The sequence below is a fragment of the Pelecanus crispus genome, chromosome 1 (assembly GCF_030463565.1).
Source record: "Pelecanus crispus isolate bPelCri1 chromosome 1, bPelCri1.pri, whole genome shotgun sequence".
NCBI classification, from domain to species: domain Eukaryota; kingdom Metazoa; phylum Chordata; class Aves; order Pelecaniformes; family Pelecanidae; genus Pelecanus; species Pelecanus crispus.
Window position 1 is genome coordinate 32,864,881 of NC_134643.1, and position 144,179 is coordinate 33,009,059.

The 144,179-nt window shown below is 39.5% G+C and overlaps 2 protein-coding genes across 7 annotated transcripts; one reads left to right on the forward strand and one right to left on the reverse strand.

Annotated features, from left to right (window-relative positions):
- Window positions 1–34,597: 34,597 nt before the first annotated feature.
- LOC104036701 (arg8-vasotocin receptor) lies at window positions 34,598–36,801 on the reverse strand. The gene is made up of 2 exons (XM_009490386.1): window positions 35,886–36,801; window positions 34,598–34,797 (listed from the first exon to the last, which is right to left on the reverse strand). The coding sequence occupies exons 1-2, from the start codon at window positions 36,799–36,801 to the stop codon at window positions 34,598–34,600; spliced, it is 1,116 nt and encodes a 371-aa protein (XP_009488661.1).
- Window positions 36,802–52,951: 16,150 nt separating this feature from the next.
- PNPLA8 (patatin like domain 8, phospholipase A2) lies at window positions 52,952–93,153 on the forward strand. Of its 6 annotated transcripts, none has more exons than XM_075710562.1 (10): window positions 52,952–52,983; window positions 54,132–55,348; window positions 56,198–56,347; window positions 57,582–57,733; window positions 59,470–59,564; window positions 63,019–63,190; window positions 68,045–68,102; window positions 70,357–70,551; window positions 89,982–90,177; window positions 92,315–93,153. In XM_075710562.1, the coding sequence occupies exons 2-10, from the start codon at window positions 54,224–54,226 to the stop codon at window positions 92,587–92,589; spliced, it is 2,418 nt and encodes an 805-aa protein (XP_075566677.1). In that variant the 5' UTR covers window positions 52,952–52,983; window positions 54,132–54,223; the 3' UTR covers window positions 92,590–93,153. The 6 variants fall into 6 exon arrangements, with proteins under 6 accessions (XP_075566677.1, XP_075566699.1, XP_075566717.1 ...); XM_075710570.1 differs by lacking the exon at window positions 52,952–52,983 and adding an exon at window positions 53,388–53,408; XM_075710584.1 differs by lacking the exons at window positions 89,982–90,177; window positions 92,315–93,153 and adding an exon at window positions 87,088–88,360.
- Window positions 93,154–144,179: the final 51,026 nt, after the last annotated feature.

Here is a 144,179-nt window from a genome sequence, read left to right on the forward strand (position 1 = left end):
AAGCTGGTGAAGGGTCTGGAGCACAGGCCTTATGAGGAGCGGCTGAGGGAGCTGGGGTTGTTTAGCCTAGAGAAGAGGAGGCTGAGGGGAGACCTTATCGCTCTCTACAACTACCTGAAAGGAGGTTGTAGTGAGGTGGGTGTTGGTCTCTTCTCCCAAGTAGTTAGCGATAGGATGAGCGGAAATGGGCTCAAGCTGCACCAGGGGAGGTTTAGGCTGGATATTAGGAAAAATTTCTTTACGGAAAGGACAGTCAAGCATTGGAACAGGCTGCCCAGAGAGGTGGTGGAGTCCCCATCCCTGGAGGTGTTCAAAAAACGGGTAGATGTGGCACTTTGGGACACGGTTTAGTCTAGTCTACCCTTGATTGATTTAGTGTGGACTTGGTAGTGTAGATTAATGTTGGACTGGATGATCTTAAAGGTCTTTTCCAACCTAAATGATTCTATGATTCTATGATTCTATGATTCTATGATTCTATGATTCAGCAGCAGTTGAGGTGTTCTCAACAAAGTACAGAGTAAAGCTGAAACCATGAGCTATGTTTCATTCTACTTGCCCTAAAATAGAGTTAGAAGATGAGATGAATACGTTAATTGCTCATTAAGTTGCAGAGTAATTCTTTATTTTTTCTTCAGTGGAAAATTCTTGTATCTTTGAGTGGAATGACCTGCAGTTCTTTCCCTGTACAAACCTACTGCTGGTAACAGCACTAGTAACTAGCAACATTTCTACTGTCTTATTTCCCTGTTCAAATAATACCAGCACGCACACACAGAGGTATGCATTAGAAAAGGACCTTTGTGGACCTGCTACTTACATTGCAGAACACTGTAGGAGAATTTTGAGTAAATTCACTAAAACTTACAGCAGGAATAAATGGGCTCTACTGTGCACAGGGTCACTTTTAAATGCTGTGTGATTTGTGAGTTTGAAGCCTCACAATCTGAGCAGAAAACTGAACTGAAGTGTCCCCCTTCCTGGAAAAGTATTCTCACCATTAAACTATATTTTCAGAACCAGACACTACTAATGGCCCACCAGATAAGCCAGCCTTTGGCACATTTGGAAAGGAAACAAACTAAATATTAGCTCTGTTCAGTTCTCTGGAGGAAAAAAAAGAGAAAATAAAGAAAAAAGAAAAGAAGAGAACCACCTCCAACAGAAGACTCGGCTTTGGAGACAAAATCAGAAGAATTTTAGGTCTACCTCTTTCTTGAGTGTTTGTTGGCTTGTGTGGGCCTTGACACCTGTCCTTTGCGGTCTACTGGGTGCATAGGCACCTTGTACCAATGCTCTGGTGTCCGGGCTTCTTCCAACAGCTTAACTCATGGCAAGGTCCCCAAGGTCCCTGAATGGATCTTGCTCTTAATTCCTAACTCCACTTGTTAAAATGAGTGTTCTTTTTGTATATTCAGCTCACTAACTCTGGTGCATTTATACATCCATGACAAAACAACTAGTCAATGAAATTGCAGTAATCCCTGCTGACATAAAGTACAGAAATGACATATCTGATCTTCCTGGAACTATTTAGTTACATATGATTTCTTCCAGCCATCCTTCTGTATATTTCTCATGTCTTTACTTTATACTGTCCACATTTAAAAGCATTCATAACAGAAATGAATTATACCATCTGGTCTAGATGACAAAAACCTTTTTAGATAAAAGCATTTGCCATCTAATGGGTACTAAAAGACCTAACTATGAAACAGTTGTTGTCAGAATGGCACCAAAGTTTACAAAGTGTTGAAGCAAATGTGAAAACAAAATGATGTACGTTGTGCAGTTCAAATCCTTTGGTACCTGTGAATGAAGTCATATCTTTTTATCCATCCTGAGCAATAAGAGGAACAGACAAATTCAGATGAATAACTGTTCCTAGGGTGCACTTCAGCATAGGGCAGGATCCCCAATGCATTTCTAGAGTTGGTTTGAGCTTGTTCCCAAGTCCAGACTTGCCTCTCAACACATTTTTTGCAAGTCAAAGAGACACCAGAGGCATACTCATACTCACTTGCAGGGTAATGGGGCAGATGTCATCCTCTTCTGAAATACAAGAAAACATGTCTGCTCCGAAGGAGTGCTGCTGAGTGTACACATTATCTTCAGTCTGCAAGTCCTTAATGAATCTAACCAGATCATTCCAATGGGAATGACTACATTTGCATTCTTGTATATCATCTGTCTTGTAAAAGTATCACCATACCACTGCATCCCTTCTAGAAGGATTCAATACTTCTGCAATGATTGCACATGGGATTTCACAGCAAAGGAGATATATGTAGGTTAAATTTCCTGTAAACAAAGCTATAAACTAATAAAAGAATATGCCTACTGATGACAAGCAAAATCCTCTTTCTAATGAAATATATGGCACAATCAGAGATGACTTTTTAGTTCTACATAATGGAAGGAAGATACACCTCAGAAATAAAATGTGTCACGTTTGAAATGGCACCAGGAGTTAAAAGGGAGACTATTTTAGTTCATTTCCACTAGCCTCTGCACACGTATTATAAAGCTGATGTGTTCCATTGGAAAGTCTATGCTGCCTACACTTGCCAAACTACTGCTCCCTCTCTGCTCAATGGCCCAGTGTGGAAAGTCACAAGAGTCTGAGATCAATGTCTTATCTTCAAGACATGCAAGAGTTGTCAGTCTGTCCCACATTCTTCTATTGGACCCATAGACAATTTCCTATAAATAACCCTGACCCAGATTGAATATGTAATATAACATAGTTTTATTGTTGTCAGACAGCTTTTCCAGTACGTCATTTACACACATACATGGCAGAAGCTGTGAAAAAAAGTAGCTGAAAATAAAAATCAAGCTGTGGTATAGTTTTACTTCTTTTCATGTAAGCAGTTCTGTCCTTGTACACCTTTAGCCACCCTGAAGAGCATATGTCCTTGACTGTATTGCTTTATATATCACTTTGACTATACCTGTTCCTAAACCAATATAATTATTGTTGTCCCCTGTCCCCCGTCCCCCTGTCGTCCCTTCCCCCTGCCCCCTGAAGGACAAATTTCAAATTTTCTAGGTTCTTTTAAGCCACCTCCTGTGCCTGGGACACGCTACTGGCTTTTTAATATCAGCTTCTCTGATCCCAGTCCATTCAGGACAGCAATCAAATTGGCTCTGACAGCTATCCCAAGCAAGCGAGAGCTTAATGCAAAATATATAAATTCTGCCTTGAATTTAAAGGGTTCTGGCACTAATTTCAGTACAGTTTCAAAACTGGAGCTGTAAGGAGAGTTTTGCCAGCTTAGGATCACCAACTGCCATTACACAATAAAATGTTGCTAACAAAGATTCTGGCTAACACTGTAGTCAAGCTATGTGTTGATCTGTCTTCCTCTGTGCTTAAAGGTGCAACCCCCTTTGAAGCACACCGCAATGGCTCCCTACCAGTCCTGCCTCCTGGCATCCTTCTTTAAGCCTGCTTTTTAAATTTATCAAGTCACGTCTTGACTATGGATGGACATACACTGCACAGTGACCGAAGGGAGGAATAATATGCCCTCTGTTCAGCTACTGTAATTCCCCTCCTCTCTCTGGCTGGAAAGGTTAGGGCTAGAAAGGTTGTTAATCTGATGATTGCCTGTGGTTTGGTTTCATTCATCTCAGGGGAGTTTATCTTGCGTTTATCACAGATATCTTAAACAATGTTCTTTTATATGTTAGATTAAGAGGCAAAGAAGGAAGCATTTATTTATTTCTTGGCCTAGCTCCTCTAGACATAACCTTTTAAAATCCTTCAGAAATCCTCCAATCTCAAAAGGCTACATTCTTTCCCCACCTTCACCTTTAACATTAACTTATCCAAAATATGATTTATTTTCCACAAAGGATGATGTAAAAATTATACACTCCATCCTCAGACCTGCTACAAAGCTTTGTCCAGAGACATCGCTATAGTCCTCCACAGAAAACAAGCTTATTCTTATTCCTGCTGTTACTTGCTGCAAATGGAACACAGCTATCTGAGAATGATCTGAACCTCACTGTATGTCATTGTTTATGAACAACAAAACGGCTTATTCATGCCAAGATTCTATGCTAGGGTGCCTTTTTCCTTTCTTGTTTTCTTTATCATTTTTTTCCCTTTTTCTTTAAACATCAACAATCAGATTTTCAAAAATGAAAAAAAAAAAAAAGAAAAAAAGGTAGTTGCTTTGTGCTGACCACTTGGGAAAAGCAGGCTACTCAGTTAAGGGACTAAATGAATCCTTGCAGGCTTTAGCTTCAGGATCTCATTTATCAGAACTCATTTTTTCAGCTACTCCACAGTACCCTCATTAATGACATTATCCTGCCGCATCTGAGTACACTCTTGGAAATCAGCAAGGCTCCCTGGCTGACACGAAAAGAAGAACACACCCTACAGATTTTTTTTTGCAATTTATGCTGCTGATGATGATGGTGATGAGTAAGCAGGAGAGCTTCCAGCTTATTTTTACTTTTTCTATCTTTAAAGTATTCATTCAAGCACATCTGTGTGTCTCTAAATGCACTACAATGTTGGATGACGAGCCTGTTGCTAGGCTACTAACAACATGTCCTTTTATATGTCTAAAAATACATTTAACTTCTGTATTTAATGATGATACTTCCTCTGTATTCTAAAGCACACACAATTATTGCAGAGCACCTTGAGGCTTAGGGAAGATGAATGTTTTATTCCCTGTTCCACAGCCCTATCGTTAAGATTGTTACAGAATCTGGGATGGAGCATGAGTGCTCCTGTTTCCTAATTCATATATGCTGTTCCTTTCTTGGCAACCATAAGAAATAGAGCTGGAAAGGACTTTAAAGGTCATATAACTTATCTGTCTATATAAGGCAGGATCAACTAAATAACTCCTGGCAGACATTTGTCAAACAAGAGTCTGAAAGTTTCTAGTGATGGAGATTCTTTGGCCTCCCTAGGCAACCTAATCTCATGCCTAAATATCCCCATTACAAGGTATTTCCCCAGTATCCTAGATCTCCCTCACTGCTCTTTAAATTCATTACTGCTTTTATGAAATGCAGTTCATGGGTGTTGTCTGACTAGACAGATTGAAAAAACATAGCCAGCAACAGCAAAATTAGGTACTAGACCTTTTTCAGACTACAAAAAGACAGTTATTTCCAATAAATAGAATCAAGGCAGCTGCTGCTCTTGTTTCACACTGAGATGCAAGTCTCTAAAACATTTTAAAAAGGGAAACTTCCATAGATTCAGAATTCTGTATCTGGTGTCTTCTCTTCCTGCAGGAAAGAAACACCATAGGAGAGTTCTGATATGAGTTTGAGCGATTATTGAGGGAGATCAACATGGAGGCTATACTGAAAACTTACATGTAGCCTTATGTTCCCACTTGTCCAGATTACTCCACGTTAAGTACAAGTACAATACATGAGTAAAAGTGAGCATGCACTTAATTCCTTACAAATTCAAGGTCGGCTGTTATGGGCTGCAGAACAGAGTCTTTAATGATGGAAATGGATAGTGGACAGGGTCCTACAGTCCTGTATGAGTAAAAGAGCAGATTTTCCCTGTCACGATGAGGAACACCACAATACCCTGCTTCAAAAGGATACCTACACAAAGCCCTGGCACATGCAGGGTGGTGATGGATTTCTAACACCGTCACTGTGAATAATGTATTTTGAGCAAATAATAGGTATTTTGGTCTAGCTACTGAATCAGAAGAGGAAAAGATCAGAAAATTAAGCCAAAAATACAGAAGTAGTGGTGTCAATGAAGTCTGGTGCCTTATAGATTTGTATCTTCAGGGTGATCTCAGGCATGGATTCTCCACAGCCTATCCATCAGGTCGCCAGAAGGATCTCTCTCCTCTATCAAGCTACTGACTTTCACAAAACATGGAAGGCGCTATCCGGCTTTCAGATTTGGCCAACCAAAAGTTATTTCTATGACAGACCCAGATAGTTCACATGCTCTGATCAGGAAGGCCTCCAAAATTAGGTCAATGTTAAATAAATTTATTGCTCTGCAGTGAACAATAAGCAGCATTTGTAAAATGTCACAATGAAATGGTATGACATTTTAAAAATGAGAATGACAGCCACAGCCTCAGACCACATTAAAAATGTGAAACTGAGTCCTTATTAAAAAAAAAAAAAAAAAAAATTAAAAAAGCAAGCCAGCAAGAAAATGGCACTGTCTAGCTCTCGGCAGAGTGTCTGCCTTACCCTGGAAAACGCTAAAAGAAAGAATAAGCTTGTAAAGTACAAGAAAACCTGAGAGAGGACAAAAAAATACCACAAAAGAAACCAATGTGTTGGAAGATTTAAAGAGGTGAACAATCATTTGATGTGATTTACTGGATTTTTTTTCCTTTTTAATAGGGGCTGGATGGAATCTACACCAGAAAGAGTTCAGGATTAATTGGTGTTTCTACTCAGAAAAGACAGTTCTTCCCAAGAAAAAGATATAAAAAACTCGAAGCAGTGACCTCTTCACTCTTAGTGTAGTACAGCTACCTCAACACTCTTCAGCTCCTCAACACTCACACTCCCCCACAGCTATGCTTCCCAGGCAGAAAGCAGCATAATCCTTAATTAATCAAAGCCTCTTCTGTTTGTTAAATAGTTGCCCTTCATACAGCTATCTGAGCTAGAAATCTGCCTGTATTTTACCACAAAAGTAGAACCCTTCTACAAGATGGTGATTACCAGAGGTGGCAGAAATGAGAGCACTGAAAAGAAATGAGACTTTGTGTTTCTTCTATGTATTCTCCAAGGTGCTCATGTCAAACTCCTCTTCCAGGACAACTGATGCTGTAATTCATTCAGTGATAACAATTTCAGTAGCTCTAAAAAATTTTCTGACAGAGACAGAGTTGTGATCCCACTCTAGTCAGCACCTGTTAGGCTGCACCTGGAGTACTGTGTCCAGTTCTGGTCCCCAGAATTCAAGAAAGATGTGGACAGGCTGGAGAGGGTCCAAAGGAGGGCCACAAAGATGATCAAAGGGCTGGAGAACCTGCCCTGTGAGGAAAGACTGGTGGAGTTAGGTCTCTTTTCCCTGGAGAAGAGAAGGCTCCAGGGGACCTGATAACAGCATTCCAGTACTTAAAGGGCGGCTACAAAGAGGATCAAGGCTCTCTCTTCACAAGGAGCCACATGGAGAAGACAAGGTGCAATGTGTACCAGTTGCATCAAGAGAGGTTTCGTCTCAATATAGGAAAAAAATTGTTTACAGTGAGAACAATCATTCACTGGAACAACCTCCCCAGGGCCGTGGTAGAGTCCCCATCATCGGGGATTTTCAAGATGCAATTGGACAGGGTGCTTGAAGATCTCATCTAGTCTCCCTTTCCCAAAAAAGATTGGACCAGATGATCTTTTGAGGTCTCCTCCGATTTGGGCTGTCCTATGATTCCGTGATTCTAGAAAAATATAAATTTACATTAGAATTCCTCCTGTTACTTTGGCTGAAGACATCAGATATCAATTGCAGCCTTTAGCTGTATGTTTGAACATACAACAAAAAGGATGGTGTCACCTGTGAGGTCTCATTCGACCATGATTCAGTCTAACTAAACTGAGAGACTGTAGTCTCATTCCTTTATTTCAGGAGAAATAATCAAATGCCAGATTAGGAGCTGTGCTGAAGAAGAATATATATGTTCTTTGGGCTGCCATAGCCTCAAGTGGGCAAGGTATTGCAGTTGAATAAATCACTTCCTCACATAAAGAAGTTTGCCAACCCATTTGGTGGATCGCAGAAGCAGAGCAATCAAAGAGAGAAGAGAGTAAAATGCTATTAATACATGCATTTGACATACTCAGGAAACCTTTTGTCCCATGACCTGTTGATGCTGCTATTGTTACAGAAAGATATTGCTTTACTTGTAACAGGAATATTTAATCTGTAACATCTGACTGCATATGTGGCTTATTGATTGTAAGAGTGTTCCTTTGCACAAATCAAAACTGTAATAATAAGCAGCCAAACCAATGCTTCCAATTTTACAAGGTAGTCACAACCCAGATGATGTGATAGGGCAAAATACTGCTTCAAAAGTTGTTGTTGGTGCCCAGTACAATTCTCTCCAAGAAGAAGAAATCATTTATGTGAAAGATACTCTTCATGCACTGAGCAGCACTATATGCCCACAAAGGTACATTCAAAATAACTTTGACAGCTAAATATTTCTCATTGGCCCCTTGTACTCAAAGTGACTAAATTATTTTTCTTTTGAATTTCCTCCTAATTTGATTCCTTAGATAAGTTGTCATAATAACATAACAAATTTTAGAACATGGCAATCAGTGGTAATAGACCAAGCTTGTCAAAGCTGTAAATAAACCAGCAATCTAATCTTTCCAACAACTACCATCATCACATATGAATTTGCAAAATAAATAAATTTTTTATATTTCCTGAATGTTTCTTTGCTTTTTAGAAATTAGATTAAGATGAGAGGCATTCAAATAATTGTATGGACTTGGAATGCGATAGAAAGAATTTATCAAAGGCTTATGAGAATGTAAATTAGTGGTAGCCCAGAAACAAAATCTTGAATAAAACACTTAAACTTTGGGCAGCTAAAATCTTAATGTTAACTTTTCTACGTCTAATTCTGGGGAGGTAAAAATTAAAATGCCCCTGAGCTTGGGCATCTGGAACAGTTGGTGCAAATAAAAGCCGTTGGTTTTCCTTTTGAATCTGTAAATTAACAGCAGCATGGTTCACCATAGGCTGTGCCTCCAAAAATTACTCATACCTGTGCAGAGCACTGTGGCAATAATTCAGCTGAAGACAATGTGAAGTGCAAATCTCTGGAGAACAACCTCTCATTAGCATTTCATTTTCTTTGCTGCTTTCCGCAAATTATGGTCAATGCTGGCATACCTTATAATATCTTCTCAGAAGTACGTTCAAGGACAGATTTCAGATGCAATAGAAGGGAAGGTTGCATGCAAAATAAAGAAAGGATAAAAATTGATGGTCTCTGGTATTCATCTCAACCCATCTTTAGATGCATAAGTCTGAACCAGTCATCCCAGGCTCATGTTATAATCACTTTAGAATAACAGAGGCTTCCAAAGAGGGTTTTGCATAACCCATCATAGACATTTACTTAATGATGAGATGAACTGCCTTTTGGAGATGCCCACTGACTGGAAGAGAGACTAAAGGGAATCTGGTTCAACATCTTCTGACTTTTAAATGCCCAAATAGGAGTGTCACAGCCTTAAGCACATGAAATAGGAATGTGTTCCTCTATCCATACTTAAAATGGACCCCCTGATGATTGACATCTTTTTTATCTAAATGTTGCCTTGTTGCCTGTGGCTGAGGTTCAGCCCTGTGCAAATGTCCAGAACTGCTATGGTTGAGGAGCTAAGCACATAACTTCCACCAAAATCCTATTAGTTTCCAAAAATAAGCCCTCAGAAGGGACCAATCTTTTAGAAAACAAAATAGTTCTATTTAAACATAGTACTCCCAATAACACTGGGTCTCTCCCTGGACAGTGTAAACAAGTTTTGGAAAGAGGGGAAGAATGTTCCCAGGAGTTGCAGCATTTCACATGTAACCTTGTGCCTAACTGACTTTTATTAGCATGCTGGAATCAGTTCCTGTATCAATGCTTAGATTTTCTGGATTGCTTCCCTAAATCAGCTAGTCTTTCAGGACTCTGTAAAAGCCCTGGCATTCGTGGACTTTGTACTGCACTCTGGAGGATCAAAATCTCATATGTAGGAACTGCCACCACTAACTTGTAAGAACTTATAGGGGGGTCACAAGAGCTCTTTCAATGAAATTACAGCAGTCTAAGAAGCTGATGTCCCCAGATGCTTATTTCTGTCCTTGGACTAGAGATTACAGCCCCTAAAGGAGGGCACTGGGATGGAGGGAGGATCCACTTCAGTGCACACTCACAGAAATGTGCACATTTAGTTTGAATCACCTTTAGCAGTGACTTAACATCACTGGCATAGATCGGACAGGTTGATGTTGTCTCTAATGAAGTTTGTGTTACTTGGGAAACACTTTCCAGCTGAAAGGGGCTATTCCTGGAGCCAGAAGCTGCTGCAAAGGGTACAGGTGAAGCTTGACAGCCACACAGCCTTGTCACATTGTTTGGAGAGTGTGAACTGCACTCAATAGGACGTGGTGAGTAGCGCTCCCAGACACCCATTCTCCCAGCACCTCTCAGTAATAAACAGCTGGAGTTTGGGAGAAAAATGTAATATTTTCAAATCCCACAGCTGTTTCCAAAGCGATCATGCCTTTACTGCTGTAAAGCACACCAAACTGGGCTTTAAAACTGTGGAGGTCCACATTTAAGGAGCACCTTATCACTGAATAGCGCTATTGCACAAATTGCATCAAGGCAGTTTCATATGCACAAAGATTTATTAGGATGGTCCATAGCTGGTGGCATACATAATTGCAAGTTACTTAGACAAAATTAAAACTAGAAGAAAGAGAGAGAGAGAAAGGGAAGGGGGGGGGTAAAGGGAAAGGATAGAGAGAGGAAGAGGGAGAAAAAAGGGAGAGAGGGAAAGGGAGAAAGGGGGAGAGAGGGAGAGGGAGAGGGGGAGGGAGGGAAGCTGTCTCCTGTAGCCAGCCAGGAAGAGCAGCAACAGTCCTCCTCTGGATGCTCTCTGCAGCGCAGCAGGTAGCAACACTGAAGATGTTGAGGAGGATGATTTCCATCATGCTTTTCCCCTCAGTACTTTCCACTGCGATTTGCTCAAAGCTCCTGGTACTTGTTCCAGTTTATGATGCTGTTAGCACTGATTGGAATATGTTAATTAAGTGTAAGTGCTACACATCCATTGGCTGTTAAGTTCCTGTGCACAAGTATTACCAGATAAAATTTATCCTGTATTGAAATGACTGCTATTTACTTTGCTGCGCTCTGTGTTCGCTTTTTCTCTGCTATAAACTAAAATCTGCAAAACAAGAAGTGAAGGAAAGAGGTGGAAAAGGGTGCAATTCTCACACTGGTGGTAGTCACCTCCCATAAGAACCCACCCACCCTAACAACAATACAGAGGTTTGCAAGCACAAGGTCGTGAAACCAAAGGCACCAGAATAATACATGGGGAAAATACTGCCACAGTGACTCTAGAGAAACAGTGCCACGGCACCTTGGGGGAGACATTGCATCAGTAAGGCTGAGATACCAAAGTACATAGGGCACTGTAAGGTAGCACTGTGGTACCGACCGTCTTCAAAGCAGAACAGGATTAGCAGAGAAACGATTGTTTTTCAATTTCTTCTGTGAGAAAGTCTCACCTAATAGCATGAACACAACACTGGAATACAAATATAAAGTCAGCAAACAGACCTGAACCAAGTCTTTTCTTCTCTGATGGTAAAAAAAAACCCCAAGCAAAAAGTAATAATAAATGAACTCACTGGCATACATCTGTGGAGTGATGCAGATTAAATAGTGTCTATGAGAAGCAATCATTAATATTTATAAAGAATCTCAGCAGCAGCTGCCAAAGGATGAAGGGAATCTTTGGAAAATTTCAGACTAGCAATAAAACAAATTAGGGTTATAAGAATGACAAGTTTGCATATGAAAGCAAAATGTATCAATTTACTGAAGGTCTTGTAATATATGTTCCTCCATGGTTCCAGTATTCCTACACTGAGAAAGAGAAGACATTTTTTAAATAAACCATTGCACTGAGATCTGACAGTTTTTGGTGACTTGGGAAATCAGTACTGGGAATCTTTAGCCACGTCCTGCAAAATATATCAAGAAGTTAAAAAAAAATACAGTCAAAATGAGTCTGCAGACAAAGCTTTCAGAAGAAAAATTACTCTGGCAGTAAAAAAATGTTCCATCTTTCCTACAGAACTAGTTCTTGTTACAGACACAGTTTGCTGAGTGCTCAGATGAGATTCCCACAAGATAAGCAGCAGAGGGAATATTCCCCTCTATAATTTGCTCCATGCAGTAAATTTTATGTGTAGAAGTTTTATAAACTGAAAGTGCCTGAGCGCTTTTGCTGTGTGAAATGCAGTGGAAAAAAAAAAAATATTCTGGTGTAGAATTGTGTAAAAAAGCAACAAAGGAAAGCAGCTAACACCAAAGCTGAAGAAGGGGTCACTTCCTCTTGCTGCTAGCAGCAGCATGCATCCATACTAATGCGTTACTACACTTGAGTCTCAGGGGCCCTTTTATTCATAAGAAATTCAGCTCTGTGTAAAAGGATATCACTTGTCCTATACAAAACTTTCATTTCCATTAAACATGGCATAATAATAACAAGCCGTTAAGTCATGCATAGGCTCTTCACTGTGGAAACAAGCTAAGAACATTGACAGAAAAATGTGCTTTTGTATAGCATGGCATTTTTCCTGCCTTACAAATTTCCATACGCCATGTTCATACTGTCTGCTTCAGGCAACCATGTTTCTGTCATAGTTCTCACTTTGCTCTGTAGCCATGTTTTGCCCCCAGCATATCCCCTCTCCAGACACAGACCTCAGGCTTCCCCAACTACGCATGACTGAGTCCAGAAAGGGAGAATACTGCCAAGGAGGTCAGAGCAAATTTCTCATTCCCCTTCAAGCGGTGATGAACGCTATCAAAACTCATGTCTGAGAGTAATAATATGGGGCTCTTCTTAAATCATATTTTATTCAGAGCTCGGGTCAAGCGAAACCAAATTAAATGGATTAATCTTACAAGAAGTGCTTCAGTAATGAGTTGCTGTGACATGATCTTTCCTTCAGAGAGATTTCAAGCAAAAATAATTTTCATGTCTTGCTAAAATGACTGTTCTGGGCAGCACACAGTTTATTTTGTTTCTGGGAGACCATGAACAATGCCTTAAATGTCATAAAAATAAACAGAAGCAGATCCAGAACAAATGTGCAACTAGGAAATATGAATATAATTAATCTTTTATCTCTACAAACAAATGGTAGGAGATATGGGTTGTAATTGCAGTAGTTTTAGACAGATAGGATTGATTTTTTTTCCCTATAAATGGTACACTTGAAATGCTTGAAAAAGAAAATATAATACCACTGTACATTTTCAAGGTCACTGACAAATAGCACCCAATGCATTGACACCCAGATGGATAAATGATTGCATTAACATCACAGTGACAGAAGCAAAATAACATCTTAGATTTTGGCAGATGCAATGTCAGAAAACCAAGAAAATGTTGCTCTATTCTTGACAGGCATGAGTGTGAAACGATTTATACATCTTTTCAGGATAAAATACAGCCAAACAGAGAGGCATTTGACCCCTTTGTTTCAGATCTTAAGTTCCAGTTTCATTCATTTCATTTCCCCCACCTATAGAGGATATTTTCAAATAAGAGCATGTAAGTTCAGGTATGCGTATCCTGTTAGTATCGGTGCATACTTTAGTGATAAATCCTCCTGTGCCATGTGAGAATGACCACTCCAATCTCAGTGGCTTGGAATTGACCATATTTGACCAGAAAGAATATCTCCAAAAGAGGCTACAATAAGTAATATCTCAACACTCATGATCTGTCAATTTTTCAATGTAGTGAGATGGAAATATTTGATGAAAATCTTTGCTACAGCAATAATAATTGAACTAAACATAAATGAAAGATCCATAGCTGAAAACAAAAATAATAGATAAAATACAAATATTACTAGATGCAGAAAATCATCAGGCTGTGCATACTGCCCTTTGAAGACTAAGCCACATTTGGCCAGGAAATCTGGTAATCATGAGGATAATCTTGAGGCAAGCTGCAAAAATGCAAAAGAACATCCCATCTGCACATAGCCACTTATGTACAGTGACCTAAATTTTATTCCACTATACACATATACACACAGACATGAACACTAGACTACAAGAATGCTAGGGCTTCAAAATCAAATGGTTAAATGGCCTAGCATCAACCCCATGCTAATTCAGATAATCATAATGCACACCACGTCATGTATGTTGGTAGACAATGTAGAAGCCTGTATCTTCCCTGTGCCTATAACAGGGATTAAATTTAATGCCTGATTCCTGCTATCTTTTCCGAGATCTTTGTGTCATTCAGTACATAGACAAACAGAGTTCAAAAACTTTCTCTTATTGTTTGATGATCAGCTTAATGCTTTAGGTGTTGCATACCAATCAAACCTGGCACTGAACATGGGAATTCCTCATGGATTTCCTCTATACTATTTGTCTTTTCAATATCTGAGCATTGCATACATGTAAATGCATTTTCAGAGCATCCTGTTGAGATAGTGGGTGTTCTGAGCCCTGTTTTACAGATTGAGTTGAAGCACAAGGAGAACAAGGTTATAAATAGACACTAATTTTCAGAGCCTGGTTTGAGTTGCACATCATTTGATTTTTAGAGTATTTATCCTTATACAGAAATTCGTACCTACAAAACATACAACACACTTCTTTTGAAGGCATAGCATACAAAGAGGGAAAGATGTTTTTACCCTCAAGCTTTTGATGATATTTCAGATTATCTGGACTTAGACTTTCAAATGTAATGACATAAGAACTGAAATCTTGAGCTCAGCTGTGGCAAGCTAGTGTAAAGCGCTGAATGCAGATCGGAAGTGCCCATAGTAGCCTGCATTGCTGAGGAATACATGGTCACATTGTGTACTATTTGAGTTTCCTAACAGTTGTAAATCTCTTGGCTAAATATACCCAAATATACTTTTGTCCTGTGTTTCCCACTGTGCTCTAATTGGGAAATGATTAAAAATGGACATAAGCATTGAAAGATTGCCAGAGATCTGTATTTGACTGCACTGCTTTCCTGCAGAACTTCTAATGGGAGATAAGTCTCATACATGGCCTCACTAAGGACTGGTGAGAAAGTGAGATAAGTCTACAATGCTGCATATCCATGTGTTACATGAAGAGCTGAAGCCTTGCATTTCATCTGATTTCCTATATCCTAATTAACCAGCTAAACAGCAAATCATCTAAACCAAAATGGTATATTTGTGGACACTTTTAAAACCATCATTAGGTGGTTTTCATCATGATTTTAACTTCTGCAGGACAATCTTATAATAATAATAATGATACTCAATAATGAAATCATTGCTTTAAATGACTGACTGCAGAACTGTGATTATAGACGTAGGCCTTTCAGCCCTTTTTGAGATCAACTGTCCTGATGTAAAAAAGTTCTACTCATATGGTACCTTACTTGTACTGCCAATAGCTTCTAATGAGATCCTTCTAATAAGGATGCTCAATCCTTTACACAAATAGACTTTAGTATTCTCCACGTCAATACCAATCAGACAGGAAATATTTTCAGGTTATGGCTGGGACTGCACATTGCTGTTAAATTCTGACAAATTACGTATCATATCGTCATGGTTTAGCCCCAGCCAGCAACTAAGCACCACACAGCCGTGTGCTCACACCCCTGCCGCTGGTGGGGGAGAAAATCAGAAGAGTACAAGTGACAAAACTCGTGGGTTGAGTTAAAGACAGTTTAATAGGTAAATCAAAAGCCATGCATGCAAGCAAAGCAAAACAAGGAATTCCTTCACTACTCCCCATTGGCAGGCAGGTGTTCAGCCATGTCCAGGAAAGCAGGGCTCCATCACCTGTAACGGTTACTTGGGAAGACAAACACCATCACTCTGAATGTCCCCCCCTTCCTTCTTCTTCCCCCAGCTTTATATGCTGATCATGACATCATACGGTATGGAATATCCCTTTGGTCAGCTGGGGTCAGCTGTCCCGGCTGTGTCCCCTCCCAGCTTCTTGTACACCCCCAGCCTACTCACTGGTGGGGTGGTGTGAGGAGCAGAAAAGGCCTTGATGCTGTGCAAGCACTGCTCAGCAATAATGAAAACATCCCTGTATTATCAACACTGTTTTCAGCACAAATCCAAAACATAGCCCCATACAAGCTGCTATGGAAAAAATTAACTCTATCCCAGTCAAAACCAGCACACATATCTATGTTGTTCATGTCAGTGCCACAGGCTAGTAAATAGTGTACTTTTGGGGTGGCCATTGATTTGGCCAAGCTAGAAACTTAGTTAAGCTTTAGTGATTCAGTTTCTAGTTAAACATATGAACTTTTTCAGCTATTCATCACCTATGCTATGAAGATATTAATGGAACAGTTTGAGGAGGATTTTTTCACGTGCTGTCCATGGAAGGTACTCTGCTTGATCTGCTACTCAAAAACAAGGAAGAACTGGTTGGGGATGTGATGTTCAAAGGCACCTTTGGCTTCAGCGACCACAATGTGGACCCTGAGGGAAGTGAGAAAGGTAAATAGCTCAGCATCTAGTGTGAGGGTACAGGGAAGATGAAACCAGACTCTTCTTGAAGGTGCTCAGGGATATGATGAGACATGAGGGTCACAAGTTAAAACAAGGCAAATTCTGGGTAGACAGATGGTTGGGGTTTTTTAAAACCCTGAAAGTAATCTAACACCAGAAGAGGTGGCCCAGGAAATGTGTGGAACCTCTGTCCTTGGTCCTGAGCAAGCCGAGTTAGATCAGACCTACTTCGGGTGTGGAACTGGACCAGATGACCTCCAGAGGTCCCTTCCAACCTAAATTATTCTAAAAACTATGACAAAAGAACCTGGACTTTAGGACAGTGGAGTTAGGTTTGTTCAGGGAATTGTTAAACCAGTTCTTCTGGGAGGCTATTCTCACAGGCGACAGTGCCAAGGGGTGTTGGCTGATCTCGAAGGACAACCTCCATGATGTGTAAGAACAGTTCATCCCAGTTTGCAAGAAAATGGGCAGGCAGAGCAGAAGGCCAGCTTGGCTAAACAAGAAATTCTTAAATGCCTATTTGAGCTAGATAATGGCTGGGCTGATCACTAGAGAAAGGCAAATGCTACACCCATCTTCAAAAAATGGCAAGAAAGAGGATTTAGGGAACTATCGGCTGGTCAGTCAAGCCTTAGCCCCAGGACAATTCTGGACCAAATCTGCATGTAAGTCATTCTGCATGACACTGAAGTGCTTTATTAAATAATGCACAAACCATACTTTCAAGGGAGCTTAGTACAGACTTCTTAATGGGCAGCTCTAGACAGCTTTTAGATGCAAAATGAGTGTTAAGCAGCTCATACAACAGCTTGGCTATATTATTTCATAGATCAGGTTTTCAGTCTCTAGTTTTTAGTCTGAATACTATGCTGAATGATCAGTAGCCTACTCACATTTTTTTCCTGTACTGAGGTATTAGCTGTATTGCTATCATGTTTGTATATTGTCAAGTTGTCAAGAGGACATGGAAATTCCTTTTCTTTTTCTTTTTTTTTTCTCCCCCACAAGTCTCATCTTGTTGATTGAAGTCATGTTTAGACTGCCCTTTCTCCAACCTCCCACCACTACTACTACTTTTGTAGAATCCTGCTAAAGCTATTCCTGCTTTCCTACAACAGCGAGATTAATCAGATCATCAGGCTAATCTGACAGAAAGCTAACACACCCCCCAAAATGTGTCAATTACTCCTGAGTTTTTTATGTTCTTTAAAGGAGATCAGTTTGTGAACATGAAAGCTAGAACCAACACAAGGCAGGGAAGGATACAGACAGCTAGGAATGAGTGAAAGGTCATGGACCAGTTTTCTCAATTAATTTTCCCGACCCAGGTCCCATCAGAGTCAGTGTCAGCACAAGGGAGAGGCTGGGGATGTAAGATTATGAGCACCTATGGAAAGGAACTGCTCTTCTCAACAGCAGCAACCTGTTAGATTAACTTGACAACCATACTGTAAGAAAACCCTGGCCATATGGAATAACTCTACTTCAGGAGCCATATATTTATGCACAGAATCACCCATTTAAAATGTTTTTTACTTCAAAGTTTTACTGTTATTGTTCATTATTTATCTTACTGTCCTGCTTAAGCTCTGTCTGAGATGAGGACCACACTGTCCTAGATGTTGCACCTATTCAAAGAGATAAATCTAGCTTCAAAATAGGTATGAGAGATGAGAGTTGAAAGAAAGGAAAATTATTATTCCCCATTCACAAAAGGGAAACTGAGGCATCAAGTGATTAATGATTTTTTTCTAACTTCCTGAGAGGTGTGGATGCTCAGTTCCCATCCATTTTAATAGTTGAGTATTCAAAGACATGAACAGCTTTGTAAATCCTACCCTGAACAGATTGCTAAAAGCCTCCCTGAAATTTAATGTATCTTATTTTTTATAAGCATTTAAAGTAGCATATATGTATATACCAATGCCTGCGTATGTTTGTGAACTCTCTAGCTTTCTACAAGCAGCCAACTCAGCATATCTTTGCCTGAGTTGGATTTATTTGTACTGCTCTGTAGGATATCACATAATCCATTTACAGGACAGTGTGTAAATATTTTGGGTAATATACAGGCTGAACAGCTTATCCTTATACACTTACCCAGACATGGGCCTTGTAAACTGCTCAGCTTGCTCTACTGACTGAATTTTCTAAATGTCATGATCAGCTGGTTTAGATTTCCAGGACACCACAGGCAAATTTGCCACACAGCTTTCAGTGCCAATGGTCCCTAAGAAGTTCTCTCTTTGCAGGGTGTTGCCGGTGTCCACATTGCAGGCATAGGCAGACTCCAGACTACACAGTCACCCACTAGTCACGTGCTTAGCCACTCCAGCCTCTTCTCCAGCCATCCCAGAAATACTGGATGCCAAAGCTGCCCCCAGCCAGCCAGACTGTCCCTCACACATATATGCATATATAGGCGACTTAAAGTAGACACACATGGAATAAACTTGAAATCACTAGAAAGTTTGCCACCTATTTTGGCTGTCCAATCACCCAGTTTCACCCTTTCCTCTCAGCCAAGCCTGCAATCCATAAGAGACATTTCTGCTTGGAATATGACCCACGTGTGTCCACACAAATCCCAGTGAAGATTTCACATAGCATTGGAAGTGAAATGAAGTATCTTCCTGACATGTGCTGTAGATTGATTGATAGAAGAGAGGAAGGAGACAGATTAAGAAAAGAGATCTGAAAGACAGAATAGCTTTCTAGAGATGTTTTGGGCTTAGCTGGTATGGTTCAGAGTGGGAATTAGAAAGAAGACAAGAATATGGTAAAAGGCAGTCAAAAATAAAGACAGGCAAAAGAAGCTGTTTGTAACTAGGTGACTTTAAGCTAATAAACTGAAGAAACTGTTGGTGGAAGGAACAAAGGAAAACAAGAAGCAGAGCAGCCTCATTCTCCTAAAGAAACATTAGCTGACTGAGGAGGAGGCCCCCAAGCTGGATACCACAGCCCCGCAGGTAGCCCTCACATAGTCTTCCCTTCCCAGCCTCACCAAGAAGGCTCAATTCATATAGCATTAGCTGAAAGCAGGCACCCTCAACTTTCTGGAGGATCGCTTCTGAAATCACATCACCTCTGAACTCTGCTCAGCTATTATACAGTGACCATGCTATGTCTTGGCGGACACTTGTGGAGTGGGTCCTGGCTTGGTGCACCCCACACTGTCACTCCAGCTGATGGATGCAGGCTGCTCACCACATCCAAAGGGGAGGATATGCCATCAGGCAGAGGCAGAGCTCACGATGGTCGTGAGGCAGCTTCTGACAGTGTAGAACCAGATTTACATTGCTGCTCCATTCCCACTCCAAGGTCTCTCCCCACTGTTACAAATTTTCATGCTTATACTGCTTCTCAAACTGACACCTTTATCTCAAAAGTCTCTTTGTAATTCCCTGGTTCCTGTTTAATCTGGCCAATAGTTATCCTCCTCTTTAGCACTGCCATTTGGGCAGACACCCTCTCATACAGTTTGGGGTATCTTATTCACACACCCGTGTACACTCACACTCCCATCCAACAGCTGTTGCTATTCAGGCCACCCTGCCAAGGGTGGGCTGTGCAGGTGGTACCCCTGCAAGTGCTGCCTCGATGAGCATATGACAGCTCATCATCAGCCTCAGGGAAAATTTCTGTGAAGATGCCAGTAAAATCTGTGGGAAATACCTCACGTTCCCTGTGGAAACTGAGCCCCAGACACAGGCAAAGCAGTGCTCCACAACCTTACTGCAAACATCAGGGTACTGGGATCATCCCCAGGGTGCCTGGCCAAACCCTTCATCACATGGATCCCCAGAGTCATGGCTCTGGGTGAAGAAGACAGAGCAACCAGCTACAGCTGCAGAGCCACTTCCAGCAGCTGCCTCAAGCAATAAATGCAAAAGAAACCCACAGTTTTCTGCTTGCCCATTGTTAAGATATGTGCAAAAGTCAGTTGTCATGCTTGTTGAGCTGTTAATTTCAAATACATCAGAAAGCTATTTTACTACCAGACTTCATTGCAATCAGTCCTTGGTGCTTTATGTAGCAGGTACAGTAGAAATACCATAAATAAATGGAGAGGTAGTTCAAAATGATTGTTGGTGCATTACTGTCAAAATAAGAAGTTCTGTAAGTTTCCTGAATATTTTTTATCTAAAGAGTCCATATAATTATAATCTTCTTTTCATTTCCTAGAAGGTATTAGAAAAAGGAAATGGTTTAAAATGGCAAGGTCTCCACATATAAATCACCAACCCATTAATATTTAATGTTTAAATGAAATAAAGGTTTAAAATATTTATCACACTTCCTTTGTTCACAAATCTATCTCAAAGAAACAAGGACAAAGACAAGAAATAATCTGTCACTTGGTTGTCACAAGGATGTTAGTCATCATACTATCACTCCTCCATTTGTAAAAATCTAGCCTACTTGTCAGACAATTAGTGATAAATGAATCCTCTTCTAGTGCTGTCTGCCCCTGTTAAAGAAAAGAAATGTTCTGTCTATCTCCCCTGTCATGACTTTTCTCACTGAACATTTAGTCTTATCCAAACAAGAAGGTCCTGCTATCCAAAGCACAGTTTTATCACCTGCAGTATTAACTTTTCCCATTTGGGGCTTATGTGGACCCCTCAAGGTGTCATGCTTGCTCATCCCTTCCCCATCTTGCTATCATTTTGGCCATTTTTGAGACCCCTTTTCAAAGAATTATATCCCTCTGTGTGCGTGGAGCAGAGAAGTAATACAGGGTATTTTTAGATAACTATTAGCTAACCTGCGTAGGCTGCCCAAATAGTTAATCTAACAGTGATTTCTCTGGAGGTGATCTCCAAACATTCAAGATAGGCTCCTGCTCTGACCTGCCCCCCATCCTCCCCCTGACTACATATGAAACCTCCCATCTGGGGCTTCTATGCCATCTCTGCCGCAGGGCTGTTGCATCCTTACCAGCCTGATTCTGCAGCCATCCAGGCTGGGAAAGCGCTGGAGGGTAGCATGGTCACTTTGCTTATTTGTGGATACAAGGGCACTAGCGTGGGGGCAGAAAGGGTGAGGAGAGTATGGTGTCCTCTCCCACTGCCACATTCATGTGTGGCTGGGCTCGTACCCAAACCAAAGAATGAAACCAAAATCAAGCACTCCGAGGTTCAAGAGTAGAGCTGTGGCCCAAATTAGATGCTCGCTTCCAAAATACATACCAAGAGCAAAGCAGCATGAACTTGTTTGCGCCAGGTTCAGACAATCAGACACAAAAGGTGACTCCAGAGAGTTCAGTGATAATTTTCACTTTATTCACTAACCCCCTGTTCTAGCAGTGTCCTAGTGGCAGGTCAGCGCTAATGATGAACTAGCTCTGAGAATGCATACAGACTAATATTCCCACCCTGTTAAAATCCTTGCTGAAAAAAATTTGAAATAGCATAAATTACAATCTGTGAACAAAAAAAAAAGATCAATATGTCTGAAGGATCCATAAAAGGTTTTCCACTACATTGTCAGAACCTTGCAGTATTTCAAAAAATACGTCACGTAACTCTAGTTCAGATGCAAAAGTAAAGATTAAGCCATGATGAAATCCAGAATAGGAGCCAACTTCTTGGCTATTTGTATATTGGCATAACACAAGTATGCGTGGGAAATAAAACATACAAGTATTATGGTCTTAGAAAATTGACCATTAAAATATAGGATAAATGAGCTTCCTTAAAATCCCCACCAGTAAGTCTTGCCTAGTTACAAACACAGGGTTTTGAGTGAAAAATAGAATTGGAGACATTTATAATCTATGCAGCATTCTCTGCTGGACAAGCCCCTGATCAACCTGGAGTAATTAGACCTGTTTTGAGCAGGGGGTTGGTCTCCATCTCCTCCAGAGGTCCTTTCTAACCTAAATAATTGTATGATTCTATGATAAAATATCTAGACCTTTTTTATTTAAAGTTAATCCCACTATAAGTTAGTACAAATTCTCAATTTTTGATGGGCATGTTCTTCATAAAGGAACAGCATCAAACGCAATAATTAAACAAATTTCTGGAGGAAATGATTGCATGTTGCAAAGTCGGACTTGCCTCTCAGTGAGGTGCCTTTTCAATGAACTATGCCATCTCCTGTAGGACGCATTTCCTGTGGGAAGAATATCAGGTCATTTTCTTCATTATACTGTGAAGTACCCATGTGCTACAAATTGCCGGAACCCTCAGTTCATATTGCTGGTGTGCCAGCTGGTATGACAAATTTCAAAACATAAAGGCATTATTTATACACGGAGGTTTTTTATATTATTATTCCATGAGACGTTTATGATTTGCCTGGCTATCATGTTGCCTGGCTATTACCTCCCTGTTCATTTGTATCTGAGTCCAAGAAGTTTTAGCCCATAACTTTTTTTCACATAATGAATGTTTTAATAGCTGTTCAGAAGAACACTATATCTAGCAGAAATATACTTCAGCAGTACAGTTGGCTGTAATACCATAAAGGAGACACAAAACTGACATAGACATATGGTTAAAGAGGGGTTATAATGCTATCTGTATTTGCTGAGTCCCCACTCATCTCTGGCCATTTCAAGAGATGGTATGAGGGCTGAGCAGTGACTACCCAGACAGTGATCTCAGAGCATTCTTCTGAAATCTGTGGCATACCCACTCCTTTCATATTTGGTAGCACATTGGGCCAACTATTCTCCAAGGGGTAGAGCTGTTTAAATAATGCATATTTTTTAAGCTAGGACGTTGACAACAATATTACATTGAGATCAATTCAAAATGGAGAGATTCTTCTAATTTATTGAAACAGAAAATTGAAAACAAATCATCTTGCTTCATTTTGTAGATGAATCCCTTTTTACTTTTTCATAAATCGATAATCTTTAAATGAAAAACTGATCATTTTGACATTTTGCAATTCTTTTCTTACACTTTTTTAGCTGAAACCTTTCACCCAACACAGACTAAATTCTCTGACGGATTTGATTCTCTCAGACAAAACCAACAGAGTCCTCGTCCATACACACCCTCCTCTAGAGTGTCAGATGAGGGATTCCCAGGAACTTTTATAAATTCCTTTATTACGATAGCTACAAACAATAATAAATTGAAACACTTTATACATATTTCTCTGGCAATGTTAAAGGAAAGTTAAAAGCAATTCTTATCTCAAATATGAGGAATAATCCATCATGGAGGATGGAAGACATCTGCTCTGGCCTCACAAAGGCTTTACTCAAGCCTATCTATTTTCCTCACGTAATCACACGCTTGACCACAAATCCACAGCAATATTCAGTCCCGCTGCGGGTCTTGTTTGGGCCCATCATCCTGACTACTTCTGCAGCCAAGCCCTAGAAACACACATTGCGTCTATCACTGGTTCTTTGCAAGTAGGACAATGTTTCCCAGCCCCACTGCCTGCCCATCAGACAGCTCCCAGGCTTCCAGCAGCCTCTGCCCGGCACCTCTGCCTCCACGGTGCCCAGTCCCTGAGCTGCCGCCTTCTTCCCAGTTAGAGCTCTCCTCGGCAGTTGAACTGGGGTGAATATCACTAGCCATCTACCACATTGCTACCAAAAGCAATCTAGCACATTCACAGTCAAATTCAGGGATAAAAGCACCTTTCACAGTTCACTTTCTTCAAACAAAGATCAGAGACAAGCCCTCAATGTGTAATTGGATCCTTATTAGTTTGAGAGGCTTCTGTTCATTTAATTGACATTCAATAAGACAAGTATGGCATGCTTAATGAAAATAGGGATGATATATTGGCACTTTTATTTAACACCCAGTTACTTTGATGTAGGCTGGCTTGTTAGGATATTAAAATTAGAACTGAGACAACGTTACAAGCTTCACACTCTTAAAACTTGCTGTAGTTCCCATTTATGAACACTTTATAAAAGAATTAGTGTTGTTGCCATATGACAAATTTCTCAGAATAAGCCACCAAAGTGCTTTTCAAAATAGGCATATACAAAACCCATGAGATTTACAAGAAAGCTTATATCTGAAGCTGTTAAGCTAGGTTGAACTTCTGAGCATTGCAGTAACTGATATCCTTGGTACCATTTCTTTTTATTCTCCATGATCATTGTACACCTGTCTTTAAAGCAAACTTTTAAGGCTCTCAATCCTTTCCCCACCGTCTCATCTCTTTCTCTTCTTACCCATTTCAGTCCCATTATTTTCATTTTCAGGAAGACAAACACACGTAGCTCTAATAATCAGAATATAGTATAACTGATTTGTTTTTAAAATTACACCTATAATTAATCTCTGTTCTTCAGTAAACAAGCTGTTCTTTTAAAGGCTTACACTTCAAAGGCTGCTTTTTGCTAAGATTGTACATATCTTGGCCTCTTTCTTTAACCACACAATTACGGGTATCTAAAATACACATTGTATATCACACTGCACTGTGACCTGAAGATACAGGAAATCTTCGCAGTAGTGTTCGTACCACGTGTAGCTGATGAAGGCTGAAAGAGATGCACTCTCATTTACTTGCAAGCGTTAATTCTCAGTGCAGTGTTGCTCTTTGGGAATCATGTTTTGGGCTGAGACTACTGAAGGACGGGGCACTGGAAGCCTCCGTGTTCAACAGCTGATGTATCGAGTGAAAATAAAACAAAATATGTTAGGAAAATATTCACATTTTCAGATTACTGTCTGACTGAAAATGGTTCACAATTTCTATGATTGGTTGCCCAATAACGTTGCATTTAGTCTTAAATAAGAAAGTTAATATTTTATGGAAGGAATAGGTTTTTTCTATCTGCTTATATAGCACTCAGTATAATCAACTTTAAAGAACTGTAACAAGGGTCTTTTTCATAGCATAGACGATAAGGGGAAAATGAAGAGAATAACAGGTTTATATAATATTCTTTCCCTGTCTGACAAACAAATCGGTAAGGACCAGAAAACCACTTATATGGCCACATACCCCTTGCATAAGAATAAGATGTATATCACCCCTTCCTTCAGATATCATGTAGAGCATGCCAGGGACCAGGGCAGCCCCTGAGGACAGTTCACAAAGATTCTTCCAGACCCTCCCATTACCTTGAATCCTGATGTCTTCAGCCAGATGTAAGATTAGGAGCCCCAAAAGGTGGCAGGTTGTTGTCACCCACTAGATACTCACTGGCTTTGAGAGTGATTCAGTCATTACAACTTTAATTTCCAACAGAACGCTCTCAAACTTCAGAAAAAAAACAAGGCCTGGTAAGAAAGAGGGGCCAAATTGTTCAAGCAGCAATCAATTTCAAACCGCAGACATTAAAAAAAAAAAAAAAGTCATATAAGCAGCTTAAAATTTGAACTGTTCATCTGCCAAGGAACAAACTGCAAACCTTAATAGTTATTACGTAGGCTGTAGATGTTCTCAGGGGGGTAGGAAAAAATTAGCACAAATGCTTCTGTAATTGTGTCACACAAATTGGCACTGTGCACTGACCCTCAAACCTATATTTTCATCTCTGTTACAATTTGCTGTTCCATAGTGTATGTGCTGCAGAAAGCTTGCTTAGTAACTGACCTTTTTCTACAGTCTACGCTTCCTTAAATGTATTTGCTTGGCATTGAAGCAGGCTGCAAATGTGCTGCTTAATTACACAGCGGCCAAACACACATGATCATTGGGTTAATATTGCATAGCATGGAAATGGTTCATAAATATAGTCCTGTATGTGACACATTAAGGTGTTTGACAATACTCTTTTAAAGCCTACCCAGGGAGAAATAGCCTCATTTTCTCCGCAGACCACAAAGGAAACCGCAGGTTTTCACGTAATGCAGCCTTTTGCCAAACCTTGCTTTAAACCAGATAGATGCAATAAACTTGTTGTTGATAGGGATGTTGTAGGACTGGGCAATAATTGTGTTTGCACTTCACTGGATTTTGAGTCTTGTAGTAAGTGGTCTAGTCCTAAATAGCCTAGGACATGAAGAATCTTTTTAAGTAGCTTCTTCTCTGACTTGCCTTAATGTTAAATGCAGAATTCGTTTGTATTTCTGAAGGTGACTATGTACTTGGTTTCAAACTTTGGTTCAGATAAGTTATTTCTTTGAACCAAAACAGTTTTCTGATTTCTCTTGTCAGTCACATGTGATACATTAAATACTGTCATCTTTGCATGATTATTCACATTCTGAGCATGCAGCACACCTTGGGGAGCACAATGAAGTGTAAGAGCTTGTGCCGCTAATGAACACTCATCTAAATCATTTGCATTACCTTTTACACCAGAGGGTGAGACATTTTGAAATAACTTGAATTAATAAAACTAACTTATTAATTTTTCGAGTTCTGGGGCTTTCTGTGAAGAGTAGAATTTAAAGAAGCAGAGTTTAAGAGAATTTTCAGAGTAGAATTTGAAGACATATTTCCATTCCTGTTTTTCCATTCTCATTATTACAAGGTAAATCATTATTTGATAACAATGTGAAATTATACAATGCTAAAATATTAACTTTGAAGGTTATTGAATTTGTGACATTTTCTAGCTACATAGCATACTCACAAGATGTTTTCCTAATATTCAGTGTTAACAGAAATGTTGAAATTTCTAGGAAAATTAATACTGTTTGCACAATTTCTTTCTCTTACAGATGCAGGAGGCTGATGAACAATTTGAATGCAGTTCAGTTCTGAGATATTTTTTGAATCAACTCTACATTTCCCTCCAGGACACAAATGCATGTATAAATTTGTAATTGGTTGATTTCTTAACTTGAAAGCAGAGAAAATATTTCAGCTTTGGAGAGCAATATAGAAAAAAACCAGAATATTACAACTTACGCAGTTTGCATCAAATCACAAGATTAAATTTTAATATATAAACACATCTATTTCTGATGAATGTTTTTATTATAAAATGATGGACTTACTTTAGAAATTGATTTATACAACAGTATTCAATAGCATTCTAAGGATAGTTCTTTTGTGCCTCCAGATATTTTACAGATAACACACACAAAATACTGTATTTCTTTTGATCAAAATCTCAAGTTAAATCTGTCTTTTATGAATGAATTAATTCCCTTGCAGCCTTGACACAGCTTAAAATTCAATAGGCTTAGCCTAATTTTACATTTATGATATTCCTCTCATCTTTTTTGATTTATAGAAAAGAATGTTTATTAAAGGAAAACCTGAACCTTCTGAATTAATACGTAAGTCAGGTATTCAGTCAGTCTGGTTCCTCCATTGCAGTGACTGAAAATGTATTTTTTATAGTGTCCCTGGGTAATTAAAACCTAAATTCAACACTTTGCAGCTTAGAGACAGTCCTTGCTTGAACTGCAAGTTAGATGAGCTTAACTGTCTCATTCTCAGCAGAACAAAACCTCTGTCATAGGGTAACTTCCTTCTCTGGCAGAATCATTAGGGAGTTTCTACCAAAAGTATCAGACTAAGGTGACATTGTGGGGAAAAGGAGTCAAAAGATAAAGGCGCTTATACATCTGTATGTTTATTATGTTGCAGAGATGCAACCATATGTTGTCTCCTCCTTTTAGTCCCATGGAATAATGAAGAGGTAGAGGTCGGGGGAGTGTTGGGCAGAGCACTTCTACCCTCTGGACTCCTGAAATAGACAGTGGCACCCTGGCAGGATTTGCCTGCACAATGCAATGATGCCAACTTCTAACGCACTAGTCACTCGCTTTATTTTGTTCATGCCCAGCTGGATAGTCAATGCACTGTTTCATCACAAAAAAAGCACGAGAGGTAGCTAAGGATATGCCTGTGCTAGTGCCTGCAATATGGACATGACTTGGGATACTTCTTGATCACTTTGCCTGTTTGTGTGCATATGTCCATGGGCAGACAGCCTTGCTACTAATACATGTGGTCCAGTTCTGATCATCTGTCGTCATCACTGTTAACAATCTAGATAAACACAATATGCTTTAACCATCCAGTATGCACCTTTAGTGCATGGGCACTTTTAGTGCACTCTGAGGGAGCTTTTATATGAAATCTTACTCCTATTTGATCTTCCACATCCTCATCAGGGAGACTTTGGCAGGGAATTTTCCCACAGACTGTGTATATGCTGGGCATGCTCAATCCAGGATCTGCAGGAGCAGCAGCAGAGCAGCCCAATGGTAGCCCCATGTCATTAACTAGTGTATTAGGCACATGCATACTGACATTCAGGCACTTCTGGAGCTCTAAGTGTTTGACTTTCCAGCATATCATTTCTTTAATACAGTCTACTTGAAGTGTAATACCATTCAGTATTACTCCTCTGTGTGACTGGCAACACAAATCAAGCCCGAGTACTACAGTGGAGTTTTTAATCTTTTCTTTCACAGTAAATGCATTAAACTCCAAGATACCCAGGTGATGAGGAGAAAATAGGGATTTATGTTGTGAGGTTTTGCTCACATATTTTTTGTGAACAGATAGTTACAACTGAACACATACCATCTCAGAACATGAGATTACGTCAGTCTTGTCAACAGAGGATCAGGAATATGAATCACATTGCCAGCAGACTGGAATTTGTATTAAATGTATCAATAAGCAGTGCGTTCACATCATGACTGTGCTTGCCAGAAGGCTTGTGTTCTCTATGATGAAGTACAATTTTTCCCATTACTAAGTCAAAAGCTGGAGCCACTCAGCATTAAATCATTTGAGGCCAGACATCTATTAACACATTTAGAGACATGGGCAAACATTTCCAATACACTGTGATAGCTAGCAGATAATTTATTCCTAGTATCTCTTCAAAGGTGGTGATACAGATAATAACTGAACTCAGAATAAGCTAAGGAATACAAGACCAGCATCTTAAAGCAACAATTTGGTTTAATACATACATGACTAAACGTATAAACATGAAAAAAAATTTTAATGTTTTGTGCCAAAATTCATCTTTGGGTAGCTTCATGGAATTCAACACACAGAACAATAATCTTGGAACCAAAGAACATATCTGTATCTTTTTAGCTAAATAAAATAGCAACATCAGAGATAACAGTTGCATTTGTGATTGAAATCATGCCTTTTGTATTATCTCAGCTTCATAACTGGTCTACATATGTTGCACTGTGCCAAGTTTATGTTTTGTTTTAAAATTTACCATAGGTTATATGCTGATTTCATTTAAATAATGATGATGATAATGATGATGATGACAATAATATCAAGCCTTTCTTGTATCTGGTTTTGGGATCTGTTACTGCATCAATTCTCTTGAAAAGTGATTACTGGGTTGTAAGATGATGTCTGTCTCTAGTTGTAGCCAACTCCCCAGCCATAATTTCCATAGATTTTCAAGGACAAATGTTTTTGCTTGGCATTTTTTCAAAATTCTTTCCCAGATGGTATTGAAATGTTTCCTCCACAAGGTCCTAATGATTCCTGTGTTGTTAAGCCAGGATTCAGGAGATTTGTCGTTAAAATTTGGGTAATCTACCAATTTAACATTTTTTGGTAAGTATACTGAAATGGATGCAAGAACCATAGATCCACAATTCTGAAGGTCTTTCAGAGTGTCAGTCATGATATAAAAAAAATATTTGATGAATACAATAGAACTTGAATATGTTTGCACTACATCTCTAGGGCAACACTTGGATGGAAATTCAAGAAGCCTTTGCTTAGAATTTCATTACCTCCAAAGTTCATTATGGAGCTGGATGATAGAATAGGTTAGTTAAAGCAGTTGCTATGACCTACTGGTGAAAAGCATATGCTTTGGTCTGTTGTGTTGGCAAGAAAAGGAAGCAAGAGGGAGTGGGTATGGCCTACTTAGTTTCACTCAAAGCCTATTCTTTCTTTCATTCCTGAAAAAGTGAAATGCAAAGAAATGGAAATTTTGCAGAGGGTTTGTAAAGATGCCCACAATTTGTCTTCTTAGTGAGATGACCCCCAGAACGTCCTCGAATGGCAATAGCAGGAGCATCATATAAGCCCAAAAAAGAAGACACAGCTTCTATCCTTTTGTTTCAGAGAGGCAAAGTGAAGACAACCTGGGTACGTCTGCAAGACATTAGGGTGGGTAGAGTTTGGGAACTGTATTGCAGATCATGAGGCTCTACCTGGGACCATGAGAGCATAGAAGGGCCTGGGCTTGGCACACATAGGACTGAAGAGGTAGGTTTTGGGATGGCAGTTGGAGTTTTGATGTGGCAACATAAATTACATGAGATATTATTTCTGATCTTCTAACAGTGCAATTTCCTTTCAATTCAAATCTATATGGATCAGCTAATACAGCAGTAAATAAATTACGTGTGACTGCCTTACTGTAATACAATTCCCATTTGAGTTGTTTTCCTTTGCAATCCTATTTTGCTGCATGTATGAATCATCTGTTTCACAATCACAGATGTTTCCCACAGATACTCAGGGCATTCAGGGCCAAACCCCTACCTTGAGAAGACAACAGAAAGTGCCTTGCTTGGTTTGTTTTTTGGGTTTTTTTTTTTTGTTGTTGTTCATTTTAGGAATCCAACCCTAATTGATTTTGACTGAAAGAACTGAGTAGCTGGATCATCTTGCTTTGCCTTTGTCTGCTAATGATACTCTTCAGCCAAGAATAGCTAACATTCGCAAGCTGTTGAGGATACTTTTATCCTGGCCATGTGTTTGGGAACTAGACAATACAGCCATGTCTGCATGCCATGTCTGCCTCACATAATAAACTCTGCCAGTTCCAACTTGGGTCTCCACATCACACTGCCAGTCTTCCCCCAACAACACAGAGACAGGAGCAGTTTATTTGACCTGATTGTCCGTTACCATTGTCAGAACTAAGTGATCAAAGTGAAATTGGCAGGACATTAGTTTGGCACCATCATTACAATTTGTCAGCATCATTTCATTGAAAGATTAAAGAGAAGTATTATCACCCAACACCTCTGGCTTCAGTATTCACCATTTACAAGCATCTGAACTGGGACTGGCTATGAAAATACAGCAGCAGTTCTGTAGAATAGCAGAATTATCAAAACATACTGTAAAGAATGTAAAACACATGTTGGGAATTTCCTTTCATTCTACTAGGTTGGGTTTTTTTCTGTAATATATCTATACAGAATTGATAGAATATGTTGTCTTTGATTCTTCTTATCTGTACTGTAAAACATAAACCAAGAATTTTTAAGAAAGAACCTAATTCCTTTTACTGAACTGCGCCTTTCCCAAGTGGTAACAAAACCCTGGAAAGTTAAAAAAAATAGCCAGATAACCAGAAACTATACTGCAGTGCCAGTATCAACAACATAGCCATTCATTTCAAGAGTGTGAACTTACACTCTATGTATTTTTCTGCTCAGAAAAGATTTGTGTGAGAAAACAGAATCTAGGAATTGATGAGGAAGGCTTTCATCTGATAATTGGATGTTTTCATTTGCACGTGCTACCATAGTGCCTCCAGGGACTTGTACATTCGAGTTTCTGATTCTCCCGTATAGATTAAACACCCTGGCCAGACCGCAGTGACGTCTCACAGTCATCCCTCTTAATGAGACACTGTAATGCCTATTGGAAATCTAAGTGACAGTGAGCTGGCAAAGATATAGTCCAGCTGAAGAATCAAACTAGAGGGGAAACAAGGGTACGAGATGTTCAAACTACAACTCCCAAGAAAACTGATGGACAAATTTACAAAGAGAAAAAATTAATCATATTTTTATATGTCTTTTTCTTTAAGAAATAAGAAAAGTCCTGTAAAGGAGACTTTATTAGGAAAAAAAAAAAAAAAGGACTATCAAAATTAACTGAGTGTGCTTTTCAGGGGTCAGTGCTGTTCATGGGGCAGGCCATGTGGGATAATGACTTACATCTGCAAAATGCAGCCCAATACACTTTGCTAGGAAAAAAAGCAGGAATACCTGTGTTCAAATACCTCCTGATGGATTGAAAGTAAAAGTGTCCATAGCCTGTAGTTTGACACTGTAGCACAGCAACCTTTATTTTTCTTTTTAACAGCAGGACTCGTCTCAGGGGAAAGAAAATGAAAAAAATCAGAAAGAAAGCACTTGAGACACAAAAATATAATTTTGAACATTACAGACAGTGAACATTCATTATTGAACTTAAGAAGTTCTGGCATTTCATTCATTACATGATCAAAATATCTGAAATATGGACAGTTAATATTGCTCTCAGACTTTTATAGAACATTTTGAGCTACTGTTATTCGAGAAACCAAGCTCTACCAAATTATTTATAGAGCCAGTAACAAATATATGAGCAATCCAGCAATTTAAGTAGTAGAAGTTATACTTTTTAAATATCAGAGGCTAGATCAGGTGGTGTAAAATGGCACAGCTCCACTGCGGTCTTTGAGCTGTACGAGGACTTATGTCAGTGCTGGATCTGGATGACTAGTTACATGCAATTTGAATGCCTGTTTTCCTTGGAAATGTATACCTTTTGAGGCTTTCAATGTGTTTTACTGCAAATCCAGTAGTACAATGACACAGGTAATTCCTTGAAGTGTTTCTATTTACAGTTCCTTCAACACTGCATATTTTACTATGTAACTAACTGCAATCAAAGGAAGTAGAAAAACAAACAAAAAAAACCCCAACACCATTAACCGTTGGATTAAGTCATAAGGGACAACCTAACTGAGAGCTGAAAGTCTTAGAAAGTCAATGGCTGAATATAACAAATATCCTATCAATAGTATGGATTGTATCTTGGATGTTCATAACCCAGATAAGGACAGTCATTTGAGTTACAGAATTGCTCTAACTGGGGACATGTTGTGGGGTAGAATTAACAACTATTAATTAAAGGGGGTGGGGGGGGAGAAACAGCAAGAAAAAAAAGTATCAATTGCAATTATAATAAGAGACTTCATACAGACTCTTCCCATTCCTCTGTGCCTCTGGTACTGTCTTCATCCATCTTCCTCTTCTTATTTGCTGGAGGCCCATTCTTCTTGCCAGATGGCCTGGGACACTAGCTTTTCCCATCATAAAGAACAGCAATATTGGTTCATACCCCTATCTGGTCTAACTATACAAGGAACAGAAATGACAGAATATTCAGTCACATCATCACACATTAACCTGAAGCGTAACTATTCATTGTACAGCAGCACTTCTCACAATTCAATCAGTATTTAGTTTAAATCAGTATTTCTTTGAGTACAATTTAGACTATTAAAAAACCCCACTTTCATAGCTTTTCCATTGAAATTTGAGATTGCTAGCACTCATAAAAATGAAATGTGAATAGCATTGATGAAATGTAGTGTACTGTAGGCAGATGATATGCAAGTATCACCAAGAACCTCTCTGATTGCAGCTCTATTCTCACCTGAAAAGGCCTTGCTGCTATTCCTTCCATATTCCTCTGATAAGATTGCAGACACTGAAAGGGGAATAAATAGCTACCTGCATAAACACCCACAGACTAGCAAGCAAATGGCATTTTGAGATAAAGATATGCAGAATTATTTTTGCCACAAAGGGGAAATAATTTAATTTGAGCCTCAAGTAGTTCTAAGCACACTCTGTCAATAAATTGCGTGCTAGAAAAAATAGGTCTGAATACCAAATGAGCGTATATTCCCAGTGTCCATTTTTATTTAAAGTATGTATACATGTGTGTATGTGTGGGGAGTTTCAGTTAACTGCTTGCACATCAGGGAATGCATGGAAGTTAAATTCCATGGTGTGAAGCCACAAACCAGGACTGCTGCTATGCTGCTGACCTCCTGCAATCCACAATGGCATTTGAAACTGAAGTAGATGTTCAGTGTCACAAGGACACTGAATTCTTTTTTTCTTGAAAAATTATATTAAGCCGCTAGGCATTTTATAAAACTATATAAGGAGTTAATTTAAAACGGGTATTAATGCTACCTGGCAATGGATTTTTCTGACTTTCTGCTGCGTTCTCAAGATTTGTCAAACTGTCCCCCAAACACATCAGAATCATGAACAATTCATGGTTCAATTTGAATACATCTTCAAGTCTAATTATGTCAGATACCTTTCCAATTATGTTTCAATTTGTTGGATCAGTTAGTTGTAAAATTTTACTACTTAGAAATCCAGAATCACAGAAGTGAAAGTACTTCAGGACACAAAATATCTAAGATACTTTTATGGATCATTGTCAGTCTTTAGAAGAATTCATTCTGATAACACAGTGGTGATGGAAATACTGAGTCAGGCTTGCACAACACAGAAACTTCCTGTATATGCTACAGAACTGCAGAGAAATATATTTATACAACAAAAGACATTTCTCCAGCTTCCTTATCCACAAAACAAGGGATGGTGGTAAAATATTGGTATGTCTTGCAAACATAGCAAATGTAACAAAACAACAAAAAGCATTCAACACTTATGCAGAAGTACTGTTTTCCTCAGGGTCTCTGTCTACGAGATGAATGCTCCCTGTGATCACCGATTCCTCTTGAGCCGAGGTGTTCTCCAGCTGCTTATTTGTGCAATATGAAATGTGGCCACAAAAATACATGTAAATCCATGGGTTGGTGCAACTATTTAAATTGCCAAGGAGCATGATAATAGTGAATGCTGAACCTACAATGAAATAGATAAAGGCATAACAGAGTAAATAAAGCGTTCGTACAAATAAGTAACATTTTCACAGTCTGCTCCTTCCCAGTGTACCTGCTTATATATGAAAGTTAACCTAATAGCAGGAAATTCCCATATATTCCATGCAATTTGTAATTGTTGAAGGTATGAAGTACACTGTATTGTATGCATTTCAGACTTAAATAGTTCCATATAGCTCTTTTTTGATGTAGCTGCATTAAATTTAAAAGCAATTGCTAACCTGCTATAGAGATATGGATAAATACAGATATAGATATTGATATAAATATATGTACAGTAAGATTCAAATTTACATCGACAGAAAGAATTCTTAAAACAAAGATCAGAAGGGGTTTTTTTTCATCAGACAGAGCTATTCTCTTCTTTTTCTCCTGTGGTTTATATCTTTGAGTTTAGAATAGATGAACTTAAATAATGTCACATACAGAGTCTGCCTTTCACAAAGAGGCAACAGTATAAGTTTGACAAGATTAATCTTGTTTACAACACGGTGTTCTTTGATATCTCTCTCAGGCTTGCTTTTTTTACTTCATAAGCAGCTGTTTCACAACTTTTAATTGTTTCATAGCGTACTACAGAGATTTCATCATTAAGATTTCAATATTCAAAAAAAAAAAGTCAGATGTCTTATAACATCACTGTTCTATCCAGTAAATAAGAAATCTTTATTACTTGGAATAGTTAATTACTCCTTTTCACCTCAAGAACCCAAAATACTGCTGCTATAATATCTAAAACCTCTAAAAGTCTGAACCCTTGCCAGAGCAGATGATACTTTTCCCTCTGCTGTTTATTAATCTTTAAATCATTAATCACTCAAAACATACACACACACACACAAAAATACACACTTATATGATGTTTTGATCACAGAACACATGAAGTTCTCTGCACCTAGTTAAATACAGTAATCAATCCAGGATTTTCTTTTTAATCATACTCAAATGATCACATGTAACTTTTACACAAAAGCAAAGTGCAAATATATAGCAATATAGCAATGTGCTAGCCTGCTATGAAGTTATGAATGAGGACGAAGAGTATCTTACCTTCGGTCACGACACTGGGGAACCACACAGACCACAGCTGTGCAATAAAGAAAGGCGACCAACAGAGAACATAGGCAACAACTGTCACCACTGTCATTTTTACAGTCTTGATCATAGCCTTTGAAATACAGTTCACACTGCTTGCTCGGGATGGCAGGACTTGCTTCTGATTTGTTACTTCATATTCATTCTGTTTTTTCACGTATATATTTCTTTTGATTATTTTGCAAATCTTAACCTGGCACGTGATAAGGATGGCTGAGGGAATGAAGAATATAACTACAAAAATCCAAGTCACATATGCCCTTGGGCCCCATGGCTGAATAAATTCACCCCAACATTCAAAGATACCTGGAGATATTTCAGTCTTAGAAAAGATAAATACCTGTGGTAGGCTAAGAATCAGTGATATAGACCAGCTCGTGCAAATGGGGATGTTCCAGAGAGCTCTCTTCTTTTGGAAAGTGACCATAGGGTAGCAAACTGCTTGATATCTGTCCACTGTCATGACCACTATCATATAAGTAGAGGCAAACATGCCCAGCAATTGTAGATACTTGATAATTCTGCACAAGAAATCTGGCCCTATGAAAACGTCTGTAATATCCCATATGAGTTGAGGCAGCACTTGAAAAAAGGCTACCACTAAGTCAGCGATGCTGAGGTGAAGCATGAATACATACATCCTAGAGAGCTTCTTTCTTCTTCGCCACAGCACCAGTATGAGAATAAAATTGCCCACAGATGCTGTCAGAAATATGACCCCCAGTACAGCAATCTCTACTTGAGCTAATTGCTCATCTCTTTCTGGTCTTCCAACAGGATCTGACTGATTTGTCAGACTCATGAATCTGTGAGGAGAAGGACTCTCGGTCTGATGTGTGTTATCCTGCATAGGAAATGAAAAATTCTTCATCGTGCACAGAAGCTACTTGCAGTAGCTGCTACTTGCGACTCAGGTTGACAGCTGTGAAGTACTGGCTAACAAACAAACCAGCCCGGGTTCAGGTTTCGGTAGATCTTCAAGTAAATCTCCTCCTGCTTGTGCAAACTAAAACAGTGGGACCTGGATCTTGATAAAATTCTGTCTCTTGCTGGCGTGCAAAAAGGCTTTATATAGGCTCCCAGCAGAGCCTTATGTAACTGCAGAGCCCTCCAGTAGGCTGCAGGGACCGCAGCCAATGGCAGACCGAGCCACACAATTGGGGGAAATATATAAATAAAAGGCAAACTTCAGAGGCTCAACGTAATTCAATTACTCACTTCAGTCAAAGCCCGAACTTGTAAATAGCTGTGGCCAAAATCATACTTAAATGATCTTACTCGGGAGAGTTCTTGCACATATTTTTTTACGCAAACCAGAAGTGCATGCTTCGGCTGAAGCGGGGGGAATGTTTATACGTAGATGGAAAGTTGGGCCCCTGAGCTCAGGCGCATCATAACTGCAATTCTCTAGGCTCCTTGGGGCACAACCACATCCTAAATGCAGCAGAGACAAAGAAATGCATTTTTCCATAGCTCTTTTTTTTCCTTTGCTTTTTTTTTTCTTTCTCTTTTTTGGAGTCACCTGATTCGGGGGGGGAAAAAAAAAAAAAAAAAGAAAAAGATTTTAACTGCCCTAAAAATAATCTTTTTATTTCAAGACGGGGTCAAGACTTAGAGTTTTTTTCTCAGCAAAATGAAAAATAACACATGCGAAAAAAATTACTTTCAATGGGACTGTGAGTCTACTGAGAATTTAATAGAAAAATAAGTGAAAATTCAGTGGGAAACCCAACTGAGGAAAAGGTCTCTACAATGAAACAATTTCCAAGGGTCTCTATTCTACTATAGTGCTAAAGACTGGGAGGTCATTTTTCTGTGCCTAATCCTTTTTACTTTTGTGGAGTAAGTTGTATCATGACCAGAAGAATTTCATTGGTTTTCGATCTTCCAGTATGACTTTTGCATATTGTTAGTGGCAGATAAGAAGAGTAATTTTGATTTAATTTTTTTTGCTCCCTCAGTCTGCCCTCTTAATCATAAAAGATGGATTTAATAAAATGAATTAATCTAATATGAAAGATAACACATATTTGTATGCAATCTTGTCAGAAGCCAGAGCACTCATATCCTTTTCGTTACAGTCAGGAGACTGATAACTTGAAGTCTTTCTGAAGACAAAACCGATAAAAGTATGTCCATGGTGCATGTATAGCACATAATACTGCACCTACACTGATTGATCGCTGTGATCATGACTATGTTATAAAACCAGCTGAGGACTCTCACAAACAGACTGCCATGTCTTTGGCACTAAATGTTTTCACGTATCAAAAGATAGGGGAAGGGCACAATTCATAACCAGGATGCTGAGAGAGACTACAATGGTTTATAGAAACAGCGCAATCTCTTTTCTCTCCCTCTTTCCCTCTTCCGTCCCACTATGAGACTGATGTTAATATCTCAAGCAAGGGTAATCTATGAGAACAGACAACAGACAAGCTGAACAACCTCAGGAAACTTTGCCACCGACAGCAGCTATAAGTATCCATAATCCAGATTTGGCTGAATGCTGCTGCAGTTGCCTGAGACTACAACAGCTTTTCTCTATGCCCATGTTGCAAAGCGTATGAATCACAGCAACTTAATCTAATATACCTGATATTTTTTTTCCTAAATGGAAACCTATTTGTAGGAAACTTGGATTCCTGAGGTTGTTTCCTTTTGGTTCCCTCCCCCCACCCCCACCACCCCCCGACACTCCCCCCCGCCCCCAGTTCGGAATCTATCCCAATTAGCGGGAAACAGCATGGCAAGACCATAAGGGATCAAATGGTTTTGCCTTTACCCTCGCCCTCCCTTCACCCAGCAACTTCCAGAATAACTGAACTGGCCACAGACCACGAATCCCTGGCAACTCTGCTGATGGCAAACACTGCACTGCAGAGCAGGCTGGCTGATTTCCAGTTCTGGCTTCAGATGGAGACAAAATTTCAGGTGTGTGCTCCAAAATCATTACTTTGACCATCCTCACTCCATGAGTTAACAAAAAGCCAGGTGGGATCTTTATTCTTCTAGCAGGATACTGGGTAGCCATCTACATCTAGGCAGAGCTAGGACTAAGTGGGTTGAAACAGGAACATGCTGAATAGAGAACTAAGCCCAGCGTCAGACATGGAAGATAAATTTACATTTCGTGATCTGAAAGATGATCAAGGAATTACATGTAAAAAGACCAGAATATGCAAGACAAGTCACTTCTGGGACACTATCTGAAGACTAACCAGAATACAGTACCAGAAGCATATATTTGTATGATTTTCACAATGCATAATATATGGGTAGACATATATTTCAGGCAAATGTGTTTTATCACCTACACCTAGAACAGTTCAACAAGATCCCTGGGAACAGGGAACTCTTCCTAGGTGTACACACGTACACAGCACACACTGTCTGGGCAGCAGATATGCTATAATAGGTGTCAGACCCAGCATTTGGACAGAGGTTAAAGGGCAAGCACACTGTGCAATGAGTAGCCTTTGCCATGTTTTGTACAAGCTGTCCTAGTGATGTAAGACTACTCCATCTTGCATATAATCAGTTCAATATATATTAATAGTTTCATAACTTTATAATTGCGCCCTTTCCATCTTTTTCATCCACGCTAGCAGACATTCAGGATAATGTTATATTGAAATTGAATCCACTCTGGGAATATAACTGTCTGAAAAAAGAAAAACAGGATAACAGATGAAAATGTTTAAGTAGTCTTAGCTGTTCTTTTACTCCAATAGCGTCCTTCTCCTGTTGCCCAGCTTTGCTTCATTCCAAACCATATCTGTCCAAGTTAAATTCTTTTCCTAAATTATTTACTTTCAGTAGTGTGGGAAAGCACATTTTAATTAACTTCTGCTGAATTTCTCAGTGTGGGCTCTCATCTAATGTTTGTTGGTTAGCTAGTAGGGAGGGACTCAGGTCATGGATTAAGACAAATTTAGGTGTCTGCTTAGAATTACAGAATTACACAGCTGCTCAAAGCAGGGACAACACTGAATTCAGGCCAGTTTTTCTTACAGTTTGTCCAGTCAGCTCTTGAAAATCTCCAAAAGCAGAGACCCCACAACCTCCTTGGGTAACCAGTTGCAAACACTTCATTATTTTAATTGTGGAAAAGCTTCCATATATGCCGCTAGACCCTCCCCTGATTCTGACCACTGTCTCTCATTCTTTTGCTGTGACCTCAGTAAGAACCTGGTCTGGACCTCTTGCCAGCCTCCCTGTAGGTACCGGGGGGCACTGTTAGGCCCCCTGAAGCCATCTCTCCTCCAGGCTGAAGAAGGTGTATTGGGAGCCTTGCGGAAGATGTTGTATTTGAGGAGTTAGTGACCTTGAACAGGACATCTGCTCTACTGGGCCTTGTACTTAAAGCCTACGCTGCGTGCTGGTGAATGGTATGACAGAGATGACGTCCCGGCCTGTCAGTAGAAGATATATGACTGTTTGCTACACAAAATAAAAGGCTTCACGGCATGGGAGGGAGGAGGAACCCCTCCACAGACAACATCTGTGCAGCATGCCAGGGGAAGATCCATGTGGTGTCTGTCTGATGCTGCACAAAAGTGGGGTTCCCAGCATCAGAAGGGACCTAAATTTCCTTGCTATCTATATTCCTGGTTTTATCCTATCTTACAAAACCAGCTATTTTACCACACTCTCTATTGTTGCACCCCCCTGGTGCAGAGCACAAGCCCAGCTCACTCAGCCTCCCCCAACAGATTACATCTTCCAGCCCTCTGACCATCTTCACGGCCCCCCTTCCTGTGCAGGGGTTCCACAGCCGGAGGCAGGATTACAGACGTGGTGGAACGAGTGCTGAGGAAAGGGGAATAACCACTTCCCTCTTCCTACAGATTACATGTGAGCTGTGTGTCCCAAATCCATCATATCCAAAGGAAATCAAGGCTTCAGTTCGGTCCCTAAGTGTAGGTACTGAGTACTGTTTCAGTTGCTCTAGGGTGTACTGAGATGGCCCAAGACTCATTTAGCATGGGTTTTACCCTATCGTTGTGTTAGGATTGTGGAATAATTTCACTTTCTAAAATCTTTCCATGTAGTTTCCTCAGTGTATTATTTTTTAAGTATATCTTGGAAGATAAGAGATTGCCTAGTTTGTTGTTATTGTTGCGATTTAAAAAATTCCAACATTATCCAAACAATAAATCCTTCATGCTTCCTCTGGCATTTGATACTTTAAATCTGTGGTACTGTCAAGTAATCCATCTGAATTTACTGAGGCTATATAAGATGTAAATCGGGTAAGGATATTTTCTGTACCTGTAGCTGGGTAATCATTTCAAGTCACTTTGTTGTCCAAGGAGATATTTTCAAAGCTAGGATTTAGGCAAATCTCAGCCACAATTTCTCCTGTGCAACAATACTGACTATACTAGCCTGAGTACCTTAATCATAGAATCACAGAATCATAGAAATATTGGTTGGAAGGGGCATCTTGAGGTCTTCCTCCAGAGCGTAACTGCTTATTGGAGTGGGACTATCACCACCACTACATCAGGTCAGGCACAGCTTTGTCCAGCTGGGTCTTGAAATCCTTCAAGTATGGAAATTCCACCTCTCTGGGCAGCCGGTTCCACTGCTCTTGGTGAAAAATTACTGCGTAATGCTCTTTCAGAACCTCCCACAGTGGCCACTGTCCCCTATTAGATCACCTGCCACCACTGGGAAGAATTTGGTTCCATTGACTCCGTAGCTGCCCTTAAAGTACTTACAGGCTGGTATTAGATTACTCCTTAACCAAATCTTTGCCAGACTAAACAATCTTTGTCTTCCAAAAACTGCATGAATTACAGTGCAGTGCAGATGCTTTTTGCCAAGCCAGGCAAGGAATATATGCTGAAGCAGAAATACGTGCTTTTTAGTGTTAAACACCCCCCACCAACTTCTAAAAAGCAGCAACTGTTTCATCTCATGACAGACATTATTTATTAAATACAATTTGTGAAGATAATAGGTTTGCACTCTTTTACTTCGGAACGCATAAAAAAATTCTAAAAAGTTCCTATTTAAGAAAAGATGAAGTGGAAAATACTGCTGTCTGCTTTTGATTTAAGAAACCCACGTTTGCTTCTTTTCTCTGTGAGATTCTGTAGCTCTGAAGAGCTAGTAGATTATTGCTACTGCACTTGTCAAGTCATGAAAACCAATTAATTAAGAAAAGCAAATTTTTGCATGGTTGGCTACATCTCTAGAGGATTTTAGAGAAATGAAAAATTATTTCCTTAGTGCTGATGTGATTCTATTTCTTTTCAAATATTAAAATGTGAAAACCAACTACCATAGACCTTATAGGGTGGAAAGGACTAGAGTGTGCAGTAAAAGGTTCAGTTATCAAGAAGATGGTAGAAACATTTACTTCTTAATATATTTTTATATAGAACACTTACTTAGTAATATATTGTAGGGTAGATAAAAAGAATTAACATAGTATTGCATTGAAATTGCCCTAGTGATAGAGAATACATTCAAGGAGATGTATTAAGTAATGTAAATACATACCAGTAGCATGAAATGCAATGAGAACACCTTTTGGAAGTAGCATAATGGCTAGCAAATGGATTCTTTCATATAAGAGATTAGTGAAAGTTACACATGAGTACTGTTCAAGGATTTAGCCTGTAGCACAGAGGCATTTATGGCAAGGTAGATTCCTATTTTTCAGTATTAAAATATTGCTTATTTCCAGGATACAGTGGATAAACTACTTCACTGTAAGCCATCTTTACTGGACTAAAATTCTGTACACCTTCTTGCTGCTGTACTGGTACAACCTCCTACAGTTCTGGTTTCGTAACAAAAAAAAAAAAAAATCCCACTGCTAATTCAACAGTTATATTAACATGCAAGGTTCTTTGGACCAGGCTTAATGATTTGCTCCAACCCTATAGTTAGTTAGTTAGAAAGTTACTAGAGAGGGTCTATGGAACTAAACCAGCCTCAAATGCAACAGCTAAAGCCAACGTGCCAACAAAAGAGAGAGAAAAATATATTGCAGACAACATTGCAGACAGCGTACATACAATCATGCAATGTAGGCAGCTACTAATGCTGTTGTCACAACACAAGAAGACACAAAATGATGAATAGTGTCAATAACTCCATTCCTCAGAAAGAGTTAAGCTTTGATTTGGACAAAACCCCTTTTGGGCAGGAAGGAGAACTCTTAGGGAAGCCAAAAGACTATCAGAAAATGTCAGGACAACCCAAAATCTCATCAATTTCCAATCCAGGAGCACTACAAATTACCCTTACCTTTTCAAATTAACATCATAATGAACATGGGACAACATTCTGTCCTGCTAACCCTGTTTATATACCAAATGTGGAATTCAAACACTTCAAAGTGGATCTAGCTATGTTTTGTGTGTGTGTGTGTGTGTGTGTACATGTATATGTGCACGCAAAAGCTGCTCCCCTACACACACGCACGTGCGCACAAGTGCGCACACATGCATGCATGCGACCTGGATGCCTTTCACTTTCTCTGAAACTATGTTCATTTCCCAGACGAATAGGTTAACTGTGTATTTAAAGGAAGGGGAAGTTACTTTAGTAAGGTTAAAAGCTACGTAACAACAAATCTAGTTTTATATCCTTAAAATGTTGGACTGCAACACATCAAACTACTATAATTACTGTTAGGCAATATTTTGGAACCAGAATCTCCTAAATTAAGTGCATCCTTCAGTCGGAATTAGCCACAGGCATTAAAGCCAGAGAAAAAAACAACGGGTATGGGCCCCCTGTGACTCGTAACTAGGCATGTCACAGGTACTCGTCATAAAACAGTACGACTAACTACGTACATTACTACGTGCCTCTTTTTAATCCCTAAAGAGATTATGTCTGAAAGAATAACTTTTTATCCTGTTTCAGTAAAAGCTTTATTATTCACCAGTGCTGACCTCATTCTTTGGGCATGTTTCTGATTTCAGAGACATTACCGACAGCAGCGACTGAGAGTCCCACTCGGCCCAAAGCCTGGAACTGGTTTGCTTAATTCATGTATTTGAATTATGGTGGTAGAATTATCTTCCACAGCTTGTAAATCATTCTCTAAATAACACCTTTTTCCCATTGCTGCTGTAAAATTTTGTGCAACTTGAATAAATAGTGTTTACCTGTACAATACTGACCTTTTACTGGTACTTCTAAAACTTTCATCAGGCTACTTTAAGTTGAGATAGAAATAAATCATTATAAATCAGCTACGTAGGCTTCTGCCAAAAAGTATCTGTTTCATTTGCAGTATTCCAGACAGTCTGGATTCTCTATTAGGACACTAAATGGCCTGCCAGCTCACCTGCCACCAGGGCCATGGAAAACAACTGACAGATAGGGAGCCTCACCAAGGCAGGTCAGAGCAAACAAAAATGGAGAAATAATGTGTAACTTCAGGGGAAGGAACTATGATGGACTATTTCTGTAGAAGAATGACAAAGTACTTTTTCCACAGATGAGAAGTTACAAACAGATTTTTTTAATAAAGGAAAAAATGCTAAGATGGAACCTAGTATAATACCTCATGGTCTGGTGCAAAGGTCAGACATATTTCAATGTTTTAATTAAAAGACAAAATAAATAGCAATGACTCAGTTTCTCTGACAATATTGAATAAGCAATTGCAAACAATGGGGACAGTGAATTAATTCCAGTGGACCTAAAGAGGCTGTGTGTTTTGACCTCCTTCCATTCATGCCAAGAACTTTGGCACTTGCACAATCATACTCTCAACCAGACGCTGCAGTAACAAAATTCATGTCTATCAGTCCCTGAGTGCTGAGTGACACCAGAATGACTATTAAAGTAATCACAGGGGGCTGAAAAGGAATTGTAATATGACCTCTAGCATGAGTCTGGATTTCAAATTCTAAGTAATCAACTGCATTGTTCATAATTACTATATAATTATTTCATTAGTACACTCTTGGTTTTAGCAGCTAGATTTTTAGAATGCACAAAGGCGCTGATCAAGGCCAGAGACCATTAACTGTGAGCTGTGGAGGCCCACGAAATCAAGGCTAGCTGTGTCAAGGTCTTCAGCTACCAATTCCCCAAGCAGAATCCAGAACCCTGATTTAGGGTTCCAAGCTCATTTACATTGTGTGGGGAGCAGGAAACTGCTTGAACTTAGCAAAGCCTCAAAATCAACAGAGGGGGGCTTAGCTCAATCCCAGATCCAGTTTCTAATCTAGAGTCTTAACTCCAAACAAGAGCCAGGTACCTTTACCCATCCAAAATGCATAGCCTGTAACTCTAAAGGCACCTTACAACCATTCCTTCAGGGAACACACTGGGACTTGTCCAGTTCTTTCAACTGGGGTGAGAAAACGGAGGTCCCTGGGCAGGGAGAGGAGGAACAGCAGGAACAGGAGAGAAGAGGAACAGAGAGAAGGTCATTGACAACATCTAGTATAACACTATTCTAAATAGAATATTTGCCCAGGTGATGAAAGAAAATAGGTTCAGTGCTATTTTCAGCCTGAGAAGGTTTAAATACACATTTCTGACTTTCTAAGAGAATTTCATGTTCGCCAATTTACTGGCAAGGCAGAATGGAAAATGCTTTCTCCTCTTGTTGAAACTAGATGACTATGCAGAAAAGAATGGAAGATTCACAGAACTGAGAAGAAACCCTGGAAAAGGGGACATAATGTTGTATCCTTGTGACTAAAGCACTCCCATGGGAAGGGGAATGCAACACTACGGTGCTTGCTGCTATACGTGCATTTTATACCAAAAGCTTTTGCATAATGAGAATAATACAACTACCTGAAAGGAGGTTGTAGTGAGGTGGGGGTTGGTCTCTTCTCCCACATAGTGATAGGATGAGAGGAAATGGGCTCAAGCTGCACCAAGGGAGGTTTAGATTGGGTATTAGGAAAAATTTCTTCACAGAAAGAGTGGTCAGGCATTGGAACAGGCTGCCCAGAGAGATGGTGGAGTCACCATCCCTGGAAGTGTTCAAAAAACAGGTAGATGTGGCATTTTGGGACATGGTTGAGTGGGCATGGTGGTGTTGGGTTGATGGTTGGACTGATGATCTTAGAGATCCTTTCCAACCTTAATGATTCCTAGTTTTACTTTCATTAAAAAATAAGCCAGCCACCAAGCCAGGAAACATGAAATTATTACTCTACCCTTAATTGGTTTAGTGGTGGACTTGGTAGTGTTAGGTTAATGGTTGGACTGGATGATCTTAAAGGTCTTTTCCAACCTAAACGATTCTATGACTCTATGATTCTAATCTGAGCAACCAAGACGAGAAGCTATGGCCATCCTTGTAGACAACTTCCTAACCATGACAGAAAAGCCATTTTTACTTTTGCACTTACCCTTCTGCTCCAGTACACTTACCTTTCTCATTTGGAACAACCCCAACAGGAAAGACATAATAACTTGGGAATAACTTGGGTCTTTCTGATTATAGTTCATAAGGCTGCCCACACTGCCCAACGAGGCACTGAAGATAGCCAGGCTCGCTTGGAGTCTGTGCAGCCACAGTAGCAGCACAGACAGGGAAAGATCAGGTGGGATTTAGTGCAACCTGTTACTCTTCTGATACTGTATATGCACATCACGGCTTAATAGCAATGAAGTCTGTGCTGGTTATCAGTCCCATAAATGCACTAGACATCTATACCTAACAGGCAATGCAAAGCAGGCTTTTGTACAGCAGTCCCGGACTGCCTTGGTAACTAACAGCACCTCGTGCACGCAGAGAGAGCAACCACCTCATCCACCGTGCAGACAGCAGCTCAAATCCTGCAAGCAGTCACATTAGCGTGGTGCTACAGCTAGGTGAACTCACATTTTAAGGTGTGATTCAGTGTGGAGGTACCTGTGGGGACTCTGACCCTCCTGCTACACTTCTTTTGCAAGATGTATCTGGGAGAGGAATGGGGTAACAACTCAAAATATTCACTGGCTGCTAGGTGAACTGACTACGTAATATTTAGTACCACATTTTATAATATACTATGAGAATGAGTTGCCTCCTTAGCAAACTTTTTACTTCCATATTATTTTCTAAGATTCAATGGCAATAAGGAGCAAAGCAGCCCAATTACTTTAGATAACTGATGTAAGAGAAAGATACTAAGCAGTTGCAACATAAGTCATATTGCTTGCTTTTTAGATTTACAGAGGGCAATTTCACAACCATAAGACTACCTGGCACGGAGAGTTTTCTCTGAAAGTTTCTCTTCTATTTGAGGTGTTTATCCCTTTCTAAAGCTTCAAGAATTTTTTAGTTCTTCTTTGACAAGAGCAAAATATTGAAGGGAAGTAACAAGCATAAAGCATAAAGAAGCAACAAGAAAATAATGTAGAAGTGTTCCACTTGATCATTTGCAGTATTTGTGCCAAACGTTGCAGCCAAACAAAAGGCTGAAGGAAGTATCCATGCTATCATAAGCAGGATACTTTGTGTCCAATGGTCTTCATTCTTATTATTTTCAGAATCTGCAGTGAATTCAAGTTGCAAATTAATTTTTCAATATTCTCTCTCTGAAAATAAGGAAATGTTTTCCCATTTTCGTCTGCCATCTAGTGTTAAGAGGCAGAATACCCGTGTTCTGCATTTACAAGCTTAAAATACTTGGGAGCACTACACAGCTTCTGCCTATGTCATGCCACGTTGATGGAAATAGAAAAACAGCATTTTCCCTAAGGCTTAATTGAAGATGTTAGATTTAAGTAATTACCTCAGATACCATTATTAGCAGAATACTACCCTACCAATGTATGTGAATTTGTCATAGTTCTTTCAAATACTTGGGGTATTTTTAATTTGCTTGAGTCTTTTAGGTGACAGTGCTGTGTTTCCAGGATACCATCCATAATCAATACTGCAAGTAAAAAAAAAAAAACCAAAACAACCAACCCTGCCTGTATATAATGAAAAGTTATACACACCTATAATACCAAATATCAAATGTATAGTGAAAGAATATGCAAAAATATTTTCTCAGAATTAATATCTCATCCCTGGAAGTTGTTCTGTTCAGGTTTAATTCATCTAAGATGAAGTCATGGAACAATAAAGAGTAAGATTTAATTTTGTAAGGAGTTCCAGAATTAATTAATTTCAGTGTATTTGTGTCACCTTTTATAGTGAAGGAGACTGTACTAAAATAGAAAACTTTAATATTTCATAGATTGGGAGAAAGAACCCTAGAAAGACAAATTTTGTAATAATTACTTCTGGTAAATACCCAGTTTTTAACAAACTGCCTCATAATGCATTATGGCTTTCTTCCCAAGTATCAGTCCAAGACAAACATACAAACGGGAATGTTAGAAATAAGTAATGACATTTAAAAGTATAGCATACATATAAATGGGAACAGTTAACTCACTTGTAGTATGGACATCACAATACTTTGGCTATAATATGACAAAAATCACGTACACTAGAGAAGAACATTCATTGAATTAGGAAGATTTACCAAAATTTTTGAGCTGTAACTTGATTTATAAAAGTTTGCATCCTACCTACAAAAATATGTATGAACCTGTACATTGAGAAAACGTTTTGAAAGCGTTTGGTTTTTTAATTAAGTTACAGGGATAGCACTCTTTAAAATCAAACTACTTTCAGTGTTGTCCTAAACAGGAACTACCACGTTTTAAGGGACCACTCTGACAGAGCTTGAGTGCTGGGTATACAGCCTAATAGAGATCAGCAAAAAACCCATCAATAATCACAATAAATTCTTGTTTGAGACTTCCCATGGAAAGTACTGAAATGAAAGTATTTTTAAAACAGTTAATGTACATCCGCTTAAAATATATCTGAAAATGTGATAAATGGGATCATTTCCATGCTATGTGAAAACTACTGCAATTGGAGCTAGCCACCCTCTGAATACCACAGGTGGATTCATCTCTCATACAAAAAGTAGGTGTTTATTCAAATGGGATGAATCAACTCACCTTTGACTAATAAGAGAGCTTACAAAATTAGCTTAGTTGAGTGTCTATCTTTTAAATAAATAAATTTGAGATAATTTCTTCTTAATATCATGACCACAGTAAAGAGAAGGTTAAATTGGCAAAATGTTTGAGAAGGTGTGGATGCAGAATTTGTGCCTGGGAATACATAAATTCATCCTTTTTCATCCAGTGATTTTACTTCTTTTGGAGAGTTGAGCAGTTGTTTTGAGAAGCTGATGAATCATAGGCCTCTGAACATGTCAGATCAGACAGGCCCATTCATCCTCGGGGAGAGCTGTGTAGCAAGAACGCAGGGGGTTGTGATTAGACCTGAAATGTGAAATCCCTGAATCCTTTCCTTAGCAAAGGTATGCATCGCCACACCAGTTGTACATATCCCAGTGGTGAGACGAATGCCTAACCAGGCACAGAAGAGAATTTTACAATGAGATTATGGGAGAAAGCGTGACTGTTTAGGAAGGAGCTATGTGCAGATAAAAGGGATCAGCTGCCACCTGCCTCCAATACCTGATTTGCCAGTCAAAGGGGGGCAGGATGCACGCTAGCAGCATGAGGAGTCATGTGGCTGAACTTCCTTCTCTGCTGAAGTTGTGAGTCTTGTTTTGCCTAACCCTTTGCTGTCGTAAGAATGCAGTTAGCACGTTTAAAGCCAGCTCAGGCTGTGGCTTCAGATGGGCCACCACTTCTTAAGCCAGCCATCTTATGAGATCCAATTCAGCTCACCACACTGGCAAGCCAGCAAGAGTCCTGGGGCTTGCCCAAGGGCAGACACCACCGGGGAAGCTGCTTAAACTAACACTACTACCACAGTCTAAAACGTATCAGTACTGCGTTGCTCTCGTAACAGTAACTCATAAAACCACGGGCGGCAAAACCTCCCTGTTTAGCTGCATCTGACGCGGCAGACACCACTACTGTTTCAGCTATTTGCTTTAAAAATGAACTGAGACATATATAATGAAAACCTACAATAAATTAAAGAATAGCACACAAGTCTTAAAAACAATTGCAGGAGTAAACCATCACTAGATAATATGACCAGATGTGTAGTCATCTACAGACAAGGCAGGCAGACCATACCTGCAGAACAGGCCACGGTAATCCAGAAAGCAGTAGCTCTGAAAGCATTTAGGAGGGAACAGATGAGCACCTGGCTGTGAACCACCACTGTCCTGTGCCAAAAGGATCCTAGGTAATACGTGGCTCATGAGCTATTTGTGGCCATTGAATATTTCACTGAGGAAGTGATACTGGAATACTGCCGTTACGTCTTGCCTTGATACTCTTTGAAGAGTGCAAAAACTTGATTGTATTGGGTTTGCATGGCATGGGTTTGGTAGCAGGGGGGCTGCAGGGGTGCCTTCTGTGAGAAGAATGCCAATGCCAGCCAGCTCCAAGATGGTCCCACCACTGGCCAAAGCTGAGCCCATCAGCGACACTGGTAGCACCCCTGTGATAATATATCTAAGGAAGGGTAAAAACTGCTGCACAACTGCAGCTGGGAGAGAGGAGTGAGAATATGTGAGAGGAAGGACTCTGCAGACACCAAGGTCAGTGAAGAAGGAGGGGGAGGAGGTGCTCCAGGCACCAGAGCAGAGATTCCCCTGCAGCCCATGGTGAAGACCATGGTGAGGCAGGCTGTGCCCCTGCAGCCCATGGAGGTTAAGGGTAGAGCAGATATCCACCTGCAGCCCATGGAGGACCCCACGCCAGAGCAGGTGGATGTGCCTGAAGGAGGCTGTGACCCTGTGGGAAGCCTGCACTGGAGCAGGCTCCTGGCAGGACCTGTGGCTGGAGAACATCTGGCAATGGGAGATGTAGAAAGTTCATTCTGTCCAATTTCTAAAAAACCTGCAATAATCATTACAACATGCAATGGATATAAATTTTCCTTTGGGGAAGAAAATACCAGGTAAGAAAATTAATTTTACTTTTTAATTTGTGAGAAAGAACAGCAGTAGATGACTGGAATCTGCAACTACAAATCATAGAATCATAGAATAATTTAGGTTGGAAAAGACCTTTAAGATCATCGAGTCCAACCGTTAACCTAGTGCTGCCAAGTCCACCAGTAAACCATGTTCCTAAGGTGTCAAAAGCTTTACTAAAGTCCAGGTAGACAACATCCACAGCCTCTCCCTCATCCACTAAGTGGGTCACCTTGTCATAGGAGATCAGGTTAGTCAAGCAAGACCTGCCTTTCAGAAACGCATGCTGACTGGGCCTGATTGCCTCATGGTCCTGTACGTGCAGAGTGATGGCACTCAAGATGATCTGCTCCGTAACCTTCCCTGGCACTGAGGTCAGACTGACAGGCCTGTAGTTTCCTAGATCCTCCTTCTGGCCCCTCTTGTGGATGGGCGTTACATTTGCTAACCTCCAGTCAACTGGGACCTCCCCAGGACTGCTGGTAAGTGATCGAAAGTGGCTTGGTGAGCCCTTCCACCAGCTCCCTCAGGACTCTCGGGTGGATCCCATCTGGCCCCATAAACTTAGAATCACAGAATCATAGAATCATCTAGGTTGGAAAAGACCTTTAAGATCATCCAGTCCAACATTAACCTACACTACCAAGCCCACCTAAACCAATCAAGGGTAGACTAGACTAAACCATGCCCCAAAGTGCCACATCTACCTGTTTTTTGAACACCTTCAGGGATGGGGACTCCACCACCTCTCTGGGCAGCCTGTTCCAATGCTTGACCACCCTTTCCATAAAGAAATTTTTCCTAATATCCAGCCTAAACCTCCCCTGGCGCAGCTTGAGCCCATTTCCTCTCGTCCTAAAACTTGTGGGGGTCTAAGTGGTGTAGCAGGTCGCTAACCATTCCCCCTTGGATTATGGGGACTTCATTCTGCTCCCCGTCCCTGTCTTCCAGCTCAGGGGGCTGGGTACCCCGAGAACAACTGGTCTGACTGTTAAAGACTGAGGCAAAGGTGGCATGAATACCTCAGCCTGTTTCTCACCTTTTGTCACTATGTTTCCCCCCTGCATCCAATAAAGGATGGAGAGTGTCCTTAGCCCTCCTTTTGTTGCTAATGTATTTATAGAAACATTTTTTATTGTCTTTTATGGCAGTAGCCAGATTAAGTTCTAGTTAGGATTTGGCCCTTCTAATTTTCTCCCTGCATAATGTCACGACATCCCTGTAGCCCTCCTGGGCTGCCTGCCCCTTGTTCCGACACATTATCCCCCTCACGCCCAAGGCAAGGCGTTTCATCAGTCTACTGAGGGCGCGGGGCGCGCTCACCACCCTTCGCAGTCACCCCAAGTTTAGGCAACTTCATGAAAACTCTATTTCGGCGAGGCCGCGTAGGCGGGAAGCTGGCAGGCCGGGCTGGCTGGTACCGAGGCGGCCCCGAAGCCGTCAGACCCGGGGGACGCCCGGTGCTCCTGATGCCCCGCCAAGCGGGAAACGCGGGGGGAAGCGCCCGCGGCCCGACAGGGGCGAGGCCGGGCGGGGGCCCTCCTCCTCCTCTTCCTCTTCTTCTTCCTCCTCCTCCTCCTCCTGCTCCTGCTCCTGCTCCTGCTCACGGCCCCCTCGCTCCCAGCGCCTCCGGGGCAGGGGGCGGCACCAGCAGCCCGGCCCCGCGGGCAGCGGCAGCGGCAGGCCGCACCGGCTCCGCCGCCACCCAGGCGCCGCCGGGCAGCGGCCGCCTCCCGCCCCGGGCCGCGCTGAGGCGAGGCGGGCCCGGCCCCGCCCCCGCGTGCCGCCCCGCACGTCGCCGGCCCGCCCCCCCCCCCCCCCCCCCCCCCCCGGCCGTGACCTTGCCCCGCCGAGCTCCGCCCTGCGTCACCCCGCCCGCCCCGCCCGCTCCGGCGGCGCCGCTCTCAGCTGTTTCCGGCGTGCTGGGCGCTGCGCAGGCGCAGTAGCGCGGCCCAGCTTGCCGCTCCGCTCTGCTCCGCGCCGCTCCGCCGCCTTCCTCCCCCCCCCTCCTCCTCCTCCTGCCCGCTCCGCCGGGGTGGCGCCGCGCGGGCCGCGGCCGCTGCGGCCGCCCTGCTCGTGAGGGGCGGCGGGCCCTGCCTGGCGCCCGGCGGCGGCCGCGGGAGCGGGGGGAGGCGGGAGGCGTTGCCCGGCAGGTACCGCCGCCGCCGCCGGGGTGGGCCGCGTCGCGTCGCCCCGGGGGGCGTAATGGGCGGGGGGGGGAGGGGGGGAGCGCGTGCCAGGCACGCGGGGCTCGCGTGCGTGACGCAGGGGTGGGTGTGGGCGCGTGAGGCGGGGCCGGCGGCGGACAGGGGAGGGGGCCGGGAGCGGGACTCGCCGCTTGTTTACGCCGCCGCTCTCGGCATCGTTTCTGCGAAATGGCGCAAGGTAGAGGCAGATCCCGCTGCCCCTCCTCCCGGGGCCGGCGGCGCCCGTCCGCCCATATAAGCCCCGGCCTCCCCCTGCCCGCCGCCTGGCCTGGGGCCCGCCTGCGCGGCGGCGGTGGCGGCGGTGGGCCGGAGGGCTGGCGGCGGTGGGCCGGGCCCGGCGCAGGTTGGGGCAGCCGCTGAGGCAGCTGTAGGTAAGGGTGCTCCTGCCTGCGGCGGCATCGCCTCCGCTCTTCTTTGGCGTCGGCCTGCGCTGGTGTCCGCCTGCCTGGCCGCCGCGGGCACCTGCCGCAGGAGCTAGGGAGGCCTGAGCTTGCTATTTAGGCAAATTATGGATTTGCTCCTGCCATTTCAGCGCAACTCTTGTATACTGCCTAAAATGCTGATCCGCCTCGGAAATACTTACATTTTCCTTATAGAGTAAAGGTTATATACTGCTCTTAGGCTAGGAACGTTTCATTGAGCTTGTGGCTTTATACTGAAGCTTTGCTCAAAGAATTGGTGTCCTTTCTCCCTTGGGAGGAATTCTGCAAAGGGGGTGGTAGTATAACGACAGTTTCATTTGAAGTTTGGTCTCTGCACAAGATAATTTGCTGAAGAGATGAAAATTTCTCTTTATTGGCAAGACCAGCAAGCAGTTTTCTATATGTCACTAAATGCTTTCGGCAAGTGTTGCATGTTGCTCGAGGTAGACTTAAGCTGGCCTTTAAGGAATAGCGTGTTGAAATTCAAATGCTGGGATGACACTACCAAATGTCCTGAGCAGTAGATATCCCCGTGAGATTATTAGATTTGAATGTTTATCTGTCTTTACTGAAAGCATAAATAAACTGCATAAGCTTTAAGCAACTTCATGATTTTAGCTAAACTTGTTACTGGTTTTTGGGTTTCCATTGTTGTTTTTTTCTCTTTTTCAGATAACACCGTGATATGAGACTTATTTGTTGAAATATATTTTCTGGAATGAAGTAGACAATCAACATAGAGAAGGTGTAATTACTTATACGTAATGACAGTTCTTTTATCTTTAGACGCATATTTGTTCTTTGTGATTAATCCAAAAAGTCTTTGGTGGAAGCAAAGAAACAAATACCTGTATTTGTATAGACCTGAAGTCTGCTGGAGGATAAATCATGCCGTTCACCTGAGAGTTTTTCATACAAGTGAGCCTCGGTGTAAATGGGCCAGAAGCAGAACATTTTGGTATAACAAAGACATTTACAGCCATGACTTTTTGTACTACAGAGTTTCGAAACTTTTAACTTCTTCTTCCAAAGGACTTGCAAAAGTGAACAATCGCATGTCACGAATTAAGAATACTATAGAATCTGTTTCAAAGGCAGTGTCTGGCACTCATAGTGAACTGGTTTCACGGATAGCTCGATTAAAGTCACACTCAGGTACTCCGGGAAAAGCAAATAAAAGTAATGCAGATGCAAATAACATCAGTGCAAATCTAGAAAATGATAAACAAGTCACAGATGCCAGAACTCAGGAGGATTGCAACAGAGGCCCAGCAGCAAAGAAATCCACTTGTGCAAACGCAAATTTGGAGTCTGTGTTAGTAAGTTCAAGTGGCACTTTCCAAGGTTCTCCAGAAGATTCAGCGTCTGGTAAAGACCATCTTTTTCATATAAGCTACTTTTCTACAAATTTTGGAGAGACTTACAACTTCGTAGCTGATCATATCAACTGGTACTTTAATAATAATTCTGTTATGGATCAAGAGAAAAAAAGGAATGCTTTATTACAGGACTCTAAAAGTGAAGAGAGGAATAAGCTTGATTCATCAGAAGATGCTGTAATGAGTGAAGAAAAGACAGTGGATTCAGCAGCTACTCTAGCTCCTGAAACAGAGACTCTGGGTGCTGAAAAGACAAATACTGCTCTTCCAGTTTCCACTAAAAAAAGTATTGCAAACTTTCTTTCCTATCCCAGTAACAGTGTACAAGCTTTTGTAGACAGTTACATTGGTGGGTTGGTTCCCAAGTTAAGATCTGATACAAAAGTTGTTTCACAAGAAAAGTGTAAACAGCCGGAACAAGAAGTGTGTGAGAAAGATGAGGAGGACAAAGCAAAAGACACTAAGACTGCAGAAGAGAGGGAAAAGCATCTGCTTCTTCAGAGAGAAAAGGCAAGTCTTCGTTTAGTGTTGTTTCTTGATACGTTATTTCTATGTATGTGTATATTTTATACAAGTGTGTATATGCACTATACACATGTGTATATACCTGTATGTAAACTTACATACATGTATAGACCCACGTATATACTTTTATATAAATAAGTATATACCTGTGTATGTACTTAAATACATATAAATACATATATACGTACACATACATTTATATGTGTATGTACATATAAGTGCATATCTACTTATAAATAAGTATATATACACATATAAAAACTATATAAACTTACATACATAAGTTGAAATTTACATATACATTTATAAATATGTATACGTATATAAAAATGTGTATAACTTTTTATATAAGTATATATGTTGATGTAAGTTTATATTAAAAAGTGTGTATATGTATATGCACATACGTGTGTGTATAGTATATACATATATGTAGTTCATATATATGTATAGAAAGAGTAAATAAGTATAGATAGATCTAGTTGCTTTTTTGTTGTTGTTGTAGTTATAGTAATCTTACACTCCTTCATGGTCCAAATACTACGATTTCAGAGTTGCCCTGAAAATGCATCTGAGTACATGCTGACACGTGTTTGTTTGGTGTATTGTTGCTGTGAGCTGCCTTTATTTTATTTTTCTAGTAAACAAAGAACCAAAAGGTTGCCTCTTTATGTTTAAGCAGTGCTTACTTGGAGCCTGTAGCAGATCTCTAGTACAACATGCTGTCCATTACTTCTGAGAAATCTTAAAATAACAGTTTGGGACTAGTCTTGACAAATTTTACACATTCCTTAGAGTAGTTTTATGTTATTTGTATAACTTTATCTTTTTTAGATTATTGCAAGAGTGAGTATTGATAACAGGACTCGAGCTTTAGTTCAAGCCCTACGAAGATCCTCTAATCGAAGAGTCTGTATCAGCAGGGTTGAAGAACTGACCTATCATCTTCTAGAATTTCCAGAGAGCAGAGGAGTTGCAATTAAGGTGCAAATAGTCTTTATGCTTAGACAAAAAATAAATATCTGACAGAGAATTGGCATAGAATAACGTAAAATTTCCTTCTGTGCTTTTTGTGAGCTAGTCGTATTTTTCTGTTTGTAAAGATTACAATGTGAATGTCTCTTTTTATAGCTCTTTTTTTTTTTTGCTGGTTCAAGCAGACTCATGTGCAAACTGTCAGTAGTTTAGCTAAAGGCTCTTAAAGATTGCAATGTTTAATTTAGAAGCATACAGCACTGTCATGTGGGTAGATAGTATAGCTTATTCTAGTGGTAGACGAAGGTCGTACACTGTGTCCTCTGTCGCAATTGACCAGACGGGAATGTACGGTACAGTTGATCTGCGTGTGCACAACAGTTTTTATGCTTGTTTGCATGCTTCCTTTGAAGAGAGATGACAACAGTGGAGTATAACCATCAAATAAGTTCATGTAATCTAGTCCTACTCATTCTCTTTCCTGCAGTGAGAGGACAGGAGGTGGGTGGTAAAACTATTCTAGCAGCACTAGCCAAATCACAGCATTTGTCAGTCTCATGCCTGTTTCCACAAGATGTGACAGATGTGTGACATGGATTGTAGAGTTGCTGGAAAAGAGATCTGGGGGAATGGAGTGCAGGCCAGATCAATCAGCTGGGCAGGGTACAGGTTGGGCATCCACGTGAATAGATGTGAATTACTTTATTATGAAAGAGTACATTCGCTACTCCCATTTTGATTATAATGCTCTATATCGTTGTGATAATAATTGTACATTTAAAAATTATTCAGTGTGAGGAAGGATTTTAATTTTTGTTTTGTTTTAGTGTACTTAGGCATTTCCTGTTTTGAAGCAGTGTGATACTCGGCAAAATGTAGCCTTTTAGCTATACTTGGTATGCTCCATACTTGAGTTTATATTTGGCCAATGCAATATTAAAGTCAATAAAACTAAACTGCTGGTAAATACAGCTTTTCTAGCTATTTGAAAGATTTACATTTCACCTTGATTGTTTAATTCTGATAGGTAGTTACTTTAGCAATGAGTTGTGTACGACATAGTATCAGAGTCCATCCTTTCCCTTGTTAGAAGGAGAGATGGGTATATACAGATTTAAAGTTTTCCTCTGAGTTTAACTAATATGTTACTTTCATACTTAAATGCCAAACAAGTAAATTTAAGCATGGATTCTTTTGGTATAAACGTATAGTTGGAATGAAACATCTTTGTATTTATCAACAGGAAAAAATAATCCCATGCCTACTGCGACTGAGACAGGCAAATGACGAAAGTCTTCAGGCTGCTGTTAGAGAGACTTTAGCTATAATTGGGTATACAGACCCTGTGAAAGGCTGGGGAATTCGAGTCCTCGCTATTGATGGAGGAGGAACAAGGTAAAACCTCTGTTTTTTTATATACTTGTAGCCTTTTTCATACTGTAACTGGAAATAAAATTTCAGGTTTTTTTGATAGGTTTGTGCCCAAAGATCCGATTTATGATTTACAGTTCTGTAACATTTGACTATCCAAGTGATGGGTATTATTTTTGTATGCATTTGTGCTTAAATTTCCATGCATTAGTGGTCCTGTCACACTGAAATTACTTACCTGTTTAAAGTTGGCTAAACGCAAGTGCTTGGATTGGCTCTTCCTCCTTTTGGAAGTAAATTGAATGGTTATTTGAGTTAGTCTGTTCACAAGCCTAGTCTCAGAAATACAGAATTGGTGTGAAATGCTAGAAGTACTTTATACTCTTATGATTGTGTTGACTTAGTAATACAAAAAATGTTCTTGAACTTGTGTGGAGGGTGACCTGCCTTAGCAGGACTGGTCTCATATGAAAGAATGCCTGGGCTAGTGGTGAAAGCTACTCTAGCCATGCTGTTGATTTATATTTCTTCTACAATGAACGCTTTTTTTTTTAAATGTAGGCACCACATGTCCTTAGTTACATGTGCTCTAGTTCTGCATGAATGTATGCATCTAGCACAATTTGTAAAGAGTAGTAGCAGAAGCACGTTCATTAAATTTGAAGTCTGATGTTTACTAAAAGCTGTGTGTTCAGGCATATTTGAAGAAATCTTGTTGGCAAGTATTTATTGATTCACAAATCTTTATTGGTAGAAAGTAAAGTATAAAGTCATTGCAGAAATACAGTTTCACAGACTTTTTGTTTCCCTATAGTATTTCTTTACTTGCATCAAACTCGGTTGTCTTCAGTAAGGAGTAAGTGTATGTCACAACTTCAACATTTGTGTTTCCAAAAGTTCATTGTAAACAATGAAGATTTTACAAAGCAGAAAGAAGGATGCTATATGTATAAATAAAGTGTGTTAATTTTTCTGTTCGATTTCTAGGGGAGTGACATTAGAAGACACGTTATCTTTAGAAAGCAGTATCTACAACACTAAATGAAACAAGTCTCGAGAGTGAGCCTGAGTACTGACTACTGGCTGTTGTGCCACTTAATTGGTGGTGTTCAGCTGGTTATAGTTTTGGACTGGGTTGACTAGTGCTCTTCAGCACAAGCCAGGACAGATTTGAAGGCAGCATGCAGGAGCTGCCATTCTCAGCAGAATGCGTTGACAAGATGGTACTTGCTTTGGTGCTCATTTTGCCATACGCAGTTCTCTAGTTCTGGCCCAGCAGAGTTAGCACCTTTGCATGCCAGATACTGTTTCATGCTATAAAAGCACAAGATGATGGTCTGGAATGCATCTCTTCCATTATTTCCGATGCATTGAATTGAGGCAAAAAAACTGCAACAGAAAAATACTATGCCCTAAGGGGTATTATATAGCCCTGTTAAGACCAAGCTTTTAAGTGCTGTGTGTTATGGATGCAGCTAAAATCTGTCCTGAAGATGGTCATCCCTGAGCCTTTGCTACAAAACAATATGGCTGTAGATGTTGAGTACTGTTTTTGGTGTGCCCAAGTATGTAATTTATATTTAATATTCATCATTCTATTTTAATTCTGTTCTGCTACTTTTTTATTCCCTGAAATATTCAGGATTCTTATTGTTGTAGTTATTCAGTTATAATAACTTATGTTAAGCAAAGGTGGGCTTAATTAGAGCTGTGTAAGATAAAACTACCATTGTATGTGAAGGGGGTTTTTTGTGTTTCAGGGGATTAGTTGCACTTCAGACTCTACGGAAACTAGAAGAACTAACTGGAAAGCCAGTTCATCAACTTTTTGACTACATTTGTGGTGTAAGCACAGGTAATTGTTAAGCTACAAGTTGGAATTTTTGTTATGAATATAGTAAAAGAACATCTGAGAATAAATGTAGACTTTGCAGAACTTGCTGGTTTCTGACTTTGAGTGTAAGTTGGGAAAGTACAGGTGTGATTTCTAAAGTCTTTCTTTTTTCTTCTGAATAAGAACTTTCGGTGATCCATGGTACACTTATAACTTCAAACCAATTTCTCATTTTTTTCAAGAAATGTGAAACCTTCATTTTGTGCACAGATACAAATATCTTAGATGTTTATGAGGCTTTACAGACAGCTAAGGTAACGACCCTCAGGGACTGACACTGGGCCAATAGTGTTTTCTGTCTTTATTAATGACCTCCACAGCAGGACAGAGTGTGCCTGTAGCAAGATCTTGGATCATACTAAATTAGAGGAACTGGTCAATACAGTGATACCCTCTGTTCAGATTGGCCTGTACAGACTGGAGAAATGGCTTGACAGGAACCACTGTACGGTTCAGTAAAGCCAAGTACCAAGCCCTCCATCTGAGGTGGGCTGACTGGCTAGAAACCAACCTTGCAGAAAAAGACCTGGTCTTGTTTGAACAAGTTGAACATAAATCATCAGTGTACCCCTGTGGCAAAGCAAGCTGACCACATATTGGCTTGTATGCACGAGAACATACCCACAGATTAAGGGTCTCTGGCCACTGTATGTCTAGGTTTGGGCTCTTTAGTAAACACTTAATATGTTGGGTATGTTCTTGTACATACTGAGTGAGTCTGGCAGAGGGCCAAGTGCATGGTTAGGGGACTGGAGGTCATGACATAGGGGAGAGAGTGCAAGAAAAGTCCCAAGTAACCTGTTCTAACTGAACCTGTTTGAACAGGAGGTTGCACTCGATGACCTCTGGAGGTCCCTCCCAGCCTTAATTGCTTTTGTGACTCAATAAGTTACTACCCCCTAGGAAGTAGGAAACTCTAAAGCATACATTTCTTTTTAAAAGACAGTCATCTCTTTCAGAAATGGTGGTAGACCAGTAGCAGCGTAATGCTGATTTCTAACATAAGACATCTTATGTTAGACATAGACAAAGACATCTGAATTGTACTGGTCTCTGATCATCAGTTTTGGATGTATGTGAAGTTTGCATAAGGACTTCATGTAAGGATATTCTCCCAAAATATTCCTCCCAAGCTGTTAACAGCATAGGGCTAGTGCCCCCATGTATTCTCCTAGCCTTCAGTGATGTGCAGATGAGGAGCCTCCTTAAACAAAGGTGGCATCTCTCTGTGTTCGTGATTTCTTTTGCCCATGAAGTCTTTCCAATTTTGAAATGCATTTCGAAAACCTTTCTGACGGAAGAAGTATTTTTTTTCAGAACTCATGAATAAGTCAAGTCATGGTATTGTAGAGCTGGAATTGTCCTTAGGAGGTTATCTCATTTCCCAAGGGAAGGATCAGCAGTGTGTGTTTCACTATTGACAATTTTCTAAGATTTTGAATCATGTCAGGCCTCTTCAGAAAATCTGTGCTAGTGTTCCACCATCTTTACATTTGGCGGAAGAAAAATCCAAATGTCTAATGTGGATCTTCCTGTTGCAGTTCAAATTTGTTTCCTCTTGTCCTGACTCCCCAGCAACATGGATAATGGATTCTTTCTTTCCTCTTTGCCGTGGCCTTCTCTGCATGTAAAAGCTTTTGTCATAGCCTGTTTACTCAGGCTTTCCTTACAGACTGGTTTCCTTGACCTGTGATTGTGTCTGGGGACTCTTGTGTGGTTTTTCTTTTTTCTGAATTGGTCCACATCTTTTCTTGAAGCAATGTCATTCAGGTCCAGATATAGCACTTCAGCTGAAGTCTTACTAGTCTTAATGAATAAAGAAGGAATACTTTCTTCTTTCAGGTTATATTCTTGCCTATCTTGTGTCTTACTAGCCAACTGTATCCCTGTGTTCTTCAGGATAGGCTCCTTAACCTCCTGGTTTTTATTTAGGTATTTTTTCCCCCTGAAGTGTTGGCCGTCAAGGCTGAGATGGTGGCTCAGTGTAGGAGTCTGTGATGCAGAGCAGGATGCGATGGAAGCCTCAAACTTTTTTCACTGAACTGTCTGATAGAGCCTGCACTGTATCTTTGATTTTGACCTTACTCTCCTGTGAGTGGCTTGTTACCATCAAGCAGGTTTCAGCAAAGCCCTTTAATGTGTATCTTGACTCTGATATTACCTACTACCACTTGTGTGCTGATGCGGACTGCAGTTTTTGGTGCTGTTTCTCAGGAGGTGAAGTGAAAATGAGTTTGCATTTGGTATGAATTTTGGCTCCTTGGCTTTGAAACTGTTCACCAAAATAACAAATGCATGATATTACAGAATTGGTGCTGGAGAGTTAAGAGGAAAAGAAGGTAGCAGCGAATTTGCATGATTCAGGAAAATGGTGTTTCTCTGCTGCTAGATGTTTAGTCCGTGTTGAGTACAGGTATTTGATGATTTGGCAGTTGAGTAAGTTTCTCTTGATGAAACTTTGATGTATCAGGTAGACCCAGGTTATATTAAGCATGTGTGCTATATTTTAAAAAATTGAGACCATCAGTCCACTGACACTCAGCTATCATGGTGATGGGATTTGTGAGAGCAAAAGAAGCTTGGAAGTCATGTTTCCTTTAAAACCATCTGTAACTTTCTTTATGTAGTTCTTTCTGCATATGTGTTTTATTCTTACTCTCAAGAATTTACTCCTTTTTAAATTAATTTTATTCAAACTTATTGTATTCATTTCCAAATTGGAAAAATTGTATGTCCTAATTATTCCTAATGCTTAATTAGATGTCCTCATGGTATTGCACAATTAGATTTAAAGGTTGTGTATGTTTCTTTCATTTTAATATGTCTAAGAATTGTAGTGATGCATTTTCCACCGTTTAATGGTATTCTGTAACCATGCTTTTTGGACACTGTTGGTTTGTTCCTACAAGGGTAGGTCATAATTTTTTTAGGCACACACTAGATGGCAGTGTGTATGAATGACTATTATAAATGGTTGCAACCAGATGTATTCCAAACTAGTCAAAACTCCCTTCTTTTTACAGTTTTCCTAGAATTTTTCTTTACTGACTCAGAGTTTGCCAGATAGCAAGTAATGCTCCAAATATACTTTTAATACCACAGTATAGATTTCTTTCACTCATTTCTCTTCCCAAATAAAGCAGTGGATTTGATTTGCTTTCTGCCATATACATGTTTGCAGGGATGAAATGCTATTTGTCAACTTCTTTTTGAAAGTAGACTCTTCCTATCTCATGTATGTCCTTTAAAATGTAGTTTGTAATCTTTGAACAGGAATGTAGTGATACAAATGTCAATTGATTTTTCCCTTTTCAAGATAGATATTCTTCTAACCTATGAACTACGTTAAATGGTAATCCATCCTTGTAATCTTACTCCAGGCTCTATTTTACATTTCAAAATACTTCTTTTTCAGGAGCTATATTAGCTTTTATGTTGGGATTGTTCCATATCCCTCTGGATGATTGTGAAGAACTGTATCGAAAGTTAGGATCAGATGTGTTTAAGCAGAATGTCATTGTTGGAACAGTCAAAATGGGTTGGAGCCACGCCTTTTATGACAGTGATATCTGGGAAAAAATGCTGAAGTAAGTAAAAAATGATCAGATGAAAAATAATTAGTATAATGTCTAAGAGTCTTCAGGTTTGTTATTGTTTTACTGGTAAGCAAATTCTGAAAACAACTAGAAGCGATTAGCATATACTGTCATTCTTTTGAAATAGCTGTTTGCATATTTACCAAAACATTGAAAGCCTTTAATGTAATGATTTCTGTTTCTGGGGAGTAAAGTAAGCTTTAGTGCACTGATTTCTGATTATATTCCTGTACACTTGCCAGCTCTGCTTGATCTGACTCATTATAGATCTGCTACAAATTTTACTAGACACCTGCTGTGCCTTTTTTCTTATAGGAGACATGGTAAGAAATGAAATACATGTGCTGTAGTAAGAATTTTTAATCTTAGCTGCTATATTGAGGGGTTTTGCCCATCATCCCTTTCTTTGAAAAGGGAAATGAGCTGTAAGAATTACAATGAAAAAAATACCTGCTATGTCAGAGTTGCCAGTGAAATGGTGTTTATTTGTAGATATGTATACAAATGCATTAATGGCTCTTCAGGAAAAGTCACTGGAAGAAATTATTAATACTTTTTACAGGTTTTGTTACCTAGTTTTATTCACCTGCAGTTGTATTGATAGTTCCATTGTTTATAAATTTTAGCCAACTAATGTCATAGTTTCCCAAACAGTGTAAGCTGGCACTGCTGCTCAAAGAACTGAAACAACCTTCTCTGAGAGTAAAAGTAGAATGGTTAAAAGCTTCTCTGGATAAGTAATGACAAGTTCCTCAATGCAAGATTAATGTGTTTTATGGGATTGAAAGAGTTTTTTCTAGATCTTATAGTGGGAATACCTGTGCTGCCCGAGTTTTAAGCATCTCTCTTCTTTGCTGAAGTGGAGAGAGAGGCTTCCAAGCACTACTTCTCTGTGCTCTTGCATATTTTTAGGAATAAATGAGTTTATCAAATGAATATAATGAGTTTTTATGTTAAGATATCTGGAGTTCCTCTTTTTTTAGAACAGAGATTTTTCTCTGCCTTCCCTCTTTTCCTCCCCTGCCCAACTAAAAGAAGTCTTGTGAAAATCAAAATTGCCTCATGTGAAAGCATTTTACATGCCTTTAATTAAAATGCTGCTATTCTTTGCAGCTACATGTAACACATGAGGGAGATAAAGCACTCCTGTGTAATGGACAGAAGCCAGGCAATTATTATATTATCCATAGATTAAATTAAAAATTAAATTTGTGATCAAGAAATTACTTTTTGTTGACCTAATTCTGCAGTGTTGAAGGGAGATGCTGTGCCTACACAACATTTTATTGAAACAGTAAGCTTTCCTGCAGGGAACACTGCTTTGTTTTGTTTTAAATTTAAAAGCCTTACCTGTGCTGGGTGGGGTTTTGTTGTTTAAATGGTGGTAGACTTGTCAGCCTTCCTTGAAATAGTATCCACGTACAATATACAGGCATGCTATATACATTTAGCCCTACCACAATATTGATGGTATTATTTTCTGTCAGAAAGTATTCTTGCTGAAAATAATTAAGCTAGTGTTGTATTAGGTTAATGTTGCATGCATTCATGAGGCATATTATAAATTCCATTTCCGAAAATGACAACTAATTTTGGTTAACGAACTTTTTAGTCTGAGTGCTATATGAAATTCATTTTATGTCTTTTATGTATATATGTTTATTTTAACTCTTCTTATGTATTTCTTGAATCGCAGTTTGAGGACTGTTTTTAATGAGTTACTTTTATTACTTTGTGCAGAAGATTATACTTACCATACATCAGTCTATGTAATGCTATATTGAATTGCATTTGTAAGAAGAACCTGGCTTACAGTTCCAAGTTTTCTGTTTTCTTTTGACTGTTGTTTACATATACAATTTTCTTCTTTCATATGGTCATGAGAAACTACTAGAGAAATTTGGTGAGCAGCTAGGGGTTTTTACAAGCTAAATAAAATCCCATACTGGGAATTTGTAATCTTGAGAAGCAATCAAGGACTGTATAGAGGGTAGAGTAAAAGTTACATGTTCTCTCTTGGTAGGATAATGGATAATGCATGTGTTTGGGATTACAAGTAATAATGCTTCAGTATTTATTGCACAATTGAAGTATAAATTGAGACTGCTCTTCAGTGACTAGATGGGCAACACATTCTGTACCAGGGAGTCACTCCAGACATACTTAACAGATTTTGCACCATTATCAGTGAGATGTTCTGCATCTTTATGGACCACACAATAAATGTCTCTCCTGTAGGTTTGGTAAAGATGTGGTAGTTTCCTGGTACTTTTGTTGTTGTTGTTAGAAGGGGGTAAAAGTTACAGTTTTGCCTTTCGAATTGAGTGCTCTTTCTCCAGACTATTTGATTTCACCCTGGCTGTAGTCCATTAGAACGTTTCTTTAAGTATGTGGTTGGCAATATATTCTTCATCACGTTACTGAAATAAGTGTTGCAATATTAGTGACTTGAAGCAATGAAAGAGCAACGTTTGTAAAGGAGACTTGTTGTTTAGGTAGATCATGTCTAGAGGACATAGGTCACAGACACAAACAAAGCAGATAAATGGAAAAATAGGATGGCAAATGAGATTATGTGTAAAGTAATAACCCATGAGTGTAAAAATATAAAATGCTTAAAGGATTTAAACTAACTTTAATATCGGAATTGATTTGGGTGTTGTTATGGACAGTTCAATGAAACATCTGTATGCTTGTGGTGAAACAAGATGATTCAGTGTGTGATGGTTAGGACTGAAAATACAGAAAATATTATGCTGTTCTATGAATCCATAATACAGTTTCATTTAAAATACTATTTGCAGTCCCAGTCCCAGTTACCCCATTTTGGAGAATGTTTCTTTTGCAAGATTGGTAAAAAGTAGCCAGTGACCTTGAAGACAACTCACACAAAGGAATTAGGACTCTTTATTGTTAAAAAAAGCAAACAAGTTAAGGCAGTAATTTGAGATAGTAAGGTATCTTGACAATTACCATTCTCATCTTTTTTTCAAGAACAAGAGACTATTCAATAAAATTAAAATTAGGAGACTTTCTCTTTTAACACAGTATGTGAATAAACTGGAATTAATTGTATTGTGACTTCAGGAAAGAAAATAATTGAACAGTGAGGCTTGACAAAGACATTTATATAATACACAATTACAGTATTAATGTTAGCAACAAAACTAAAATAATTTTTTTGGAGGTGATATTAAACTTCTATCTTTAGACCTTAATGTCTAAAGTTGCATAGTTTAAGCGATTTTTTTTTGTACCTGATCTGAAGCATCAGTTCCTGGCCTTCATAAGAAACAAGATGTGAGAAAATAATTATTCAGTTTGACAATTCCTCTAATTAAAAAAACTGCATAAGCAATATCCACTGCTTAATCTTCGCATTTGGGGTTTGGGAAAAAATATCTAATATAGATATTTAGGAAGAAATAGATGAAAGAGATGCAAATCAGTATAAGACTGTCATATCTCACCTCTGTCAATCTCATTTTTAATTTTGAATATTCCTATTTCATGGTTCTGTGTGCCTTTGTCTCCTTCTGTAACCAATTAGTGAGTACAGATGGCACTCTTCCCCTTCTGGTTGGTGACTGTGAGACTTGAATTAATGCATTTACTAGAAAAAAATAAAATAAAACAGCTCTATTGATGTACAAATTGTCAGCAGCAGTCTTCGATCATAGGAGTAGAAGCTGTCCACCTTCCTTCCTCCCTCTCAAGGACACATACGCAGCCATCCTTCAAGCACAGATATCCACTAGTGCAACAGTAAATTGTCCTACCTCCAAATATAGTTTACTGCCTACGTTGAGGACTACTGCTATTGTAGCATTTAAAGCTGTTATCTTCTGACCTGACTAGATTGATAAAGGTGGTGTTTTTAACAGTGGAAGCACTACTGCCTACTGTCACAGTAGTGCGAGCTATAGATGGATGATCTCTTAGCACCACCACGTGGAATCACATTACTTAAAAAGTGTGGCAATACTGAAAACCGTCTTTGCAAAATAAGGTAGATGCACCACCTGTGTTTGTGTGGGCTGTGTTCAACAACAAGAAGAAAACTCGTGGATTTAAATGAAAGCCTGTTTGGAATCACTATGGATGAGTATCCACTCTGTAGAGTTTTATACCTTTACTGTAAGCAAATGGAAGTTGAAATAGATGCTGGTAAGAGATTGTTGGCTAGTATGCTGGTATCTTCCAGTCTCCTGCACTGTGCAGGAGGGCTACCTTCCAGTAGCAGTTAGAATACTGACCCTAATGCTGATGTGATGATAAATTACAATGCTGACCATTCATATGATTTCACTGTCAGATTTATAAAAAAGTATGCATATGAAAAAATGCCACGTGAAAAATGGATGTTAAATGCATATTGAATTATTGTTATCGAAGATTACATGTAGATGTTTTAACTTCCTTCTAAATCATGTGGAATGTTGTCTTTCTTTCCTTACCTTTTGTTTTCATAACAGTTCAGGAGAGTAATTTTCATTACTATAAAATGGCTTAATAAAGGTGTTGATTTTTTTGATTCTTAAATGTAGCAAAGCACTTTGTTTTCCTCTCACACAGTAGTTAAGAAATCCTGATAATTTATGGTTAAGTATGTGGTGAAGTGAGTAGCTGAATCAAGACCTCAGTCACTCTTCAGACTTATTTCCAACAGCCTAGAAGGTTTGAAATATTGGTCCATTGAAGTGAGCCGTAGAAATCTGGTTGTTAAAGGGAAATCCAAGCATTAGTTCTTTTAAATGCAAAGTTCTCAGAAGTAAAGATGATAAAAATTACTTTTGTTGATGCTAAACTGATGGAGCATTTTCAATTGTTCACACTTATTTGCAGAGAAAAAATGGGCTCAAATCTTATGATTGAAACTGCAAGAAATTCCAAATGTCCAAAGGTAAGTACAGTTTCCTAAGGTAAATACTAATTGTGTATTCTACAAGTACTTTTAAGAGTTCTGAGTAAGAGTATTATCCCTAGAAGGATATTGGCTAAACAGCATGAGTGTTGATATGCTCTCCAAGCTTCCATATGAGGTAACCCATGCTTTTAAAGGTTAAAAATTCATTAGATTCTTAAACTTCTGCAGCAATTTCTCATATTTTTATTTAATACTTTAAGTTAGAATATGTTTCAGAGACGTTAAAAGGCTTTTATAAGCAGAGAAATACTAGGTCAACTTCTTGAAGTTGTGCAAAGCTTGGTTTTTTTATATAAGAGAATTCTAGTGTCTGGAGATCGTGTCATGTCAGCTGTGATCTGTGTTACTGTGTAGTGAGAGAACAGAGTTTTTCCTCACTTTATATGGATTATCAGGTTTTCTCCATTCACATTCATAGGCCCTGAGATCTCTCCTCTTCCTCTATGATCTAAAGGGCAGTAATTAATTGGAGGGGTGTTACATACAGCAGCAACACAAGAGTGAAAGATGAGAAAGCATGGGTATTTTATTTTTGGTGAAGGATAGGGTGTGAAGAAAGAAGAGAAATATAATAGCAGATATTTCAGAACAATCTGTAATTAACAGGTGTTTTGGTGTCATAGCACTATACTCAATGCTTTACTGTTAAATGGAAGATATTCACATTTTTCTAAACATAGAAACATGTGCTTGACTGACTGCGTTCCTAGCCCATGTCTAAAACAAGGACATGAAAAGGCTGGAGTGGCATGTTGCTTTCTGAGAGAGATGCTATATTACGTTGACTTGAAAGTTATCTTTGAACTGGGATCTTTGGCTTCCTTCCATGTTCTTCAGTAATAAAATGTGAATATAAATAGAGTTGAAACTAGCTATTCCTAGTAATTGCTTTGTAGTGCTGGCAATGGTGGCACTTTTTACAAGGCACAGCAAAATCAAAATAAAACACGCAGTTGTATGCTCTGCTGCTGTTAAATTCACGGAGAGGTGGATTTTTCCAGAAGGTGCTCAGCACTTTACAACTTAGACTGCATCATGAAGTGAAAGTGTATATGGGTATTGCCAAAAATAAATTCAAGCATCAGTTTGATAAGTTTTCTATTAAATTTTCCAAAGCTTTTTTTCTTACTCCTTCTAGTAGCGCTTAGAACCAAACCTTCCTTTTGACAAAACCAGGAAGCTTTTCTTCCATCAAACGATGGAGTACGAATCGTGTGTGTTTTGCTTCTGCATTGGCATATAGAAGTTACACTTTTCTTGTTTTCTTTTTTATAAGGATGGACTTACTGTGAATTAAATGATTTAACTTATCTAGCTGAAGAATGGAAATGAATGCAGTGATATCACAGTGTCAGCTGCTAGTGCTGTTGAGTAATGTTTCCAAAAAACGCTCTACTCTGTAAAATAGTAAACAAAATAGAATCGAACACCCACTTGTCTGCTAAAGACTATTGTTCTGAACAGCGCCAGCAAGGCTGGACGCATCATCACTAAAAGGTCTTGCACATTCTGACACTCACACATAACTATAGGTACTCTCACCTTGTGTGATTGTATCTGTAAGATGTGATTCTCCCCCGCCCCCCAGTTATATGTTTTGTTTTATGGAAATACTGTTTTGGCTTTTCACTTAGATTTACATAAGTGACTTTTTGTTAATGACATTTCAGTGTCCTTACAAAAAAACCCTGGAAGATTTATGTTTGATTCTTTTGGTTTTTTTTATTTGGGAGAGATTCTTCCTGCAGTCCTTTAACTCAGCTTGCAATATTAAGTAATCATTTTCTTGGAGAAAGAATTTGGTTGACATTTCTAACGTTTGTATTTAATGGCATTGTTGCATTGCTGGTTACAGACTTTTGAGAATTAACTATTATTCATAAAGGCAAAACATTTTAAAATCATAGATGACACTAGCTTTTTGTTGAAATATCAACGGATAGATACTGGTAAAAACAGAATAGCCACTGGAAACAATTAATTTCAGGTTAAAAATAGCATTTTCTTTAGGGAGTTTGTTTTTTGGGTTGGTGGTTTGGTTTTTTTTTTTTACTTTTTTTTACTTTTGCTTTTTAGCATTTAGATAGGCATTATAAAAAAAGTAAAGAAATAATGAACCAAGTAGGATTCCCGAGATGCATTTGACGAATAAATTGAATTTCATATTGTGGAAAGTTGTCATCATTAGTGTTATCATATATAACTGTTTTTGTTCCTCCTAACTCACTAGGTAGCTGCAGTAAGCACCATTGTAAACAGAGGAACACCACTGAAAGCATTTGTTTTTAGAAACTACAATCACTTTCCTGGTGTTAAGTCTCATTATATTGGAGGCTGTCAGTATAAACTGTGGCAGGCCATTAGAGCATCATCTGCTGCACCGGGTTACTTTCAGGAATATGTTTTGGGCAACGATCTTCATCAGGTAAGTTGAAATCTTCTCCTTTAGTAAGTATTTTACAATATTATATCTGAGAAAAAAGTTGTCTGAAATTCTGAACCAGAGCTAAGCAAATAAGTTGGTAGCAGAAAGGAACTCTAGGACAGATAGGGGTAAGAAAGGAAATTTTTAGCTTGTATGTGTAGCCTTACAGAACTAGAAGGGGTATAGACTTAAAAATCTTACTCTTCTCAATACAAACTTAAGCTCTTCTGCTGTTCTGTTCTTCTCTGCCTGGAAGGAAACCTTATATGAGTTGTAAATTGCTTCTGACTTCCTGCTTACAACTGGTATTTCATTGAGCATTATTTCACTAAACAGATGGTATGACTTAAAATCTAACAGTACTGTAAAAGTGTGAAAAAATCAACTTATGCGTTTCAGTGTTCTTTTTATTAGTGCATATTTTCAGTTTACAGTCTACTTTTAATTCTTTCCATTGATAGTTTATTAAGCTCTACCCTGGTTCTGAGCTAGTAAAAGGAATAAGAGATGCCACAGCAGTAAGATTAAATTCAGAGGACAACTGCAAAAGAAATTCCCTTGAGGATAAAGCAATGTCTCCTATCAACAGTGTATGCTATTTCATTGTATTATAGCTTCTGTTGGTGACCCTGGTTAGTAAAGAGCAAGGCAAATCAACTTCTTTAGTAGTTTTTTAACCATTCCGGTATTGTCCTCCAGTGCCCCTTTATTGTTCTGCAGCTCTCTGAGTTTTAAAAGAACCCTTTTTCTGGTACATATTAATTTAAAACTATTAGTATTTATTTCTAAAAAGATCCGTTGCAGATCTCTGGCAGAAACGACTACAAAGGGTGACTGAACCAGAGACCTTCAACAAAGACAGCATAGGGTTCTATCACTTAAATTTAAAGAAAGCATCTATTACATTTCCATCATATTAATTCATATGGTGCCACTAGCCTTAACTACTAAAAGGCAAAAATAGCATATTTTGAGTAATAAGATGTACCAGGATCACATACAGAATTTCTCATGGTATCTATTAAAAGGCTGTGTAATCTCATTAGCCTTGTAATGTGCATAAGTAATACTGAAGTTTAAAGGCTAACAGATAAATGAGGAGTATAAGATGAAATAGTGAAAAATTCAGTAGATTAAGAGATAATAAACAGAAGCATCGATACAGAGAAACAGCTAGAATTTAATCTGAAAAAACCCAGCATACTTTCATATTTTGAATTAATATTTATAAGGAGATGGAATAATTATATTCAGCTATATAAAAGCTCTACATAAGTTGGGGGTTGAAGGGGAAGGGTTCCCTTGGAGGGCAGGATGGTGCTACCACATCAACCAGATTCTGAGAGTTCTTGCATTTTATTCTGTCCCCCCTTTTTGTTTAGGGTCTTTTTTTTTTTTCCTTCCCCCCACCCCCAACTTCACCAGTACAGTACATCTTGTTATCACCAAAACATTTTAATCAAATACTACCTGAAATAAGCAAGTAAATTTGGGGTTTTTTTTAAAGCTAAAAATGGAGTAGCACATCAGATATTCCAAGCCTAAGCACTGCTTGAAATCCTGAAACGTGGTCATCTTCCATCTGGCCAAGCAAAACTGGAAAGGGAGCTGCTTTAGCCTTTGGAGCTGTTCCAAGCTGCTCCTTAACTGCTTGAATGGGTCAGTGTTAAGCTATGTGAAGCACTTTTCTTCCTCTTCTCACCTTTCCACCCCCTCTTTCCTTGAATTGAGAGTACATCAAAGTCTGTCTGTGCTTCTGTATGAAGAATAGCTAAATAAACAACATGTTTCTTAATTGTCTAAGCACTATGTAGAAGTTATTTGTCTTAACGTCATTTCTGAATTGCCAGACTTGTGTGAAATGCAGTAAGGTGGATATTCATTTCATCTATATTTACTTTTAAGTCCAGTTTACCAGACTAGAGGATGGATGATTAGTGTTAATAGAGATCAGATCCAGTATTCCGAGACACACAGAGCTATAATGAAGGTTGAGTTCATTTTTCCTTACTCTGGACTCTTTGAACAAAGCTCTTCCGTATGATCTTAACAACACTGTTTCACAAACTCACCATTCTTTTCTATTTGACGTATTTTAATTACTAGAAAGCGAGGGCTTAGGATGTGGTTCATTGTAAGCCATAAAGAACTAAATATGTTTTCAGTACTAATACTGTTTATTGTAGTAGCATTGGATGCTATATTTTCTGACTTAAACTTTTATATCATGTGAAAATCTCTCTTCTATCCAGGCATGATATTTAAACACTTGTGAATTCTTTTAGAAAGACACCTTTCATGTCTTTCATGCTTTCGTGCTTTTCTTTCTGCAGATTACACTTTTCTTACCACAGCTCTATTTCCGTAATTATCTATTTTCCATGGGATGTGCTTGTTTTTTTATGGACAGCTGGCTAGCAAGGTGCTACATGGCAAACGCTACAGAACTGTCTTCATCCCTTAATTGTTTTAGTGGTGGACTTGGTAGTTTTAGGTTAATGGTTGGACTGGATGATCTTAAAGGTCTTTTCCAACCTAAACGATTCTATCATTCATGCAGGTTTCTATCTCAGATTGTAAATCCACCACTGCACACTCAAAACTACATTGAATTACGTTGTTTTAACCCTGGGGTAAGAGCCTCCATGCATGTAGCAGACTGTTACCCATATGTTCTTGTGTGTAATGGTACCTCAGTGGAAGATGCAAGGTAATCAAGAGTTTTATCTCTATTAAAGTATCCAAGATGAATTGAAAAGAATATGTATGCATAAATACATTTTCAAACACATAGAATCCTAAATGCACTCATGTTCCTGTTTAAAATAGCTTTGTGATTATTTTTAAAGTATATTAATAACTCTAAGTACTTAGTTATAGCACTTATCATAAATATAAGATAGTAGATTTTTGTTAAGCATCTTTATTCCAGAAGTGCACTGCAATTGTCATGTTAAGTTCATCGATCGGGTCATGTATGATACTAACACCTGTAGTTTATATGGAAATACTTGCTCTTTTCTGTCTTAGCGCTGTAAGCCTGAACACTGTCTAACAGGTTGGGCTGCTTTTGAACTACAGAAACAAATTAAGTGTAACATTATTAGACATTCTTAATAGTACCATGATTTTTGTAAAGTGCATCAGCACAGTACGCATTAATTGTAAAAATTCATGCCAAAGGCTTCAATACTGTAGTACAGTGTCAAAAGATGATGGTCTTTTGAGGATTTTTTTAATGGATTGGAAACTTCCATTAATTAATCAACATAATGTCTTTTCTGAACATAAACCATGCTAGTTTTTTACTAACATATATAATTGGCTTCTGCAGTATTTCTAAGTAATTCAAAGAATAGACAGCCAAAATGTGAAAATGATTGTAAAATGTCTGTGAAAATTCAGAATAGTGAATGTAATGGTATTTGTTTCCTGGCTTTGAAGTTTGGGACTCTAAAGTATTATGTATGGAGACCAGGTTTTGTATTGGCTTGTCAGTCAAGTCATTTACCTCTGAATGAAAAGCACTCTGGCAGATGATCTGACTTAGGACTCTTCAAATGTGTGAAAATATTTATTTTTATAATGGATATTTAGTGGATTTGCTTTGGTCAGCCTGCATATTGTCTTATGTTATCTAGCTTTTGTTGAAATTGGAGTCCTTTCGCAAACTGTATGAAGTAGTTGAATGAGAGTTATGCACAGGGTTGAGATTAATTCATAAGGATTTTATGTATGACTCTAGACATGTATGCTGGAATCATGCCTGAACTGAACTGTAGCTGTTCACTTTAACCCTCACTTTTCCATAAAATATATATTTATATGTGCATGTGTATTTGTGTACACACCTGCATGCCCTTTCTCTGGGAACATTCCAGTCTGACTTCCTCTACTAGTCACTGTAAATGTTCGAGGGGATTGTAAAGTATGTTAATTTATTAATAAAGTAATAAATTATTTTTACAATTCTTCTGATGTAATTGTTTAGAAAGAGATTTCTAGGTGCCTGAACACTTATTCTTATTAGTGCTGCAGATAAGCTGATGTCAGGTTTGTTGAATTTCTGTGAAAAGTAAGCAGTTCAAAACCAAATAGCAATGTTTACATTCAGGTCAATCATGCCATGCTATCTGGTTCCACTCTGTCAAGTAGGAAAAAACAGTGCAGCTGTTGGTAGATGAGGGGAGGAGGATTAATATTCTTTGTGGTTCAAAAGAGGAACACATTAACATTCAAAGGGATTTAATCCCTCTAACATGCTTCTCCAGGAACTGTGCAAGTCAAGAGAGACCAAGTCATGATGTTACAATATAGAAGCTGTATTGCCACATGTCAGGTTTTTTTATATTAAAATCTATTTATGAAGCACTGAGGGTCTCTTAACCTCTCACCAGTCCTGTTAGAACCGGCGATTTTTTGTTTTTTCTTCCCCCTACTTGCCACGGAGGGGTGTTGTTTCTTATACATATTCCTCTTCTTTTCTTTTCTTTTTTTTTTTTTTTCTCCTGTAGTGTGAAAAGCATTTGGGGCACTCAATAATGTCACTTCAGTAGAGAGTACAGTATGCTGAGGAAATTGCCAATTAATTAAAAGAGCAATTTAAGATTTAACAAAATCATTTTGCACACTTCATTTACTAGGTTTTACAGTAAAAACTAAATTTGACCCACAGGATTAATTAAAAGGGCAGCAGGGGTTGTGTGTGTGTGGTGGTGGTGAGTTTAACAAAGCCACAGATTTTTCTCAAAATAAAATATGCTCCATTTAATACAAAGGACTTAATCACCTTTTTCTTGATAGCTTCCCATGATGTCATTGCTGCATTACAATTCCATATGATTTATTAATATGCTGGTGTTGACTTATAGTAGTGTTCAAATAACCATATTTTCTTTGAGCAAGATCAAATACTAAAGCAGTTAAATTGGCAGCTAATCTGTCAGTGGAGTTTTAATAATGTAGGTGTAACAGTGTGTGTGGTGAGAATACAACCTAGAAATAAAAAATGTGTGTAGTACGATAATATGATGTAACTAAAATTTCAAGTCTCACCTTCATTAAAACAGATAATACACAATTTCTTTCTATTTTTCAAACTTTTCCCTTGTTTTTATTAGGCAGTTAATCTGTAAAGCCATTTCATCTTTGTAGCTTGTTACAGGAGAGGCCTTCAAAAGTGATTCGCTTAGTGGATCCTACCCTAATTGGTTTTACACGGTAGCTTTTAAAATTAGATTCAAGGGTGCTTCCCAGGCTCTAAGAAGACATAGAATATAGGTCACATTGAAGTTCTTTTCATTCTTAGGATATGCCATGGTGATCAGTATGCACCAGAGCTTATACAGACTGCGGTTTAATAGGTGTATCTTGTTCTCACAATGATAGAAACAAATATTTCTTTGTTTCTCTGTCTACTTGTTGCCATACACATTTTCCTACAGCCTTGGAGGCAATGTTGCCTCCTGTTTAAGGAAGAGGGAATTTACTGGAATGTGTTAGCTACATGGATATGTGCATTTCTTTTTCTCTTATGGATTCTAGAGGTTCGGTTAGCAGCTCTTAAGGCAGATGTGCATGATGCAGTTTACCAGCCTTTGTGAAATTGCTGTGGTTACTGCACCAGTAGTATTTTGCAGAGCAGACTGCTTGCAAGATTCCCTGCAGGGACTTGCTAAGTGAGGTGTTATTGGAAGATTTGTTTAGTGAAATGAAATTGAGAGTATATTTTGTTTAGGCATTTAACTTGGATGCATTATAATTTTTATCTCCAATGATTCAGAGTGATGTAATTTTCAGAGTGCTTATTTAAAAAAAAAAAAAAACAAAAACAAAAAACCCACCCTCACTCCCAAATGAGCTGTATTACATTTCACTATTTTTTTTGCTTAGACTTCTGAGTCCATATATCTTTAGTGACACTGTTTACCAGCTAATACTTGCTATAAAACAAATCTTGTAAAATCAGAGAAGGCTGGTAAAGTGAAAAATTAAGAACTGAGTCAATTCAACTGAGTCAGTCTCTGTACAGGTGATCTAGATTGCCACTCTGAAGTTCTGATGTTACTGCTCACCGTTTCTTAGATCGAAAGGAACAATTTACTGTCAGTTCTTGATAGCTTGTAATTTTTATTTTCCCAGGTTGTATATCTCTGTAATACTGACTTGAATGGGGCTGTATTTCTGTGTGAAATAGCTTTGGGATATTCATTGCAAATAAAAGCCTAAGCATGTAGTGTGACTATTGATACACTGTTACCTCTTTCTTTAAGGAAATCTTGTTTATGATACATAGTGGTCTGTTTGGTGTTTAATGCGAACAATCACTTCATGTTTTGTCAGCTACCATCCAGCCTCTAATTTGCCTTCTGTATTGTAGTTCAGGAAACTGCCCTGTTCTTGGTGTGGATATGGGTCTTAGTACTGTGATAGGAATAATTTTCACCATGTACGCAAAATGTACATAAAGTCAATTAGTTCAATACCCAGTGCATTCCCATTAGTTGAATAGGGCACATTGTCTAAGCCCTATTTCCTGTACTGAGCTTCTCTTCCAATACAAGGATTAATCTATAGTGTTAATTTTGCAAATCCAAAATTAGTTGGACAGCTCTTCAAAGATTCTTTACCTTGCAGTGTTTCTTTTACTGGGAGTATATTTACACTGCTGGTTTTAGTAGCAGATATATTTTACATTTTTTGCTACAGAATTTAGAATTACTTATTAATAGCTGGCATTTCCTTAGGAAAAAAAGATAAGGGAGTATAGAACGAAACAGTTTCCCTCAGGTCAAATTCAGTCCTCTGTCACGGTTGCCAACTGCATCGTAGACTGTAGTTCATAAACATGTAAAGCTGTCTTTGCTGTTGCTGCCCTTGTGGAGGGTTATTTCAAGAAGATACTAATTTTTCTCATGGCTAGAAAATTTTTAATTTTCAATCTTAAGTCTAGTTGTAGCTGATGGATACAAATTGTCCTTGTGCCAGTAATGTTCTCTAGTTTAATTAACTTCTCGTAGTTTTTACCCTTCTGATGTATATATAGAAAGCACTCATACCCTTTTTTATTTTGTTAGTCTAAATATGTCAGTCTGTCTCAATCTTGCAAAATAAGCTCTGTGTTCTCTTGATCATCATAATGGTCCTTCATTGCACCTGCTGCAGTTTGAGTAATCTTTCTTGAAACTGGGCTACTCAGCATGTTTTGGCATGACCCAAGACATACTGTGCAAAGTTGAATGATACACCAGAGTCAAAATTAGCATTTCTAAATTAGAAGCAAAATTCAGAGGAGTTAATTTGATCAGGCTGGAACACCGAATTCTAGATGATGTCTTAACTCTGCCATGTATTTCCTATTTCAGAGGAAGGTACAACTTAGAATTACAGTTGCCTTTCAACAGCTACTTCATATATAGGTGGTTAAATCATTCTGTCATAGTGCTCTACTCAGACCTTTCTCATGGTTGGTCTGATTCCAACTTAGTTTTGAAGAGCATAGCTTTGTGTTTATGAGCGCTTTGCCTGTATCATCATCTTTGGGTTTCCTTAGACCTTAGAGTTCTGTATTTACAGTAAGGCTTTTATATTTGCAAAGCCTCTAACTTCACAGTAGCAGATTTCATTAGCAGTTGAATGCTTTTGAGAAAATAATAATAAAGAAGATGAACCCCAAACCAGCTGTTGAGTAACTGATAGAAAACAGTCCTAGCCAAAGAGTTCCCCATTCAATATGCACTGTTGTCCCATCTGATCAGCCGCTTCTTTCTCCACTGTAGTCTCTTTCATCACTGCCAGTGGTCTGTTATGTAAGGTGCTTTACAAATCCAGGTTTTCTTCATGTAAAAAATTTCTGTTTCAATTTCTGTCTGCCTTTGATAAACCCATCTTGTATTTTGCCATCTAGGCATGTACTTCTTAATTTAGAGGACTCATGAAAATGCAGAACTTTTCCTTCAGTTCTTTCTCCCCCTTCCCCCACCCCCCACTGTGGATACAAATACTAGGTAGTTCATATCCAAATCCTGAACGCTTCACATCAATTACCTCCAATAATTAGTTCACTTTCTTAAATTTTACCCATTTTAAAATCAAATCCTTTAGTTATGAACTTGCTGTTTCAAGTGCAATGAAATGAAATCTAATCTTTGAGTCAACAATTAAAGAATAAAACTGTACTAAGAAATTTAAATAGCTTACATGGTTTTATAGAAAAGGGGGTTTTATGGGAAATCCAATTTCAGTTTGAAATTACAATATGAAAGATAGAAATAAATTTGTGGAGTGTGCAATATGTTTAGTTTTAGAAGTTGGCTGTAGAGTTAGCTTACAACATTCTGATTATTGTACAGTTTTAAACAGATGAATGACCAGGAGGTTTTGAGTAGCATTTATCAGTGATATATCCAATAATATGCATCACCTGGAATCCCTATGGATCATTACTAGTCTTCATACTCTTCTGTATTTTTCTTAAAGCATTTTGAATTTACTATCATTTTACTATTCCTTAGTAAACTGACAGCTAAAAGCATAGACCAATTAGTTAGCAAAACTAATATCGATAAGTAATATTAATAACAAGCAAGTTATTGAAGTCAGAATATATTGAGTCTTAAGAATATTTACATTGTTATCTTGGGAAATGAAATGTAAAGAATTTTGAAAATTTAACATGGTCAGCTTTCACAAGGATTAGGATATCTCTGGATCTGGGATTTCTTGCTCACTTGTGGAGGTTTTATGTGTAAATATATAAATTTACACATTATAGTAATGTGATTCTTTTGTGTAACTACTAGAGCTTTCTCCTTAGTCTGATACATCCCGTCATAGCAAATAGAGTTTTTTATATGCTTCCTAAGTTAAATGTTGTCAGAAAGGACAAACCTTCTAGACTTGAGCCCCCTAGTGTCATCTGAATCCAGAAGGATTTTGTTCAGATCCATGGGGTTTTTCTGGGTGGTTTTTCTTTGTTTGTTTGGGGGGGGGGGGGGGGGGGGGGGGGGGGTTGGTGTACTTTGTACTTTGGTGTACTCTTGATGAACCTTGTCTGTGCTTCTCAAACATCATATGGAGAACCCGAGCTTGGGCCTGTGTTTGGGGCCAGCATAGATTCAACCACAGGCCAGCTTTTTCTCTTAGGTTGCACACTGTGATCCTTGCTTGTGATACTACAGGCAATTCATCATTTGGGAACGACAGTTAAAATGCTATTTTGGTTATGTGTCCTGTTGTTCATTGCAGAATTCATGTAATTAAATCTGTGGTGCACAGCTTGTGCTTTTAATGACAATATATTTTATTGCCCAGTAATTCTTTCTTGATGTCTGCTAATATTTAGCAAATCTTCATCAGTACAGTGTAAGAGTACATTTTCTGCCTCTGACATAAAACCATGAATTCAGTGATGTCTTCAGAGTAGCTGGTCATTTTCTGTGAATTAATGACTCGCTGGAATGGGTTTATAATTTAAGAAAATCACCTAGCAGTCTACTTCAGCCAACCATTGATTATAAAGAAATGTCAAGAACAAACATGGCTAAGGTAGGGTAAAATAATGTAAAATATATTATTAAATGTTTAGCTTATAGTAGCAATAGTATTGATAGCTCTCAGAAGTGTTTAGCGTAACATTTGTGTGTATGCAAACAGTGTATTCCAGTGTTGCTAACTTTTAGGAAAAAAATAAATAATGTATGGAGAACAGTTGTACTGAAAAGGAAGTTTTTCAGTAAACTTTCAAACTTTATTAGATTTTTTTTTTTACTTTATGTAATGTGATCTCACTCTAAAGTGTTCTCTTTTTGCAGCTGATGTAGTAGAAGTACAAATGTAGCTAATGTACCTTCTGAATTTTTTTAAACTATCAAAGACAGCAGTAATGGAAATTCTAATATTAGTGTCATTCAATAATATAAATACAAATGCATTTAATTTTCATTTTCTGTACATTTTCTAAAGAATTTTCCCATTAGCCAGTTCAAGGGGAATTCATTTTCAGTGAGCACACACTTGTCACAGTTCTAGAGTGTCTGTTTTTCGAGTGTCTGAAGACAAATCATAATTTTGAGATAGGCTTACAACGTAATGAGCACAAGACATTTATTTCAGGAATTTAAAGGAGCATCTCTGCCTCTCCTTAAGTAAAAAAATTGGTTCATTCTGAAATTGTTAGAAATTTGGTGTATAGGAGGATTGCATTAATATCTGTCACCAATTAAGGCCTCTGTTGGGAAGCAGCATAGTGCAGAATACATCATAAATTGTATGTAGTTGACCCAATAACATCCCTGTTAGCATGATTATGAAGCAAGGGTGAATCTTTCTAAATAAATTGCATGAAATATTTGTACAAAGAGATAACTGTAGGTCATTGTATGCTTTGTAGAAAAATATCTAATTTATTAAAAAGTCTTTTCTCATTCATCCCTCATGCAGCAAAGTGGATCAGACCCACCATTAGAATGAAGCTAAAACAAATTGTTCTCGTGCACTGTACATTTTAGGCAGAGATTTGTTAGAAATACTGGCACTGCCATCCATTGCTCATCATCAAGATAAAGAGGAAACAATTCTACTCCTGTACTGCTTCATGTTTATAAAACATTATATATTTTATGGGGTCAAAATAGTTTGTGCAGGGACATAAAGATTTCCTGTGCTTGCTGGGAGCTCCTCTTCAACAGTTTCATCCTTGGTAGTACTGTGAGCAGACTGACTGATTACTCACAAGAGGAAAGCCATAACTGATGTAATATTTCAAACATTTTTGTATATATTTAACCGAACAGGGAAATCATGTAACCTTTGTATTGGGGAGAGTATATCTGAGCTGAACGCTGTAGGGGCTAGTTTATCGCACAGTTAAATCTGAATGTACAGATTCCTTTTTCACAAAGCATATAGTAAAAACTGTCATTTGGTAGCCCAGTGATGTTTGAGCAAGCCTTAAAGCTTTATATGTGAATATACTAACATTCTCATAATGGCACTGGTGCCCAGTGCAATGAGAGGACTAGGTCAGGATGTTAATCTTGAAGTTAATCTGTATGAGTAGATCTTACAGGTAGTAAAATAACTCTCCTGTTTCTCAGTCCTGTCCTCTACTCTGAGGGCATTTGCTGCTACTTAGGTAAATGTATTGAGCTGATTTTACAGAATGATTTGGTAAGGCATACCCATTTTGCTTATGGAAACTAGAGTAAATGTTTTTACAGTAGTTATTTTAATTTTTCTAAGTAGTAACCCCTTGTTATAGTGCAGCAACTCCAAACTCCTCATTTGAAGCAATATGCCTTATCCTTAATCTGCATATTTATTATATTTATGTTGACTTTAAACATAAATTTAAAAAATACTTTTCAAAAGTCCATTCAGAATCTTAGCCTGTCTTGTCCTAGCCTGTGATAGCTTTGTACTAATTCTGTCTCCACTTTTTCACAAAGACAATGAAAGTAAACAACGGAGCAAGTCTGTAAAAGTGAACTAAAATGCAAAGCATGTCTGCATAGGCAGTGAGGTGAAGTGGTTACTATGGAGCCAACAAACTCAGCTTCCAAATAGCAGACTTGGCTTTCTTAAGTTATATATCCTTCATCTAGTGCTAGATTATTTTCTTCACAAAGTTTAGCATCATTTAAGTGAAACTGTGCAGCACACAGGATGTTACACAGAACAATTACAAGGCACAACTTGAGTCTGACAAAATTAGGAAATGCAATGATAGCCTATGAATGTACAGAGTATTCTGAACTTGTTAGAAACAACTGCCCGTGGTAAAGTATGGTTCAAACTGATTTTTTTATTTTAATATCCTAATACTTTGGAGACAGTTATTTAAAATTGACTTAAATATGTGAGTGGTGACTTTATGCACGTTCACCATAGTTATTTACATGGGACAAGGTTTTCAGAAGGTCTGGTGCTACCAGCCTCTCGACTGGTCTGGAGCACTTTCTTTGAGCTTTCTTTGAGACTTTCCAATGTATTTTTCTTCTGATTGTAGAATTTTCCCCCATCTGTTTCATAATGTTTAATCAGGCCTTTCTTTATCCCTAGAACTGGGCAAGCAGGGTACCTTCACCAGAGAGTGTTCATTGGAGCATATGCCTACAAAAGGTGCATTTTTCCTACTTTAAATAATTTACAGTCTAGCAGTCAAATCATGAGGGACCCTTCCCTGACTATTTTGCAAGTATCAGAAAAACTTGTAGAAAATATTAGCTACAGCTTTAGACTTCTGGCTAATGACCAGCAAGCCCTACAAATATGGTTACAGTTGCATGGGGAATTTTTTTGAAAAATCTGTATGGAAAAAAAAATTCATTGAGTTCACTTGGGAATTAGCTGATAAAATATTAAACAAAACATAAAAATTGAATGTTTAGCACTTGGAAAAGCTTTGGCAAAAGACTGAAAGTAGTGTCCCAGTCCCTGAGTTCACTGCTTTCCTATCACTAACAAGCTTGGTTTTATATGTGTTAAGCTCCATTTTAAGATCTATTTATTTGATTGCTTCCATTTTTTTTTTTATTAGAAATTTCCTTCTTCCCTACTGTTTATCTGCATGATGACATTAGGAAAGTTATGCACTCTTTTTCAGCACTTACTTGCATTAACATTCCTACTATGGCACTTAGTGTGTGTGTGTGTACTGCCAGCAAATTAAGGTGATCAGAGTGTGGAGTGGTTTTGCAAAGTTCAGCGTATAAAGAAACATCTAGTACTTGCCAGTGCACTGACCGTCGCAGCACAGAAGAACGCAAGGGGGAAGGGGTGACTCATTTATGTTTGGGAAGTGAAAAGGAGTTTGCAATTGGATTGAGAACTAGCTAAATGAGAAGAGATGGTGAAATGTAAGGAAGGCCAAACAATCTAAGAATGGGACAACAGAGAGAATGAGCGGTCTACTCCAGCTGTTTGCCCGACACAGAGTCCTGAGTCAGAATTCGAGACAATTGTGCATTTTTATGGATGTTGGTTAGCACTTTAGTCATTTGAAGAGTTCCTGTAAGTTACCCTTTCACTTACAGATTCCAAAGTATGACTTGCATATGGAAAATGCATGTTTGCATTTTCCACAAGACTTAGTCTGGACTGATGAAGTTCAATTTCTAATAAGACTGGCTTTTAAAATGTAATTTCATTTTACAGCTAAAATAACATGCATCTATGAATCATACAGTATTTCTTTAAATAGAGTAGAACCTTAGGAAAACTGGAGGAGGACAGGGCCTTAGGGGGTCATCTGGTCCAGCCTCCTGTTCAAAGCAGGTTAAACCTCAAATTTAGGTCAGGTTGCTCAATGCCTCGCCCCATTGAGTTTTGAAAATATCCGAGGATGGAGACTCCACAGCTTCTCTGGCTCTTATTCTGCACTTTTTGAAAGAGTCTGGCTGTGTCTTTTCCAGAATTCAAATTGCATCTGAAGCTTATAGTATAATTTAAAGTATCACTTTATATCCACAAGATTTTTACACCAGTGTATGTGGTATAAAGATACTCTTTTGTTTGCATTATTTGGTTTATATGAAGGCTTTAGGGGATCAGAACTGTGCTGTGCTAGTATGGGTCCATGAAATATATGCTTTTCAATTATAAATTATGTTCTGAAAATATATTCCGTAAAACACATAATGGGCACAAAGAATGCAACAATATTCGTCCACTTTGAAGGCTGCGTTTTGTCAATACATTTTGTACATCTTGCTAATGTTGGTATTTGCTGATCACTACACTTAAAATCATTCTGAAATGCATGATTGTGTAAATACAGTTTTATTCATGGAAAAGTCAGACACATGAAACTTCCCCACAGTCATTCCATAGAGTATGCAGTGCAGCTTGTCACTAGTATACCTAGTTTCCCTAATCTTTTCAATGATTGTCATTTTTTTTTCTCCATAGTACATCACAACTATCCACTTTGGTGTATTTCTAAAAAGCATTTTACTAGTGTTTACTTTTGTTTATTCCCCAGCTGTGAATGTCTTTCAGTCCATGGCCTGAATCAATAAATTTCTTTGGGTTAAACGTTTTGCTTCTGGATTGCTGTTCTTGGTTTGTCATTCTTCTCTCCTGCTGAAGCATGCTGGGAAGATCCTAATTCTACCATGGTACTAACTGAAAAATTTAAATTAAGGATTGAGAGATAGGTGGATCAAAGATGAGAGATGGTACCAAGAAAACAGAACACTTGAAATTGAATGGACTCATGAAATGAATGTCTTCATTCTGAAAAAAGAGACAAAGAATTCAGATTTTGGCCAACAGGCATCTCTGTACCCATAGATCAGATAAATTGCTCTTGTTTACTTCCAGTTGTTTAACTGCATGAAACTTTAAAGTGGCAAGAAAGCTCATAGAAACTTATGGAAGAGGAAGCTATTGTGTTAGTCACCAAGACATGACATGCTAGTAGCAATCATTCAGTCTTTTGGTTATATTGTGTTTTGGTTAATGTATTTTTATAAACATCTTTTAAAAGCTGAGTGCTTACAGTAAAAATATTTTAATTGGTAAGTTATAATTTAAATTAGTTTTTATAGTATTATATAACTATAGAATAACTTCAACAGAATCGGAAAAAAAAAAATTAAGATACGAAATTTAGCAGTTCTCCAAAACAAATTGACAGACTAAATACATAGGAATTCAGAGCAAGGATCAGTGAAGATTCTTGTATCTCAGTACAAAACTGCAGAGTCAATCACTTGGAATTGTATTCCAGTGTCTCAGGGACGAGCATGAGGAAAGATATGTCATGATTTCTTAAAATTAGTTTTTTAAAAATTTAGATCTGGCTTTCATATTTCTGAATTGCTAGCTTAATATATTTCTTGGGAAGGACTTTTTGTCCAGTTTTACGAAGACAGAGGAATTATTCAGGATCAGGTTAGTTTCTATTTTTTAATCTTAGAACTGGAAAATTTGCTTACAGTTTTCTTAGAATTCACATATTTGTGATATCATTGCAACTAATTTTAAAATTTGTGAAGTATTTTTCCACAAGAATTTCAGCCTTTGACGTAATGAGCTCTAAGGTTTCTGGAGCTGCAGAATTAAATTATTGCAGTATTTCCTTCATTGAGCCCTTAATAGTCTGATCTAACTAATAACATTATTTACTGCTTCAGTAGTTGATCATTGTAAGCAAAAGAGCAATATGATGAACATTGTTGTTTGACAGAGTACGCTGACTGGAAGCATAACATTGATCGGGATATGTTCATTATCAACCATAATCTGTTTGGAGGGGAAGAAAAAAATCAGTTGGCTTCCTTACTGAATCCAATTCTAACTTTCCAAAAGTGACATGTATCTATATAAATACTAGAAGTTATATTAAAGGTGTCTAAACTGAAAATTATTAGGAATGGATATTTACTATCATTTCACTAAACCTAAATTGGAGAATGTTTAAATATGGAAATCGTTGCACAAGGCTGTTAGTTATCATCACAGTACACATTTGGTATGTGTAGGTATGTGTACTTTACCTTGCTTTGATCCTTTATTTGTCAATATTACAAAAATATTGTAGTATTCTAGTATTATATACCCCCCAGCTTTTGATAATGCTAATTTTCCCATGGTGAAGCAATCATGTCTAATTAAATTATATTAACAAGATCAGTGGAAGTTATTTGGTAAGCATGTTTTTAATCTAGGATTTAGAGAAAAAAGTAAGCACCACAAAGATAACTATTAAGATTTTAGATTAAGATTCATGGGGAATTATATCAAGGACAAAAACATCCTTGTATTTAGTTTTCTGTGCAGAAGCTAATTTAAACATAAGCAAAGGATAATAGGCACTGAAGAGACCATTCATTTTAGCAGTGTTTTGAGCAAATCGGACAGTATCCAGAAGGAGTTCAAAGAGCTTTTTGTAAGTTGAAAAGAAAGCTTAATTAAAAAAAAACCCTCAAACTCAGCTCAGTAATCCTGTTTTTACTTACTTATCTAGCACAGCTGTAGTCAAAAGAAGTTTCTGTAAAATGTTTATCAACTCCAAAACATTTTTTATTCTAAGCTATTCCTGAGCAGAGTTCCTTTGGTTGTTGGTTTGGTTTGGTTTGGTTTTTTTTAATCTTGTAATGTCATGGTCAGGTATGGGATATAGGGAGCTTTTGCATAATGCTTATTGTAGTCAATATTCTGTTTCTTTTATATTTTACATGTTTTCTTTGTATAGATTTTGAATGGCTATAAAGATCTTTGTCTCTGCTATTGATAATGTTTTCAGCTTAAGTTTTGCCTTTATAACTGCTTTTTTTAAGGCATTCCCAATATAGAAAGTCCTATTGAATTCAAGGTCCAAAGTAATCTTAGTTGGAGTGAAGATCATTTTAATTCCAAGAAGTGCTGAACATGCTTTTTGAGATTTGCTGGATCAAAATCTCCTTGTCTGAATGCTTCTCAGACTTACTGTCAGTCATACTGATTCTTACTAGTCCTAAAGTATTTTATCGCAGCCTCATCACCTATGCTTTTGACATGTTGCTAGCAAAAGATGTCTCTCCTCACTTCCAGACTTACAAGAGTAGCCTTTGTTCCTTTGCCTTGGGCTGAATTCTGATCTTCGGACAACTTAAAGTCTCACATTCCCAGGGCCTGGTCCTCAGGGGGGACCTGAGTCATCCTGATACCTCATGAAAGAACAATACAGAAGAGCTCAAGCAACCTAGGAGATTTGTCAGGTGCATTAGTGACAACTTCCTGGCACAGTTGATGAAGGAGCCACTAAGGAAAGGTGCTTTGCTGGACCTGATGCTTATGAAGAGTAAAGAACTGATCGGGGCATGCAAGTTAAAGAAAGCTTTGGCCACAGCAACCATGACATGATGGAGTTTAAGATCCTAAGAGAAGGGAGCAGGGAGGAAAGCAGGACTACAGCCCTGGATTTCAGGAGAGCAGACTTCATCCTCTTCAGAGCTCTGCTTGGAAGAATCCCATGCACTATGGCCTGGAAGAGAGGAGGGGTCCAGGAGAGCTGGCTGATACTCAGTGATCACTTCCTCCAAGCTCAAGAAAGGACCATCCCAACAAGAAGGAAATCAAGCAAAGGTGGCAGGCATGGATGAGCAAGGAGGTCCTAGCTGAACTCAGACATAAAAAGCAAGTGTACAAAAGGTGGAAGCAGGGGCAGGTGACCCAGGAGGAGTACAGAGCTCCTGTCCAGTCTTACAGAAGTGGGGTTATGAAAGCAAAATCCAGCCTGGAGTTCAATCTGGAGAGGAATGTGAAGGGCTACAACAAAAGATTCTGCAAGTACATAAACAGCAAAAGGAAGACTAGGGAAAACGTGGGCCCACTGCTGAATGGGGCAGGGGAGCTGGTGACAAATGACATGGAAAAGGGCAAGATGCTTAATGCTGCCTTTGTCTCAGTCTCTACCAGTAAAAACGGATTTCAGGAATCCCAGACCCCTGAAGCTAGAGGGAAGGTCTGGTGCAAGGAGGACTACCTTTGGTGGAGGAGAACAAGGTTAGGGAGCAGTTAAACAAACTGGACATACATATGTTCATAGGGCCTGATGGGTTGCACCCGTGAGTGCTGATGGAGCTGGCTGATGCTGTTATGAGGTGACTCTTGATTATCTTTAAATGATCATGGTGATTGGGAGAACAAATATCATTCCTGTCTTCAGGAAGGACAAGAAGAAAGCTCTGGGGAACTACAGGGTAGTTGGCCTCGGCCCAGTGCCTTGGGAGGTGATGGAGGAAATCCTCCTGGAAAGGATTTCCAAAGTCCTGAAGGACAAGAAGGTGATCATGAGTAGTCAGCATGGATTTACAAAGGGGAACTGCTGATTGACCAACCTGGTAGCCTTCTGCAATGAGGTGACTAGCTTGGTGGACAAGTGGAAAGCGTGGATGTTGTTTACCTCAACTTTAGGAAAGCCTTTGACACTTACCTCCCAGAACATCATAGACAAGCTGACAAAGTGTGGGTTAGATAAGTAGACAGTGAGGTGGATTGCAAACTAGCTGAATGACCAGGCCCAGAGGATTGGGATCAGTGTCACAAAGTCCGGTTGGAAGCAAGTCACTAGCGGTGTACCCCAGGGGTCAATGCTGAGGCCAGTACTATTTAACATCTTCATTAATGACCTGGATGATGGGACAGAGAGCACCTGCAGGAAGTTCACAGATGGTACAAAGCTGGGAGGAATGGCTGGTACACCAGATGGTTGGGCCACCACTCAGAGGGACCTCAGCAGGCTGGAGAATTCTCATGAAGTTCAACAAGGGGAAAGGCAGAGTCCTGCTTCTGGGGAGGAATAACCCCGTGTGCCAACACACGCTGGGGACTCACTGGTTGCAAAGCAGCTTGGCAGAGATGACCTTTGGGGTCCTGGTGGGCAACAAGCTGAACACGAGGCAGCCATGCACCCTTGTGGCAAAAAAGGCCAACAGCATCCTGGGCTGTATTAAGAACAGTGTTGCCAGCAGGTCAAGGGAGATGATCCTTCCTCTCTGCACTGCTCAGGCCACATTTGGAGTACCGTGTCCAGTTCCCCAGTGCAAGAGAGACATGAGCATACTGGAGAGAGTTCAGTGCACGGCCACAAAGGTGATTAAGGGACTGGAGTGTCTCTCACATAAGGAGAGACTGAGAGAGCTGGGACCGTTCAGCCTAGAGAAGAGAAGGCTCGGGGGACCTTATCAATGTGTACGAATAAAGGATGGGAGGGAATGAAGATGAGGGAGCCGTACTCCTCCCAGTAGTTCCCACTGACAGGACAAAAGACAGTGGCACAAAACACATGAAATTCCATCTGAACACAAGAAAATTTTTTACTGTGAAGGTGGTCAAACATTGGAACAGGTTGCCCAGAGCGGTTTTGGAGTCTCCATTTGTGGAGATACTCAAAACCTGACTGGACATGGCCTTGGGCAGCATGCTCCAGCTGACCCTGCTTGAGCAGGGGGATTGGACCAGCTGAGCTCAATAGGTTCCTTCCAACCTAAACGATTCTGTGATTTTCCAAGTCTTAAATCCAGGCTATAGCATCCTATGTAATGATTGTACTTATAAAGTGGCTTTGGCCAAGCTTAGCTCTTGTGATTTTATTTTTTTTTTTTTTTTTTAATTTTAGAATCTCCAGGTAGTGATTTGGATTTTCTTACAGTTCCAGTGAATGCTGCTCTTTCAGCCTACCTCTTCTATACAATACTCACAAAAGCAGAACTGACCACAGACCCAGGAGTTGCTCTGACAGTATCCATAAGCCCAGGAAGCCTACCTACACAGCTGCTGCATAGCACAAACAGAACAGTTGCACTAAAGATGGAAATTAATGCTTGTTTGATTTAATTGATTTTGTATATGAGTGCTATGCTAGTTTAGTTTACAGTTGCAGTTTCTTTTATGACCATATGTTATGTATAGTACTAACATTTGTATTTATTTTTCATTTACAGGATGGAGGTCTGCTGCTAAATAATCCTTCTGCACTGGCAGTTCATGAGTGCAAGTGTCTTTGGCCAAATGTTCCATTGCAGTGTCTAATATCGCTGGGCACCGGTCGATATGAAAGTGAGGGAAGGACCAATGTCACATACACCAGTTTGAAAGCCAAACTCACAAATGTTATCAGCAGCGCAACTGATACAGAAGGTTGGTGTCTTAAGATACATTTGTATTGTGACTGTTTTCAGTTCTTTGTTTCTTAGAATTGCAGTTCTGGTTCAGAGACCAATCTGCAACCTTTTGTCTTTCCCCTTCTTCTCTCTACCCGCCCCATTGAAACTACTTGAAACACGTCTCTTCGTAACTCATTAATGTGTAGTTGGTGTTTTAGTACCAGTATTACAGGTTTTCTGGAGATGATAATACGAATGTGTTTCTTAGCCTTATCTCCGTGAATGTTCATCTTCACTACGATGTTGCTAAGCTCTTTAAGTTTATGAGTTCTCAACTGTTAATATGAGGTTGATGACATAGGTATACTAAAGATAAAAGATACCTTAAAATTTATCAGAATGACAATGATAATCCAACAGGATTTGTACAAAGTGATATGTTTTTACTTGTGCTTCAGGCTAAAAGCCTGAAGGAATTCAGGAATCCCTTTCAATAGAAAAATCATATTTTGTTATATTTGGTTTGTTTTTCCCATAAACAGAAACGCTTAATAGTTAATACAGAACATTGATTGGTTTAAACAGCTTCAGAAAAATTATTTTAGTTCTGTTCTTTTCTATATGTGTTTTCATACATGCACTTTTCCAAGGACTGTCTGCCAATGGTCATGACTTCCATTGCTGTCAGAAGGAGCCAAGCATGTGTTTTCCAAAATAAACTGTTCCTAGGATGGGAGTACACTGGAACGCTGTCACTAGCAGTTTACATCTGTTTTGTTTTTATAAACAGGAAGTATTGATATGCAGATGCTTCCCCCCCCTTACAAAGGAAGATGATACTGTAAAAAGCTAGGGAACAAGAAATACTCTTTACAGTCTAGTAATAGGGAAATACTCCCTTACTGCATGATCTCTGTCAACTGAGTGTCATTAGTAAGAAAAAGCCAGATTTTGGGCCACCTTCATTTTTTGCACAATCATGGAAAGGCAGTGGGAATTGTGGAAAGGAGAGATGTGCTGTCCACTTTCTATCAATGGAAGAAAAAGTTTCATTGCAGCTGAAAAATCAGGCAAGAAATTTGATGGGGAAAGGGAGGAAAGTAAAGTCCATTGTGGAGACAAAGGAGAGGAAATGGAAAGAGGGGAGAGTAGATTTGAGCAAATGGGAAGTTAAATTATGAAGGAAAAAGGGGAGAGTATTAAATAGGGCAAGAAAGACTGGATGTGGTGAGACAAGAACAGAGACATGGTTGAGTAATTTACTGGAGGAGGGACCAAGCAGAGAAGATTTCAGGTTAATAAGAGTCTTTTGCTGTAGTCTTACCCATGATATTTTTTCTACTTTGAAATTTTTATATGACAGTAGATGTTTAAAAGAATGGAGGAGTGTGGTAAGAATGCAAAGAAGATGGAAATAAAAGAGAACGAAAGATGAAGTAAGTCATGGAAATAGAATTTTAAGGAAGGCAACAAAGAGAAGAGACATCTAAAAGGAAGGAGACAACAGGTTATAAAAGAGAGGAGGAAGAGAGGAACGTACAAATACATTACATAGCCAGTTTATTATTGTACTAGTTAACTGGACCGTTGTAATTTAACTTGAACATTTTAAATTAAATGAATGTTAAAGTCAAACCCAAAATTTGTAGTACTATATAAAAAATAAACTAGTTACAAACAAAAGAAAGCTTTAAACCTACTTTTTTTTTTTTTTACTGCAGTCTTTGAGATTAGAGAAGAATATGTAGCTGTCGTTTTCGTAATACCTACTTCCATTAGTACTGAGTGTAACAAATCGCAGGTATCCTGAATGGGGATCTGTAAGTTACTTTCCTGCTCTTCCAAATGCACTCTCACTTGTAAAGGAATGGAATGTACATGTAATGAAAAATCTGGATAGCTGCAAAGCCTTCTTAATTGTCATACCAGTGATGTTGTTTTAGAATAAAAGATGAAGCTTTTCCAGAGTAAACAGAGCTACGGGGTCATTTGCAAACCTTCTTCTAATGAGAAGGGCTTTTTGATAAGGCAATGGTGGAAAAACGTTTACTGAGCAAAGCAGCACATATTTACACTTACCGTGTCAGTCCAGAGCACTTGTTCAAAGACTGCAGGACTATTTGTCTGTCTCGTGTAAATACAACTGTTTCCTTCATTTGTTTTCAATACAGAAGTTCACACCATGCTGGATGCACTGTTACCTCCAGATGCTTATTTCAGATTTAACCCTCTTATGAATGAAGACATACCTCTGGATGAAAGTCGTAAAGAGAAACTCAATCAGCTGCAGACAGATGGAATTCGTTATTTAGAACGAAATGAAGAAAAACTGAGAAAAGCTGCAAAGATATTAACACAAGAAAAAACAACTTTGCAGAGACTTCAGGACTGGATAAGATTGAAGGCTGACATGTATGAAGGCCTTCCATTTCTTTCCAAATTGTGAATATGTAATGCATGAGAGATCATAAATGTAAATCTTGTTCCAGAAAATCCATTCAGTACTGTAAAGGAAGAATGTTTATTTGGAGGTAAATGACATCTTTGGAAAGCTATCAGAATTCTGGAGAAAGCAATTGAGGATGGCTGGTTTGTGCACACTTACTTGATACAAGGTTTTATGGTGTTAATTATTTTTTGAACTTTACAGATCTTACTGTTGCTCTACTTGTTTCTTAAAGTCAGTAAAACTGAAAATTATGAAAAGAATTGTGCTATGCATTTTTGGATGTATGTACCATAATTATGGTGGCCGTAAAACTTTATCAACTACCAGGCATATTCAAAATTAAAAAAAAATAAAATCCTCATTCACTTCAGTGTAGGCAATATACCTGTTAGGCTCTTATGCAGCCAGTGAATTTAATAGAAATGTAACATTATTACAAAAACTTTGCCTGTGTTAATTGCACTTTTACATTTGAAAGATAACATTTAAATTCTTTTTTTTTATTTTCAGTGGTTTTTGTACATAACGGTATTGAGTAATAAGATGTTTGGATGACTATAAATGGCATATTAAATTATCGAAATTAACTGATATTTTTAGGACTTGCTGCTTATTGTTTTTATCGGGATAACTTCAGATTGGTTGATGCATTCTTTGAAAATAATCCCAAGCCCCAAAACTTCACTTGAGGAGCTATACCTGTCACCGGATAAAAGGGAAGTAAAAACTTGAAATAGTTCGTGTGAGTGAGGAGCTTACAATCGAAGCTTCAGCTTTGGATGCCAAACTTCAGGTGTCTCTAGTCAAGAAGAAAATTAGCAGTTGATACATGAAATAATACATTATGCATTTCCTTTTGTCTTCTAACTTCCATATATGCATCCTCTTGAAATTACCTTAGAATTGTAAAGTTAACATTTAGAGCTTGCTATGATGTTACTGCTCATTCCTTCTGCTTATGTCAAGAAGGGTGGTGTGGTAAGCTATCGATACAGTATGTCAATGAAACAACCTTTTTAACACAAGAAGGTACACATGAGTTCTTCAAAACAGTATGACTGCAGTGAAATTTGAGTTAGACACAGCTGCTGTCATGTGTTGGGCAGGTACCCATTAATAAGATTGCGTGACAGGTTTCCAGGTGAGTTTTTGCCTCTTAGCAGACAGCTACAGTACATGAAAGTACTGACTAGATTAAATGTATGTTTTATGCAGTAGATAAAATGTCCAGTTTCACCAAAAAAACTGCGTTTATCACTTTGCATTTTGGGACTAATCACCTGCCATTGCATTATCTACTAAAAATAACATTTACTTTGATAGTCACCTTCTGTACTTGTCTTAAAACATTGAAAATGTTAATAGGCTGCCTTTAGGAAAGGAACTTTGAGGAAGACAGCTGAGATCCTTCATGATCTGAGGAGGTGCTATATAGTATTCCGTGACTGTACAAGAAAACATTTGATTTGGGTTGTTCTTTTTTTAATCTGACATATTTTTAATTTTTACCTGTGTTATCTTACTCATATCCATACTTTCCTGGTGCTCCCTTAGTTCTCTGGCTTGTTTTTGCCAATGGAGCTAGTAAGTGTCATTAGTGCATAAGCTGTAGCCTTCACGTTTTTAAATTGTTCCCAATGCAAACAAATTCTAGGTGCATAAGGACTAAAGAAGCCTTTGTTATGCAGTATGTGAAGAAGGGAAAAGAGGAGAAACAGAATGAAAAGTTAACAAGCTACAGCAATTTAAAGGTAAGGAGTGAAAGAGGATATGTTGTTCACCCCCCACCCCCCCCCCTTTTTTTTTTAACTATGAACACCAAAAGTAGTTCTATGAATAGGGCAATAAAAATACTGAAAAGGAAATTTTTGTGATCTTAGTGCAACTGTACTTTTTACGACTTCCCTTCATTCCAATTATTAAGAACTGAGTAAAAGAGTAACGAGATCAAGCCTTTCCCATTGGTGTGAGATAATTTAAGCACATAAAAAACCATCAACATTATTCTGATCAAGGCACCTTATACAGAGTTAAGCTGTGTTGCCAGCATCCTAAGTCAAAATAGACAATATAGGATAGTCTCACGTAACAGTATACATAAATCCGCTACTTCTTCCCATGGCAAAGAGCAAAGTCATGGTATCACCCATAAGGCTGTCAAAGGCATCATTCTGAATTTGTAAGTTTCCAGTCATAGCTTTTTGGGATAAGCATTTATTTAAGACAATGCTTGCCTGTAGTGAACAAAGTGATAACATTTCCACTTAATTTTTATACAAATAAAACCTGTAAGTTACTAATGTTCGGACTGCGGGGCAAGTGCATATACTGAACTAGGCTTTGCAGGTGGAATGTGGTTTCTGTTTCCTATAATACAAGAATTTTTCTTCATTGAGAAGTTCTCCAAGTACTCTACTTTTCTCATGCATAAATTTAACATTATACAAGGAGCTGATTAGAGAATGTAAACCAGGAAAGCTACCCGTCTTTTGAATTAGTACAGAATATCTCAAATTAGCTTTATCTAAATATCAGAGTTTTTTCTAGTTCTTCATGAGCTGCCTACAAAGTTTCCACTATAGCTCTGTTGAAAAACCAGTCATTTTGTATAGAGCCTTGGCTTTTCTAATCCACCTTCCAGAAGACTACATTAAACATATTCTAGGCTGATGAGTGCAGCTATTTGGCTGACTTCTCAGATCCCATATTTAAGAAATTACAATATACTTGTAAAGACATCTGCATTGTCTCCATGTTACTTGAGGTGGCCTTTCCAAGTGGATATGCATAACTGCATTTAATCAGCTCACAGGAGTGAAGGCAAGGACTGTTCTGCCTTCAAAAGGATGCTTGCAAAATGGTACTCGCAGCTGGTTGCTTTCTCTCTGCAAAATCCCAGTGTGTGTTGCTTCAGCCCACAAACTAGGACACAAGAGGTGCATGGGCTTCATGTTAGACCTCTGTAAAGCTTGATTTTAATCTTTGGTTTGCACTAAAGGAAGTCTGGTTCGGAGTTGCATCAATAATATTTAGGCAAGAGAGCACATACATGTAAAGGTAAGTGATAGTGACAACACTAGGTAAATCTCATGAAACACTGGTTTGCTCTTCTGACTACAGAGGGTAAAAAAATCACAACTCTTAAACTGATGAGGTCAAGGCTACACGTAAAGATCAAGAAGAAAAGGCTGTATTTAAATCGGTTCATTCTATGAAAAGATTCTGATTCAGTTTAAACATATAGGTAATTTTTTACATATTGCTGTCTTGAGGAGAGGGAAGGAGGAGTTTATTTCAGTCAGGGCAAGATCCGGATTTTTGATTACACTGTTGTTGCTGGAAGCTACTATCTTACCTTCATTCAGCTTTTTTCCTCTTCTTTATTGCTGCAACAATGTTTTTTTCTTAGGCGTGGCTGTTAAAAGTACAGATGGAATTGAGTTGAGCTATAGAGTAATTAATTCAGAGTGGTTTAGGCTACTGTGTGTATAAATTCACAAGACGCATGTGTTGCATCCTTTCAAACGGCACTCTGATCCTTAGTGTTGCAAGTGCTGACTGTCTATCAGGCACTAATGAGGAGTTTGCTCTCCCCTCTAAACCACTTTAAAATGTGCGTGCGGGCCTAACAGTTTTATCACTCTAGCTGTAATTAGTTTTAGTTACTTCAAAAAAAAAAAGTTAGCGGTTTACAAGGAATCCCAGCTATCGTGGATGTGTTCCTACAGCACTGTGTATAAAGTAAAACTATTTTCGGGAAGCGTATCGAAGTGTTAGATGTGGAATCCCACATGATACTTTAATAGAAGAAAATGGACTAAGGAGAACTGTAGAGGAATTGGGACTGGCTAAATAAGGAAAAAGAATTTTAAATTAAGGGGGTTTACTGATAGGGAGCAGGGGGATTAGTGCTGGGTCAAATACTAGCATATTTTAACTAATCTTTTGGATGGATTGAAGAACATGATAATTCTCTTTGCAGGTGAATCTAAGATGGGTTGAACATTTGAACAATAGGATTTCAGTGCAGCATGAATTTGAGAATAAAATAGGGCAAAATGAAAAATGTGCCTCTGAAAGAATGAAAATGTAAAATTAACAATGGGAGAAGGAACTATCTAATGCAGAACATCACTTTAAAGGAATTCTGCTTTGAAGAAGTGCCCTTGGGAAGGCTGTGCGGTTATCCAGTTAACAAACTGAAACTGACTCAGCAGTCACACCTATAAAAATAAGGATGTGTGTCAATGCACCAGGGAATTCCTTGGCCAGGAAAATGTGAACAAACGTGAAATTATGAGATATCAATCTGAATTTTGAATCTAGAATAAGAAATCACAAGAAAATAGTAGATAACCATTCCAGGTTACTCAGGAAGTCAGAGAAGACAACAAGGTTTATCTGCCTAGATGAGTGTTCCCATTTGAAATGTGCCAGGTTTGCATCCCAGAAGGAAAATCAGGAAGTTCGTGCTTTAGTTTAGAAAGTGATTGTGGTGGGTTGACCTTGGCTGGACACCAGGTGCCCACCAAGCTGCTCTATCACTCCCCTCCTCTGCAGGACAGCAGGGGGAGAAAACAAGATGGAAAAAAGCTCATGGGTCAAGATAAAGGCAGTTTAATAAAGCAAAAGCAAAGGCCACACGTGGAAGCAAAGGTAAATAAAAGATTTATTCTCTGCTTCCCATCAGCAGGCGATGTCCAGACACTTCCTGGGAAGTAGGGCTTCAGTACGTGTAGCGCTTGCTCTGGCAGACAAAAGTTGTAAAAATGAATGCCCCACCACCACCACCACCTTTCTCTTAGCTTTTATTGCTGAGCCACCGTCATATGGTATGGAACATCCCTTTGGTCGGTTGGGGTCAGCTGTCCTGGCTCTGTCCCCTCCCAAGATCTTGCCCACCCCCAGCCTATTGGGGGGGGCACGGCATGGAGTGTAGGAGAGACAGAGAGACAGCCTTGATGCTGTGTGAGCACTGCTCAGCAGTAGCCAAAACACTGTTGTGTTATCAACACCTTTCTAGCTTCCAATACAAAGCACAGCGCTATTAGGGGTGCTATAGGGAAAATTAACTCCATCTCAGCCAGACCCAATTGACATAATGTCCTTGCTCTGATTTTGAAAGGCAGGAAGAAAGAGTCCAGACCAGGAAATTAAAAGGTATAGACATAAAATAATCTCCCTTTTTGCAAAGTCAGAAAGAGAAAAAGCCTCTAGGTCATCTCTTAATTTTTAATTATCTATGCAGGAGATCTTACTTGAAGGAGGTTTCATTACCAAAGGAAAGAAAAAAAAAGTTTTAAGTGTTGAAGTGTGATCACTGATTTTAGGATATTTCCTGTCAGTGTCCGTTCCAGCAGCAATATGAAGATACTGATTCTATTGCACAAGGCGCAGGCAGCAGCAGTTGAATATAATTATAGGTTTGGTCACTGCTATTAGAGAAAGAGATATTCAGACTAAAACAGATGCAAAGAAGGGCTGCCAAAGGGAAGATTTGAGAGACCATGGTTTGTTTCATCTAACAAAACAAGGGCTGGAAGAAGGGTACATGCTGCTGTTTAAAAACACTTCAAGAAGGAAAAGATAGTAAGCTAAAGGACGACGCTTGCATAAAACCAAAGGTGCTCAAACTGACCAGAAATAAATTTAGCCGGAAAGTAAAAAGGAGCAAGATTACAGAAAGCTATACAGAGAAGTAACAGAGCAAAAGAACGTGGTTTAGTGTAAGTTTAGAAAATGAGCTCATGAATGGGGCTCTATAATGCACTATGAGAACAGCTACAGTCTCCATGGCCATCTGAATCCCTCCTAACCTATGCGGCACGCAAGAGCTCGTTAACCCCTTATATATAACAGAATCCATAGGCTTACGGAAGCTTCTCACAGCTCCTTCTCATTAGGCCTGATAGATAAGGATTATGTCTTGTCTTTGATCCATCACTTACGGAGCATTTAATTTATTTTGCTTTCCTTGCCTAGCTGGTAAAGGGAGCTGACAGAGGCTGAAGTAATACAAGACACATGACAGGTGAAGGAAAAAATCTGGTGTGTGCTTACTACTCATTGGCATCATTAATTTTTCATCAGAGATTAAAATACTTATATGCTGCTGGGTCAACAAATAGTACTGCTTTTCTGTTCTCGAGATCACAAGTATTAAATACAGACATAATCTTTTGCAGGAGAGGCTGTGCTGAGGCTTCCTGTTTCTGCCCAAGGACTGCACTCCCAGGCATATCTGTGGTACAAACCTGTAGTCTTTTACACTCAACAACATAAGGCAAGAAGGCAAAACCACTTTTTTTCTTTCCCACTGTTGCCTAAAAAGTGAGTCAAATTTTCCGACCTTGAAGAATGGTTCCATTTGAGGGACAGTTCAGTGCTAGAAGTAAGGTATATTCTTAGTGTAATCATAGTCATTTACAGGAAGAGTAAGCATCCCTCTTCCTCCGCCTCTGTAGGAACAAGATGAGTAGGCTCTTCCCTTGCTCCAGCCCCACATCACTGAGGTGTGAACTCAAGGGGTGCTGCCCCATGGTTCCCCTGTTCTCTGCTCAGCCTCCTCATTTCCATACCTGCAGTCACGTATGCTCCCAGTACGTACCAGTTAATTCCAGTGTGCCACCTGGTTCAATACTTTGCTGATGTCCTTCACTGTTTGCAGCTACTTACATAACAAAACCATTTCTTTTAATTGTTCTTTCTTCAAGATTTAACACAGACAATTCTATTATTTATTTTAATAAAATTGGCAGACTTCAGTAAGGGGGAACCATTAGCGATTTTCAGCAAAATATAAAAATGAAACAAGTACTGAAACACTCCAGTACTTATATCCCTGGTAATGCATGCTTAATATTTAGTAGCAATGCAATTTTGCTTTTTATTTACGATTTCATTTAATTTATCGGTTTCTCATAACAATATAGTCAATGGCTACTTTACCATATAGTTGCAATAGCATAAAAAATACACAGTAGCATTTTGAAATCTTGTATCTTTTAGGAAGAAGCTGTAATATGGTATTTTCATGTAAAACCACAGAGACAACCTGGACAGATTACTAAGACCATTAAAGTGTAATGCTGAGTTCAGCAAACTTATGATTTTAGCATTTAAAAGCTTTGTTTTTTTCATTTTCAAAGCCTTGTAAACTGGAAAAGGAACAGCTTTTTGTCCTCACACCATTTTTTTTATGGTTGAATGAGATAATAATCATCACAGTTAGTGTTATAGGGAAACAGTCTTCCAGAGTGTCTCAAAATTTTGATAGTAAACTCCCAGAAGTAATTTCTAAAAAACCTGGTCTGTGTCCACTTCTGGGCATAATTTCGGCAAAACTGCTGTTCCACGCTTCCTCACTGGCTGCTCTGTAAAAATCAGAAATAGGGACCTGTCCCGTCCTTTTGTACATCTCATTTGAATATGTTTTCAGGCAGGCAAGTCAGGCTGTCATGGAACGCTTCTAACAATAAATGACAAGACATATATTGTGGAGAAAAAAAGCAGAAATATTTGAGAGTTTAAAAGCCCAGTAGGGAGTATTTCTATCCTCTGACAAGGAAAGGCAGGTATCTCAGGTACTGCTTAAAATGTGGAGTCAAAGGACAAAACCATTGGCACTACTAAGTCTGACTTCAAAGCATTACTTTACAGAGTCTACTAAGACATAATAAGCATGCCATAACTTCAAAACTCAAGCATTGTGTCCATTCTAGCTGCTTTATTTCTTGCTAAATATTAGATTTAAAACCATCACCAAGCAGCTCTGAACAATACTTAGACAAAACTGGGTATGAATTCAGGAGGAAATAATAATATTTCTATAGCAGACTGAGTTTTAAATAATTTGTACTAGAAATGTCATATCATAAATCCTTGGGAAGAGCTACAGATCAGTAAGGAAAGCTTAGATGAGATGTCAGGAAGCAAGTGTGCTCTAGACAGCTGTTTATTGCGTGAGTTCATATATATATATATATATAAAAATGGTTGTATATATTAGAGATAGTAAAGAAAAAAAGAAGACAAAATATTTTCAGCATGATGCTGTTCCTATGTATTTTATGTCTGGCCTGTAGAGTGCATTCACTTCAGACTGTCTTTGAGAAAAGGAAAGCTTTTTCTCATCTATTATGCAGGGCTCGGCATAATGCAGCATCTCAGGTAAATGTAATCTCTTTTCAAACCAATTCATTTACAGCAGGCATCTCATATTAAAACAAATACTATTAAAAAAGAGACTCGTTTCCAGAACCAAACACATCCAGCATGTGTTAGGTCAAAACTGAGGGCTGGCTACCGTCTTTTGTCAGCAACTGTTATGAGTTGGCTGGAAGGTACTGTCACTGGGGCACACCCAGAAAGCAGCATCACTCCATGCAGTGTCTGCTGCACAGTCACTCGGTCACTCTGCAAATGGCCCCTGCTGGCATGGGAGACTGCGGCAGCCCTACGCAGGCAGCAATCGGTTATGCAGCAGATATTCTCTTCCTTCACATTAGAGTTGTAGCCACTTCGTATTAGTAGTCACTCTGACCAGTCAGGCCTTTACAAAATCAAACCACACAGAAAAAGATACTTCTCTTTCCTTCTGGAGATAATGAGGAAGAAGACTTAGATCATTATTACTGTCCACGACAATGCCTTTGCTTTCCTCCCTCACAATAGCTACTTGTATAGAAGAAGCTCTTGCAGACAGGCCTCAGAAAACAATTGTCATGGTTTAACCCCAGCCAGCAACTCAGCACCATGCAGCCGCTCGCTCACCCTCCCCCCCGTCTGGTGGGATAGAGGAGACAATCGGAAGGGTAAAAGTAAGAAAACTCGTGGGTTGAGATAAGAACAGTTTAATAATTGAAATATAATTTTAAAATAAAATAGAAATAATAATAACAACAACAATAATAATTAAAATTGGTGAAAAGGAAAACAACAAGAAGAGGAACAAAACCCAGGAAAAAACAAGTGATGCAACTGCTCACCCCCCACTGACCAATTCCCAGCCTGTCCCTGAGCAGCGATCGCTGCCCCCCAGCCAACCCCCCCCAGTTCATATACTGAGCATGACGTCATATGGTATGGAATAGCCCTTTGGCCAGTTTGGGTCGGCTGTCCTGGCTGTGCCCCTTCCCAGCTTCTTGTGCACCTGGCAGAGCATGGGAAGCTGAAAAGTCCTTGACTAGCATAAGCAGTACTTAGCAACACCTAAACCATCAGTGTGTTATCAACAATATTCTCATACTAAATCTGAAACACAGCACTATGCCAGCTACTAGGAAGGAAATTAACTCTACCCCAGCCAAAACCAGGACAACAATACCCCATGGTCAGAATAGCTTACAGTCAGCTCAAAGTCAGTAAAAGCACTGGAAAGGACTATTTCTCAGGTCCCCAAAATACTTTGAAATGTCTGATTTCCAGTTGGGCTTACACTGCCAGACCCTAAAGGCATTGTGAAAGACTGGCAGTGTCAAGAGGACTCTCTGCAGAAGGTCCCCATGGTAAGTTCCCCATTGCAAAAACACTTCAGAGGTGCGGAGTCCCCAGAACAAATAAACCCCAGCTGACAGTAGGTACCTTGTTCTGGTAACCTTTTCTATCAAGAGCATCCCTGACAGACCTGTATCAAGTGCCCAGCTGACATATAGGGATTTTTGTGAAATGGGCAGAGAGTTATTCTTAGCAGGGAGCTGGTGCCAAGCTTTCTCCTTTCTGCCCGGGACAGTTCCTCGAAAGAAGACTCCCATGCCAACCTTCTGTCCCGGAGAAATCTACTGTACAATGAGACAACAAAGTTCCCAAGCTGGATTCAGTGTTGGGCTGAGGGGTGTTAGAGCAGGTTTTCAGGTATATGAAGAAGGGAGCGTGTTTCCTGAGCAAGCCAAAGGACAAGCATTGGGTGCCACTTTGCTAACCCTACAAGACACTTTTATGACTTTTGGTTGTCATCATGGGGTGACACATAGATAGGCAGGCTGGTATTCCAAATGTCAAGTTTTCTATCATGTGAGACGGCACTCTCCTGTTGGAGGTGGAAAAACATAATTGGTCCCAGTATGTGCCTGTGCTGCCGTGCTTTTGCAGAGATGTGCTATCTATGTGGGCAAAAGTACGCACCATGGAGGTGGCATGGAATACGTGCTGGCAGTCTCACTGCAGACCGCATGAGGAGGTGATCTGCACAGTAGTGTAAGAGTCCTGTTCCTTGAGGAACATGGCCTCCAGACATCAGCTGGGTCTTTCTCCAGAGCCCCAAAGCGTTATGGGTGCTGCCAGAGGCATGCTAAGGGAAGACAAGGAAGGAATCTGAAACTGCGCAAAGCAGCCCTAAAGCCTGTGCAAAGTAGCAAACAGAACTTCTAATTAGGTGCTCAGAAGTATGCACTTTGTTTATCATGACAGTTCCTGGACAGCTTTTCTTCCCTAGTTACCTAAAAAGAAACAAGAATAAAGAGCTTCTTCAGAAGGTAAGTCACCCTGTCAGACTGTATTTGTAATAACAAACACATGGCATCTCATAAACCCCTTCTCTACAACAGTAAACAGCAGATTAGAAAATGATTGAATGTTGTTGATTTTCTAATCTGATGCAGACATCCTCAAATAGCTTTATAGAGATGTAACACTGCAGCCTTCATGTAGCTTGACTTAAACAATACCTGCTACAACTAGTCTGTATTTTAGTGTTAGCCTCTTGTCTGCAGTCACCTACTGCGAAGGTCAACAAATCAGGTCACAGAAGGCTCAATGTTAGTATCTTACATCTTTGAGCTTCTATTCAGGTGTATGTGTCAGAGCTGTGTATCTCTAATCTCCACACATAGGTCTCTATTGTTACTAAAACACGTCACAGTAGATGGTGGCAAGTAGACAGCTGTGCACTCAGCTGCATCTACTCTTCCACATCTCTGTGAATATGTCTAGGATTTCATAGCTATGCACAGACATGTCATCTTGCCTTATTCTCATCTTGCTTTCAAGATCTAGAACAAAGGCTGTTGTGATTCAAGGTCTAGGTTTACTTCCTTAGGGACAAAAGGTACAATAGCATTTCTAGATGAGTTCCTACCTGAGTACTGCTTGAAGATCTTCCCCGTCTCTTTCCCAGAAAAGATTAATTTTTTTCTATGTCATTGTTCCACATTCTGAAGAACTCAGAATTTTTTCTAACTCTGCCCTGTGGCCTCATCTATGTCTGGTTTGACCCCTGACACCCCTGTACCTCTATCTCTGTGTTTTGAAGTACTGTCTTTAACAATCACATGCCTAATTTTGAAACCTAATGCTGCTGTTACAAACAATTGTGAAACAGCTTATAGAACAGTCTTTGTGCTCATCTATTTCTCTGTTTATTTCTGGACAAGAGTGTATTTGCCTAAGATAGCTCTCTTCATGTTACTTCTTGAATTTGTGCCATAGAACAAAGAATGATAAAAGTGTTACAGCAAAAAAAGCAATAGCTTTGTCTCCTGCTCAAAAACATCAGTGTTACAGCACTTCTAAACCTTTGAGTGGAGCACAAATGTTTCTCAGAACAACAGATGACTGGAGAAATGAGAAAATCATTATTACACAGCTAAAATAACAGAAGATCATAGATGGTGCGAAGGGATTGATTTTGGGCATGGTAGAAGGTTCCTCCCTAATCACAACAACAAAAAATAACTTCAGAAAATAAGTGGAGGTTAGCAGAAAAAAACCCAAGTTTGAAGTTTGATACATATACCATGTTTTTGAAGAGAAATCTAGATGACAGTTGAATCTATTTGGCTTGAAGGCACAGATTGAAACAGTAAACCACAACTTCATTTGTGTATTGATTACAGATATTAATATATCAAATATGCAAATTATTATTGAATGTGCTAAACAAAATGGGGTTTTAAGCATATTTAAATGTGTGAGGGAACTCAGACTTAAAGCTGTGACCCATGGTAGTGGAAAATAGTGAACAGGTGTGCACACACATACAGAAAAAAACCTGGATGTATCCAGTTAAAAGTTCCCTTTAAGGAGTACAGGCATTCTCCTGGCTCCATTTTAGGGACCATATTAGATTAAAAAGACAGGGAATCAGTCCCATAGATCCAGAGGTTTCCACCACCTCTCCTAAGGTTGACTGACCCACCTTGCCTCCAGCTGTGAGCATCAGTCTGCCAGCTATACCTGTGAGGGCTAGTGCCAGCCTACGGACCACACTGCTTGTCACCAGTTGGGATTTACAGCACCAAGGAGCAACAAAGCTGCACGCTTTACCTTTTTAGGCTTGCTCGCACTCTGCCTTTATTGTTAAAGAAATTAAAAACTCAGTTGGTATTAGTCAGTTTGAGTAAACCAGGAAAACTTCTTTGTACCAATGTTGGTGACAAAATATCGCATAGTCTGTGCTCTGTCACTTCAGCCATCTGATTTGAGGGCATATAGCTGGTAACTATATTAATTTGCTTCTGCAAGTTTTCAAAATATTCAAGGCAATTCCTGAGCTGAGGAAACTGCTGGACTCCTGTAGCAGTCAGCCTCACAGGAAGCAGGGAAGCGGGTTCCAGCACTGAAGGAGGTGAGTGATTATCCTTTAAACATGAGCCCTGCCTCAGCACTTTGGAAGGAGCAAGGGTAGTTACGGAATGGAAGACTGACAATCTTCAACACGAACTGGAAAAGGGCTCGCTTCCAGTGAGAGGAAAGTGTGAACACCAGGGATCATACATCATTAACTAAGGGTTTTCATTTATTTTAGTGAGATACAGCACACAGATGGAAGATACCCAAACTTCACAATAATTGCTGTGTGTGACACTAGCTCATCCAGCAAAGTGTAAACAGTGAGACAGAGAAGACTCATTTCCAGTATTCTTCTCGGCAATTGTGTCACTTTCCTTCAGTTTGTGAAAGGAAAATTATATGCTCTTGCCAGAAAAGAATGGAAAAATAATGAAGCTCAGGGACTATGCAGCGAAGGGCAGGGGGCTAGGGGAGATCAAGCAGAAGAGGACATAGCGAAGCATTCGGTTGCTTTACTGAGAAGTGCTATGCTGGTATACCATAAATTGAAAATGATCAAACAAAATACAAAAACACAGGCAGAGGCTCATCTGCTGGAGAAAGAACAGTAAAACTAAATAGATGTGCTTGCTGTTTATGTATCAGTGGAACCTCCTATTAGGAATTACAGGATAAAAGAAAGGTATACCTTTATCCTTTTTTATGCTGAGGCTCCCACCTGTGCATGCAACAGGACCTTTGCAAATTCGCTGCACCTCAATTTAATCTCAGAAGCATGGGGAAAATTATTTCCAACAGGATGTCACCTATCAGCATTTAGAACATCTCAGCATCTTTTCATTCTAAAATTCCTTTCTTTTGTTGCATGTTACATTTCTTGTGATGCATGAATGCATTGGTTTTAATCCATTTGTTGTGTTCCACATTGAACGTTTTCAGTAATTTTTTTTCTGAGTCCTTCAAAGTATTTGATTCATCTGGGGCGGATTTCTCAAACTCTTCTAAATTCCCAGTTCATACTTAGAGGTCATCACAACTAGAACATTCCCAGAGGATCTCAGTTCCTCTTCCAGGATTCCCCAAGGGCTAGTGATTAGCTATTACGGTGATCATCACTCACATCTTCTAAACACCACTTGGTGCTTGGACTATGGCAGACCCTATGAATTATTAACTAACCTCACTGCCAGTTAAAGCTGAGAATACTCACATAGCGCATTACAGTACGCATTGTTACTGAGGTAATGGGCTGTGCAGGTATTGCTTTTCCTCCTATCCTGAGTGTTTCGCCTGTGTGAATTGTACATTTTCAGGGTCAGAAATCATATTTTCTTTGGTATGTTGGACTAACATAAAAAAAAAACCCATGAAAAGCGAAACCTTTCACTTAAAGTAATTATAGTTTTCTGGACCTTTAAAAATACATAGTTATCCTGATATGGTGACCAATACAAAAGAATCTTGGAAATATGTTTGGTTATGCAGAAAGAAATAAAGCTGATTGTTCACTGTCGTCTGCTTCAGAAAGCTACAAGGACCATGAACCAACGTCTCTCCTCTGGGAACCTAGTCCAGCCAGTCAATTTATCCAGAGATTTTCTCACTTAAACTGCTTCAAGAAATCCAAACATATGCCATTAGGGCAATCGTGTGTTTGTAATTTAAAACTAATCTCATCCTTAGAAGGTCCAACAGACTTAGAGAACAAGGTGTATCTGAAGTAGGCAGACTAGAAACGCCCTTTGGGCATTGTTCTAGTTCAAGACTAAAGGATAAGTTCAAAAGGATTTAATTGATGTAATTTTTCACCAAAGTTTTCCTCTCCTTCTTCTCAGTTTCCCAGGCAAAACCTTTCCTTCATTCTAAGCCTTACCACATGTGATCAAAATTCATATTCATGTGTTGGGAAAGGGAGCAGACCTTATTCTTTCACCAACTTTGCTCTTTTTCTCTGTCATCTGAAAAGACCTCAGTATGTGCTTCCTTTTTTGTGTGTGTGTGTGAATCATTACATTCATTCATGTTATGTATATGCACAATAAGCAAGTGCATGAATGTTTGGTGGATTGGAATAAATTTTCACTGAAGCAAGAGTTAAGCTCTAATAGCTATTATTAGGCATTTTCCAGAATCCTGGAGTTGCTTCCTAGCTCATTTCCATAATGGAAACCTCCCCACTGGAGACAAACTCTCTCAATGTGTGAGACACTCAGCTGAGAGATATAACAGGTTAAATCACAAGGTCAAGCTCGACTTAAAGCTCCAATTTTGAAAATGGAGCTGCTCAGTATTGAGCACTTTAGAAGTCCCTTGGATAAACAGCCTGGTGTCTGTAGACTTTTGATCTTTGTGGAGCAGTTTTTCAAGAACTCTGAACCATGAATTATGCTTGTAAGAGATTTTTAATTGTCTCAGCCAATCTCTTAGAATGGAAAAATATGAACTCTAATCATGCACACAAAACATGTTTGGTGTTTGCAGGCAGTTTAATTTGCTGTGTGTGAAGGGCTTCCTTCCTTTATTTATATAGTAGATATAACATTGGTCCTGTTGAAATCAAGATAAAATTTCCATTGACTTGAGCCATTTCACCATGTTGAATAAAGCTGTCAAAAATGGATGTAGTTTCTGTAATATGCCACGCATCACATTAAATGTATTTTATATAATCCTTTCTCTCTCAAGCTTCTGACAAGTTCCAATGGTCCTTTATGTTACGTTCCTTGAGATCACCTTCCGAGCATGGGCCAAAAGTACCGTGGTCTGCATACTTTGGTGTCTGTGGATGTTTTAAAAAGTTCACTTCTCTCTTTTACCTGAAAAACTTGATCTCTTAAGAATTCTCAGAGCACGTCCATCTGATGATTGATTAAGCTTGACACAAACCCAAGATTATGGTAATGTCTTCCTGTGATTAGAATTGTCCAGGGTGTGAGATGTATGTTTAACTCCTTTTTCAGCCTTTGCTACCTAGCAGCTAAGAAATGGAGTATTCCAGAATAGAAAGGTGCTGTCATCTCTCCTTCCGAAGGCATTTCACTTTGCATGGAATTATTAAAAACTCATAGGCACAAGAGACAATGCTCTAATCATTAGTCTAGATAGTCAAGCTACTGGGGAGAAGGGAGGCCAGTTACAAATCTAATTTAATAAAAAAAGACACAAAAAAGCAATGAAATATGTGCAGGTATAGGGCTAGAACTCAAGTTTCCCCATACATAGGCAAATACATCAATTACACAGCTTCTGTGTATTTGTGTGAGATGTCTTTTATGCGTGTAATCTTACTTTCTCTCAGTGTTTAACTATCCTGGACAAGGTAGAAAAGCATCAATAGGGTGGACTGAAAACTCTGTTTTCATTCTCAGATTCTCCTAGATGCTGTTGTAAGGTTTGTGCCCTGAGAAGTTAAAGTTCATTAAGCAAAGGAAACAACTGAACCCAGACCTCCTACTTCCTTTCTCAGCCCTCTAATGATCAAGCCAATGGAAGATGAGACAGGTGATAGCAGCAGCAGCTCCTCCTCTCCATCTGCTCCTTGAAGAACAGGATCCTCTCTTTCCATTTAGCATTCAAGCATCTAATTCCTGAAGGAAGTTTCAGCCCTGTGAATCTCTGGCAGTGTCTCCCATCAGCTTGGAATATCTAAAGTCCTAAAAAGGCAAGATTAAAACCACAGCATTTCTGTGTGGCTGTCACTAACTGGCTCTTTGCTTAGCCTGCTAGCCTTCTTAGGTGCTAGAAGAACTCTGATTTCTTGTAAGGGTAGCCTAGGTGATAGCTTGTATATCAGGTATGGCAGTACCTAACTGTAGTCACAAATTGCCTTTTGAGAAAATAGTTCTGAAGCCTTAAATTATTATTTTTCAATTCTTGACAGCACATCAGAACACTTCTGCGCAGTGTCTTTCCTGTACGATTCTCTTGCTAGCCTAGTTCTCAACATATTTTACATCAAAACACATCCTCTGCCTGGTTCTCTGTGAAAGCTGATTCTGTTACTGTATACCAAGCAGTGCAGCTTTTAACTTCAGACATTATCACTTGAGCTTTTGATCTTGTCTTTGGTCTCTTTTCTGCTCAGAAATATTCACATTGTATGCTGCTATAGTAAATAAACACTAGCTTCCAAAAAGTGTTAGTCCAGCAGCAAGTGTGTTTACTTTACTATTATGGTATCAGAAGATCCTCCAAAAGAAATTTGAAATGCCCATAAATAAATTAGATTAAAATTAATCTCAAAAGTTGTTCAGTTTTTGATTGGGAGGGTCCCATAATCTACCAAATACGTCTAGTCTAAAATTTATCGACTTTCAATATATTCAATGGGGCATTCCTCACTGTTTTACTTTGTGTAAAGTACATTGTGTGGTACACCATGCTCCATTCACCACTGTAAGACCCCAAAACAAGTGGACCAGTGGGACAGTGGGATAAGTCATGTTAAAATCACATGGGTGGCATTCAGCTGAGTAAATGCAGACTCGTACAATGCAGACATTTACAGTTGAACAAGACCCCCGCTGGCCCTGTTACAGTCAATGGAGAGAAGTAGGCATTTCTAGGATGCAACTCAGCTTATCCTAACGTAGACATCTAAAATAGGTTAGATGAATCATACACCGAAAGTGACTATTTCTGGTTCCCTTTATACTCAGTGGAGAGAGTGACTAGCTCAGATGCAGACATTCACATAGTAGACATCTAAAGTTAGGTCAGATGAACAACCCAAGATGTCTTTCCATACCATTAAAAACGTCTGGTCTAGGAACAAAATGTCAAAGAATTCTTTTCAGCTAACACTAGCCTCTTCCAATGTATCAGCCCTCTGAATATTTGATTTGGTAACCTCTTCCTAAAAACACTTTGCAAATGTTCAGATCATGACTGACACCCACCACAGACAAGTTTTTGATAGCTTTTCCTGTGTTACAATACTGTGATGCTCTGCTTTGTGCTATTGAATATGTGTATTTGTTTACCTCAGTAATACAAAAAATACGGAATTTAAATTCTTAGGGGAATTGTAAGGGTGTAATCATGCCAGCTGCAACATTTCAGCCTAATCATATATCAATCTAGAGTTGTTTATTACGCCCTCCCTGCAACAGTGAAATCTCTTCATTTATTTGGTTTCTGTGGTCTAACTTGCACCAAGTGGATTGCCACAGCCCATTGGTTTGTGCCTACAAAATTTGGTACACTTGCCATCCAAATACTAATCAGAACTTTGCTCCTACATTTTAAGAACGTTAAACTTTCAATTCAAGTCTTTCCCCTGAAGTGTGCAGAACTTCTTCAGTCCGCCTCCTGAAGATTTGGCTCACCGCGTTCCCCTGGGAATCTGGCAAGGATGCAAAAAGATAGCTGTCTGAGAACTCATGCTTCTCTCAGCATTTTATTCCCGTATTTTCTCAAAGCCAGGAGTGGCTACATATTCTCCTTATGGAACACGGTATCTTGGAAGCAAAGTCAGGCAATATCCTAATGTTTTAGGCTCCCTGTTTACACATTGCTGAATGTTTACTTAAGACTGTCGTGTTTTTATATTTAAGATTAAATAAATTTGTTGGGAACATGGGAGTTGTACAGCAAGAAAAAAATGTAAGCAAACAAAAGTAAAGAACATTTAGGGGTACACAATAAATTCAAGCACTTACTTCCCTCTCTTTATAAAAAGGATTTTCTTCACATCCATCTAATCTTCTTTGCATATTCAGGTCTCAAACAACAATATTCTGGCCTCAGATTGATAGGAGCTTGAATATCTCCAATGTCTGAAGCAGTGGTGTCTGACTTATTGTTTAACCCTTGGGTATTTATATGCATGTGCCATATCATTTATAGAATCTGTTATTCATCTAGAGTGTTGTTTTTCAGTAGGTCAGCTGTTCAGATCTAACTTGCCAGAGTCATAATGGGGTTTCTGCAGGGATGCAGGGCAAGGGTTTTTTGCTCATCTTGGGCATTGCATTTTGCACTATTAAGTTATCACTGTAGAGTTCACCTTGAAAGGTGTTTCCTGAAATGTATAATCAAGAGTCAACCGCTATGAAAATCACCACCTTGCGATGCACAAAAGGCTATTCCTAAAATGGCTGATCCAAAAGCAAGTTCAGCAGCGGCAGATAATCACATTTACCACGTTAAACGTAGACTTGCGATAATTTCGAGGAATATCAAGCATAGCCCATAGAAGTCTCAAAATGATATTAAAATGCTTTCTGACATTGCCCATTAAATGAACTGCAAGATGGGAAAGGGAAGGTGAGCACTGTGAGTGCTTCTTGATTGAGAGGCATCTCAGCGGGAAGGTTTATTTGAAATAACCCTCATCCGAGACTCTTCTCCAAGCGGTCTGATCCACAGCTTCTCTTTAAGCGATCGCATCTAAGCGTCTGACTTCCTGAACTTGTGACCTGGAAATTTAACCTAATTCAATTTTGCTCTGACTGGCGAAGAACGCGCTGGTACGAGCTGTGGGCAGGCCAGCGGCTCCGCTATTTGCGGCAGTCCCCAGGACAACCGGCATGCCACGGAAGATTCCACCGCCCCCCAGAAGAAGCCGGCAATGCAAGCCTCTGTCTTTCCGAAGTCACTTTAATTTACTGTATTGTTGTACCCACAACGGCCCAAATTATTGGCTCCAATCCTGCAAACGCCCGTGTTTTAACGGCACGCGTGTGAGCGGCGCTTACCGAGTTCAAGCGGACTATTCTCGAGCGTAAAATAATATCCTTGTCTCCAGTTTGGGAACTAGCTGAAACCATCTATGTCGAGGGGCACTGCCGGGCTAAAATAATGCGTCTATTTAAAACGCCGCCTTTGCCAGGGCCCGCACGGCTGGGGGGGGTGGGGGGTGTTTTTGTGGGGGTGCCCCCACGGGTGTTTGGCTTTCCACGACCGGGGGAGGGCAGGGGACACCGGCGCTGAGGCGGCTCCCGGGGGCCGGGTCGGTTATCTTCCAGAGGCCGCAAAAAGGCGGCGGTTAGGCGAGGCGGGGCGGGGAGGGGGGGAACGACACGACGCTGAAAAGGCCGAGCCCCGGCACCGCCTGCAAGCCCGCAGGCAGCTCCGCTCGCAGCGCACCGTGAGGATTTGACTCTCTTAACCGGGTGGCGGAGTGAGGGTGGCGGGGGGGAACGCTGGGGGGCTCGCCCCCTTCCCCGGCGCGGTGGCCGGCGGGCGATGCCCAAGATGGAGGCCGCCGCCCAGCGCCACCTCAGGTGCGAGGGACCCGCGCGGCGGCCGGCCCGCCCCCCCCCCCCCCCCCCCGCGCTCGCGCAGCCGCGCGCCTGTCCCGCCCCCCCGCGGGAGCGCGCCCCGCGGTACGGCGGGGGCGGGGGGTGGCGAGGAGGTGATAGGCGCGGGAGCGCGCCTGCCTCGGCTCTTCTCGCCGGGCTGCCGAGCGGGCAGCAGGAGGAGACGAAGACACCGAAGCAGCGCGGCCGCGGGTCCCCCCTCAGCCCGGGCGGCGGGTTTGCGGCTTCCCGTGAGTACCGGCTTGGGCGTCGCTTGTCACCGCGCAGGGCCGGGGTCCAGCGCGGGTGCCGGCGGCTTCGCAGCAGCGGGGCTCTTTCTGAGGGGACGGGCGAGGCGGTGCCTGGGAGGGAGCTCGGGGTAGTGGCGGTCGGTGGGGATTTACCGGCGGCGGGCGGGGCGGCTCCGGCGCGTCGCAGCCGCGGAGCGTCTCCGCCCGGCCCGGTCGGGCCGGGCGGAGACGCTCCGCGACTGCGACGCGCCCACATCCCTCAGGTCGCCATTTCGTGCGCTGGCCGGCGGGGGCGAGGGCCCAGCGGGGGCGGTGGCGGGCGGCGTGTGCGGGGGAAGGAGCTGTCTGTGCTGAAGTGCCGGGATCCGTCTTTCGCTTTTTAACGCGTTTATTTATCAGCCCTTTTATTTTATTTATTTTTTTTCCTCCCCCCCCCCTCCCCCCTTCTCCTTCCGCGCTTCGCTTCGAAACCCTCACAGATTTCGTTTAGCTATAAACTAGCTAAAATGTGGCTGGCTCCTCTTTGCCCTTGTTTTGCTTCCTCTCGATGGCGATTAATGCAGAAAATTGCAGCGGCGTCCGTACCGCGAATACGCTCGCTCTTTGCTTTACAAAGTAATAACTAACTAAACCTTCAGCTACCGCTGAACTCTTCGGCGTAGATGTGTTAGTTTTGAAGTCTGAAATGTGCTTAAACCAAGGCCTCGAAGTCTTAAGTGTAAACACTACCTGATTAATAATGCCGAGCTGTTTAAATATTTAAGATCATAGTGCGCCTCAGCCCAGTCAATAAGGCTGTTACATACGGACAAGTACTCTGTGAAAGGAATACTGTTTCTTAGCTGTCTGTGTAGTTAGATAAAACAATGGAAAATGTGACCTGTAACTCTACAGTGGAACCTATAGATCATGATAAAACGTTCTTTTATCAGTAAAGCTTTTCACTGTTTATTCAAAACAACCTCCTACTGAGTCAAGAAGCCAGTATTAACCACCTGGGTTTCTTTTTCCTGATGTTCCCCGTCTTTGTGTATTTCTTTCTCTGTTTCTGAGAATTAAAATGCATTTTGATTCTTAATTAGGTGTATTATGGAAAAGGTAAATGAAACCTGAAAACTTCATTGCATCTAACAGGTGCACTATTAATCATTTCAACTTCTTCCATAATTTAACATAATTGATGTGATAATTTATGGAAAGTAATTATATGGGTCTGCGCATAGAATAGGTCACTGTACAACACCAGAAGGCCTCTGGACTTCATTTTGAGTTTGAGAGCAGCGTATATGCCAAGGGATGCATCTTGCCGGTATTCTTGGGCAAAGGATATCAGCTGGAAAGAGGAGGATACTATAGCGTTATGTATTAGCTCAAAGGATCTAGAAGTTAGAAAACTGACTTGCAGGTGCAGCATATTTTTAATACTTGTCCAATCTGTCTGACACTACTATTTGTATGTGTCCTGGTTTCGGCTGGGATAGAGTTAATTTTCTTCCTAGTAGCTGGCATAGTGCTGTGTCTTGCATTTAGTATGAGAATAATGTTGATAGCACACTGATGGTTTAGTTGTTGCTAAGTACTGCTTATGCTAGTCAAGGACTTTTCAGCTTCCCATGCTGTGCCAGGGGCACGAGAAGCTGGGAGGGGGCACAGCCAGGACAGCTGACCCAAGCTGCCCAAAGGGCTATTCCATACCATATGGCGTCATGCTCAGTATAGAAACTGGAGGGAGTTGGCCAGGGGGGCAGCGATCGCTGCTTGGGGACGGGGTGGGAATAGGTCAGCGAGTGGTGAGCAATTGCATTGTGCATCGCTTGTTTTGTATATTCTTTTATAATTACTATTATTTTTTCTTCCTTTGCTGTCCTGTTAAACTGCCTTTATCTCAGCGGGTTTTATTCCCCACCCCCCCCGCTCCCCTGCTCCCCCCCGGTTGTCTCCCCCATCCCACTGGGGAGGGTGAGGGTGAGTGAGCGGCTGCGTGGTGCTTAGCTGTTGACTGGGCTTAAACCACAACAGCGTGAATACACCTCAGGCATTTGTTTAGTTGATGGTTGTCCTTAGCTTTGAATTGAAATTGCAAAGCAAGTGACTGGAGTTGCTGAAGAATTTGATACCAAAGTCTGTGAAAGTTACTTAATTTGAATTTCAAAGTACTGTGAAATTCTCTTGGGTGTCTAAAATTAGCTGTCAGACTATATCAATACAGAATTGGGAAAGCGTTGTATTCTGAGCATATTGAACATAAAGAAGCAAAACCAGAAAGCTGCTTGATGTTGACAGAACTCAGGTTCCATTGAATGAATTCACGTTCTGGATTGTGCAAAGGCGATGTAGCTAAAGGAAAACTGTACAGCTGTGTGACTGCATCGGGTGACAGGGTAGTGTGTACCAGCTGGTGTTAATGATGGAGCTAAAACCCTCTTCACAACTCCTAGAATACATCCACAATTAATTATACCCGTATGGGTATCTTAGTTCTGTAATTAATCTTACTGGCCATGGTAAAAATACTCAAAAGTAATAATGTTCAAGGCGAACAAGATCACCAGAATCTGAGCCTTAGTTATCATTCCTTATCTTCTTGCAGAAAGTGTAATATTAATCACATATACCACAGCTTGTTTGGTAAGAAGGGTTGTAATAAGGAAATTTGGCTTTTTAAAATGGTCTTTATTTTCAGGAAGTGAAATAACAAATCCGGTGGATGCTTACTGATCCTGCCTGTTAGCTTGTGCTTTGGTGTTTCTCTCTGGTGCTCAAAAAGGTGATGGCAGGAGCTTTAGTAACCAGGTTAGAGTTTCTTGGGGTTAATGAGATGTCTCTCTATAACTGACAGATTTTATTGGTTTGAGGATTCCAATTTCAAGTCAGGAAAAGGTAATATTCGTCTCCCCATTCTTCCTGCTGTAGGGAAATGACTCTGCATGGTATCTGGACGTAAAACATAGTGAATACACTACGGGTTTGGGGTTTTGCTAATAGATTATTGCACAGCTCAAATAGCTCAATCAGCCTAAAAATTAGATCTGTTTTGCCTGTGGGTGTGGAGTTGCTGTTAGTCTGTAGTTTTATTCATTTGTCCGAAATTGCCTCGAATTGCAATTACTTACCTTCCATTATATTGGAATAGTACAGCAAAACTGTGCTATTCAGTTTTCACTGGATATGCTCATTTTGGTGAACAGAGTTGGTAAAATGGGAAGCCATACAGAGAAAGTGTATCTCTGTAATGTTAAGCTGAGGGAATAATGTAGGAGGCTGTCTGCTGGGCAATATGCAATGAATTTGATTTTGCCTTCCTGAGTGGGCTGATAGTATTAAAAAAATTCAGTTATACTTTCTCCACAGTGGTAATTTGTTGCATTTTAAATTGGTAACTGTGTGTATTGCCTGTTTGGTTTAGCATTAAAGGTATTGTAACTTAAGCATTTATGAATATCGTCTTGTAAATATAATATTAAGGCAATTTGTAAAAAGCTAATCTCCAGTAATAAGATTAACATGATGCACCATAAGTTTTGTCCTACTCCTTGTTAACCAGGAAAGGATAGTTGCAAGCTAGCTATATTGCTTTCTTCTGAGCTACTGGAGGCTGGCTGAGCTTTCAGTTATTTACCTCAATAGAAAACTGAAAGGGAAAAAGTGAACAAAGGAGGTCTGTTTTGCCTGTCCCACTTGCTGGGCTGTTGTCTTTGCCCTTTTCAGTGAAGGAGGGGGTAGAGCTGGGTCAAAGTTGAAGAACACTGAAAAGGAATTCAAGTCTTATATTGAAATGTGAATGATAGCTTAGTTTGAGTGCCGAATGCATTTGTTGGAATTGATTTTTTTTCTATCTGTGGAAGCTTTAACTGACAGATGGTGATGGACTGGCAGATAGACTGCTAGAAGGTACAGCTAGATATGTGTTCAGACCCCGATTAAGATGCTCAGTAAACAAGTACATATCTGATGAGACTTAATACCGGAGATACTGATGCTAGACACTGTGTGACACACTAGACATTTGATTGTGTGAATTAAGGGCAGGCCCCTGCAGCTGGCATACATTCAGACTTACTTGTCTAGCCTAATTGCATTGCAAATACTCCTCTGGATTGCTCTTTAGCTTCTCCCTTCTAGTAAATGTTGAATAAGTACAGAAATGTTCATCTGGGTCCTCTATTAACTGTTGTAAGAAGCTTTCAATTTTTTTTGTTTTGCTGTATGAATCGGGATAAATGTATCTTAGTATTCATTTTGTGAATACACTGTTTTCCTACACCATTTCGGTTTTGAAATGGCTCAATTCATAATGTGATTACAGCTTTCCCCTTGTTAACTTTTTAGTATGGAAGCATAACAGCTTGAATTATAAAATGTTTCTGTAAGAGCTCACAGTACCCCCATTCTACTTTAAGCAACCAAACTTTATTTAAAAAGCCAGCATTTCATGCAGAGCATCTCGGATGCACAAAAATAGCCAAGCGAGGAAAAAAAGGCCAGTTCAACTTATGAGGACGTGATAACTTTAAAAAACAGCCACATTAGAAAGGAACTAGCTGTCTAAATTGTCAGTTAAATCAGACAGAATCAGTATGAATGTAGTCTCTCCAAATTCTGTAAATACTCATGTAAGATTGCTGATTTTGGATGCATCCCAGTGGGAATACAGTTGTCCTAATACTTTGCACTCTTAGGTATATATGACCTTTTAATTTCCTCTGGTTCAAAGTATGTAACTGTTACTGTTTAACAGCCTGTTTGAGGAACACAAAAGTTGATCCATAACTTCCTGGTTGTATGAGTTAGTCTTTGGCCACTAATTAGGCTTTCATGGAGAGCCACCCAAAATACTAACATACTGTTTTCCTTTAGACTGTTACCTAAGTGAGGAGCTGACAGTGTTTATACATGAGTACAGATTTTCTTTGTCATTCTGAGCTGTGCCTCTCACTTCTAACTTCCCTTTTTCCATTTTTTCAGTGTTGATGTGTTTGTCCAACTCAATTCTGAGGGTTCATCTAAAGGAGTCGCCTTTACAATGTCACAATGCTGTAGGGCTCCCTGTGTGTCTGTGTGTATGCAAAGGCATTGTATATAATCAATTAGTGCAAAAGCCAGCTGTTGTACAAGATTTGGAGTCGGGGAACAGTTCTGCTGGTGGAGAACAATACCATGGAATTAACCGACCAGTGCATAGGTACTGGCTAAGGAAGTCTTCCTGCTGAATATTGTAGCATGGGCAGGGTAGTAGAAATCAACTAAATTCAAAGAAAGAAGCTGAAGATAATGAATTATGGGGGGGGGGGGGGGGAATCCATGAGGAGAATGATGAAGAACAAAATGTATTATTGACTTTTACATTAGAAAGAAGTGGTGGAAGTGGTTGGGAATAAAATTGAGTGGAAATCTTAAAGGAAAAGGCAACAGTCTTGGGAGCGCTGAGTAGAATAGATCAAGAGGGAATGTACGTACAACTCGTGTATAAAAGTGTGTGGGATGAAGCAGGGGATAGCTCCTTGGTGTGAGGTGGGAAGTGCAACCAGTCCTGAGGGAGGGAAGAATTTTGAAGAGCACGTCAAAAGCAGGGAGATGAGTTGCTTGAAGGGGAGCAGAAGAAGAAAAACAAGAATTTGTCTTACTGATTGTGAAGGGTTGGGTTTTTTTGCTAGGAACTATCAAATCAAGCAAGTTGAAGGAAAACATTACATACCCCTGTTACCTTCATGGCATGTTCCCTGTCATTTAAAGGGCTTTTCAAGAGCATTTAAGAATTCAGTGCTGTTCATCAGTAGGCTTGTACCCCACAAGTTACCCTTTGTAACAGGATAGGCAGTCCCCTTCACTACTTCTCCAGTGTTTAGAAGAGCTGCTGCTGTTCACATCTCTAGCAGAATCAATATGCAGGAGGTGCTTGATGTGCCTTCCTCATTACAATTTTCAAGTGATATCAGGAAGAGGTAAGCTTGTCCATGGCTATTCTTTGGGCGGGATAAACAGGTTTAGTGACCTGGTTACTTCCACTTTGAGTAAGCTGGAATCTGTGGATCCCTCCACTAAGGCCCCCCACCTGTAGACTAGTGCTGTGGTGTCTGGACAAAATAAATATACAATAGAAAGTTTAACCCCCTTGAGTTGCTGCTCTTTTGTAGAAAATGGAAGGTATTTTTTTGTTGTCAGCTCAGCTGAATTTGGTAATTTTGTTGCAATTGTTACATGGCCACATGCAATCAAAATCTGGTTCTTGCTTTGGGTGAGGTGAGATGAGATGTTAATAGGCTGTGCTAGCCATTTTACTGTGTTTTAGTCTGTTCTGACTAGGTATTTCTTACTGAAGCTCAGAAAAGGGAGCTATGTTCCTTTTCTCATCCTTTCAAAATTGTACAGGACTCGAATAAGTTTACAACAAGGGAGCTCTGCATTAAAAGAGAAAAGAACAGAAATGGAGTTTTTGTGTGCGGTGTTGGATAAACTGAGGCCTCTAGTCATTCCTGAATCTTGGAGCAGTAAGTTTTGTGTTCTGGATCCAGCTTCTGTGAAGAGCTGTGTTCTCCATGGATGGTGAGCATTTTCAGTTATGAGCAATTTAATGGTTCCAGTGTGATTAGGTTTTGCTGTTGTTAAATTGGTTCAGGACATAATGGCAACCCATTTTCCACATCATGAGTTGAGTTCTGAGTAACACTAAAAGCTGGAGTCGGTATCATGATGTGTTGCAGAGTCCTGTCACATTTTGAGGAAGTTGTTGCTTTCTCTGGAGTGTGAGGAAATCATTTCAGTATTGCAGTCTTCAAGTCCGTAAGTCATGAAGACAAGAGCCCTTGTGACTGGAGATGTTGGACAGGTTATGTTCTTTTCACCAGATGTAAAAGATTCCTACTTCTATTTACCACCGTATATATTTATTACTTATAGTGAAGTTCAGAGACACACAAAGATAGGGAATACCTTGGCAATGAAGGTGGAGCATGTGTTCTTGTGGCTGTTGCAGAGAATCCACAGTGTTCTGAGCTCTTCTTTCTGTTGCTGGTGTCATTATTCTTCCCTAGGCTTAGGATTGATTAGGACATAGGGGCAGATGAGAACTATTATCGCTATTACTGCGACCCAGCCCAAGTAATACTACAAGGGTGCTTGGGACATCTGTGGGGTTGTGAAGGAACCCACCCTTCATATTGGAGCTGTATCTACCTTATGTATTGTTTGGCTTGCTTTTGTCTCCTCATGAGCTGTTTTTTGGTTAGACATGTAAAACAACCAACAAATCTGATGTCAGTGTTCTACATACCAAGTGTATTTTGAACCCTCCTGAAGTTTGTGTGGTTTTTACATGACCTAATGTCTCTAAAAGCATCAAATAATGAGGGAGAGAGGATTCTGCTGCTTCTCTGATGATGAAGGCTTAGAACTGGGAAACACTTTTCTCTAACTTTTTTCCTGGATATATAATACGAAGTAAGGAAGCGCATGACTGCTCCCCTGTCACATGAACTAACATGGCTGTCAGAGGAGCAGTACTGATAACTGGACTACAGACCCTGGTCCTTCCTTAATGAATGTTTTTGTCCATATTGATCTTGCATGATATACAAAGTCATAGAAGTTTCTATATAGTACAGCTCTGACACCTTTAATATGCAAATAGTCTTTTAAATATCAATCTTCTCCTCAGAAGCATTTCACATATTTATGGATCTTGCAGTCTTGTAGCTGACATTTCAATGTATTACAAGGTGTAACATCTTCTCCAAGACAATACTAAATATATAATCTCAATATAAATTGAAACTTCAGGTGTTATTCTGGGAAATTTTGGCAAGCTTTCTGCTTTCCTGTAGTTTGAGTGCTTTAATAATTGGTGTCTAAACTTGGTTCTAGATATGGACAAAATGAGGAACATCTTAAATTATGTGCAGGCTATTTCTGCATTATAAAGTTGAAATACAAGCAATTACATAACTGGAAAGCAAGCCCACCCAGGGTGACTAAAAGCTAAATAATCTGTTAGACCTTGTAGGCGGTAGTTGTATAAAGTGCATTTTTAACTTAAAAAAGATAAAAATGTGGGAACGTATGAAGGTGAGTGTGACCACCAGAGGGCAGACACATTGTTTAATGACTCCAAACCAAAATTCTTAGAGACTGCCTATGCCTGTAAAAATACACTGAGATAATGACTGAATAAATAACATGGTATAGATGCACAGAATTTCATAAACATTAAATAGTATTATAATTTGTCAGTGTAAGATGAAAGTAAATACATCTGCTTGGAACTCACCTGTGGTTTTGTATTCCTACAATGGAAGTCAGAACAGTTCATCAGATCATATAGTTTGACCTCTAAATAATGAGTTGTTAAACTTAACCCATTTACCTGTATATGCAGTCTAGTGATTTTAATTCAAGCGTGTTTTCCAAGACCATGTCCATCTTCATTTGAAAATGAAAAGTACACTCCTTTCTCAGTAGTTTCTCTCTTGTAGTTAAAGAATAATTTAATTCTGTCTGAATTAAAGTTCATGTTTTCACAAAGATCCCCCAGCATTTGCATATTCTTCTTTTCCTTTTTATTATTAATAATGTTTATGTCCTTTAAAGAGTGTAATTTTGCTCTTCAGAGTATCATGGAAAATATTTAACATTATGGGCCTAAAATTAAATACTTCAATAAAGTAGCCTTTTTCAGGAATGCTGTGCTGTAATTTTTAGTGAAATACGATGTTCAGTAATTTCTAATTCGCTTTCTTGCTAGGAAAGTAGGTGCGTAATTAAAGCATGTCATGTGTTGGCTTTTACTGCTTATGCACCATCTCAAGTTAGAGTGGTAGTGTCTTTTTTTTTTAGGTTTTAGAGGAAAATAATTCAGACAGTTTTTATAAGGAAAGCAAAGTCTTTATCCCATTGTTTCAAAGTCACAGTATTCTTTAGAGGTAAGTCTTAAGAGCTTTGGTTGCTCCCTCTGGGGGGTCTCAATTTTACCAGTTGTGCTGGAGTGAAGCATCATTAAAATAACCTTAAATGCTGCCCCAGTCTTCCGATTTCCTCACTGTCATTTCCAGCAGGCACAGTTCCCTTCACAGGAGGATTTCTGGAGAGGTCTTGTGTAAGATGGTTTACGGATATCATCCTCAAAACTTTATCTGGAGGAATTTGTCCAAGTTACTTCTAAAGTTTTATGCACTACTTCACAACCTTCTCAGCATTGAAATATGGGTGTGAGTTTCTCATTGCATCCAGGGAAATGTACTAGCAGAATTGACAGCATCAGACACTCAAGTGTATCATAGGAATTAATGATTTATTAAGATTGGTATCTTCATAGTTCACTTGGCTAATGTGTCCTAGCCTTTTTTTTTCCCCTCCCCCTCTATGTCTAGAAGCCTAGAAACATCTAAAAATAAACCTGAGTTGCTTTTAATAATCAATTGATTTTTGCATCTGGGTTTTTGAAAAATTTGGTTAAAGTTATGAGACTTGATAACTCTCTACAAGGGCTGAATTCTGTCCCTCAAATACAGTGACAGAAACACTATTACTGAGAACATGTGCAATAGCTGTAATCTGTTAGAAGTTAAATGGGTGCCAGGGCTAATGCAAAAGTTAACATTAGTAGGAAGATGAACCTTTATGTTCATTACGTTATATAGACACCTATGTGTGTTTTCTTTATTCTTCTGAGGTAAAGCTGTCCTAAAAGAGATGAAGATTTCTTTAAGTTCCTCCCCCACCCCTTAGTTTAACTGAGATTATACGGAAAGACACACCAACAGTTACTAACCATACTCATGACAAAGAAGTTTCACACAGCAAGCTAAAGTAAATAAATACCATTATTTTTTATTATTATAGATGGGAAGGGTCGGATGACAAACTAGTATGTAGCTTCCTGTTTTGGCTGCTAATTAAAAGACATATTAATTGGAATGGAAGAGATAAGAGTAAGAAAGTGCTGAAACCAGAGGGAAGTGTGAAGATAACAAAGTGAGGGGAGACAGAGCAAAGAGAAGAGGTCTATTTAATTACGTGCAAATTACTAACAGAATAGAGCCATGATTTCTTGTTTACTAAAACAAAACCTATAGCTATTGTTTTAGTGAATGATGCTTATAACTACGAAGTATTGTCTGAATTGGCAAAGAATTAAGTTAAAGAATAAATAGTGCAAAAAAGAATCAGTTGTAAGATGCTTCTCATGAAGACTGCACATCTGTTCCTTGTCTTACTGCTCACAAGTGGAAAAATGACCTTTCACATTCTACACACTAGAATATATATAAATAAAAGATCTGAATTGTGACAGAATGCTGAAATGAAATTGCAAGTTAGTACAAGCACATATTTCTCTGAAGATGCAGAATAATGCTGAGCCCTAAAGCTGAGTGCCTGACTTATCCTGGATGGTAAAGGATGGAGACATCTGTTTCTGAAAGGGTGTCTATAAAAATTTGCTTTAATTAGTGGGAGATTTTATCTGTGGTTGTGGGAAATAATTTATAATTCACTATGGTGAGCTAATGCACTACTTTGAATAATATTTAATATTTTTCAAAAATAGAATTCCAATTAGTGGAATTATGAATTTGCATTTCATAATGAATTTATTTGATTATAATTAGATTAATTTTCCCACAGTTTCAATATTAATTTAGTTTTAAAATTAACAAAAAAAGGAACTAAGTTGATATTTTGTTGGCATTGCCTTGAAATATGACTTGGAATTTAAAATATTTCATGTACTTTTAAATATATTGCTGTTCAACATTAAATATTACCTATCAAAAATAGAGCTGTTGATAATTTTTAACACTAAATATTGCTGGAAAAACAAGCCATCACTTTCCTGATAGAACACAAAATGTAACTCAACCTTGGTAATGTAATTCAATTTCTGAACACTAATCCTCAAAAAAAGACTTGTGCAGAGTCCAAAATGAAACACTTGCAAGTCTGTAAGTAGGACCCAGAAAAGCAACATTTTTTAGTTCCCTTGTCACCTTTATCCCTTCATTGCTGTTTCTACCATCCTATGATAGATTTTTAAATACCTGCTATTTGGGCAAGGCAAGTAATTAGTATGTAAATCTTACTTTGAGTGCAATTGTGTAATAGTAGGCACAGAACTGTAAAACAAAACTTAAAGGTTCCTTTTAAGAAGGCTTACATACTTAAATATAATTAGACAGTGAGACTTTGAAGTAAGTATCGTAAAACCTTTGTTTGTTGTATAACGTCTTCTGAGTTTTCATATAAAATTATTTTGCAAATTTCTGTGTGTTCTTTGAGGCTGTGGCTATCTGGCCATACACTACCAGTCCTAATGAGACTGTAATTTATGATTAAAACTCCTAGACACAATTAATAGGTACTGTGCAGTACAGTTTTTTTAGCACTTATGTTTTTAAAGAATATTAAAGCTTGCTCTACTAAATATATTCACATTGGTTAAAAAAATGTTATTGTTTTACTGTTCAGTACCACACTTTAAAAACAGTGTGTGAAAGGACATGTTTATGTCTTTTCATGAATGCTTCTGAATCTCACTCATCAAAAGTTTTCTGTGTTATTAATGAAGCTGGTCTTGATGTCATTATTGGGGATGTGGAAAGGAAAATTTGGATTCATATCCAGCTAGTTTAATTCCAAATAGTGCTTCAGTACTGGAAGGCTAACAGCTACATTGTAAAGAAAATACAATATTCTGCAGATGGCTGAGGGAGATGGCACCATTATAGAGTCTGGAGAACCAGCATGGCCAGATTATCCTCACTGACTTGATCTTCAGCACGAATGGATGATATTCTGTTGTAATCAAATTATTAATTAGATTAACAAATACAAAACTTGATGACAGAAAGGTGATGAGTTTTCAGACTTTATTCCATTACATTTTGAAGCGGGGGGTATGGAGGGGTGGAGCTTCCCTTACACATCCAGCCAACTGTCCTGAGAATTGATAATGGTTTTATTGTTACACTGGCAATTTGTAATCATTAGAAGTATCATCATAGGGTAGCATTAAATAAAAAGCTTTCCATTACATGTATTTCTATTTATTCTCCAAGCTGTGGTTTCTGCTGAGGTTAACTTATTTGTATTTCTTTTTCAGGTTATGTATTAACTGCACTATAAATGTAGAAGTACCCAAATTGGCATCCTGTGAGCAAGCTTAGGTGAGAGAGCAGGAGAGTTACTTTTATGCAGTGCTGTCTGATATGAGGTCAACATTAATCAAGAGATTTGTGTCCATTCATAGTCAACAGCATAACTGACCTCCTTGGCATCAGTTACACTGTTGATCATTCTTCTGTAACGTAATACATGTACACATGTATTATCCCTGTGGGTTTTTTCTTGATTATCTGTCCCCTTTACTGCCTTGGATAATTGAAAAATAACCATGCTGTTTAAGGTTGGGGGTGGAGGAAATGAAGGTGGGAATGATACCTTATGAGGTGATGACTGTATTGCACATCAACACCAGTTGGAATCACTTAATGGTGTATATAAAGAAATAAAAATAAAAGCAAACTTGGGTGTTGTGGTTGGGTTTTTTGAGAAGCCAGAGTTGTCAAGGTGATTACACTTGGACTGATCTGAGAACCTGTAAGTGGTAGATGCAACCTTCACTCAGGAAAAACACGGTTCTAATCCTGTCTGGGTAGTATTTTAAAGTACTTGTAGGAACATTGGTGATGCAGTGAATTTACTTCAAGTATTTGAGAAAAATGTGTGAGAAATGTGTGGGGTTTTATTTTTCCATCTGGTGTCATTACTTTAAGATTACATGAAAATGTCTCAGTCTATGGCTTTTTCTGGTCTGCTGTCTATGTAAAATGGGAGTAATGCCTCTAGGATTAATCTGAAGCTTGAATTGGGCTTTTGATAGCTTCCCGTCATTTAGTTCAGTGCAACTTTTGATAAAACAAATATTTCTAGGTATTATGCCAAAAACTTTAATCTGGAAACCATTAAGGAAGCAACACAGATGCAGACAAAGTAGGCTTAATGTGATGGCAAATGTTGGGAAGTGACTGTAGTGTTTTCCTTGAAAAAGACAATGTAATCCTTTGTCTCCAAATAACTTTCCTGATATTGTTGCACAGTCAGACAGCTGTTTGTTTAAAGGGTGCATGGGAAAAGTAATTGACTGGTTTCTGTTGCATTGGGCAAAGCACATCTGGGGAATCTAATATCTCAGATAGGGTCTGATGGTCCTTTACTGGGTGGTGATGGAAGTCTCTTCAGCTCGATTAGATGAGACTCCACAACATGTTTTCTGCTGTTTATGCACAATCTATTTCTCTTGGTTTCATTAAGCTCTGTATGAAACATTTCCTGGCTGTCTTGCATATATACAGGAGACTGCTATGTAACCAGGAACAGTTTTGCCTGCCTCGGGGATTCTTTGTGAATGTCAGATTCTTGACCTGGGATGCTATTCATACATTTGAACATACAAGCAACTCCTATCAGTTGGGCTGAGCACAGCAGGAGCTGCCTGGGGAAGCTTCAGGGACTGTCCACAATTCCCAGCTGGAGAGGTCCTGTTTAGCAGCTGCCTCATTGTAAAGGCAGGTGGGAGTTCAGTCAGTCACCATGCTGTGCAGGGGGCACAAGGGACTGATTTGAGACACTTCAGCTGAACAGTTCCTGGACCTTGCTGGGAGCTGGTGAATAGGTGTGCTGGGTACGCACACAGATGCAGGCCTCTTATCTAGGAGTCTAACTATAGGATGCACTTGAATTTTTTCTTTTTTTTTTTTTTTCCCTTGACAATTATAAATTCTGTAGACCTTGCCACAACATAGAGTATATTGTTTTAGACCATGATTTGATAGTAAAATCAAGATAAAGGAACCAATACACACTTGAAAAAGCTTCTGGAAAAAATTTTTGGTATTTTTGCCTTTTTTATGGAAGCACAGTATGTCTTAAGTGTAGTTTGTATACTAGTGTTTATTGCTAACTTTACAGCCATTGCCACTAACACCATGTAATGTTTCAAACAGTGTACTATAGCTTCTGAAATTGGAGGTCTTTATTCTGATGACAGCAACACTGTAAAAATGTTAGTACTTCATCAAGTCAGTATAGCAGTAGAGTTGAGCAATGAGAAATTGCAGCAAGCCTCTGAGCTTTCAGTTGATGAAGGCTGGGAGGGTATTGCCACAAACATATCCTTCTCCCTTGGGCATCTGCTTTTAGCTGCTGTCAGAGATGAGACCTTGGGCTAGATGGATCTTTGTTATTATGCTAAGCAAATGCCAGACTTGATAGGACATGCAGCACTTGTATTTGCATATTTAAAGAGAACATCAGACTTAAAACTAAACGAGCTCAGGGCTTGGAAACCTACTGGACTCTCTAGGATATCTTTCAGAGAAATGTTAGTGTAATATTTGAGCATATCTCTAAATGTAGCTCTCTGTATGTGCTTGTGCATAGTAAGAGTGAAATCCTATCCTAATTTAAACTCAGCTGTACCAGAATTCAAACTATTTTGTATAGGGTAGCGAGCCAGCCTGTCCAATACACCTTTGGTTTTAGCACTTTGCCTTACGATGAGAAATAGGAACTGTCTGAAGACCAGTCCAATGAAGTGTTTGTCTGTATTCCTTTAAAAGCATTAAGGATTCATTAGGATATTGTATCTAACTTTGAATTTGTTCCTGTGCTGAACAGGGTGGGAGGCAAACTAAAGAGCAAGAGGGAACTTCACAGACAGTGGAAGCAGGGACAAGTATCCTGGGAAGAGTGCAGGGAAGCTGCCCGGTTGTGTAGGGATGGGGTCAGGAAGGCCAAGGCGCGGCTGGAGCTGAATTTGGCAAGGGATGCAAAGAATAACAAGAAGGGTTTCTACAGGTATGTCAGCCAGAAAAGGAAGGTTAAAGAAAGTGTACCCCCCCCCCAATGAACAAGAACAGTGACCTAGTATCAACAGACAAGGAGAAGGCTGAGGTACTCAAAAACTTTTTTGCCTCAGTCTTCACTGGCAACCTCTCTCCTTACCCCTCCCGAGTCGATGGACTACAAGGGGGGTAAAGCCCCTCCCACTGTAAGTGAAGATCAGGTTTGAGACCACCTGAGGAACCTGAACATACATAAGTCTATGGGACCTGATGAGATGCATCCCAGAGTCCTGAGGGAATTGGCTGATGTAGTTGCCAAGCCACTCTCCATGATATTTGAAAAGTCATGGCAGTCAGGAGAAGTCCCTGCTGACTGGAAAAAGGGGAATGTTGTGCCTATTTTTAAAAAGGGAAGAAAGGAGGACCCTGGGAACTACTGACCTGTCAACCCCACCTCTGTGCCTGGGAAGATCATGGAACAGATCCTCCTAGAAGCTGTGCTAAAGCACATGGAGGACAGGGATGTGATTTGAGACAGCCAGCAGGGCTTCACCAAGGGTGAGTCCTGCCTGACCAACCTAGTGGCTTTCTATGAAGGAGTAACTGCATCAGTGGACAAGGGAAAAGCAATGGGTATCACCTGTCTGGACTTCTGTAATGCCTTCGACAGGGTCTCCCACAACATCCCTGTCTCTAAATTGGGGAGATATGGGTTTGATGGGTGGACTATTCAGTCAATAAGGAATTGGCTGGATGGTTACATCCAGAGGGTAGTGGTCAACAGCTCAATATCTGGGTGGAGATCAGCGACAAGTGGTTTCCCTCAGGGGTCTGTACTGGGACCAGTGCTGTTTAATATCTTCATCAATGACATAGTGGGATTGAGTTTGCAGATGACACCAAGCTGAGTGGTGCGGTTGACACGCCAGGAGGATGAGATGTCATCCAAAGGGACCTGGACAAGCTGGAGAGCTGGGCCTGTGTGAACCTCATGAAGTTCAACAAGGCCAAGTGCAAGGTCCTGCACCTGGGACGGGGCAACCCCCGGTATCAGTACAGGTTGGGGGATGAAGGGATTGAGAGCAGCCCTGCAGAGAAGGACTTGGGGGTACTGGTGGATGAAAAGCTGGACATGAGCCAACAATGTGTGCTTGCAGCCCAGAAAGCCAACCGTATCCTGGGCTGCATCAAAAGAAGCGTGGCCAGCAGGTCAAGGGAGGTGATTCTGCCCCTCTACTCTGCTCTGGTGAGACCTCACCTGGAGCACTGCGTCCAGCTCTGGGGCTCTCAGCACAAGAAGGACATGGACCTGCTGGAGTGGGTCCAGAGGAGGGCCACCAAAATGATCCGAGGGCTGGAACACCTCTCCTATGAGGCCAGGCTGAGAGAGTTGGGGTTGTTCAGCCTGGAGAAGAGAAGGCTCCGGGGACACCTTACTGAGGCCTTTCAGTACTTAAAGGGGGACTATAGGAAGGATGGGGACAATCTTTTTAGCAAGGCCTGTTGTGACAGGACAAGGAATAATGGATTTAAACTAAAGAAGAATAAATTTAGACTGGATATAAGGAAGAAATTTTTTACAGTGAGGGTGGTGAAGCACTGGCACAGGTTGCCCAGAGAGGCAGTGGAGGCCCCATCCCTGGCAACATTCCAGGTCAGGTTGGACGGGGCTCTGAGCAACCTGATCTGGTTAAAGCTGTCCCTGCTCACTGCAGGGGGGTTGGGTTAGATGACTTCTAAAGGTCCCTTCCAACCCAACGCATTCTATGATTCAAGTGTTTAAATCAGGTGACTTCCAGAAGTCCCTTCCAACCTTAACTACTCTCTAATTCTGCTGTATGTCGTCTCTCCATTTCAGAACAAGTCTGGCCATAGTTCTTCTGTGGGTGGACATCTTAGAAGTACTGGAAGGAAGAACGCTCTTTTTCCGGTGATCAGGGCACAGAAGAAGTAGGAGATTGTGGTTCTGTGTTTTGGTTTTTTTTTTTTTTTTTTGGCTGGCCTTCCCAGGGTCTCAGTCACTTCTGTTCTCAGCGTCCTACCTGCCAGGACCCAGGGTATGCTACGTGAAAGTTTCCTTCTGCTCTGAGCCCCTGTGCAACAGGGAATGTCTGGGAGACCTGGTAGGCCAGATCATGCTCTCTGAGCCTTCATTCTGTAGTAAATCATCATCAGCCCTGCTCAACCAGCTCTTCTCATGTGGGGTTTGAAGTTGGATCTCCCATCCTTAGCTATGTGGTCTAAGCAGCTGGCTGAGGGGAAAGTGGGTAGGAGTATTACCAGTTCTGCTTCTCAGAAGTAGTTGTGATCCCCATCACATCTGACTTTTTTCCAGTTCTCCTAGAGAACTCTGGTAGACTTCAGGTGCTTAATCACATCTACTTAGAGAGCTGTAGAGTGTCACACAGAAAGTAAGTGTTTATCTACTCAGAATATGTGCTTCTGTGCACAGGGGGATGAACTAAGTCAACTCTCTAGGAAATTCTAAGGCTGAATTGGGATATGTGTAGTGTATTTGGGTATCTGCCTACATCCTGGTACTTTTTGATGCTACAAACTGAATTGCTGTTCAGAATTTAAGTGGGATAAGGTGAGTTAGCATAAGGTTTAATATTAACTTCCCACCATAAAGTTATAATCTGCTTTATTAATGGCAAAACTTTGTGCTACCATCCCATCTGCCGCAGATATGAATAATTCACCAAACTGGAACATCAGACTCTAGTTTAATTTCCTAGTACAAGTGGTGATAGTTCTCTAATTTAATTTATATTTGTACTAAAAGACTAAACTTCAGTTCATACCACTGTGCTGTTCATGTATAACAAAAATGCTACCGAAGGACTACTCATAAAATAAAGAAAAAGTCCAAAAGCAGTTCTGCTACATGGGTGCAACTCCTGGTTTCGATGTTGCATTTGTGAATAAAGACATTGATTTGATGTCACACGTATTTTTAACAGGATTACAAAATGCAAATAGCATTGTGTAAGACAGATTACCTATGGCTTTAATACCGGATTGCTTTTAAGCCAGAGGCTACATTTTGCTGGGTTATGTGTGTTTGTTTATAACTGAGCACATTTGGATTAGGCTCAGCAGAATACCATTTTCTAAACTCTTGATATTTTCAGGTTAGATGGCTTAGGTTTTTTTTAATTTAAAATTATGAACTTAATCTGAATTGTGATTATTTTTTCAATAGCTTTCAAGGTGGATAGCTTCTTTATTTAGGATCATTACAAACAATCTGATTTGCGTAGGTAAAATCAGAAATTGCTGTTGTCCATCGTACCCCCTGTAACTTTTTTCTGAAGGCAGAGAGCCACTTGGTTCCAAAAACAATACAAAAGACCAAATGTTTTTCCTGCATGGCAGAATGTATGTGGACAACATGTCATATTGTCAAGCAAATCAGTGAAATGTTAGTTTTGTACTGAACCACAAGGAAAATCTTACAGGCAGTTGAACTCCAAATGATTTCTAAAATACCTCATATGTACAGTACCACAAGTTCTTGACCTTTTAGTGAATGAAATTTCAGAAAGGTTACACAGCTGGCACAGAACAGCTTCATGTGACTCTGCATTGTTGTCATTGCTTTATGCTCTGAATGCCTGAAATGTGCCACTCCCTATGAGACAGACATGAGAAAGAAAGTCTCTTACAAAGGTAATGTTTCCTTTTGGAAAGCTAAAATCTTTGATATGAACTCAGCAGCCAGGGGAACTACTAACAGACTTAACAGGACGCACGCCTTTTTCTCCCCCCAAACTAGCTTCAATTTTTTGTATTTCACTGTGGCTTTTGCCCAGTTTCAGTCAAATATGTTGACATCATCTACTTTGAACACCAGATTTCTTCCAAACGTTTTATTACCCTGGTGTTTTTCCCAGGGAAGCATTAGGCAGCATTTCCTGCATTACAAGGTGCATTTAGTATATACAGGCCAAAGAAGAAAAAGTAGAAACTTAAGAGGAAAAAAGGGATTTAAGAACTTGTGAAATGTTAGTATGGTACATAAATATGAAAGCAAAAAAAACCCCAAACTATAGCTTGCATGTAGATAGTTTCTTCCTTTTATTTTAAAGAATAAAGGTTTTCTTGTATTCTGTGACTTGTGTTCATATTTCTTATTACAACTAGATAGTTTTCCCATCAGCTTGGTCTTCATTTTGCAGAGCTCTGTTCTGTGAGTACCAAAATATAGCTCCCAAATGCTACAGGCCATAAGGAGTTTGAATGTTACTGAGATAATCAGAGCCTGTCCTTTTAGAAGAAAAATTCCTGTACTCTTCTCAATCTGCCATTTTTAGGCAACATTCAGATGGATACTGATGTACTCTGCAGGGGGATGATAATGATTTTTGAGCGAGCTGAGAAGTGGGACGCTGACTTTCAGGATTTTTTGATGGTGATAATTTCTGGTAAAAATTGGCTGCAAGGCACCTTAAGAAAAGCTCCTTTAAGTGATTACATACAACTTAGATTCAAGGAGATAAAAATACAATGGGATATGAAGTTTGATATTCCTTAAATACCAAGGAAGCTGCTGAGAAAGCCCATGGCTTCTTGCTAAGCTCAGCTCTCCCTGTATCCCTCAGTTTCAAGTAGGCAGGATTTAGTCCTGGAGACATTGTGCACTCGGCTCTTAAATGGCAGCCTGATAAAGGACATACCTATGTTTTGCATGGCTTTCATATCTCTGCTCTTGAATATATGGCACTAGTGGGGGTAGCACTTTCTTGTGCTCATGGTCTGCCTTCTGGTCCTGAAGTGCTGAAACAGAGGAAAAAGATGGTATTTGGAAGGGGAGAATTATAAAGTCATTTGGCAGCTTGCTCCAGGCAGTAGTGATGCAGTCATTTCCTTTAGATGAAAATGTAGTGTTGGTATTCCCACTGAAACAGGATTATTCATAGTGGTGGCTGGACATATTTCAGTAATTAAGTCCTCTCAAACAAGAAGAAGCTGGTTTGGAGTTTTTGTTTTGTTGGTGTCCCGTCCCCCCCCCCCCCCCCCCCCCTTATCTCTCTTACGCTCCCATGCTAACCCCAGACCTTTTCCATGCACTCTTTTGAAGGTATTTGAGCAAATAAAATTCTCCTGTTAGGTTATGTGACAAATGCTATTAAAGTGTTTAAAATTGTATTTCAAAGTGACAGTTTTGAAACACACATGTAATATAGACCAACCATGCTCCGTGTCTGTTCTTGTTTGCTGTACTAGACTTACGGACCATCAGTTCCTAAGACTGAGCTGTTCACTTTTCTTAACCTGCATGATTTAGGCCTGTATAAGATGCTTAAGCAAGCTTTATAAAATACTATAAAATAAACTGGAAGTGGGAGAGAATAGTACAGTAGAATAGCTCTGTGATATGGACACTAACTTCTCCTCTTTGCTGGATTAATATCAGTGCACTTGTTAAACTTCATGAATGAGCTTGCCTCCTGTGGTAAATAACACATGGGAGAAGGTGAAGTGGAAGGAAATACGTATAATGCAACTCTTCCTCTCTCCCCATTGCCTATTCAGCTGGCTCTGAATGGGCAGGAAGAGGAAAAAAATTACCTTTCTGAAATGGTTTATGCAGACCCTTGCCAAAAATTTTCTGTGCTGAACCTACTCAGTTTGTAAAAGTGGTATGTGTTGAATGCTTGTGGATGCAGAAATGTTTTTCACTTCATTTCACACACTAAACGTAGGTATCTGCCCTGGCCTTGAGTTGCAGAGAATTATTTAAAATCTATGGGTTTTTTTTAATGCAGATATAAAAAATGATAGTAGGGTGAGAGGGAGTAAACTTGCCACTTCCGTCTTATGAAAGCTGACTTCTCATTTCTACAAAAGGTATGTCTAGCAATGACTCATGTTTTAGAACACTTAACTAAACTCTTCTGTGATACTTCCTTTGAATTTTCATTTTAGTGAACTAACTCTAACTTTTTCCATTAATCATGTATATGGGTACATTTTTCCTGTGACACATGGGATACAAATGAAGACTCTTTTGCATAAAGAGGTTTTTCTTGCTCTTGCAGTGAAGACTACAATAGTTGGCACGTAAACATATATTCAGTATTTGCACATATGGCTTGACATGTCTTGGTTTTGAGTGCTTTCATCCATTGTCAAATTTGGCATTTATTAGTAAATGAATTTTTAAAAAAATTTTGCATGTCATTCTTTAAAAAAAAAAGTTATATTTATATAAAATCTTGTTGGTGTTAATGTCTGAGTAATCTTGATGAATGAATGGGAATGTCTGGTTCTCAGAATAAACAGTCTGTTGGTCTAACATAGTCCAAAACTTTTCATGAGTACTTCCTTCTTCAGAACTAAGCACGTCTCTCCCCTTCTTGCCTCCAAGTGCAAAACACCTTGATGAAACCAAGGATCTGAGATGACGTAGCCCTTGACTACCATTGCTGGTACTTGGCTTTTCCAGTATGTACCCTGAAAGGTGTTCGAGGTGAATAGGTGTGAAACAGCGCTGTGACAGAAGGAAAGCGGTGATAGCTTCCTGGGGTGAGTGTGCTGCTGGAAGAAATGGCCCCTTTCTCTATTTGCTGCACACTTACTGTCCTACAGGTGTTGGCTTTGGTCTTGTTCTTTCCTATGACTCCTCGTAACCCTCTGTGCTGCCTTTTGGTCCAGCTGAGCAATCTGCAGAGCCCGTGTGCCTCAGGCATGCCTAGTATGAAGCATGAAGCAAGGGGGAGGTTTGACTTCCGTAAGTCAGAAATTATTTCCTTTTCTTTGGACTGATACAGGGAGGAGGTAAACATACAGATGTGTAATAGATATAACTGCAGAGTGATACCTGTTAGCTTCCACCATGTCTTTACCCCATAAGCTCATTTAAACAAGGGAGAGAAATGGTGCCTCTGTGAAGCTTGAGGCACATGACAGCTCTTCTCAGTGGTACAAATGAGCCAGAAATTGGCAATGAGTTGTTTAGCAGTCAGTTAGTAGAGCTGAGGTAAATACAGCAAATGTCTAGCAAGTTCTTTACTACCTCTGTCTCACACTAGTGCATAAATTGAAGCTGTTTTTTCCTCTGAGAGCAGAAGGGTACATGTCTACCCAAGGAGGGTAGAAGCAGTGGCCTGGCAGCTTGAGAAAGGTTAAAGTCCTAACACTGAGTTTCATGTTCCTGGATGCAATCTTTCCTTGAAGAGGCTGACATGGCTCTCTGGCCAAAAGGTCACAGATTTGGTTTACGCTGCAGATGTGAGTACAGTGATGATCTATCCTTCTGTTTTCCAAAGCTGTATTAAACCAGTGTGGCACAGCCTACGTACGTTACTGCTTACTCAGCCTGTTCTAAGAATTCAAACAATTAGCTATAGATAATATCACCTAATTCCACTGTGAAATGAAAGAGAATGGGTGGTCAAAAACCTCCTGACAAGAGCTGTTTTGCTTCAAATAATGCAAATGAAGCATCCTAACCCAGTGAGCAGGGAGCTTTTCTCCTGCAGCCACAGGTCTTTGTTCCCTTTTCTGACAGACTGCATATCCTTTCATCTCCGTGATTAGTAGAGCTACTGCTATGGTCAGTCTGAAATGGTAAGTGTAAAGGTAACTCTAGCTGATGTTGGGGTCTCTTGCATTTAGCAAGTCTCTGCACAAGCATGTTTAGCTGTCTTTTTGTCCGAGCTTGTTAGTGGTCAGTAACAAGCTGCTATAAATTAATTTGCAGACCACTGCTTACTCCAGTCCCTTTTAGAGATGCAAGGAAAAGCTAGTGTGTCTGCATAATAGAAGTGCTAAATGTATTGCAAGGGAGGGAATATTTGGCAGAAAATCTCCCCTACCCCCCCAGCAGCAACTGATGTCTCTAGTATGATCTCTTCTGTAATCATTTTGAGGAAACAGAAGTTGGACTCTTATTAGTTCATCATGTTTTTTGGTGAGTCTTAGTGAGAAAGTATCTGTATCCTAAAGCCAGTTTTGCAGACTTCAGTTTGTCTATTAATCTATTAAGATTATATTGTGTTATTTCTAATAAGAGAAGTAGCAATTTCTATACGTGAGAGAAAAGACAAGACTGGAAGATTGTTTTCAAAAATGTTTTCCAGTGTGACTGTAGGGGTGTTTTTCTGAGATTTGAGGGAGAGAAGAGGTTTTTTTGAGGGGCGGCAAAAATTACACACCAAATGCAGATGCAGCTGTATCATGGATTTATACTGTAAATATCAGATATGTATATACAGTATACATAAAAAAATCATGTTATGTTTTGCTGTTGCTTTCTGAATACTTGTTTGGGTTTTTTTACCCAGTGATGAGGATTTGCACTGACCTTTCTTAGAAACACTAATCAGAAATCCAGTATTTCATTCTTGATTTTTTGTTTTAACAATGAAGTCAGAATTCATTGTATAGCTTATTTTTTGTTTGACTTTCTTATGCTAGTTTATTGTCTGCTGACTTTGTACTGCAAGGCCCTTCTTCAATTACTTGCGGTCAGTCCTTGTCTTTACAGTCAGAATGATTTGGAAACACTAGGAGGCTTGGAGTTTGCTCCTTTTTCAAGTCATTTCTGAATACATTGAACATCATAAGCCTGAGCATGGATCCCTGCAGGACTCAGGATAGCCCCCCTTCCCAGTATGACATGAGTACCTAATTAGAATTTTAAAGCCACCTCTCATAATAAGCAGAATCAGTAATGAAGGCTCCAACCTTGTACTCTTTTCTCTCCATTACTTACTGCCTAGTCTGCATTTAGCAACCGGTGTTCAGTAGCAATAACTGCTGTTGGATACTTTCTCTGTCTCCTGGTTGCTGTGGTTTTAACTTGCATTGGTGTCCTAAAATACAGACTAAAGCAATTAGACACCAATAACTAAGCTACTGAAACTTGGAATGGGGAACAGGGAGAAGAGTGTGTAAGGAATGGTACGGATGAGATCTGTTCTATGTAGTAGCTTGTTGGAAATAGTTGGGAGGAAATTCATAGCTGTGTACAAATCAATGTCTTTTTTATTTTTCCAAGGGCTAATACTATATGTTGGTATTTTAAAATTATTTTTAATAAAGTAATTGAAAGTCTGATAGCTGATTCTTCCATCTTCTTTGTAGCTGATTCTTCCATCTTCTTTGATAGCAAAGCACCTTTAATGCTTGATTCACACTTCAAAACAACCTTGTTATAACATGGAGATGCATACCCAGACTGACTTACAATTATTGTTTTAATTACATATGGCATAAATGCACGATTCAAAAGCACATGATTTCTTTCCCCCAGCGATGTAATCATTTAATGATAGCCACATTTATATATAGTTTTTTTACACAGACACTTGTTCCACTTCAGTTGTTTGGTTTTAATATATGCTGAGATTTGAAGATGAGACCACTCTGCGCTCATTTTTTTATCAAATGTTGCTTGCCTTTGCATCAAAAAAAAGCAGAAAAACTAAAATGTGTCAAACTTGCAAAATGGCAAGCTGTCTGTGGAGCGGTGGTGTATCGTTTTGGGTGTGTGAGCAGCTACCAGGTGCCAAAACCAGGCTGCAGAGGTGGGCAAAGTGGCGGGTCAGGCTGTGGGGCAGAGCGATGGTTTGACTCAGTGCTCTCAATGAGCATGCTTGACTTTTAAATGCATTTCCAACCTTTTCTTGGTTTCCAACCAGTATCAAAATAGCTGTAACTTCAGGGCAGCCTGACAACATTGCCTTTCTGTGTAGTCATGCTGAGAACGCTGACTGATTCAGACTTATTTTTAAATAGTTGCATGTGTAGAGGCTCATCTGGTTTTTCAGTGCGTTGGTTGTTATGTGCTGAGTTGGACTGGCAGTAATTCTTTGCTATAATGTAGTCTTTTGGGTTTGTATTTTTTCTCTTATGATTCAAGTTTCCAGTAAATTGCACATAGGCATCTTTGTTCGTTATGTTCCCCCCTCCTTTCCTTGGTCAATATAAGTGTAAGGGTTTTCACTTGGCAGCAAAGTAGGAAACAACAGACAGTTGGAGGCGATCAGAAAATGAAACCTCAGATCTCTCAAGGGATGGTAAGTGACTGGTAATGGCAAGATAACAAAAGATTTCTTTCAAAGGGTTGTGTGGAAGAAGCAGAGAACGAAAATGTTTTTAGCTGTATTGAGAGAAGAAACAGTCTGCAAACTAGAAAATTATGGAAAAGAAGAGAGGAAGACCACATAGAGAGAACTGGGTTGTTTTAAGGAGAAAATTTAAAATGAGAACAAGAAAATACCTTTGTATTGTAACTTTTCAACATATTTATGTGATAATACAGACTTTCACGTATAAGTGACCATGGGATTGAACACCAGCTTGGGGAACAGAGTGTGTTGCGCCTAACAGGTGTGTTTATATTCCTTCTCATTTGAGTGGACTCTTGAATGTGCAGATTCTTTCTCTACAGAAAGACAGGATCAAATGGCAATTTCCATTATTTCATTTGTTATTACAGACTAACATATATCTGAATGTATAAGGAGAAACCTTATACATAGTTAATCAAAGTGTAGTAGGTGGAGGGAGTTTCAGTTTTGCGATATCTGGAGTTAAGATTAGAAAGGCCAAGGGTAGCTTGTATTTAAGAAGAGGTGGCCAATAGAATATGAAGCAGTTGATTTAGTGCATTTAGACATATGAACAAGATGAAAAAATGCTTAAATATTGCCCAAAGCTTGAATTAAAATGACCTTGTCAGCATCCTCTGGAAAAAGGCTGGGGAAGTGTGGGTACTGGGGTTAGGCAGGTTTTCAGAGAGAGTTCATATTGTTGAGAAATGGTGTTGGAGATAATGGGTAAGGCTAAGAGATTGGATATTGCTTTGGATAGTGTATTTTGTCTGAAAAGACTTATTGTAGATAAAAAAAGTTCCTTTTTTTTCCTCACTTGTTTGCTTTAAAGCTTTATATAATACTGTATCTCAGTTAATCTGCTCTTATCAGTAGATGCCCTGCTTGTTATCAACCCTCTGTTACTGTAATTCCCTCATTAACCAGGGCAGCCAATATTTTTACTGGTAGCGTTAGTGCTCTAGACATGCTTGAGCTCTGAGCCACCATGGCCAATTGCAGAGGAAACAGTGGCCTCAGGGATCCAGCCAGATTTCTCACTGACCCCCATACACCCCACACCCCCAATTTGTGGAGTTGGGTGTGCCTGAGTTCAGTTCTCTAGCCAGGTCAGGGACAGGTGATGGAGAAGAGCTTAAAAAGAAACCAGTGGGCAAAACTACCCTGGAGTACGTGGTTACAGTCTGAGGCCAAGCTGAGCACCCTCAGCTTCTCCTAAAATGTTAATTGCCCCCGTGAAGTCAGAGACTTCAACCTGTGCTTAAAATCCCTGCTGTGGGCATGGTCCTCCTGAGTCCCTGTCGTCTGACAGAGGTTGGGATCACATTGTTTGTGTATAGTTTGTAGAAAAGCATCGGTCCTTGCTTTAATAAAGCTAATTGAGATTAAAATTGCCTTTGTGGATGAAGGGAGAGGGGAAAGTGGTCCGCAGTTTTTTTTTTTTTCCCCTGCAAATTAATGGTGCTAGCTGTTTATCTGTTGGTTCCTGCTATCTCATCTCTTCTATCTGTATCAGACTCATTTGTTCAGCTCCTTTTTCCATTTTTATGAAGCTAGCACCAGTAATACCTTTTAATTGCACTATTTAGTGGTGGGACAGCTTTTAAATTAGTCAGTCATCCCCTTATAAATATAGAAAACATGCCTATTATTGCTGTGTTTTCTGACTTTTTTTAATTCTCGTTAATATCAACAGGAGATTTGTACAAAGCTGTCTTACAATGAAGCTAGGAGGAAAATATGAATTACTGTGGATGAAGAATGATCTGTTTAATATACATTTGTATATTAATTTGCTTTGAAATTGTCTAGTGTTGCCTCCTATGGCATCTTTCACTTGGTGTTGCACTGTTGCTCTCAGGCTCATGTTTACATACTTTGAAAGGAAATGTAAAGATTCCACACTGTCTCTAGGGCAATAGCCTTGTGTGTGAGAGATTTTCCCTCAGTCTTTTTCTTATCAAAGAAATATGCAATGAAAACACAAAGGAAAGTCCTCCCATATCCTTCTCCTGGGCTGGATTCATTAAATGTGTAACAGGCTGCTGTAGTGCCGTCTCTGTGATCACAGACATGCTGGTAGAGAATAGAGCTGACAGATGAAGGCAGCGTGATGCACTGCTGAAGAGGAGTCTGTCCCGAGTCTTTTTTTCCTCACTTTCCCTGAGGCAGTGCATCTCAGCACAGTAACCTATTTCAGTCTTACTGGGCTGCCTTGCAAATCTCATTAAAATACAATTGAAATGAAATACGACAAAACTTGTAAGACAAACTTGATTAGAAGATGAACTATTAAATTCACGTTACCCCTAGGTGTTACTTGATTGTTATAATTTACATTTTATTTGCATTTGAGAACAATTACCTGTTCTAACTAAATCTAGATTTCTTAAAAAAAGATAGATCTTTTAAAAAAAAATCTTATGTTTTGGAAGATTTAAAAATCATAAATTTTGTAGTTGATTTATGTCTCTTAGAGCCAGAATTTTTTACATCTTTTTTTAAAGTCGAGTTGTGTGTACTCTTCACCTTCTGAACTGAGATGTCTTGGGTGCAGTTAGAAATAATGTTGAATCTGTAATTTATCTTTAAGGTTGATCTTACACTCTTGCAATGATAGTGAATTTTTGTGTCGATTGAATAAAATGGGCTTATATATTCATTGAAAGGGGTTAATTTATTATACCAGTTAGCTCCTAAAAAATCATAAATACATAAGATGGGGATGGGTGCGGAACTGTCTAGGAAGCATCTGTGAACAAAGAGGAACTGAGGCTGTCCTACCTGGAGATGTGTAAGTTCAGGCATGAGGAAAAGACATTTTCTTTTGGTTCTGCCCCAGAAAACAGGCTTGTGGCCCTTCCCCTTTACTGCTTTCCTATGCTCCATGGGTTCTCGCCTACATCTTGTGTTACATCAGAAATTTAGGTCAGACAAGATATAGTTTATCAGACAGAGCCCTAATTGGCCATCTGTAAGCAGTCGTTGGGCCTACTACGAAAGAAGCAAGCTAGAATAAAAACTCCTTGCAAATCCTCACCTGTTCTGTGACTGCAGAGGGCCCCATTCCCTCTGCTTGACCTGCTCAGGTGTGACTTGGCCTGTGGCAGAGGGCAGCAGAGCTCCTGTGAGCCTGAGGTGGGCCATGAGCCACCCAGACTCCAGTCAGAGAACATTAACCACTATTCTTGTGTAGATCTAATGGTTAACACCATGAGGCTATCAAGCAAACAAGCTCTTTTCCATCACTTTCCTGGTGAGATACCTATGTGTCTTCACTGATTTCTGTTGATTGGACTATTAATTTTTGGTTAAAGTGAGCTTTTTAGACCAAGCACTTCTACAGTAGTGCCTACTTAGTAGGTGTGAAGAACATGGTGGTAAACCTGTCTGCCAAATGTTTTCTGCACTTGTGCACATATTTACACCCAGCATTTAGTCCTACTTCCACTGATGGGATAGGAGCCAGCATACTGGATTAGACCAAAGGTCCTGCTACCACAGCATCCAGGCTCTGACGGTGGATGTCTGAGAGAACGTAAGTGAGAGCCAGCAAGAATGTGTAATATACTCTAGCAGTTTTTTATCTTGATAGCTTTCTGAATTGGGGTTGGTTTTGGTTGGTTGGTGGTTTGGGTTTTTTTAATACCCTTCAATACCTTTCTTCACTTAATTTGTCTTACTACTTTGTGAACCCATGCAGACTTCTTTTGTTCACAACATCCTGTGTCCTGGCTTACACTTTATGTGATGAGTCACTCATCGTTTGTAGACTTAGCAGATTTTGTATCTAAGTCTAGTGCATAATTTCCATTTAATGTTAACTATATCCTGTACTAAAAAAAAATTTACAAACTCAATTCTTACTCAACCGTTTTATGCCATCTATTGTCTTACCTCTTATAGTCCCTACTATTCTAGCCACCTTTTTGACGGCCTGAAGATTAAGTGCAAATGGCTGTTTTCTTTTCAGAAATCATTTAGTGGTCATAATCATCCCTGACAATCACTTATAAACCAGTTCAAACAGTTACCTTGTTCTGAGCTGGGCAGGTGGGAATGGTGCGCATCGCTCGGGATACAGGGATGCTCTGGAATATACTGTTGGGTAATGAAGTATTTCCCCCATCCCCCCTTCTAATTCCTACTAATTCCCAAATTCTGGCTTGGCTTGTTTTGTTTTGTTTTTTTTTTTTTTTGATTGCTTGGGGATTGAACTGATATTGTTGAAGAGCTTACTGTTACATTGCCAAAATCATCTTTTGGTAACAGTCCCCCTAGAACTTGTTACTGAATCTGTGGGGTACATCCCAGTGTGTATTACTGTGGCCTTCCTGTGCTGAATTTTGTTTGCTGTCATATCACCCAGATGGTCAGTCTTACATCTGGCCTACAGCTATCCACAGTTGGCCCTTGTCCCTGTGGCTCTGAGCAGTATCCTCAGCCCTATGTCTCACTCCGCATCTACATTGTCCTCCTGTTTCAGGTGATGTCCAAGTATCCTTATCTCTGGGAGTTCTGGCATGGACTCTCTGACCTCTACCAGTGTGAAAATGAACTGATTGGTTTTAGTCTTTATTTTTTAGGGCTTTCCCTCCAATCTCTTACACAGATATTTGCCTTTCACTTATTGATCATTTAGCATGTTTGGGTTTTTTAAGGGCTTTGACAATATTGTTCAAAACTTTTGAAGTTTGATTAGTGGCTTTGTCTATTCTCTGCCTACTTGCTAATTCTTCCTAGCTTTGTTTGTAATTTCTTTTTGAAAAGGTATGTTATTTATTTGTACTTTCGTATTTGTTCTTTTGACTGTAGTAAGAACTAAATTCATGTCCCTGAAGGCAGTTAGAGGCGTTATTCTTGGTACTGAAAATGGAGACCTGAGTGCACTGAAACATTTACATGGGAATTTGGCAGAGCTTGGTGGAGCTCACAGAAGGGGAAGGTTATATTTATTTTAAGCTGAGTTTAGTCGTCCTCACTAATTCCCTTAGATTTCAGTCATTTACTTTCTCCTTATGCACATACTCACCAGCACCAAGACTTCTGTGTATCTCCCTAGGTGCTCGCATGTAAAGACACTTCCATTCATACTTAGGCCATTACCAATCTTGATGTTTGTTTAAAAAATTCCTGCTTCCACAGGGTCAATGGTCACGAATGAAGCGCCAAGAACAATAGTGAGCTATTCTATAGAAGTGTGTTGTTACATTCTTCATTAAGATGAATTTAATGTTAAGTTAGTAATTTGAGTTTTATTTGGGTTTGTGAATAAGATATTATTAATCTACAAAAAAAGGCAGTTTAGCTAGAATAAAGATAACTAACAACTATGCTGTCTGAGGTCTATACCTGCCTGTGATCCACTGGATTCTGCAACTCTGAGAACTTGGTCTTAGATTTGTGGATGTGTGTGTGTTATGCACAGTGAGTGGGAACTTACATTTTCTGGTGAATTAAATGGTAGTTCAGTTTGGTACTGAAAACCTTTGATAATCAGTATATACTCTATCAATTTGGTTGTGGCTTGACATTTCATATGGAAATCTACTGTCCCCCAACAGTGATGATGGTTTGGGAGTAAGAAGGTAGTTCAGTCACTTAAGAACATATTGCTATAAGCTTTTGTGGTTTATTAAATGAGGCTTAATTTTAGGGAGACAATTTTGCTCATTTAATACTTTGTTTCAAAATAAAACTAAATGGTTATTTTCAAGCTGTTTGTTTAATTAATCATTAGTCTAGGAAAAAAGTGGAAGTTTTTATCTAGGAAGGTGCTGATCACTGGGAAATAATTTTACTGCTCCTAGTATTTTACTGGGAAAACCTGCTCTCTGTCATTCACAATGTAAAACTAAATTATCTGTTCTTGTATGGTAAAATCTTAACACCCCATAATGACCAGAGTTTGCTACTGCATGAAAACCTTTCACATCTTGGCATTTTTTTGTTTGTACGATCATAGCAAACTGCTCTTAGAGTGGCTAAGTGTTTTCCTTGTCTGTATATGCCCAACTAGCTGACCACATGCATGTAAGCACTTGCATGTTTTGAGATCTGTCCTGGTTACTGTAAAGTCCTCCAGCCACAAAAGACTTATTACATTAGGTCCAAGGTATTGAAAACAATACTTTCAGATATTTAAAACCATACTTCAATTTGGGGTTAGTTGGCACGGATCCTGTGATTTGTTCAACCCTGTCTCCCCCTCTTTGCCCCCGGAAGAGCCCGTGGCTCTGGTAATGGCACGATCCGGTTCCTCCCAGGCCCTCCCTCCTGATCGTGCCAGCCTCTGTGCCATTGGTTTTAATCTACTCTCGCTGCTTCTGTATGCCAGTACAGTCACTATCCCTTAGCCCGGACAGTGGAGAGCCTGAAAGGTGGAAGGCTGGACGAGCTAGGTCTGAGAGGCTCGGCGGCGCAAAGGGTTCCCACTCGGGGCTTGGCGCTGGCCCTGCCTGGACCCAAGCTGGCTCCTGCTGGCTCCAAATGGGGTGTTTCTGCTCTGCAATCCTCAGCAGGTGCCAGGAGGAGTTTGGCTTGGGTTCAGTATTAGATCCAAGCCAGCTTATGCATTCATGCATCAAACGTGCAAGCTAACAAGCTCTCTCAGAGTTCAGGGTGCTGGGTGCATCCAAACTCTTTCCAGTAAGCAGCCTGAGATCCTAGCGTGAGGTTCAGAGACCTAGT

Excerpts from the sequence above, each read along its gene's own strand:
- LOC104036701 (XM_009490386.1), bottom strand. The coding sequence starts at position 36,801 with ATGAAGAATTTTTCATTTCCTATGCAGGATAACACACATCAGACCGAG. Across the intron at positions 34,798-35,885 it reads CCCCAGTGTCGTGACCGAAG|GTTCAGCATTCACTATTATC; the intron begins GTAAGATACTCT and ends ATTTCATTGTAG.
- PNPLA8 (XM_075710562.1), top strand. The coding sequence starts at position 54,224 with ATGACAGTTCTTTTATCTTTAGACGCATATTTGTTCTTTGTGATTAAT. Across the intron at positions 56,348-57,581 it reads GCAGAGGAGTTGCAATTAAG|GAAAAAATAATCCCATGCCT; the intron begins GTGCAAATAGTC and ends ATTTATCAACAG. Across the intron at positions 57,734-59,469 it reads ATTGATGGAGGAGGAACAAG|GGGATTAGTTGCACTTCAGA; the intron begins GTAAAACCTCTG and ends TTTGTGTTTCAG.